At 41.7% G+C, this 121896-nt stretch overlaps 11 protein-coding genes across 17 annotated transcripts; 7 read left to right on the top strand and 4 right to left on the bottom strand.

The window, feature by feature from the left end:
- The first annotated feature begins 1777 nt into the window (after nt 1-1777).
- LOC116603615 lies at nt 1778-6360 on the top strand. Its single transcript, XM_032365129.2, has 3 exons — nt 1778-2416; nt 3016-4381; nt 5866-6360. The coding sequence occupies exons 1-3, from the start codon at nt 1778-1780 to the stop codon at nt 6279-6281; spliced, it is 2421 nt and encodes an 806-aa protein (XP_032221020.1). The 3' UTR covers nt 6282-6360.
- A 1706-nt stretch (nt 6361-8066) lies between these two features.
- Nucleotides 8067-17307, top strand: LOC5520224 (sodium/potassium/calcium exchanger 5). The gene is made up of 3 exons (XM_001640019.3): nt 8067-8263; nt 14519-14789; nt 15223-17307. The coding sequence occupies exons 2-3, from the start codon at nt 14545-14547 to the stop codon at nt 16895-16897; spliced, it is 1920 nt and encodes a 639-aa protein (XP_001640069.1). The 5' UTR covers nt 8067-8263; nt 14519-14544; the 3' UTR covers nt 16898-17307.
- On the bottom strand, nt 8664-51720 carry LOC5520223 (AP-5 complex subunit zeta-1). 6 transcript variants are annotated; one of them, XR_007305288.1, is made up of 26 exons: nt 51611-51720; nt 51379-51516; nt 49224-49463; nt 34506-34603; nt 34077-34189; nt 33635-33698; nt 31611-32198; nt 30931-30968; nt 30497-30668; nt 29985-30060; nt 29528-29630; nt 29296-29379; nt 27365-27431; nt 27152-27278; nt 26635-26721; nt 25878-26000; nt 24514-24649; nt 24245-24322; nt 20828-20878; nt 20481-20531; nt 20102-20173; nt 19573-19652; nt 19186-19233; nt 18761-18842; nt 10164-10343; nt 8664-9722 (listed from the first exon to the last, which is right to left on the bottom strand). XR_007305288.1 is itself a non-coding variant. In XM_048720100.1 (25 exons), the coding sequence occupies exons 1-24, from the start codon at nt 51661-51663 to the stop codon at nt 18776-18778; spliced, it is 2754 nt and encodes a 917-aa protein (XP_048576057.1). In that variant the 5' UTR covers nt 51664-51720; the 3' UTR covers nt 8664-10343; nt 18761-18775. The 6 variants fall into 6 exon arrangements, 5 of the variants coding, with proteins under 5 accessions (XP_048576057.1, XP_048576055.1, XP_048576056.1 ...); XM_048720100.1 differs by having other exon boundaries at nt 8664-10343; XM_048720098.1 differs by lacking the exons at nt 8664-9722; nt 10164-10343 and adding an exon at nt 17853-18109.
- On the top strand, nt 10327-13950 carry LOC5520225 (sodium/potassium/calcium exchanger 4). Its single transcript, XM_001640020.3, has one exon. The coding sequence runs from the start codon at nt 10775-10777 to the stop codon at nt 12149-12151; it is 1377 nt and encodes a 458-aa protein (XP_001640070.2). The 5' UTR covers nt 10327-10774; the 3' UTR covers nt 12152-13950.
- Nucleotides 39784-46147, bottom strand: LOC125556722. Its single transcript, XM_048720097.1, has 4 exons — nt 46025-46147; nt 44960-45289; nt 44408-44668; nt 39784-44303 (listed from the first exon to the last, which is right to left on the bottom strand). Exons 1-4 carry the CDS (start codon nt 46110-46112, stop codon nt 41206-41208), a joined length of 3777 nt encoding a protein of 1258 aa, XP_048576054.1. The 5' UTR covers nt 46113-46147; the 3' UTR covers nt 39784-41205.
- Nucleotides 39784-66827, bottom strand: LOC116603656. Its single transcript, XM_048720104.1, has 6 exons — nt 66723-66827; nt 60032-60154; nt 58966-59295; nt 58414-58674; nt 54125-58309; nt 39784-40119 (listed from the first exon to the last, which is right to left on the bottom strand). The coding sequence occupies exons 2-5, from the start codon at nt 60117-60119 to the stop codon at nt 54240-54242; spliced, it is 4749 nt and encodes a 1582-aa protein (XP_048576061.1). The 5' UTR covers nt 60120-60154; nt 66723-66827; the 3' UTR covers nt 39784-40119; nt 54125-54239.
- LOC5520222 lies at nt 66513-71998 on the top strand. Its single transcript, XM_032365218.2, has 3 exons — nt 66513-67660; nt 69554-70806; nt 71400-71998. The coding sequence occupies exons 1-3, from the start codon at nt 66866-66868 to the stop codon at nt 71467-71469; spliced, it is 2118 nt and encodes a 705-aa protein (XP_032221109.2). The 5' UTR covers nt 66513-66865; the 3' UTR covers nt 71470-71998.
- Nucleotides 71999-73513: 1515 nt separating this feature from the next.
- Nucleotides 73514-77833, bottom strand: LOC5497865 (coiled-coil domain-containing protein 137). Its single transcript, XM_048720103.1, has 6 exons — nt 77675-77833; nt 77296-77441; nt 76770-76920; nt 76015-76100; nt 75818-75897; nt 73514-73798 (listed from the first exon to the last, which is right to left on the bottom strand). Exons 1-6 carry the CDS (start codon nt 77758-77760, stop codon nt 73592-73594), a joined length of 756 nt encoding a protein of 251 aa, XP_048576060.1. The 5' UTR covers nt 77761-77833; the 3' UTR covers nt 73514-73591.
- An 11-nt stretch (nt 77834-77844) lies between these two features.
- On the top strand, nt 77845-79013 carry LOC116603648 (oxidoreductase-like domain-containing protein 1). The gene is made up of 3 exons (XM_032365206.2): nt 77845-78037; nt 78150-78216; nt 78532-79013. The coding sequence occupies exons 1-3, from the start codon at nt 77993-77995 to the stop codon at nt 78897-78899; spliced, it is 480 nt and encodes a 159-aa protein (XP_032221097.2). The 5' UTR covers nt 77845-77992; the 3' UTR covers nt 78900-79013.
- A 326-nt stretch (nt 79014-79339) lies between these two features.
- LOC5520220 (E3 ubiquitin-protein ligase TRAF7) lies at nt 79340-98101 on the top strand. Its single transcript, XM_001640017.3, has 21 exons — nt 79340-79576; nt 82433-82493; nt 84263-84381; nt 84881-84985; nt 85355-85447; nt 86250-86342; nt 87045-87178; nt 87307-87382; nt 87724-87782; nt 88048-88117; nt 88247-88564; nt 89198-89266; nt 89368-89450; nt 89557-89596; nt 91196-91312; nt 91927-92043; nt 93018-93137; nt 93703-93745; nt 94349-94437; nt 97026-97145; nt 97623-98101. The coding sequence occupies exons 1-21, from the start codon at nt 79508-79510 to the stop codon at nt 97632-97634; spliced, it is 2007 nt and encodes a 668-aa protein (XP_001640067.2). The 5' UTR covers nt 79340-79507; the 3' UTR covers nt 97635-98101.
- A 5370-nt stretch (nt 98102-103471) lies between these two features.
- LOC116603637 lies at nt 103472-115608 on the top strand. Of its 2 annotated transcripts, none has more exons than XM_048720004.1 (5): nt 103472-103766; nt 109474-109588; nt 110331-110660; nt 110953-111213; nt 111318-115608. In XM_048720004.1, the coding sequence occupies exons 2-5, from the start codon at nt 109504-109506 to the stop codon at nt 115367-115369; spliced, it is 4728 nt and encodes a 1575-aa protein (XP_048575961.1). In that variant the 5' UTR covers nt 103472-103766; nt 109474-109503; the 3' UTR covers nt 115370-115608. The 2 variants fall into 2 exon arrangements, with proteins under 2 accessions (XP_048575961.1, XP_048575960.1); XM_048720003.1 differs by having other exon boundaries at nt 103473-103770.
- The last annotated feature ends 6288 nt before the right edge of the window (nt 115609-121896 follow it).

Here is a 121896-nt window from a genome sequence, read left to right as displayed (position 1 = left end):
CAGAGTCTTTTTTATCTCTACTCTATTCAGTGCAACACGGTTATTCATATTTGTTATCATAGGCGAGGCGCTTATTCTGTGGAGACACTTATTTGAGCAATTACGATATGCTGTGAAATTCCATCATAATGAATGCCTAAAATGTTATTCAGCAAGAGACCATGATATAAGAGAACGAATCCCCGTGGCCCATGATGCCGTCCATGAAAGCTATTTTTAGATTGCGCCAATCATAGTATCCATATATGGTTCGTCGCGCCATATTTGTTTATGGGCACCTCGAGCAACTACAATTTCACAACAATTTTTTCCCTCTGCACTTTTTTACTTCGTTCGCTACCTGTTTTTATCCTTTTAGCTGCTCCTCATAGCTCATGATCACAATGCTACTAGTAGGGTGGTGTCCTGGTATCTGTTAAGTTATCTAATGTTAAGTTATCTAAATGTTGTATTAATAATTGAACGGGAAGACGTCGGGGAGACGGCGAATTTGGAGTTTATTCAAGATGCATCGGCCTGACTCCTAAAAAGTTATTTTTCTCTGCAATTCGGTGAGATGGAATACCTAGGCATTCTCAGAGTCTATGTTATATATTTTTCTTTGATTTACGAACTTTTATTCACGCAAATGTTCAGAAATCATGTCATCAGTGTGAATATAATGGTATTAAGTTCTGGATGTATCTTTTCATTTAAAGGGAATTGGAAGAGAATTGTGTGTTGTAAACGCATATGTATGATTGATTGTTGTTTTATAATTTGCGAATCAGCAGTGGAAACTTTTACTGGGGAGCCGAGCCTAAAATCACGCACTCTATGCATTTCAATGTCCCAGAAACGGTTGACTAGATCCAGCGTACTCTATGGAAGATCATTTTTACAGCGTTTGTAAAAAAGGAAGGCATTTTCGCTCAAGATGTGATCGCGCGTAAGACTCCTGTTGCGAGGATACGTGAGCGCTAGCCAATCAGAGGTGTATCTAAAAATAACTGCTTGTTCTAAAAAAAACATATCATTCGAACATACCCCAATACGGGGGATTCGTTCTCTTTCATCATGGTCTCTTGTATTCAGCCACATGGTTTATTAGCTATCATTTTCTAGATTCAAGTATTGGAAATTTACTTAAGTTTTTAATTATCTATTTCTGCCTCCTTCCCCACGATACTCCGACGTTTCTCCTTCACATCCTGCAAGACTCTTTTGTATCCTGTGCTTACGATTGGGACGCTACTTTTCACGTATCGACGTGATTTAGATTTTGTTTCCTGTTCACTTCCAGTCGCCATTTTAGCTTTGCAGATGCAACTAACTATTTTTCTCCTCTCTAGGGGGTACTTCGGATTTCAAATGTAAAAATACATCCCTTCCCACCCCCGGTGCCGCGACAAAAGTCCGCCAAGATACCACGACATGTCTACACAATTCGAGTTAGGGCAGGCGTCTATCTCCTCTCTCTCGTTTAGGCAATCTGTATGAAAATTATTAAGTCGCCTTGATTTTACAATTCTTATTCACCATGGTAACGGACTGTCGTCATACCTCGTTTCCTAGGGGCGCGCGCGTTAGAAGAACGCATCTATGACGTCATAATGATCCAACCGGACCTCAAGTGCTGATTTCAAATTAGCGATCCAGCACGAAATATGAAACAAAATAGACTCGAAAAGTGGAGAGAGAGGGGAGAAAAAGAAAATAACATGCCGCTTTACAGAAAATAGCGAAAGATTACGGCTGGAAAAAGCATCGGTTATTCTGGCTTGAGATCGGTACGAACATGGAAAAGGTTGTCGCGCTTAATGAGACCATTGAAAACTCGACGAGAATGTCAGAGCAGAATGTAAGTGAGACAAGTAGCAAGCCATTATGTTTAAACAAACAGGCAGGAGATTTTACTTTTGGTCTTGGGCCTATGGATCCAATACTAGAGCCTTCCAGAACAACAGGTAATGAACAGCTCGGGGCTGACCGTCCAGGCCCCGCATATCACTCGAACGCATTTACTAATACTGCACCATCAACAACTGGGATATCAAGTTTGCCTGTAAAAGCAAAGATACCGCCTATTTCGCCTGGAAAGATGAAACCAATGTCTCCAACTTCGCATGGCAAGGGAATTAAGACGTCTAATTCGCCCGGGAAGGAAAAGACATTGCCTGCCAGCTTGCCCGAAAAAGCAAGATACAGAGATACTAATAAGCTAACTGTGCCAGCGAAACAAAGTAAGAAATCAGCGTGCAAAAGTCCAGAATCGGCGAAAAATCGTCCGGCCTGGCAAACATGGGAACCGAAGGTGAAGATAGAAACGGAAGAGACTTACAGCTTGGCCAAGTACTGGACGAACAGACACGAGGACCCCAATAGAAAAGAGTTCAAAACCCTTCGAGATGCAAAGATGTATTTCAGAAATGTTAAGGTGAGTTGATTTCTCGACTCAATATATAAAAAGCATGTTGATTAATTTTGATGTTTGAAGAAAAGGATATTTTTCTCTTTCAGTTGCAGTAGCTTAAAATGAGGTGGTCTTATGTAGTAGTGTTCAGTGGTCATGAGCTTAAATAGACTTACCTGGCATCAACACAAATGCTTTTGTCCGTATACAGTTTTGTTTGGTTTACGTTTGAGCGAGTTGGGGAATTGCGAAGATTTACAACGGCGGGAAGACAACACCGCACATGCAAACTTCACGCGCTACCTCATTTCTTTAAAAGAACAGACAAAAACTAATGTGACGCCGCTGGCAAAGAACAGCTTTTATATGCTAACAAGATTATCCATTCATTAACTGCACCTCCTTAGCTAGGAAAATCACCACAGAATCACCGAGAACTTGTGGTATCACCCATTATTATAGTAATTACGAACAAATTTTACTGAAAATGCTGGGAGCTTTGATGTGTTATGTCTACGAGAGAGGAGCGGCCGTTTTCTGGGCCACGAACTACTAACGTGTGCAGGGATCAGCATTTCTTTTTCCTTACAATTTACCCTTTATTTTCTAATCATTATCTTTAGAGTGAGTACCACACAAAGACGTCTTCCCATCATCCTCCAGACGACTCTGTGGATCCTAAGTACCACCAAGTCGGCACGTCTTTCAGCGACGACGCTTTCTACCACTTCGTCAACATCAATGATTACGACGACACGAGGCCGGCCAGGAAAAACCTTGCAGTGAAGATCCCAAAGCAAAAAACCCACCCCAGGCAAAGGCTCTACTCCTTGAAGAATGGAGTCCCCCGGTACGTGCCTCGCAGCACAGAGCTAGACGAGGACGAGGTAGCAGAGCTATGTTCAGTTAAGCACCTCAGAGAGTATTTTATAAAAGAAATCGAAAGAGGAAAGAAGGTGATACGCTGTTGTTGTGTCCCAAACTGTGTGGATACCTTTGAGCCGTTCTACGTGGTCAAACTGGTAGGCACAGAGCAGGCTAGAGAGTGGTACAGAAAAAATTACGTCGACGGAAGGCGTCTTTCTCATGGAGATCGGGAGGTTAAGGTGTATCCGCGCAATGAAAAAGAAGCGAGCAAAAGCTACGAGGAAGACGTTTTGATTGAGACAAACGAGAAGAAAAAAACCAAGTGGAAGAGATGGAGGGCGTATGGGCGAGGTGAAAAAGCAATGGCATCTGACGTGAAACCAGAAGAAGAGTCAGGCAAGAGTGAGGAAACTCCCAGGAACAAATGCGTTATCTGTTACGAAGGCCCGAATTATCTAATGCAATGCCAGAAGTGCAAACAATACGTATGCACGCCTTGTCTTAAAGCACATCTTGTGGAAAGACTCCACCAGCAAGATGTATCACCTCAATGCCCGAACTGCGACCAAGAATACGGCGCAACCTTTGTTCTACAGCACCTTGACGACAAATCCCTCCAAGAACTCTACCTCAGCAAATCACTCGAACTTTACCTTATAAGAAATAAAGAAACCCGTCGATGCCCTGGCAGCGGTTGTAACTTTGCTGTTTTAAATCCCGGTGGGCGGTGCCCAATAGAGTGCCAGAACCCCGGGTGCGGGATCAAATTTTGTTCAGATTGTGAGCACAAATGGGGAGACTTGGCAATGCTTACTCCACACGAGTGCGAAGATATGATGGTTGAGGAGGACTGGTTCAAAGGTGCGGTAAATGTCAAGCCTTGTCCCGGCTGTGGCTTCTTGATCGAGAAACTCGATGACGGCTCGTGTAACGAGGTCTTGTGCAAGTACTGTAGGGTGTATTTCTGCTGGATCTGTGGCGAGGTGATCAATGGTCTACATATCTTCACGTGTCCCTTATATGGTAACAAGAAGTTCGGCTTGCGCAGGCGCATTCTCAACTACGTCGGGACCGGTGTTGGTGTGTTGGTTGGGGTCCCCGTGGTTGCCAGTCTTGTGCTAGGTAAGTTTTTTTTCTTCACAACTCTGCTTTTGTGGTGTGTGTGTTTCTTTATGGACAATAAGGCATTTGCAAAAGATGGTTGGGTTCCATTGCCAAGTGGATACCGAGAGCGTTATGTCCGAATATCCAACGGTCTTTGCGGGCGTAAGATATCGTTTTTGGCAAGAGACCATGATATAAGAGAATGAATTCCCGTGGCCCATGATGTCGTCCATGAAAGCTTTTTTTTTAGATTGCGCGAGCTTGTCAATCATAGCATCTATATATGGTTCGTCGCGCCATATTTGGTAATGGGCACCTCGCGAGCTAGTACATTTTCACAACAAACTTTTTTCCACTACCTGTTTTTATCCTTTTAGCTGCTCCGCATAGATCATGATCACAATGCTACAAGTAGGGTGGTGTACTGGTATCTGTTAAGTTATCTGATGTTAAGTTATGTTAAGTGATGTTAAGAACGGGAAGACGGCGAATTTGGAGTTCATTCAAGATGCATCGGGTTGACTCCTAAAAAGTTCTTTAATTCTGCATTTCGGTGAGATAGAATCCTAGGCACTATCAGAACCTATGTTATGTATTTTAATACAAGAAGGCTCTTGATCTTCAATATTTTTAGATGAATGAACTTCAATTCTTCACGCAAATGTTCAAAAATCTTGTCACTCCTTGTCTCTGGAATAAAGATTTACTTCATTATGAAGATTTGAAATCTTTTATTTGTAAAATATATGTCTTAAAAACCACAATATTGGTGTGACTATAATGGTATTAAGTTCTGGATTTATCTTTTTCATTAAAAGGGAATTGAAAGATAATTGTGTTGTAAACACAGATTTCTGATTGATTGTTGTTTTATATTGCGAATCAGCTGTGAAAACGTTTACTGGGGAAGTTGTTCCCCACAACTAAAATCACGCACTCTATGCATTTAAATGTCTTTAATGTCCGAGAAACGGTTGATTGAATCCAGCGTACCCTCTGGAAAATCATTTTCACAGCGTTCGTGAAAAAGGAAGGTGTTTTCGGTCAAAAAGATTTCCATAACAGCCTTTGCCGGTTCACATCGCTCAAGATGTGATCGCGCGTAAGACTCATGTTGCTAGGAAACGTGAGCGCTGACCAATCAGAGGCATATCTAAAAATAACTGGTTGTTCTAAAAATAGCTTTCACGGACGTCATCATTGGAACATACCATAATACGGGGGATTCGTTCTCTTACATCATGGTCTCTTGTTTTTGGTTGTATCAGGGGGCCAAGCTCTACGTTATTCTGCGAGTACACGTCTAAATATGTTCTTTTAATTTTTTTCCTTATTTTTTCGACTGTGTGAACAAGAATTTCCACGTAAACTCACAATTCGTATTTACTACGTTTTTAGTTGGCCGCCAACTTAAAAGTAATAGACCCAGACTGTTTAGAACAGAAAAAAATGCCATTCATAGACATGAACACCGTCATTGACCAGTCCTTATCTATATTTAGGTGCTGGTCTGACCATCACCGCTGGTGTCGTGACTGCCGGCGTGCTCGGAAGCCCTGCTTTACTCGCTAAGCAAGTCTATGAGCACGAGCGTCGATTACAGTCCTCGGCGACGCGACGTTGGCTCGCCGTCAGCGGTGGCATAGGCCTGGGTCTCGTAGGAATGCCATTGTTATCTTTGTGGGGGGTTTATCGAGCAGCGAAAGGCCTGCGTGCCGGTTTTACGGCTCTGGATAGAAAACTTGCGTCATTCCTGGAAGCCGAAGAGGCAGCGGCCGAGAAGAGACGAAAACTGGGGGAAGACGAAGATATCCCGGATGACGAGCCGTTGAGTTGCGAAGGAGTTCGGATCGAATTGATGCTGGATCCAAGAGAAATCGAAAATGTGTTCGATAGTGATTCAGGAATAGTTCAATAAAAACAGTTATAGGCTACATTTCCTAAAGTGTGGTATTTAAATAAAAATGATCTTAGAATAAAGTAATTTAAGTAAATGATTCAACGAAATATTCATTCAGTATAGATTATAGGGCTGTAGGAGGTCTCGAAATATTGTGTGTGTGGTGTGTGTGTGTGGCACAATACAAAAATAATTAAGAAAATATTTGGGGCCCCTACTGGTCATTTCCTTATATTTTTTTCAAAATATTGGAGGAGGGAGGGGGGGGGTCACGGTCCTGATTTCAATAAAAAGCCTGCCACGGTTAGCATATTTCTGCCATTTTTCCGCTTTTTCTTAGAAGATTTCGCCACGTGTTATGCACGCATGGAGCCTAATCTATGGCAATTCATCGGGTTCCCTGTGCTTATGAATTGTGATTAAGCGTTTGTTGTTTGTTCAATCTAGCTGTGACGTCAAACCTGTCTTTCACCACATAGGAAACCCGACCACAGGGCTAGCATTAAGCTAGCATTAAGCTGACATGATGACTACCATTTGAAAGATCAATCAATGGCTGTCGTTTCTCTGCGATCACTTAGCCAAATTAGGCCTGTACCGGCCACAAACGACCTTATGTACTACGTGGATGTCCCACCAGCAGCTCAAAGAAACCATAAATTGTGCAATAAATTAGATTCAGAAAAGTAGGGGAGATGTAATTCATAAAGAGACTATTTTTTTATGATCAATGCCTTTATTCCTTACCAAATGAAACGAGTGGCCAGAGTTGTGGACGCCAAGCGAACGAGTAAAGATAGAAAAGCATAAGCAAGGGTGACTAGGCACAGCGGTTTTTAACTGGCTGTATATAGAAACAAACATAAAAACATCTACCCTGCTTGTTTGCAGGCGGTACTTGGTGTTATTATCGCGGAAAAAAACGCATAGTTCGGTGATCGGGCGCCATCTTGTATTTTGGGCCGCGCCCATCCCTGCGTCCGTTTTTGCGCTCATCCCCAGTACCGGCGCGGCTCAAAATACAAGATGGCGCCCGATCATCGAACTGGGCGGGTTTTCCGCGATGATAACTCCGAGTACCGCCTGCAAGCAGGCTAAAAAACATCGTAATTGTTTAGTGTGTGTGAATTAAAACGTGACCAAATGGGCTTCACGTGCTACAAACGTGCTCGTCAGCTTAAAGAATGTCGACCAGCCACATCCTGTTGTTTATCATTAAAAATAAAACGGTTATTCGCTAATAAACTTCAAAATTACAATCTACAAATGAAGTTTGATATGTTATTGACGATATTTGATTGAAAATATCTTGGTTACTCCCTGGAATTAGCCGATGGAAATGGATGCTTCTGTGACCCGGCATTGAGCGGGAGCATAAAATGGCGGCGCGATTGCCCTTCTTTAAAATACGGACATCACCCAAAGAATAGCACCAGTCCGTATTCCGTGTACACGCGAGTTTTTTTAAAGTAAGTTACCACTGTTCCAGAAGATTCTACAGCGGGTTTTTATATCCTAGTAAGGTCAATAAAAAGCGATTGAAGACAAGACGTCCGGCTTTACCATTTTACTCGCTTTTATCCAAGCTTTTTTAGGGGGCTAGGTTAAGAGGTGAAGAACTCAAAAATTTATATATATATACTCAAAAAAAAAAATATATATATATTTTTTTTTTTTGCAAACAACGGTAAACGAGGAAAACCAAGTTTAGGTTTACCCTGATTTTCAGGCTGGCTTGTCTAGTAAGGTCGTGAGGAGGTGCCAAAGGCTTGGTTACCTTGGCAGGTGGCTTAGAAGATCATCGAGTTGCCGGTACCTGCCGTCCTCGCAGGGAAAAGCAGCCTTCGAGCGCCTTGGGACTATAATTGGGACTATAATAAGACGCACTTGTGTGGTGTGAGATGACACTACGGGCAGCGCCCCGGGCGATAGAGGGTTTATGATGATAACGAGGCCCATAATTTGCAAGTTCTGGACTTGTTTATGGAGATAATCTAACGGTGAGTTTTTATCACATGAGTTTGCGACTGAGGATACAAAACAAAACCAATGTCACATTACACGCTGTGATTTACATAGATTGGAATTTTGAAAGAAAACTATTTGTTTCACCTGAAATTATTATATTCTACTTTCCAAAAAAATAATAACACGAAGACAGTGTAAAATTCAGCTGCAGTGTCTTACAAAACGCTTCACTAATCAATGCAAAAAAACCTTTGATACATTAGCTAAACTAGAGAGAATTGACTTTAACTTTAAGGAAACAATTCGACATTTGCTAAGTCAAATGTACCCACCTGTACAAATTTAGCGAATACAATAACAATATATTTGTTTAAATGAATCAAGTGTCACTTGATCGAACGGTTATGATAGCTGATGACAGATTAAACTCTCCACTGTTCCAGACTCTTTATTAACGTTTTCCTTGTCAAATACTTTTTCTACAACACTTGCTGATTGGTTGTTAGCTTTGGTAATTCAGGGGACACACGGGATTTGTCATTCACACAGCCCTTGCAGATTCACTTGAAGCAAAAGTTAGTCTGATCCAAGTTAGTCTGATCCAAGGCGTGGAAGTTAGTCTGATCCAAGGCGTGGAAGTTCGTCTGATCCAAGTTAGTCTGATCCAAGTTAGTCTGATCCAAGTTTGTCTGATCCAAGTTTGTCTGATCCAAGTTCGTCTGATCCAAGTTCGTCTGATCCAAGTTCGTCTGATCCAAGTTCGTCTGATCCAAGTTAGTCTGATCCAAGGCGTGGAAGTTCGTCTGATCCAAGTTAGTCTGATCCAAGGCGTTTGATCCAAGTTCGTCTGATCCAAGTTCGTCTGATCCAAGTTCGTCTGATCCAAGGCGTCTGATCCAAGGCGTCTGATCCAAGTTAGTCTGATCCAAGTTAGTCTGATCCAAGTCAGTCTGATCCAAGTCAGTCTGATCCAAGTTAGTCTGATCCAAGTTCGTCTGATCCAAGTCAGTCTGATCCAAGTTCGTCTGATCCAAGTTCGTCTGATCCAAGTTAGTCTGATCCAAGTTAGTCTGATCCAAGTTAGTCTGATCCAAGTTAGTCTGACCCAAGTTCGTCTGATCAAAGTTCGTCTGATCAAAGTTCGTCTAATCCAAGTTCGTCTGATCCAAGTTAGTCTGATCCAAGTCAGTCTGATCCAAGTTAGTCTGGTCCAAGTTAGTCTGATCCAAGTTAGTCTGATCCAAGTTAGTCTGATCCAAGTTAGTCTGACCCATGTTAGTCTGATCCAAGTTAGTCTGATCCAAGTTCGTCTAATCCAAGTTCGTATGATCCAAGTTAGTCTGATCCAAGTTAGTCTGATCCAAGTTAGTCTGATCCAAGTTAGTCTGATCCAAGGCGTCTGATCCAAGTTAGTCTGATCCAAGGCGTCTGATCCAAGTTAGTCTGATCCAAGGCGTCTGATCCATTAATGGCACGGCGCGGAAGGCAAGCCTACGTTTTATACACGAGAGATGAACTCAAATGAACTTAGAATTTTAAGGCTTCCTAAATTTGATGAGTGGGGATTTCGATCAGTTGTATTCATGCGCGTACCCAGAATTGGCTCAGGGGAGGGGAGGGGTAACATAACCCTGAACACCGATGATAATAATACATTTCTAAAATATATTATCGTGCTGAAGATCAGCTATTTTGGAATTACCGAGGTGCTAAGAATTTTGCGTTAAGGTTATCTAGAGGTCTGGCCCTTCTCCTAGTCTCATTTCAGGAGATACGACTCCGGCAGAAACAAAAATTGCCAGCCTTGAAATATGTCTGGTAAATTTCAACCATTCTTTAGCAAACCAATACGAGAAGCCTCCAAACTTCATGGTCTGGTCACAATAAGTTTATGTACTGTACACAGGAATCCTGAAAACTAAGTAGCATTACCCGGCGTGATGCTTTGCTGAGCAGGTGACACAGGACTTCGGCAAGAATGCGTTACAATATTATTTCTGTCACGCTGTTTGCCATGTGTGACCTTGCGATACAGGTCACCAGCAGGATGGCGTTACAAGGACTGAACGATGGAAAAACAGCTAGGTCACCTGTTGCTCAACTCTGTTCCACCTGCGAAGTTAGCAAATATCATAGTCACCGGCGATGGAAAATGAGGTGATCACAAATTGTTCCCTGAGTTATCTACATCTGTGTGCTATGGAAATCATCTGAACGGAATGTCAAAGTGCTAAGTAGGTGTTACGGGGGAAACTGTGGAATTTGTCACAAATGATTGGATTGATGAAGAGTTTTTGGTGAAGACTAAATCACACTAATCCCAATGTAATTCAGTGTAATCGCTTATTCACAAACTTCTTATATCTCTCGGCGAAAAGGAGAGGAAATCCAATCTTTAAACGAACACGGGACAATAAAAGGAGTCTAAAGTCAAGGGCACTGAAAGTCAGGAAAATATTAGTTTACATGAAAGGTAATGACATAATAATCAAAAACTCAATACGACAATCACAAGGATCAGTAGGGAAGAGATCAGGCGAAACATGGAGGACATAGCACCAAATCTAACTGTTTTAACTGGAGAATTCGGAGAACTTTTCTTCGATGACTACAACCCGTGCGCGAATGTCTGCCGCCCGCCAAACATCGAAGAATTCCCGCCGGATGTTCTTACCCAGGATCAGCGATTTTACGGTGGAGTCATGTTACATGTCATCTTCTCCCTTCATTTATTTTGCGCTCTTACAGTAGTCTGTGAGGACTTCTTCGTCGCCTCCTTGAACAGGATAAGCATGTGCTTGGGGCTGAAGCCTGACGTCGCAGGAGCGACATTTATGGCTGTTGGCAGCTCCGCACCTACCCTGTTTATTGCTATCATATCTATATTCTTCACAGAAGGCGATATTGGACTAGGAACTATTGTGGGTAGCACTATATTCAACACTTTGTTTATTATAGCCTTATGTGCTATAGGATCGGGTGTTACATTACAGCTCGCTTGTTATCCGATTTCTAGAGATTCTACGGTGTACGTAGCGAGCGTGATAGTGTTGATGGTATCTATCTACGATAACAAGGTCTACTGGTACGAAGGGCTTATTTTTGTGATTGTCTACGCGATATATATCGTCATTATGTACTTCAATGATCAGGTCGAAGGACTTTGTAAAACCGTCAAGAAGAAACTAAAGAAGAAGAAAGTGAAGCCCGAGGGGGAGGGGCAAGGGGTGGATGAAGACGGAGGCGAGGAGAGTGAGGACGAGCTGAACAAAAGCGAAGACTGGGGCTTCCATGATACCCCCAGAACGAGACTCAAGCCCCCAGAAGGCGCATGCGCGAGGGCACTATGGGTTTTCACGCTCCCCTCTATACTAGTGTTCTACGTCACAATTCCCGACTGCCGGAAAAAGACATGGCGAAAGTTCTACTTGGTCACCTTCACTGTAGCCGTCATCTGGATGGCGGTGCTCTCATATTTCCTTGTATGGATGGTCGCAATCATTGGCTACACCTATACGATCCCAGAATGCGTTATGGGCATGACCTTCCTGGCCGCGGGCTCAAGTCTACCAGACGCCATTGCGAGCCTGGTAGTGGCGAAGCAAGGTTCCGGTGACATGGCTGTCTCAAACTGTATTGGCAGCAACGTGTTTGATATGTTGTGTCTAGGGATACCGTGGTTAATAAAAAGCGCGTTTTTGCAGCCCGGAAAGCCGGTTGTGATACAAAGTGAGAATATCTTCTTCACGTCGGCCATGCTGATTGGTAGCATCGCCGTTACGTTTCTGCTAATCCAGTTTAATAAGTGGAAACTCAATGTCAAAGTAGGGATCGCCTTTCTTATCATGTATTTTCTGTTTTTGATTGTAGCGACTTACATCGAGTCTTTACCGTGTATTAAATGCGTCACGGGACCATAAAACGAGGAAAAATCTCTCCTGATTGCAATCGATCCTGACACTATAGTTTCTAAAGATTAGTGGATACGTTATTTAGTGAATGATAATGAATCACAATTACCAGAACTATATACTACATGGATTCGAAAAGAAAATCTTAGAGAGTTTCTGGTGTGTATAGGAAATTTATTCGTGTCAAGTCAGTCACCTATGGGCAGAGTAGAATTGCAGTTTGGCAGACAGCTTGGGGGCTAGACCTGACCTAGGTGCTTGGGGGCTAGACCTGACCTAGGTGCTTGGGGGCTAGACCTGACCTAGGTGCTAGACCTGACCTAGGTGCTTGGGGGCTAGACCTGACCTAGGTGTTTGGGGGCTAGACCTGACCTAGGTGCTTGGGGACTAGACCTGACCTAGGTGCTTGGGGGCTGTTTACTGAAGGCGCTAGAGTAAAAGGAAGGACTTTAACTCGTATCTATCTAACCAGGCTTGCTTTAACTGCGTTTTTGTCTCAGATAAGAGCGAAGTCCATAGGGCCGCATAACAAACGTTACACAGCGAACAAATGAGTTCAATTTAAAAAAACTTTTAACCTATCTCATGTGTGCTTAAAGAAAAAGCTAATGGCTGTGCTAAAGGCAACGATATGTCCTTTCGTGAGATAGTATCAATTGAGTGGTTGTTATTACTGTAGATTGAAAATGCTCGACTTTTCGGGCGAGTTTTGTGTTTTTTCCACTATCAATGTATTGGAAGTACATATGAGCTAATATGCGCTACGGGCCTTCAAATGCCTGAGCAAAAAGTCTATTGCTTGGGCTCAATTTTATTCTCGCGCGAAATTGACTAGGTACATACCTCATGTGGAGTCATTCCTCGTTTGCTCCCAACCCCAGACAAGGGCAATAGCAACATCCCTATTTTCTAGAAAATGCCATGCACGTTTTACTGGCAAGACAGTTGGTAGTATATTATAGCTTGAGATTGATTGAAATATTTAATAAAATTCTTCAAAATACTGGATTCTGGTGCTAATTAAAGGATGACCCTTCTAACCAGTATGCAAGAGTTTCGAACATTTATCAGGGACAAATACGGGATATCGTTAATAGGAGTCACTTCTTGAGAAGGAGTCACTAGCTTGTAGGGAGGTAAATTTGTGATCTGTAGCATTTATACCTTCCAGAATCCCAGCCCGTAGGGGGTGGGGAGGGGTGGTTTATGCATTCCCCTCCCTGTACCCACCACAGTACAATCGATAAGAACGCTCACATACTTGGTTTGTAAAGCTGCATTTCGCTCAAGGGGGTCGTTTCTCAAAACTCCCGGTAATTACCGGGCCCGTTAGGGTACCGGGAGAGTTTTCGGGATACGTTTCTCAAAGCTTGCGGTAGCGTCCCGGCTGTTTACGGGTTCCCGATAAGCAAATTATAATTTTCAGAGTTAATGAATAAATTGGCTAAATAATTATTGAATATCAATAAAAATCGTAGATTTGTCGATATCTGTAGACAACTGGTACCCCAAACACTGCTGTGGCATCGGCACTTTTTGAAAAAAAGACAAAGAACAAGTAGATAAAGTCTCATTTTGTAGCAAACTACCAATATCTTCGCAAAGTTGTTTACATTTTTTTAGGCGCACGGTGGCAGCTAAATGTCAAATCATTTGACAGAAAAGAAACCTGGTTGGCTTTTTGTGCGAATCCCATAAAATGATGTTAGCCGTGATTGGCCCACTTCTTTCCGGGCAGTGATATGGTTTCCTCAAGTGATGAAAATTCACTACAACTCGACACAACTTGAAAATGGCGAGATTTAATCGGAAAAAAAGCATCAAATTGGATAGTTCAAATTGGCCAATTCTAGATGAATAGTTGATCTATAAATTCAGCTGAAAATATTAAGGAAAAACATCGTTTTGGGTACCAATTTTCGCATTAAAAGTAATTCCCGGTAAGTTAACGGGAGCTCTTGAGCTCCCGTAAGTTAACGGGCGAGTTACCGGGATTTTTTCCGGGCCCGACAATAACGGGCGTTTTGAGAAACACCCGTAAAGTTTATCGGGACTTACCGGGTGACTTTCCGGGTTTCCGGGTTTAACGGGACTTTTGAGAAACGACCCCCAGGATTTGTCAAATTTGAGTCTGTTTAAGTATACCATCAATTTGAATGTATTGACGGTAGTTCTAGAAAAGGAGTTGAAGTTACACCAGTCGCTCGTCATTAGAAGGCTAGACTTGGGCACACAGAATTAAAAGTCTGGTAGAAGAAGCTAGGAGGCGATTTTTAGCTGGTCCAAGGGTTCGCAAAATACAAAAAAAAAACGCACAAAATATTATTCTTGTTAAAATGAAAAAAAAAATGTAACGTATCGACTTTTGATTAACAGGGAATAAACATCCTCATCTGGTCGCTATGTTACCACCGCCTGAAACAGGTAGCCCGCAGGAAAGCCACCACAAGCATACCACAGCACAGTTCTTTAACCAGAGCCACCACTCAGTGATCGACGTCCTTCATTATGAAACGATATTCACCCTTCAAGAGCGACGTCACGGCGCAGTTATCATCCACACGTTCATCTGCTTGTACTGCTTTGTGGCGCTCGCCATTCTATGCGATAACTACTTCTGCGCTTCGCTAGAAAAGCTCTGTAAGAGGTGAGGTATTCTCCAGATCATCCTCGTAAAAAAACTTATCAGACTTTAACAGTGATAGTGTCGTTGAAGTTAAATTTCAATAAACCATTCTAATTTCAAATACCAGATTGTTCTCGTAAAAACCATCAGACTTTAACCGTGGATTACTTCTTCTTTCAATAAACAGTTGTATTTTCAAATACCAGATTATCCCCGTAAAAACTATGACTTCAACAGTGGATGTTGTTGTTAAAGTTTACTTTCGCTAAACCGTTGTATTTTTTAAATACCAGATTATCCTCGTAAAAACCATCACATTTCAACAGAGGATGGTGTTGTTGAAGTTTACTTTCAATAAATAGTTCTATTTTCAAATTCAAACAATACTAAAGAAGTGGCTGACTGATTTTCTCCAGTCAGTTCTTTCTGACTCGTGTTCTCTACCATTTCTTAGGTTACGTATCCCGACGGACGTTGCAGGCGCAACCTTCATGGCAGCCGGCAGTTCTATGCCGACCTTGTTCATTGCCATCGCTTCCGTTTTCATGGGAGAAGGAGACATCGGCCTCGGTACCATTATCGGCTCATCAATGTTCAACATTCTCTTTATCACAGCCATCTGTGGCTTATTTTCTGGAATGGTTATCTCACTACACACGTGGCCAATAGTGCGGGATTCCTGTGTATATGTGGTGAACCTGGTGGGGCTACTAATAGTGATTCACGATAACGTTATTCATTTCTACGAGGCTCTGATTTTTCCGGTTTTGTACACCGGGTATATTTTGATCATGGTGTTTAATACGCGTCTAGAAAATGCATTTGAATCGGCGTTTGAGACATGCTGCGATATTAATAAGGGGATGGAGATGGTTGAGATGGAGGACCCCCTGGAAGTGTTCGACATTGATGTGGAAAGAGACACGAGTCAGGGTGATGACAGGGGGGAGCAGGTGTCCAAAGATATCACTGGTGACGGAGGGGTTAAGGCTGATTCTGAAAGCATAACATTGATGGATGAGGTTTTGAGTGATAGGTCGGTATTGAATGAAAGTGAACGGGAAGGGAAAATTGAACCCGATAATGAACAAATTGACCGTAATGATATAACAAATCGTGGTCACAATGAAGGAAATAAACGAAAGGGACATAACGAACGTAGGAAAGAAACCGAACCAAAGGAGTCTGAAAAGCGAAATAAATTAACTGAACTTGACGGAGCAACACACAATAAGCAAAACGAGGATAAAATAGACGAAAAAAATGAAAACGAGCATAATAAACTTAATGAACATTGCGAGGGAGATTCACACAATGAGGGTAAAATGGACAAAGAAAATGAACGAATTGAGCAAAAGGAGGATGCTACAAAGAGCGGTGCCAGTGGTTCACATCAGAATACACCGTCTCATATTCACGGGTTCAAGCCCTCTTGTCCATTCACACCCCCTTCTACTTTTTCCAAGCGAATAGTCTGGATTTTCATGCTACCAGTCCATCTCGCCTTCTACGTCACAATGCCAGATTGCCGAGTCAAGAAATGGGAGGCGTGGTACCCAGCAACCTTCGCGCTATCAATCATTTGGATGGCTGCGCTGTCATACGTGCTGGTCTGGACAGTGTCAATCATCGGCGAGACCTTCAGCATCCCCGAGTACATCATGGGACTTACTTTACTAGCCGCCGGATCCAGTGTCCCGGATGTTATGTCCAGTCTCATCGTGGCCAAACATGGTATGGGAGACATGGCGTTAGCCAATTGCATCGGTAGCAACATATTTGACGTCCTATGCCTAGGCCTACCGTGGCTTTTAGCAACGACCGCTGTCCACCCGAACAGTGTTGTGCTTATTCATAGTGGGCACATTGTATATGTGTCTATGTGTTTGTTTGGTACGGTGCTAACTATCGTCTCGGCAATACATCTTAACGGTTGGCGTCTCGACAGACGCTTGGGTGTTATACTTTTTATCGCTTACGCCTTCTTTTTGACATCGGCGGTGATTCTTGAGGCGATACCGGGTAGGCCTGCGGGCCAGGGCATGGAGAGTAAACTTATACCACACCACCCGAATCGCTTACCGCGTAAGAGACTGGGGCATAAACATAAGGCAGGAACAAAGGTATAGCGTGACGTCACGCGTTACCGGGCGGGCCTGGGCATGGAGGGTAAACTTATTCCTCACCACCCGAATCACTTACCGCGCAAGGGACTGGGGCATAAACATAAGGCAGGAACAAAGGTATAGCGTGACGTCACGCGTTACCGGGCGGGCCAGGGCATGGAGAGTAAACTTATACCACACCACCCGAATCGCTTACCGCGTAAGGGACTGGGGCATAAACGCAAGATAGGCACAAAGGTATAGCTTGACGTCACGCGTTGCCGGGCGGGCCTTGGCATACTTTAAAGAAAACGTGTTCTACCCCGTCATGCCCTATTTTTTTCCTATTGTTCTTTGCGATATGGAAAAATCCACGATGTAACTCGCGCTGAATTTCCATTGCGAAAAAATAAAAACACGGTGAACATTAGAAACTAGGCGGGTGCCTAAGTAGACAGGGTGCGCATACAACCCCCCCCCCTCCCCCCAGGCTGACAAAATTGGGTCATTCCTTATTGAAGGATCGTCAAATACTATCTTTTTTGCATGACATCTGTTAGTGCGCAAGCCGCCTAATCAATCCCAATCCTGGAATACTGCTGTAATTATAAAACGAAAAACGAAATAGATAAATAAATAAGTATTTAAAAAAATAAATGCAAATAAATAAAAATGATAATGTAACGGTACGCGAAAATACTGCACCTAGCCAATACCCTGTGTCCATGGAAAAGAATTTAACAAACGTATTAAATATTCAATGTTTCCTCGAAGGTGCATTTACTTTACCCCGACGATCATCTGCTATGCTATTTGAATCTTTTTCAAATGTGAATCGCGCGCGATTATCCCGTTTTTTTACTGTCCGGAGACAAAAGTAGGCCTTTTCCGGTGCGCGCGCGTAACATAGCGGACAAAAAAAGATTTTTTTATCCATCACAAATTGGCGTCCTTCCCACCATCAAACAGATTGCAGTAATCAAAGCAAATAATTTATTAACAATTTTAAACAATTATCTCTTAAATTGTTAAATATATCTTCTACCCACATATATTTCATTTTTTGTTTGGGTTGAAAACTGGGCGAACTTTATAAAAAAACAATTCGATTGTTCTTGATAATCTTTTTTTAAGGGATCTGGTTGAGAAATGATCTATTCCAAATGACATCTTATTATCAGTATTATTTTTTGCTTGTTCTTGGATGGTTGGGCAGCTCATGAATTATAATTTTTACTGTAAGAAAATATAGGAGAAAACTTTATTTTTAAAAAATAGAATATTTTGAATGTCTATGTGTATTCAGGAAATCCTATAATCATGTAAAACTGCAGAGAATAAACCGTCAAGTTATGAACTCAAGGCGAAAAAAAAGATCACTACTTTATATATATAACATCTCATGTAAAAGCAACGATACCAATTTTTAAAAGAGGCTAAGAATGGAAAAAAGGGAATCAAAAACAAGCTTCTTTTGTTAATTGTAAATTGATTTTCTGACGGAGAAATGAATACTCTGGAGCCCCAAAAAAACATTAAAAAAAATGAATACTTTGTTGGATAAAACCTCTCAAAACCCTTACATTGGAATGAATACCACAGCAGAACCCGTTAACTGGAACCGAGATGGGTTCCTCTTGGATTTGGTCTCAATATTTAGTCATTTTTTTAGCTTGAACTTTCAGCTAACTACCGCTGATTATTTATCTTATCCGTTAAACACATCTTTCCTGGTCAGCTCTACTAAAAAAAGGCCAACCTTGACGGATTAAGAAAAAATGGGGCGCGGGGCAGACCATGGGAAGGCAGATGCGCGGAAAGGATTGTGGGAAGGCCAAAAATAATCACGTGATGACTTTGGGTAAGAGACTGCGCTAAAAGTCTAACCTCGAAACAGCCTCCTCAGGATACGATGACTTTAGTTGTTTGCAGGAGAAGCGGGAGGGAGGCGTTACGGTCGCTATGCCACCTGGGAAAAAAGGCGAGAAAGTAAGAGTAAACAAACAATACAACCAATTGCAGCTAGAGAAAGCGGATTGTTTAAATTTGTACGACGACAATAACAGAAGCAATAACAAAACAACAAGAATCAACAAAAAGTTGGCCACCGATATAAACAACCAACGATCACACAGATGCAGCACCATCTATGCGCAATTAACAGCAAAAAAAACAACGTTGACGACTACATACACACAGTTAGGATAACGACAGTGACAAGGTTCAGCGATAACTTCGAAGAATTGTAGCAACAACAGCCAATTAGAGAATATTATCAAAAGGTACAACAAAAAGCAAAATAGTACAAATACCTTCCTGTCACCCAGTCTGGTTGCGGGTTCAAAACCACGGGCGCAACGCTAGGAAAGAGAATGAAACGAACAGAGGAAATATAATAAGTATAATCATATCCATCATCCACTTATTTTCATTGTCAATCCAATACCAGTACCATTGTCATCATCATCGTCATCGTTATCAGCATCGCCATCACCATCACCATCACCATCACCGCCACCACCGCCGCCGCCACCACCATCAGCATTAGCATTAGCATCACCATCACCATCACCATCACCATCACCGCCACCACCGCCGCCACCACCGCCGCCACCACCGCCGCCACCGCCACCACCACCATCAGCATTAGCATGCATCGTCATCAATACCCAGATTACCCGATAGCGTTTTGCACTCACTTTGGCAGCTTTAGAAGGTTAATGAGCTCCTGAGATCGGATCAATAGGTCCTGGTAACATCCGGGATCTGTCAGCATTTCCTAGAAAGAAATAGTTATGTTATTGATTCGTACCTGATTGAATTGAATTTCAATGTCCAGATTCCCTAGTTCTGTTCTTCAGCCTTTTAAGCCTTCTTAAGGTGAAAATCTCATGTTCTTCTACCTTCTCCGCAGGCATCTTCAGTGTTTTTTGGACTTTTTCAGTTTTTCTGAATTTGCCTTCTGCGGTGCTATTCATGGAAGAGAGCCTAGGTTTCAGGCAAACGGTTCGGAAACACCAGTAGCGAGATCACAAATAATTAGTTTTGTTTTATAATAAGCTCCATGCTCTGGGGTGTGCATGGAAGTTGTCCCCAATCGAGGTTCGCATTGTATATATGCGTCTACAGTCTGTTTGTCCAGCGGACATAGTAGAATTCGAAACCGGACTATTAAAGTGCGAACAAAATGACCTAGAACCACAGCATAGCTGTTGCCGCCGTATTTACCGGTTTTGTGCGGACGATTTTACTGCAGCAAAGAATAGCTCTCTGGACGAGATCTTGGCATCTTGAAGCAAGCTGGAAAAAAATGAATGGGCTCTTTCAAGGTACAAGTATCATCGGGTAGGGCCGTGAAATCGGTATTGATTGTGCAAAAGAAACACTAAGACTATGAGAGCGCTATGTATGTGGGGTGGCGGGGGGATCTTACCCTGAATGGTGAAAGTCACTGATTGTAATGTTTTATTAAGAGATAGAGATTCATTTCATTCATTTCAGAGATTCATTGGTATTGGTATAGTTTGGTGTAACCGTGAAAGGTGATCAGAGCTGTTCGACCCCAAGATTTTTCTCCTGCGGTCGAGTTTTTAAACGCATCTCTTACCTTGGCGAGAGTTGTCATCAGCACAGATATCAGTTTCCCTGTGAATGGCACCTGCCAATCAAAACAATAGGAGAAGCCTTAGAGAGCCTTGTAGCACTAGGAAGACTAGCAATGTTTCTTTAGAGAGCAGTCCAGTTCAGTATGGCTGTTTTGAATGGAATTCCTCTGAATACGGCGGGAACTTTCTTAAAGCCCTTGAAAGCTTTTTATATTTAAATCAACGTTTCTTTAGAGAGCGGCCAGTTCAGTATAGCTTTAAGAGTAAAGAGCAGGTACTTTCTTAAAGGTTTGCTGTTACTATGACTCACAATATTTCATATTAAATTTAAGACCACGATGGAACCCACCTTGCCAGGCGAGGATTGCATTACAATCTCATACGTCAACGCCTCCAGACTCTAAGAATTGAACAAAAAAGAAGGAATGTGCTAGATGAAGAGGGATAACTAACAAATTTATAGTGAAAAGTACTACATTCTACTCGCCCCTTGGGTGGTTCTAATCTCCTTATTCCTAAGGTATGTAAGGTAATTGCCTCTGACTCCTTGCCCCTTAGGTATGTAAGGTAATTGCCTCTGACTCCTTGCCCCCAAGGTATGTGAGGTATTTGCCTCTGACTCCTTGCCCCCAAGGTATGTGAGGTATTTGCCTCTAACTCCTTGCCCCTAAGGTATGTGAGGTATTTGCCTCTATCTCCTTACCCCTAAGGTATGTAAGGTAATTGCCTCTGACTCCTTGCCCCTAAGGTATGTGAGGTATTTGCCTCTGACTCCTTGCCCCTAAGGTATGTGAGGTATTTGCCTCTGACTCCTTGCCCCTAAGGTATGTAAGGTAATTGCCTCTGACTCCTTGCCCCTAAGGTATGTAAGGTAATTGCCTCTGACTCCTTGCCCCTAAGGTATGTAAGGTAATTGCCTCTGACTCCTTGCCCCTAAGGTATGTGAGGTATCTGCCTCTATCTCCTTACCCCTAAGGTATGGGAGGTATTTGCCTCTGACTCCTTGCCCCTAAGGTATGTGAGGTAATTGCCCCTGACTCCTTGCCCCTAAGGTATGTGAGGTATTTGCCTCTAACTCCTTGCCCCCAAGGTATGTGAGGTATTTGCCTCTAACTCCTTGCCCCTAAGGTATGTGAGGTATTTGCCTCTAACTCCTTATTCGTAAGTTATGTGAGGTAATTGCCTCTGACTCCTTGCCCCCAAGGTATGTGAGGTATTTGCCTCTAACTCCTTGCCCCTAAGGTATGTGAGGTATTTGCCTCTGACTCCTTACCCCCAAGGTATGTGAGGTATTTGCCTCTAACTCCTTGCCCCTAAGGTATGTGAGGTATTTGCCTCTAACTCCTTGCCCCTAAGGTATGTAAGGTAATTGCCTCTGACTCCTTGCCCCTAAGGTATGTAAGGTAATTGCCTCTGACTCCTTGCCCCTAAGGTATGTGAGGTATTTGCCTCTGACTCCTTACCCCTAAGGTATGTGAGGTAATTGCCCCTGACTCCTTACCCCTAAGTTGTGTGAGGTAATTGCCCCTATCTCCTTATTCGTAAGTTATGTGAGGTATTTGCCTCTGACTCCTTGCCCCTAAGGTATGTGAGGTATTTGCCTCTGACTCCTTACCCCTAAGGTATGTGAGGTAATTGCCTCTATCTACTTATTCTTAAGTTATGTAAGGTATTTGCCTCTATCTCCTTACCCCTAAGGTATGTAAGGTTATTGCCTCTGACTCCTTGCCCCTAAGGTATGTGAGGTATTTGCATCTAGCTCCTTATTCCTAATGTATGTGAGGTATTTGCCTCTGACTCTTTATACCTAAGGTATGGGAGGTATTTGCCTCTGACTCCTTACCCCTAAGGTATGTGAGGTATTTGCCTCTGACTCCTTACCCCTAAGGTATGTAAGGTATTTGCCTCTGACTCCTTGCCCCTAAGGTATGTGAGGTATTTGCCTCTGACTCCTTACCCCTAAGGTATGTGAGGTAATTGCCTCTGGCTCCTTACCCCCAAGGTATGTGAGGTATTTGCCTCTGGCTCCTTATCCCTAAGGTATGTAAGGTAATTGCCTTTATCTCCTTATTCCTAAGGTATGTGAGGTATTTGCCTCTAACTCCTTGCCCCTAAGGTATGTGAGGTAATTGCCTCTGACTCCTTACCCCTAAGGTATGTAAGGTAATTGCCTCTGGCTCCTTACCCCTAAGGTATGTGAGGTATTTGCCTCTGACTCCTTACCCCTAAGGTATGTGAGGTAATTGCCCCTGACTCCTTACCCCTAAGTTGTGTGAGGTAATTGCCCCTATCTCCTTATTCGTAAGTTATGTGAGGTATTTGCCTCTGACTCCTTGCCCCTAAGGTATGTGAGGTATTTGCCTCTGACTCCTTACCCCTAAGGTATGTGAGGTAATTGCCTCTATCTACTTATTCTTAAGTTATGTAAGGTATTTGCCTCTATCTCCTTACCCCTAAGGTATGTAAGGTTATTGCCTCTGACTCCTTGCCCCTAAGGTATGTGAGGTATTTGCATCTAGCTCCTTATTCCTAATGTATGTGAGGTATTTGCCTCTGACTCTTTATACCTAAGGTATGTGAGGTATTTGCCTCTATCTCCTTGCCCCTAAGGTATGTAAGGTAATTGCCTCTGACTCCTTGCCCCTAAGGTATGTGAGGTAATTGCCTCTGACTCCTTGCCCCTAAGGTATGTGAGGTATTTGCCTCTGACTCCTTGCCCCTTAGGTATGTAAGGTAATTGCCTCTGACTCCTTGCCCCTTAGGTATGTGAGGTAATTGCCTCTGACTCCTTACCCCTAAGGTATGTAAGGTAATTGCCTCTGACTCCTTGCCCCTAAGGTATGTGAGGTATTTGCCTCTGACTCCTTACCCCTAAGGTATGTGAGGTATTTGCCTCTGACTCCTTGCCCCTAAGGTATGTGAGGTATTTGCCTCTGACTCCTTACCCCTAAGGTATGTGAGGTATTTGCCTCTGACTTCTTGCCCCTAAGGTATGTGAGGTATTTGCCTCTGACTCCTTGCCCCTAAGTTGTGTGAGGTAATTGCCTCTATCTCCTTACCCCTAAGGTATGTGAGGTATTTGCCTCTGACTCCTTGCCCCTAAGGTATGTGAGGTATTTGCTTCTGACTCCTTGCCCCTAAGGTATGTGAGGTATTTGCTTCTGACTCCTTGCCCCTAAGGTATGTGAGGTATTTGCCTCTGACTCCTTGCCCCTAAGGTATGTGAGGTATTTGCCTCTGACTCCTTGCCCCTAAGGTATGTGAGGTATTTGCCTCTGACTCCTTGCCCCTAAGGTATGTGAGGTATTTGCTTCTGACTCCTTGCCCCTAAGGTATGTAAGGTAATTGAATCTGACTCCTTACCCCTAAGGTATGTAAGGTAATTGCCTCTATCTCCTTACCCCCAAGGTATGTGAGGTAATTGCCTCTGACTCCTTGCCCCTAAGGTATGTGAGGTAATTGCCTTTATCTCCTTATTCCTAAGGTATGTGAGGTATTTGCCTCTGACTCCTTGCCCCTAAGGTATGTGAGGTACTTGCCTTTATCTCCTTATTCCTAAGGTATGTGAGGTATTTGCCTCTGACTCCTTGCCCCTTAGGTATGTGAGGTAATTGCCTCTGACTCCTTGACCCTAAGTTATGCCTGGGGCGTCGGGTCTTCTTGACCCTGAGGTATATAAGCGGTGGTCCTTATCTCCTTGACCCTCAAGTACTCCAGGTTGACCCTGATGCACAAGGATGTGGGAAAAATGCTTGTTGCTGCTTACCTCGAAGTACTGTACGATCATGGGAACAGTGCAGCCCTTGTAATAGGATGCTGAGGCATATTCACCTATCGACCACACCTACACAACAATACAAAACATTACCAATAGACTAAGAAACGGTATTAAGACATCTTAAATGTGCGTTTATTTAAATTCGTTTTAGAAAATTATTTGCAAGGTTAAATTTTTGAAAATTCCTTGAGTTTTGACACGAGCATATTCACCCCCCAAATAATGAGAGTGTTCTATCAAGAAGGGTGGCGACTCACAAGGTTTATGAAGAAATTCTGTTTGTCGAGCCCAAGGTTTTTCATGCCGGCAATGAACTCTGTGATGTCCGGTTGATGGGTAGCGATCAGACTTGGATACGTCTGGAAAATCAGAATTAGCTGCTCCGCTAGAATTCTATGAAGACAAAAGGGATAAACAGTCATGAGCTATCAGCAAACAGACTTGAATACGTCTTGAAAATCAGAACTTGCTGCTCCGCTAGAATTCTATTAAGACAAAGGAATAAATAGTCCTGAGCTGAAACAATATTGCACCTAAAAAGGAAATCTTGGGAATTCTGGGAAGCATAGAAAAAAGACAGCGATGATGATGTCTGATAAGTCTGATAAATGAAGATGACAGTGATATAAATAATATTGATAGATATTGAAGGTAATGGTCCATGGCGTTGGCTGTTGTGGTAATGTTGATTTAGTGATATTGATGGTGATAGTTGTTGATGATAATGGTGATGTAAAGGATGATGAAAATGGTGATGGTGATAGTGATGATGGTAATAATTGTTATGGTGATGGTGATGATTAATTATGATGTCGTGTTGCTGTTGATGATGATGATGATGATGATGATGATGTGATGATGATGATGATGATGATGATGTGATGATGATGATGATGATGATGGTGATGATGATGATGGTGATGGTGATGGTGATGGTGATGATGGTGATGGTGATGGCGATGCTGATAACGATGACGATGATGATGACGATGGTACTGGTATTGGATTGACGATGAAAATAAGTGGATGATGGATATGATTATACTTATTATATTTCCTCTGTTCGTTTCATTCTCTTTCCTAGCGTTGCGCCCGTGGTTTTGAACCCGCAACCAGACTGGGTGACAGAAAGGTATTTGTACTATTTTGCTTTTTGATGTACCTTTTGATAATATTCCTTTTGATACTGATGATGATGTGACAAGTCATACAATGGCTCTTACCTTCTGATGGTGATGGTGATGGTGATGATGGTGATGATGATGATGATGATGATGTGACAAGTCATACAATGGCCCTTACCTTCTGATGGTGATGGTGATGGTGATGGTGATGGTGATGATGATGATGATGTGACAAGTCATACAATGGCTCTTACCTTCTGATGGTGATGGTGATGGTGATGATGGTGATGGTGATGATGATGATGATGTGACAAGTCATACAATGGCTCTTACCTTCTGATGGTGATGGTGATGGTGATGGTGATGAGGATGATGATGTGACAAGTCATACAATGGCTCTTACCTTCTGATGGTGATGGTGATGGTGATGATGGTGATGGTGATGATGGTGATGGTGATGATGATGATGATGTGACAAATCATACAATGGCTCTTACCTTCTGATGTGTATATCACAGTTCTGCACGTTGTAGATCAGCACACTCCTCTCCAGGATTACGGGGACAAGTCTGCTGACGATGCTACAGTCCGCCTCTGACATCAGGACCTTGAAATATGTACTTAACGAGAACACCAGAAACACCATCAACAAACTAAGCAAAGCCTTGACGCATGTGGCAAAAACATTACAAATACCATCAACGACATGCTTGGAGACCAAGCGGCCTTTGCAGGCACTCCCAAAGGTCTTTTACACGGCCGAAAGAGGAAGCGCTAGATCCTCAAGCATGCAGCAATGAGGATAGGGTGAGGTCTCTTTTATGGGAAACGTATTTGATAGTTATACTGTTAAGTTCCATGGTACACAGTATCACCGAATAATGTAATAACTGACACTTTATGTAATACCAACGCTTGATGAAATAAAATTCGTAACTTCACATGGTCTCTTAGTTGCACCCCCTTGACCCTTAGACCACTTACCATCAGTTTGGTTGTCTTTTTACTCGAACCGAATCGAAATTTGTTTTAAAATTTGTGGTGATTACATTAAGCGTCAATGTGTTATTACATTAATCGGCAGTTATTACATAACACGGTGGTACACACCTATTAAGGTAGACGTTAGTCTTAAATATCTGATGTACTATTTCAAGGAAAATGATGGAAAACTGGGTCAGTAAGTAGAGTTGGTCGCTTTATGCGGTTACCAGTTTGCAGATACCGTAGGACGATTTCTGATTCAATACAAACCTCAATAAAGGTGTAACGATTTGTGATGAGACCATGACCCTTGGGTGTTCTACCATGTCAGCAAGCAGCTCGTGTAACACCACCAGCCTGTTATCATAATAGCATTCATATGGCGCTTATAAAGTATTGGCCATGTTCTAAGCGCTTCAGATTTTAAATCCTAATACATGTCGAAAATGGCCCAACCTGGAACTGAGGAATACAAGCTTCTAGTAAGCTCACATACGTTCAGCAAGTCAAATTATCTCCACCGGGAATCGAACCCGTTTCAGCAGAGGTAAAAGACCCCATACTTTGAAATGCTAAGCAACTGGGTCATATCTATGTTTTTTTAGAAGATCATTATGGTAACGATAACGGATGGTGGATATGACCATGTTAAGAATGTGGTGATAACAATGAAGACGATGATAACGATGTTGATGAATAAGAATCATGATGAAGTTGATGCTTACAGTAATAACTCTGATGGTGATGGTAACGATGGTGACGTAGGTGATCTAATAATAATGCCTACTTGCTGATGGTGTCTCCATGCCCTGCTTCAGGCCTCAGGATGAAGCTGAACAAAGGTTTGTACTTGGAGTCAAGGAAGGAGTCAGCAGATGTTAGCTTTGTGCTGGGAACATCACTACTTGATTTCGCTGCAGACAATAAACCACAGGAAAGCAGCGACCCAGGATGAGACACAGGTTAACCAGTAATCAGGTACAATAAAAGAACTGCATACCTCTGGCATTCCAAGATGTGCACATGGCGGCAGACAGACATGGCAGGTCTAGCAAACTATGAAACACCTACGAAAATACACACGTTCCTTTAGGAATGAGGAGAGCTAGGGTTACTAGAGGTATAAGGGTTTGCTGGTGGGTAGGGGAATGTCTTGAGGGATAAGGGTGTGCTGGTTGGTAGGGGGGTACCTTGAGGGATTAGGGTGTGTTGGCGGGTAGGGGGTGCGCCTAGGGATAAGGGTGTTCTGGTGGGTAGGGGAGTGTGTGCCTTGAGGGATAAGGGTGTGCTGGTGGGTAGGGGAGGTGTGTGCCTTGAGGGATAAGGGTGTGCTGGTGGGTAGGGGGTTCCTTGAGGGATGAGGGTGTGCTGGTAGTTAGGGTGTGTGCCTTGAGGGATGAGGGTGTGTTGGTGGGTAGGGGGTGTGCCTTGAGGGATAAGGGTGTGCTGGTGGGTAGGGGGGTGCCTTGAGGGATAAGGGTGTGCTGGTGGGTAGGGGGGTGTGTGCCTTGAGGGATAAGGGTGTGCTGGTGGGTAGGGGGGTTCCTTGAGGGATAAGGGTGTGCTGGTAGTTAGGGTGTGTGCCTTGAGGGATAAGGGTGTGCTGGTAGTTAGGGTGTGTGCCTGAGGGATAAGGCTGTGCTGGTGAGTAGGGGGGTGCCTTGAGGGATAAGGGTGTGCTGGTGGGTAGGGTGTGTGCCTTGAGGGACAAGGGTGTGCTGGTGGGTAGGGGGGTGCCTTGAGGGATAAGGGTGTGCTGGTGGTTAGGGGGGTGTGTGCCTTGAGGGATAAGGGTGTGTGCTGGTGGGTAGGGGGGGTGCCTTGAGGGATAAGGGTGTGCTGGTGGGTAGGGGGGTGCCTTGAGGGATAAGGGTGTGCTGGTGGGTAGGGGCGTGTGTGCCTTGAGGGATAAGGGTGTGCTGGTGGGTAGGAGGAGTGCCTTGAGGGATAAGGGTGTGCTGGTGGGAAGGGGGGGTGCCTTGGGGGATAAGGGTGTGCTGGTGGGAAGGGGGGGTGCCTTGAGGGATAAGGGTGTGCTGGTGGGTAGGGTGTACTTTGAGGGATAAGGTTGTGCTGGTGGGTAGGGGGGAGTGTGTGCCTTAAGGGATAAGGGTTAGCTGGTGGGTAGGGGGGTGCCATGAGAGATAAGGGTGTGCTGGTGGGTAGGGGGTACCTTGAGGGATAAGGGTGTGCTGGTGGGTAGGGGGGTGCCTTAAGGGATAAGGGTCTGCTGGTGGGTAGGGGGGTGCCTTGAGGGATAAGGGTGTGCTAGTGGGTAGGGGGGTGCCTTGAGGGATAAGGGTGTGCTGGTGGGTAGGGGGGGTGCCTTGAAGGATAAGGGTGTGCTGGTGGGTAGGGGGTGCCTTGAGGGATAAGGGTGTGCTGGTGGGTAGGGGGGTGCCTTGAGGGATAAGGGTGTGCTGGTCGGTAGGGGGGTGCCTTGAGGGACAAGGGTGTGCTGGTGGGTAGGGGGGTGCCTTGAAGGATAAGGGTGTGCTGGTGGGTAGGGGGTGCCTTGAGGGATAAGGGTGTGCTGGTGGGTAGGGGAAGTGCCTTGAGGGATAAGGGTGTGCTGGTGGGTAGGGGGCGTGCCTTGAGGGATAAGGGTGTGCTGGTGGGTAGGGGGGGTGTGCCTTAAGGGATAAGGGTGTGCTGGTGGGTAGTGGGGTGCCTTGAGGGACAAGGGTGTGCTGGTGGGTAGGGGGGTGCCTTGAAGGATAAGGGTGTGCTGGTGGGTAGGGGGTGCCTTGAGGGATAAGGGTGTGCTGGTGGGTGGGGGGAGTGTGTGCCTTGAGGGATAAGGGTGTGCTGTTGGGTAGGGGGGTGTGTGCCTTGAGGGATAAGGGTGTGCTGGTGGGTAGGGGAAGTGCCTTGAGGGATAAGGTTGTGCTGGTGTGTAGGGGGGTTCCTTGATTGCACTACAAATCTAACCTCTACTGCTGAGTCTTCTGACATCATCACAGGAAGCAGTTCCAAGAATTCCATGAGAAATGTTCTTGGAAACCAGGCTAAGATCTGTAACGAAGGAAATAAACAAACAACAGTTTGGTAGGCATCAAATGTACCCATATCATAGTGCAACACTGTGGAGGTGCAGGAGTAGTATATTCCAGATGGAGTTTGTCTTACGCTCATGCATGGTCACTTTTATTTCTTTTCATACCTTTAACAGGTTTGGGAAAAACTTGATGAAGATACTTGTAGAAAGGCAGAGCTTTTCCATGTTATTCAGGCAAAACATCACAACATCAAATGCAAATGGAGCGCTATAAGGAATCACAATTAAAAAAAAAGGGAACGTTCTTGACCACAATTTGTTCCTCATTACAACTGTTCATTCTCATTGAGCCTCACTGAAGTTTTTATCCTTTGTTTCACTGAAGTATTTTAAAAAAACAATTTATGTAATCATTACTGTTTATCAAATTAAAGATGATTCAGTGAAAAATTGTTTAACCAAGAACATTAGAGTAGAAAGGCCACATGAAATTACCTTCATCCGAGAAACATGTACATAATTATCTTATATTCTGAGGTTAAAATTGGAAACCTGGGCTTGCAAGAAATATACTTAATATTAGCACAGTTTAAATACTATTTGTATATCTTTACAAACACACCTGAAGTAGTATGCACTAACAAAGTTCCCAAACAGCATCTTGCATGCGGGCTCAGCATCAAAGACAACAGCTTCCCCTGGCGGACACACAGTAAACACAGTCAAGACAAAGTCAAAACCGTTTAGTCAAAAAGCAAAGTTCAGGTTAAAACAGTCAAGTAAAGTGGTCAGAGTCAAGAGAAACAAGTAAAAATAATCGTTACTAGATTCAAAACAAATGAGGATAAAAGTTGTCAGGCAAGCAAGACAATAGTTAATTCAGACTCACGACAAACAAGGGGAGACAAAAGTTTTCAGATTTACAACAAGTAAAGACAACTAATTCCATATTCAATACAAAAGATAAAGCCTACACATTCACGGTTGAAGAAAGAAAGACTTTGATACTCGATATTACCCAGTACAGTGAAACGATGATTATGTAGTGTGGTAGATGACATTCAGACTTGTTTATAACGTCTACACTACATGATGCACTTGGTATGAATATCGGTATAAGGTGCTGTAAGTTACCGTGGTTGAGGAAGAACTGTACAACGGGTAGCATCACCCTCTTCCACTTGCCCATGCTCATGTCGGTGGTGATGCGTCCATACAGCCGCCGTATGATCTCAATCAGTTTAGGGACAAGGGACTTGTCACTTTGGCACAGGAGGTCTAGTATGTGAACAGCCTCAACGATACTCTGCAAAATTCATTTGTGATGGAGGGCAACAATTAAGAATTAATAAGGAATGACTGGACAGACACTCTTTAGAGTATCAATAAATAGCACACATAAAGAATAAATACAGCTGCATCATAGCTCTGATTGCAGAAATTCCATTCGATTGCATGCAATACTAAGTAACAAAATCCCTGAGGTAGCTTATACATTTGACGGATAAAACCGATGATAGAAGGATACATTAAGTGTAGTTATTGACAAACATGTGATGTCTACTTACTCCTTCAAGTAGAACAGCATCCTGCATTTTGGCTGGCTCTGTGAAAAAATATGTGAGATACAGTACACTAAAGAACAGATACACCTTGTAAAGAAGTTTGTTCCATTTTGTTTCATTTAAAGAGGCACTACAGTATGTACATCCGTGAGTACAAAAAGGGAAATAATATGTCCTTTGCAGTGTTGCATTTGAGAAAACATAACCTCTTCTTTAAGATTAAAATCTGTTACTTCTCTTTATGCCCACAAAAGAAGGGGCCTTCTTTTGTCAGCAAAAGGCCTAATACTGTACACAATATAAATTTCAACCTTGTGTTTATCTCCCTGATTCCACCTAGCCTATGTGACCACCTACAAAGATTTCCACAGCTTGTTTATAGCCTTCCTAGTCATACCATTGTTGCATAGTAGTATTCGCAGGGGCGGGTCCTGAATCTCGAAGAGTGCACTATACAATGCTTCCATGTTACCACAGTTTTAATGTATGTGGACAGGATGCCCCTATCATGTCCACCAAAGGGTGAATGTGTGACAAATAAGTTGTTTTAGTAATATTTTTTTTGTCTTTGCTTGTTTTCTATGTGACTGGCCCTGTAATTCTGTGTTATACTGCTAAGAAGTGATTGAACCCCCCCCCCCCCCACCCCAATGGATCAGTCATCGATTTGCTGGAACACCTACTTCTTTCGCTTTGCTGCAGCACCCTTAAACAGTATTCCACGGCCTTCTCCCTCAGCTCCTCCTGACCAGTAAGAGGCCCCTGCTGAGCAGTGTGTGGAAACAGCTTGGTAAAACTGATATTCCTGGAAAGCTTTTTCTGGTGACCTCGCTTGGGCGGTGCATACCTCTCTGTGCTCTCTTCAAGGGTGAGGGGGAAGCTGAGAGGTGTTGAAGCCCTCTCCAGTCCACTGGAGTACAGTGAGGCACGGTCATCAGGGGAAGAGCCTAGAGCTGGAGACTGTGCACCAGACTGATTGTCAGGAGACTGTGACATGGGAATGTAGAAGCCAGCAGAGGTCTGGGATCCAATAGATAGATTGTCCAGGCTAGTCGCTGTTGTCTCGAAGGGTTCTTGTGAGGGGGAGCTGTGTCGTGATGGCTGGGATGTGTCTATAAGTGACCTTGGAGTTGATATTGGGGAGTGTTGGAGCAAGACACCTGATTGGATGTTATTGTCAGTGGGCTGAAGGACATCTGTGTTCATGAGCCATGTTCGCAGCATTGAGAAGCTGTAGATGTTAAGGACTTGATCTGGGAAACAATACTGTGCTGTACAACAAAGGAGAGCAGGTTTCTCAATGCTTTACAGAGTAAACATGGTAGATAAGATTCACAACGCATGGTAGATTTTCACTTTTGAAGGAGCACTTTTACATACTGTAATTATCCCTAAACATTAAACAATTGAAAGACAACCAATGCATACACAATAGCAGAAGTTTAAGTTAAAATCCTACATTGAAAAGGTGGAGGGATGGCCACCTCCAATTTAGTTAGAGTTAAATTAAAAGTTATAGTGGTTTTTTTCGGGACGATATGCGTTTCTTATTTGTGTTGTGATCTCATACAGGTCTGATTTCAAAAGGTTTGTACCCAGGGGGGGGTACAGGGTGCGTTCGCACCCCACCACAATGGCGGAAAGTCCGCTTCTGGTTCACAATAGACATGCTATTTGTAGACAAAATTATAAAACATAAGCAAATGAAATAAAAAAGGCACTTTTGATCACTCTGGTATATCATAAATGTATAGGAAAAACTATTTGTAGCCAAATCCAAGAATAAACGCCAGAGAACTCACCCTCTCCACCCTACCCAGCCCCCTGGAAAATTAGGTCCACTTTTTCGAATTCCCCCCCTCCCCCCCAAAAAAAAAATTAATAAAAAAATCATGGGTACTTGCCTGGGTTGTAACAATGAAACATTCTTCATATTAGATCTTTACCAAATAATGTAACAAATCGTAATCTTCATATTGAATTTATATGATATAAGGTTAACAACCCTTTAAGGTAATTTCTATGTAAGATATATTCACGGCTTGGAATTAAAGGTATTGGTTTTTATCTTCATGCCTACAGTAGACTGCACCTTTTCCATACTTGATCCAGGCCCTCTTAAAAAATGGATTGTGTTTTCATAAACAGTCTTATATTGTTGTTCCCATAACACCCTACCATTCCTACATGCTCATTCATAAGTAACGCTCTGTGTACTAGGCAATCCAACGGCAAATGCATGCTGGTATTTCAAAAATGGTTTTGTTTATTCTATCCTATTTTGATTTGGCCAAGACAAAACATTATAGCATAAGATACAGATAACACAACATGATTCATAATATTTTTTAATATTTTGGTTAAAAGGTTAATTACTATGTCTGATCCAGCTTATCAGGTAAATTTTATGTGGGGAACCTTGTAAATATAAGACAACTAACAGCTTTTGTTCGACTGGCTTCTTCTGATTGGTTCACCACAGAAAATCACCAGTAAGGTATATAGCAAAGGGCGTGTTTCACGCAATTTCTTCAAAATCTTACTATCTTCTAAATGTCCTGCATGCATGTTTGGTATAAAAAGATCCTACGTGGGAAAGTTAAATAAAGCTTTTTGCCTCAGGACAATTGGGACTTTGCCTAGTTTTTACATGGAGCAGTACTTAAACATAAACATGTGATTATATTATTATTTGCTGTTCTCTTACCAATGGTCAGAATTGTGAAGAAGAACCTTGATGCAGTGCCATCAATCTCTGCAACAGACTGGTACTAAGAGGAAAGCAGATGCAGCAACTATTAATCTCTGGTGATTGAAACATATACTGTCCTTTTAGAAAATAAAGTTGTTGTCCATTAAATATTTTTTAGTCTAAAATTGACCTTTTCTATGGTATGATGAATTTAACTATAGAATTCCAAGCAGATTTATTTCCGTATGGCTGCTGTACAACACATCTTAAAAACCTCTTCCTCTCCCCTTCCCCCTGTCTCCTGCACTCTATGTTTAGGCACTGAGCCAACACAAGCACTGGGTTAGCTTTACAAAAAAAGAGCTAAGCATCACTGCAAGCAGGCTAGCTTTTATGTCTCCATTTCCTTCTCCATCTACCTTTTCTTAAGAAAATTAGGCTAAAACTTAATTATTACCCCTTTAGATTTGCTTCCACCAAATATCTGCCTCTGGAAGGGGTTTGGTGCAGACACGGTGCTTGCATTCCTCAACCAGTGAGCCATCTGATGGCACATGGACCCAAGCTCCTCTGAAGGAATGATACCTTGCTCTGAGTTGGCGAGTAGGTATAGTACATAGATGCCCAGGGGGAGAGGAATGATACCTTGCTCTGAGTTGGCAAGTAGGCAAAATACATAGATGCCCAGGGGGAGGGGGGATGGGCTTGGTCAGATGTGAGGGGAACGTGTATTTTTGTGGGGATGGACATATTTGCCTGCTTAGGGAATCATTGAAGTATCAGAGCCGTAGCAGGACATGTAAGATTGGGAGGGGAGGGCACAATAGAAGGGAATAGCCACGCCCCTAACGGTTATTCCCTTATATTTTTTAAAAATGTTAAATACCTTTCGAAAGGAGGTTCTTGTGAGAGTACATAATCAGGTTTAGGCTACTAAGGGCTAGTGTTTGGAGCTCAACAGGGACTCCACCTCCCATGATCCACCTGGCAGGAAGAACACATGATCAGTGCAAGGCTACTAAGGGCTATTGTCTAAAAGTCCACAGGAACCACAGCCCCCATGATCCCCCTGGCAGGAAAAACACATGTTCAGATAGAGACTACAAAGAGCTAGTGTCTAAAAGTCCACAGGAACCCCAACCCCCATGATCTGCCAGGCAGATGGAACACATGATCAGAGCAAGACTACAGTAAGAACACATGTCAACTGGTTTTATCTAACAATCAAGTTAGTTGATAATGATGGTGGTAGTGATGATTGTGATGATGAGGAAGATAAAAAAAGAGTCGCTTTGTAGTAACTATGCCTTTCACTGATGTGTTCTGCAGATTCCTGATTCTGATGTGAGTTTAGTCAGTTGGTTTTTGTCTTTGCTCCAGAAGGTTCAAGATCTTCAGGTTTCCTTCATCCACATTTAAGTAATCATAAATAACAAAGTCACACAATTTATCTGAACCCTGGTGGTTGGGAAGATGATAATAAGTAACTTAATAAGTGCTAAGTAACTTAAATAAGTGACAATTATGACTGGTAAAAATAGTTACCTACAAAAATGAGCTTGAAAATAAAGACCATGTCTCAAGGATAAACTGCACAACTTGTCACCTTGTCAGCTGTGGCACATGTGTTGTCCAATACCCTAGCTCACACCCTTGCACCAAGACCAGCGGTAGCAATAAAGGGATATCATGCTGCTCAACAGGGGGATCCAAGCTTGTTATGACCAGCTGCTTGGTGGGTGTGGTCTCGCGTAGGATGAGAGAACACAGGAGCTTAAATCTCTTGGAGCCTTGCTGCGGCTCTGAGGTAGCATTGCTTAATTCCTCTATGAGGTCAGTGGGAATCCTGTGTGTTTAAGGGAAGATGTTAGTACATGCATATGGCCTGGTTATGTATGTGCTAATCCTATTTTATAGAAATTTGGAATTCTATTATAATGAGCAAAAGGCCAGGTTCTGGTATATCAGGGTTGTTAACAGTCTCATTTTTCAGTAATGTCATAGCAGCAATAAGAACTCTATCCAACCAACTCTATCAAACTCTATCCTACCAATCAATAAACCTTGTGAGATAAAATAATCCACACTATAAAATAATTGAGATAGTACAGTCGCTCTGATTGATGGGATTGGCCACTTTCCAGGGCTTCTGGAATTACGCGGAAAAAATCTCAAAATTATGCAGGATTCTTTGCTAAATTATGCGGTAAATTACGCGGAAAATCAATCATTTACTCGCTAAATTATGCGGGATTTTGCAATACATTTTTTCTTTAAAAATCCAAATTTTGCTCGATTCTTTACTGAATTACGCGCTAAATTTCACAGAATATCAACTGTTTCGCCCAAACTACATTTTGTACCTAAGAAAAGCACAAAATAACTTGAAAAGGTTTATTTTTGCGCAGAAATATTTTAGGCAAGTTTACATTGGCTCCTAGCCACCGGCCATTGAAAAAGGTTTAGCAAAAAACGCCTAGTCATTTTATTAGTTTTCGAAATTCAGTTTGAAATATCGCACTCTTAAGAAGAATATCTGTTTACGCAGAAATTTGTGGATTACGCAGATTACGCTGAGAAAGCCAAATTACACGCTTCCGCACAAGCATGTAATTCCAGAAGCCCTGACTTTCACTACATGATGAAGGTCATGGGATGCCGCAGCATAAAATCGTGTAAGGGGAATTCATGCATCATCAGTCAACAACCCTGTGAATTTCCACGAACTTTTGCTTTTTATCACTAAAAATATTATTCTTCGGGTGAAAAATGTGTCCAAGGTGAATAAGAAGTTGCAAAATAAGTACAAATACTAGATGAACCACCAAATGATAAAGTAAGTATTACTTGGAGTTTGAAGCCAGTTTTTCGTTTTTTTTTTTAATGTTTTCTGAGCACGAGCTGGCGTGCATGGGATGACGCCATTAGTGTGCGCTGTTGTGAAGTTTTTTGTCTTTTGCATAGGATGTTTTGGTGTTTGTTTGGGGAATTCTCAAGCAGATGTAGACCTGCGGTCGCGTGCTCCACTGATCTGCTCCCGAATTCTCCCAAACAAAAACACCTCGGTTTTCAAAACTCAATGAAGGCACGCAAAGAATATTTTGTTTCTTAAATTAAAATGAATAATTATATTATTAGATTCATGTGTAATTTTCTTTACAGCAAAAATATAATTTTTTGCCACTCATGTCTACAATTTATACAAATTTTATAAATTTGATGACAACAAACTGTTACTTTTGCTCTCATGGTTGACTTTACACATATTCTACTTTCATAAGAGGAGTTTCATCTGCATTACTAAAAAGCGGAACCGGCGGAACCAGCGGAACCGGCGGAACCAGTATATTTTGCTTAGTTATAGGGGTAGGGATGTTATACTAGGGAAATAAATGGTGATCCTAGTATGACATCCCTACCCCTATAACTAGGCAAAATATACTGCTTCCGCCGGTTCCGCTTTTTAGTGATGCCGCAGTTTCATTCAATCTTTAGCAATCGTGCTGATGGAGTCCTGGCGGGTATTGAATGAAACCGCTCTTATTAAATTTTGTTTATATATTTGCAGTAACCCTATGAAAACAAAGTCAACAATTTTTAGAACTTATATACATATCTACTTTACAATTTTACTCTTATTACAGTATTGTTTGCTGTTTTTCCTTGTAATGACACTGATAGCAGGACATAGCTAAAGCTACTGAAGGCCACTTCAAAATCAAGCATTGGATTCAAAAGCACCTTGCAGCGATAACCGACAAGTGTACTTGCCTTCGCCGCCTCCTCGTTACCGCAATCAGTAGAAACAGCCGTCTAAGCTGACTAATACAATCACTTCCCCTGTCTCGGCCACGTAAAGTGCCGACAACTTTGATACAAAACTCTTGCAATTCATTGTCATCAATGACCCTGAAAATTAAAAAAAAATAATAATAGGTATATAGGTGTTCTCTTCCTCACTTGATATACGGACGATTCGCTGGAGGAATGCAGCGTTAGCAACCTTGCTTTTTTCATCACACTTGATGGGTCTCTACTTCCACCTTCTGCCGCCATCTTGTAAAAACCACAGGAAGACCATAATAATGTATCATATTGGTACTGGGTTTCCTGTTGTCAACGTTGCATTCTTGTGTCATAAAAGAGCCGTTGCGCACATTCTTTTCTAATAAACAAAACGCTATGTTTTGAACATTGAAATTCATAACTTGCATTTTCGCTTACGAATAGCATTGCCAGTTATAACTAACATAGATGATTTCCATGAGAGTAATGAAAAAATCAAAGGCTCTGCGAGCCAACTCGTAAATGCAAATTTATTTTTATAGTTATTTTCTTGTGTGCACAAATGATATGCAGGATAGTTATTGTTATTATTATAAAAATTGAAAAAAAAAACAGAAAAATGAAAAAAATTGAGCTATCAGTGGGAATTTGGATTAGATTGAACAGGTCGATGACATAGCTTCTTGAGCGAAAAGGCCACACTGACGGCCGAAGTGGGGGTGGGGGGGATGAGGGATGGGGGGGGGGGGGGGGATCCGTAAATCAATCCCTGTCGTATTTCTGAGTATTGGGCGAGCGATTTCATAATGGCGGCGTAAAATCATAGTAAACACCAATTCACAGCGGCGTAGCCAGGATTTTTAACAGGAGGGGGCCCAAAAGACACTTTCAAGGCATTTCTCCTGTGTTTTAGATAATTTCTCATACATTTGCTGTATTTTTGGCTGCTGAAAGGGGTGGCCCGGGCCCCCTAGGCCACCCCTCTGGCTACGCCCCTGATTCATGTAAGTTTACGTGGAAATTATCGACGTACAACAGCTCTATGGTGATCTAATAAGAAATTGACAGAGAGAGTTAGAAAAACGATTGATATTAGTCCATATAAGTGCGATTAAATTCTCTTGCGCTTGCTCTTGCGATACATTTCAGGAAAAACCGAAATGGTTCGTGTATAGCGCTTGCGTCCTAGAAAAGCCCAAAGAAGGCAACCGTAAAAATTGACGCCCTTGTAAAAATGTTAATGATTTGCATTGCGCAAATCAAGATCGCGAGAAAGGATGAAATACACGGTTTAATAGCGACTGAATTTACGTGTCAATATGACAGTTCTGTATAACGTATGCGCATGCTCTGGTGAAAACTAATACAATCGTAGTATGCAGTGTTCGAGTTGAAGTATGAAAAACTGTTTTAACTGGCTGTTTTGACTAAGTTTACAGCATTAAAACCATATTGTACAAAAGATGACTAATTTGTTTGATAATGGGGGAGCTATCAAGAAAATTATAGCCTTTAGCTTTGCGCTGGTTTTCTTAGCATTCGCCAAAATGTTACAATTCGCTGGTAAAAAGCCGCCATTTCAAAACAAAAAGGCTGGTTAAACCGCGCGGTACTGATCGAGGAACTATTCTTGCGTTTTTCAGCACTGTTTGTCAGTATAGATTTGAAATGTTCCAATCTAACCTGAGTATCAGGCCTTAGTATCAGCGTGCGCGTAGGTAGATGGGACAGAGAGCACGCATGGGGGGGGGGGGGGGGTGAACTGGACTGGGGGGAGAGGGGTGGGAGAGGAGGGCCTCACACAGATCTGGCTCAGGATTCCCTTTCCGTTCCCTTCCTTCCAATGCACGATTTATAAGCTCTCTTATTTTTTTTGTCTTACCTACATGGTTGCGCGCACGCTCCCCTAAAAAACCTGAGATACTCAAATTAATTCCACCAATTTCAACCAACCAGGAAAGCGCCTGGATAGTTAGCCTACTTGTAGGCTTTGATAGTTTTTCCGGCACGAAAACCCCACAGCCGCCATCTTGGATAACGCGCTCCGCAGGGGGAGGGGGAGAAAAAATGCGTCGAGAATATTAGGGAGGAAAAATACGCGCCCCCCCTCCCCCTGCGGAGCGCATTATCCAAGATGGCGGCTGTGGTATGCGAACTCCGTGTTTTCGTGCCGGAAAAACTATAAAAGCCTACAGTTAGGCTAAGGCGCGCGGGAACACTCTGATGTCCTAAAAACGCAAGGGCCTGGGCCTTATTTAAAATGGCGGACTGCAAAGTCGTAGTAAACACGAATTCTGGAAGTTTATGCGAATATTCTCGAAGTACAGAATTTCAAGACGACAAAAAAGCGGAAAATTGATTGAAGCGGACTACCAATATGGTATGTAATCACGGGTTGCCTAAGCTCTTTATTTGTACCTATTGATCTTACGGTAAACATTGTACGAAATAAAAAAGTGAAAAAAAAATAATTTAACTGAAAAGAAAAATTTTACGTGTTCTCAGGCAGTATTCAAGCGTCTTTGGTGTTTTTGAAGAATCCCGATTGGAACACTGTTCAGGACGTCCTAAAATTAACTATCTAGATATAATGAATTTGATAACATTCCATAATTGTCAGGATAAGCTTTGTTTAAGGAATCACTAATGTTATTTCAGTGAAACAATATCGCGCTTACTATTATTTCTCGAATTTACAGTGATAATTGTCAAATTTTGTTAAGATTAACTGTACCGTTTAGAGTATAATTGAAACTGTTTCAAACAATTGTTGCATTAGCTGCATTCATGTTTTACGGGCCTATTTTTAAAAAGGCGGATAGTCTAGTTTTACCATTTCTGGTATGGTGCCAAATGGTCCAAATAGAATGTCAGCTTTTTTCCTTTTGCGGCAAATTTAGCCCACAGGAACACCTTTTTGCTGGTGAACAAGTATAATTGTCCCAAAACCCCACATTCCATAATAACATGGAATATCTCGGGGCATTCAATTTCGTAGTCAATTGAGAGGGACTTGTCGTACACAGACAGCAGCTGGCGAGGATGGCTGTTCAAATTTTGTGTCTGCACCTTTACGATGAAACGTCGGCTGCTTCGCGGATCGAGTTTAGGTCCTTCGCCGAGTCCTTTGAGATGAGATCCGAATAACCTGATTCGAAGTTTTGAATTGCAAGGAAAGAATGTAGAGATAGTAGCCGTGACCGAATAAAGACCAGTCACGCTCTTACATAGCAATTTGTGCTTCGCCAGGTGCATTTTCTGGCATGTTTGGTCACAGTAGGATGCGACACGACAGTTTGAGCAGGTCTTCAGTTTGCCTGTTCGGTGACAAAAGGCACAGTGTTGTTTTACAGGCATTGCTTGTTCCTTTGGGTGGAACATGGTTTCCTCGCCATTGTTCTTTAACGTGTTACTGCAGACTATCGGGGGTGTGGTGTAAAATCTTGTCTCACCAGGGGGAAGGTAGAACAATTTTCCATCGTCCAAATCATCTGCTTTTGTCTTTGAGAAATCTATGTTTGCACCAAAGTATAACCAAGGGCCAATGTGGTTTCTCACTGTATTTGATTCAATGGAAATGCGACCAGAAAAGTTCAGACCGATGAAAATACCTCCGCATTTGTTAGAGTATAATTCGTTGTTCTGAATAGATGCCGACGTCTTGGTTTTTGCATTAATACCCCAGAATCCGTTTTCAAATATCTCATTGTGAAATACACAGACGTTCGCACAATCCAGTGATATACCGAAAGGACGATTGTGATAGATTCGGTTACTTGATATTTTGGAGAGTTCATTGCTTAAACAAACGAGAATCCCTTCCCATGGTTCTCAAATATTCTGTTGTTGACAATCTCACTTGCATTAGCGTACGGTCCAAGAAGTACACCGTGATAGTTGTTGGCGAAAATGTCACAGTCCGTGACTGTAAGCCTCGCTCCTTCTCTGGCTTCTAGACCCGACTGCTGGTTCTTGTAAACTCGACAGGATATCACAGACATTGCAGAGCCAGAACCATGACAAAGTGCCCCGCCGCCTCCGCAGTCATGAATGTCACAATCTTTCAGGAATCCCCTGCTTTTATTTACTATTTGGATGCCTGGATAGCCAACCATTCCAGATGACCTTGACGATTGATCACCAAATTTGCCTGCTCTGTCACAAGGTGTCTTTCCAAAATATTTGTCCGCTATGCATCCCGACCCTCCGTTGCAATCTGGGAACTCTTTACAACCTTGTTTTCCACCAGAAATATTGCATTTTTCCATTGTCAGTGATCCTAGCATGCATATGATAGCCCCACTACCTTCGGTCAGAGTAATGTTCTCAAGACAACAATTTGCACCAACTACTTTACAGGAATTTTGAAATGAGATAGAAACGTTTCCTATCCCTACAATCTGGGTATCTGTATCAATACATACATCTTGTAGCTCGTAGTGGCCTTCATGCAACAGCAATGTTGCTCTTGGTAGTCCCATCAACAAAAGCGTAACTAGTTGTAAAGCATTCTTTACTTCAACAACCAGCAGTTCAGGAAACATAGTCTTGAAAAATAAGTATTTCATTAAGGTACGATCGAAGTATTGTGCAAGTGAAGCAGCGCACAAAGATCTGCCTTGGATATGTTTATCGTCAGGATGAAGTCGTGAAAGTTCGTGCAATGCCCACGCCTTTCGCTGTAAGGCCTTTCCAAAATGCTCTTCCAGCTTTAGACAGCTCTCGCAATCTGCCAGTGCCTCTTTCGGTTTGTTTATCTTCAAATGACACAAAGCACGGTTGGAAAACAGTCGATGGTCCGTCTTGGTGTGCTCAATACCCTCTGTGAACCAATCAAGAGCTTCTTGGAATTCTCCTCTCTTTACTGCATCGTTGCCTTTTTCTCGGAAATCATTGGCCTTTTCCTGCAAATCACGAGCAACACTGGTATCACCTTCTTGCTCACACTTGGGCACGATGCAATGTGATATCAATTTGTATTGCTTGTTTTGCAGTGGAACCTTGAAGTGGTTCAGATAGGCCATCGTTTCGTCTGACGGTAGGTTTGGCAGACTGGCCAGTACTTCAAGCTTAAGACGCTGCAGGTCTTGAGCTTTGACCTTCTCGCGGCAAACATTGAGAAAAACAGAAGCCTCATAGAACAGTCTAGCGGTTTCTTCAGTGTACATGACGTCTTTGCTAGACCCTCTTTCTTTTTCAACGAAGAAAATAATATGGTCCTGGAGTGAGCATGCATGACGGGCAAGCTTTGCCCAAAGATGGAGCGACGGGGGTTTATCCTCGGCAAATACAGCATCGCCCATAAAGCTCTCGCAAACTTCCTTTGGTTTTCTCGCTTTTGAAAAAGCAAAATTCACCATTCGCACAGCACTCGTGAGAGCGACTTTCTTCTCATCATTCTTGACTCTACTTCGGATAACCTCTTGCACGACACGGTGAACACTGTAGGATTGGTCTGAGAATCTTTGGAACAGCGAGAAGTTTGTCAAGAGTTCAAGTAGCTCTGACACGCTTATAGCACTAGCCGTAGCTTCCTTCAAGTCTTCGTCGTCAATCTTCGGCAGACCCTCATTGATTATTTCAACGGGTATGTCATCCGGGGAGAGAAAAGCGGACACATTCATAATGACCGATGCTGCATGACCGATATCTAGTTCCTCTGACTGTTCTTTGACATAATCAAAGTTGAGTTGCCATGTTGTGTAAACAGAGGTTCTCTCTTTTGAGCTGATGTAATAAGCGCTGATTCTCTTCATAAGAAGCAATCTTTTCTTCTTAAACTGCTGTAAATATTCGGAAAACGAGCACTTGCGTTGATAAATGTATGCGCCAGCTTGATCTAAGGCCAATGGAAGACATCCTAACTCTTGTACTAATTCGGTGATTACAGAGTCTTCGTGGTCACTGTCTTCACGGTTGGCTCTTTTTTTCAGAAACATCACACTATCAGGCTCATCCATTGTGCTAAGCTCAATGCATCTGTCTTCTACTACATCTTGGATATCTGCTGAATTGAGTGCCTTCTCTCTTCTTGTTGTGATGATTACATGACCGGAAGCGCTTCTTTTCCATGAACCATTAAGAAACTTCATCATTTCCTCAGACAATTCAGACGCGTCCAGATTGTCAACAACAACGCACCAGTATTCCTTGCGCTCCTGCAACCAGTCGAGAACATTGGACAAGGTTTGTGCTAGGTCTTCGCCTGAACGGCCAATCTGGCGACCCATCTCAGTCAAGGTGATATTGAAGTCTCGCTCGCTCTCACCTGTTAGCCAGTACACTCCCGCGCTGTATTGCTCCTTCTGTCTCCAAACATGCTCCAGGGCAATTGAAGTCTTTCCTGTTCCTCCGAGTCCACTGATAAGGGTAAGTGTATATGTTTGTTTGGATTCGTCTAATGGACCGTCAAGCATGCTCATCTCTTCCTCGCGGCCACAGAAATAGGGGTTACGGTTGGGTGCCTGGAACGTGATTGGATCACGATGGTGTCCACCTCCTGCCGCGATCTTCGTCTCAAGTGTCCCAACTCGCTCTTTAATCTTCTCCTGTTCGCCTTCAACGACCTCGACCCTTTGTGTCAACTTATCTTGGCTCTCTTTCACACCATCCATCTCACAGTTCAGACTTTCTTGTCCTGAATGCAACGATTCCACATTTAAGTTCAGGTCACCAACCAAAGAAGAGAGTTCCCCAAGCTTCGTCTTGTTTTGAGAAGCTTGTTCTCTGCATTCGACAAGTAACCCGCTCATCCTGCCAAGCTCGTTTGATACCTTTTCAGACTCTTCCTCATTACTCTTCTTCGCTGTCTGAACTTCAGCTAGTAAGTTAGCAACCTCCCCGCTGACTAGATTTAGCAGATCGGCATCGACTACGCTACCCATACACAGCTGCACTCCTAGAAAACAAATTATTATTTTTAGTACACACACGCTTTCGCAACTTTATGACTTAACCGTGTACGGCTGCCGGTTTACTTGTTGTGATGTGCTTATAACTCACCTCTAATTTCCCAGTCTTTAAGCTCATCCAGTAGCTTTGTTTCATCTGCCAGACTTAAGCCTAAGTTTCGAATAAGCGTGTCTATCTTCTGTATGCAGACATTAAACTGTATTTGCTCCCAGTCGTCAAAATTGCAGTGCCCCCATTCGTTGCGGACAGTGCTTCGCACATCTCTGGCGCTGTTTTGAACTGCTGTAGAAAAGGCACTGCTCGTTGCAAGGATTCCAAGAGAAGCAGAGGCATCACATGTAGAGTCAAACCCTAGAAAGCAAAAGGGGAACTATACTTAAGGAACTATGAAGGATATCAAAAGAAATAAAAGAATTACGACTTGGTCTAAGAAATGACTGTAGACCAATAGAATGCCAGATTGACTAACGACGACAAAAACAGCAACATAGTGCACTGAGTTATCCGAGCACAGTCTGGAATAATACTCTATTGTGTACTTGACAATTTTATGCCACACAGATTTAGGCAAAAAATAACGAAGTGTATCTTTACGAGTACTCATTTTTCGCTTTGTTCAGTAAACAAGTGGGCAACAAATACCTGTGAACTTTGCCATTTCTGGTCGCAGATAAAGTTTAGCAAAATCAATCGCTGATACGACTTTATAATCGTATGCCTTCTTTGACAATCTTGATTTGTTGTTGTTAATACTTTCGTAGTTGAACTGGAATCCAACTTTATTGTCTTTCTTGAGGAAGCCAAGATGTGCTTGGGAATGAATGTTGTACAATGTCTTGTGGAGAGCATAATGAATCTGTATTTTAGGGGCGATGTATTTGTGTAAAGCTGGAAGTAAAACTTTATTCAAGCAAATCCCGACTACCATCCATCGCTTCTCGTTCTCTGATAGACTCAATATGCTTGCTGGTCCTACATAATGAAAGAAAGTGAGGTAATATCATTAGGTGTCATGGCTAAAAAAGTAGCAACCCGATAAGCTGTTACAAATACACTTTTCCGTGCTACCAGGGGTTTGACATGTGAAAGCCAAAATCGTTAGGAGAATTCCTAGGACCACTCCCCCCTGCAATTTACTAATTGTTTTGTTGAGAGTTAATATTTCTAAAAACGTTTCTTGAATAGCTGTAACCTCAAAGCTGTAGTAAATTAACTTTAAGGGGACCGTTGTGCATTTACGGGCTGAAATGAACAAATCAGAAGTTTGCTAATTGCTCTTTTTAGTGAAAATAGTAATACTGTAGAGTTGACGTTCTGGGGCATTAATATGATTTGACCCAATCTCAGGATATATTTTTAAATTGAATCTGAGTCGGGCCAGAAACATATTTATGCCCGCAAACCTCAACTATATTGTTATATTAATACTGGTTTTATCTACATTTCTAATCTGTTTCTAAACAACGGTTTCCTGTGGCATCCAAACAACCTGCATTTCAAAATGAGCTAATTACAATTCAATTCAATTAAATACTCTCCACCAATCAGAGGGCTGCATTTTAACATCCTTCACTCTCCACCATTCAGAAGCTAGCATTGACTGCATGAACACACTTTTGCCTCTCTCTCCAAAACATATCTTACTACTAATTTTTTATTTCATTTAAGTTATAAACTAAAATATGTGGTATGATAAGACGATAATACCTCCTCCTGCAGCTGTTACTGGTGGAGGTGGCACTGTTCTTGGAGCCATCGGTGGAGGCTTGGTTACATGGAGATGCAAACTGGCCATTTCTTTAATTATGCGTTGAATAATCCTATCATGTGCTGAAAATATAAAATATATCTATTTAGTTAAAACATTTAATACATATTAGCTTGTTTAGGAGATGTTATGGAGCTACACATTTAGCTACAAAGACACAGAGAGCCAGTAGAGTAGATAAGACAAAATGCAAAGTTTTGTGATATTTATGTTCTTATTAGTAGCTTAATTCAAACTATTTTTTTCAATAATTGGTTGTGGTCTTTATAAGTTATATCCCTGTTTTTTTCTTTATATACATAAGCCTTATTATTCAGGGGCGTGTCTAGAGAAAAGGGAGGGTGGGGTCCAGAGTAGTAATTCACTGACCATGGATCAATAAATTCAAATTAGCATCCTTAGGTCTGGTAACTGGCCACACACCACATCTAGAAGCTTTTTCTATCCAATTTAACACACTTCCACCCCTGTGGAAGTCAGAGCGCCTAGAGACCTAAAGTCTCCATCTCTTTATCGTGGTACAGGGGTGAACCCAGGTAAAAGTTAGTTAAACGATTCCCTGGGCTTATTGGTGCATTGTGAAGCTTCCCAGGCCAACCACCCGTGGAGTGGATCATAACTGGTTACAGAAACCTACACAAAGCTTAACCCAACCCTCCGCGGTCCTTGCGGTCTGGGAGGAGTTGCTGATTTAAAGATTATGCTTCTCTTCCCCAAGAACTATAACAGAAGAACATCTTAGAATCGTGGCAACATGGGAAGTCTCAAGAGAACTGCCAAGACAGAGCTCATTGGAGGAAGTTAGTAGAGGCCCTATGCTCCGGTTGGAGTGAAGAACATTGTAGGTAAGTAATATACACAAAGCCAGCCAAAGGTATATGTTACCCAAGGCTAAATTCGGGGATGTTCAGTTTTAGACAAAAGTTCACGTGCATGTCATACACTGTCAAGCCTTAGTTTCTCATTATTTTTGTATGAATTATAGGTAATACCCAGCTCAATATAAAAAAAGTGATAAGACCATGTGAAACTGATATAATATAATATGTAATATATTTATTTATCTCTAGGGGTACAATTTGAGGCCAAACATTTGAAATTAAACTCTTGCATGAGCGTTGCTAAACACAAAAATGTTTTATAAAGATGTGTGCTTGAATATTCTTAAGAAATGGTTTATTACATAGCAAAATAACAACTCTAGAGTGGAGGGGGTGAACCTTTCAATGTGACTTCAAGGGGGAAGAGAGGGGGTAAAGTTTGACTGCCTGAATTAGAGGTTAAAGGCCTAGCTAACAAACAAACATGTTTTTCAAACATTAAAATCAAAAACTCCCCTTGAGCACTTTTTTTTATTATGGTTGAACAAGAACCCAAAGAAGTGCCATGGAAATTTCTAATCCTGGTTGAAAAAAAACAAGGAGCATGTGTTATGCTAATGTTTTGTTTGATATTTTTTTATCTTGTTGAAACATCAGGTCTGGTGTGGAAACCACAGGCCTCCCAGGCTCTGAGCGAGTAGAGGTGAAAGGCTGGATGATGGGCTTCTTGTGGTGAGCTTTTAACAGCTTTTCATATGTATTCAAAATATCGCTTCTAAACTGTAATTTTTTTATATTTCAAATGTTGAAATATCTCAATAAAGATGCTTAGATACTTAATGAATATCTGTGAAGTGACTATTTTTGAGTTTAGGGCCGTTAAAGTGTGATTTGCGAATGCTAGATTTTGGTGTCCTATAGAGTTAAGAGAAGAGGGTTAAAGGCAGGCAACAACAGGCCGCTGGTTGACCAACTGCTCTCGGTGTTATCCAAATTTATAACCCTTCCTTGCATCCTCTAAAGACGACATTCTGGCAAGCAGCGATTGAATAATATTGCTAAATGTTCCCCGAGCTTTAGCTTCTCAAACCTACTTTAGACAAAGAAATTCTACCACAAAGTTCATAAGTTCGCTTTCTCAATATGATATGTCGAAATTTTCAACTCAAAGGAATCTCAGGAATGTAGAAACGGTCGAATCCAAGCTCCCTACCCCCTCCCCAGTAACAAAATCAATAACCATCTCCTGACCAAAACAAACCATAGCTTGCATTTGATTGGTCAGCATTCACTTCCTGTCTCTAGCCGGAAAGACAAAAATCTGCGCTCTAGTCAGGAGACGGTTTTTGATTTTGTGTTAAAATATGAAAATTGTGAGGGATGCAATAATAAGCTATAAGTAAAGCTAATGTCTAAATATGAAAACTGTAAGGGATGGATAAAACTCACTGGCTCATAATAAATGGAACAAGCAATTCTTAATCCAATCTCTAAGGTGGCCTCCGCAGACAACTTAAAGTAAGCTTATTTAAATTGATAATGTTGCATATCGATCAACCACTCCTTTGTTCATAGCTGTCAACCTCGCTTTAGGAAAAATCTTGAGAAAATGCAGTGAATGTATCAGAAGTACCAAGATAGCTAATGCGGGAGAATACAGTTAAATGTATAGATATTTTCAAGACGTCAAAATCTTATTAATCTTATTAATACTTAAGTATTAACAATATTTTATTAAAAGTATAAGTATCTTAGTCACTAGCCGATGGAAATGGTTTCTTTAAATGCAGGAGCATTTTATCCCTTTCACTCCTGGGTACTTTTGAGCAAAGAAAGAAAAAAGAAAAACAGACTGAAAGCAGAAACCTCCTCCCTATCTCAGATCAATCACTATTAGTTAAGCTAAGCTAGGGCTGACCCAAGACGGTATGCCTTGAAGTTTCCAACAATGCATTGCAGTGTCTTTTCTTTCTAGCGACGGCACTGCTACAGCCTATTGCTTACAACAATTTTGCTTGTAATTTGCTTAAAAATTACAGCCTTTTAACATCTGCAGAGTGCCTTAGGACATCATAAAGTCTATTTGGGCATAATTAATGCTGTGCTTTTGGATGTCTGCATGATGAGGTCGATTCAATGGGATAATTCCTTGTTTGGGCTTCACCAAGTGAGAAAGGAATTTTCTAGTGAAAGGCCTCAATACCCTCCAATGTGGGCCATCCACAGGCTTACTAACCTCTCAGTCAGTCTCCAGTCAATCCGAGTAACTAGCTCGAATATTTTCCATGTCTAAAGGATAAACTGCACAACTTGTCACCTTGTCAGTTGTGGCACATGTGTTGTCCAATACCCTAGCTCACACCCTTGCACCAAGACCAGCGGTAGCAATAAAGGGATATCATGCTGCTCAACAGGGGGATCCAAGCTTGTTATGACCAGCTGCTTGGTGGGTGTGGTCTCGCGTAGGATGAGAGAACACAGGAGCTTAAATCGCTTGGAGCCTTGCTGCGGCTCTGAGGTAGCATTGCTTAATTCCTCTATGAGGTCAGTGGGAATCCTGTGTGTTTAAGGGAAGATGTTAGTACATGCATATGGCCTGGTTATGTATGTGCTAATGCTATTTTATAGAAATTCGGAATTCTATTATAATGAGCAAAAGGCCAGGTTCTGGTATATCAGGGTTGTTAACAGTCTCATTTTTCAGTAATGTCATAGCAGCACTAAGAACTCTATCCAACCAACTCTATCAAACTCTATCCTACCAATCAATAAACCTTGTGAGATAAAATAATCCACACTATAAAATAATTGAGATAGTACAGTCGCTCTGATTAATGGGATTGGCCACTTTCCAGGGCTTCTGGAATTACGCGAAAAAAAACTCAAAATTGCGCAGGATTCTAAATTATGCGCTAAATTACGCGGAAAATCAATCATTACGCGCTAAATTACGCGGGATTTTGCAATACATTTTTCTTTAAAAATCCAAATTTTGCGGGATTCTTTACTGAATTACGCGCCAAATTTCACAGAATATCAACTGTTTTGCCCAAACTACATTTTGTACCTAAGAAAAGCACAAAATAACTTGAAAAGGTTTATTTTTGCGCAGAAATATTTTAGGCAAGTTTACATTGGCTCCTAGCCACTAGCCAATTAAAAAAGGTTTAGCAAAAAACGCCTGGTCATTTTATTAGTTTTCGAAATTCAGTTTGAAATATCACACTTTTAAGAAGAAACGCAGAAATTTGTGGATTACGCAGATTATACTGAGAAAGCCAAATTACACGCTTCCACACAAGCATGTAATTCCAGAAGCCCTGACTTTCACTACATGATGAAGGTCATGGGATGCCGCAGCATAAAATCGTGTAAGGGGAATTCATGCATCATCAGTCAACAACCCTGTGAATTTCCACAAACTTTTGCTTTTTAACACTGAAAATATTATTCTTCGGGTGAAAAATGTGTCCAAGGTGAATAAGAAGTTGCAAAATAAGTACAAATACTAGATGAACCACCAAATGATGAAGTAAGTATTACTCGGAGTTTGAAGCCAGTTTTTCTTTTTTTTTAAATGTTTTCTGAGCACGAGCTGGCGTGCATGGGATGACGCCATTAGTGTGCGCTGTTGAGAAGTTTTTTGTCTTTTGCATAGGATGTTTTGGTGTTTGTTAGGGGAATTCTCAAGCAGATGTGGACCTGCGGTCGCGTGCTCCACTAATCTGCTCTCGAATTCTCCCAAACAAAAACACCTCGGTTTTCAAAACTCAATGAAGGCACGCAAAGAATATTTTGTTTCTTAAATAAAAATGAATAATTATATTATTAGATTCATGTGTAATTTTCTTTACAGCAAAAATATAATTTTTTGCCACTCATGTATACAATTTATACAAATTTTATAAATTTGATGACAATAAACTGTTACTTTTGCTCTCATGGTTGACTTTACACATATTCTACTTTCATAAGAGGAGTTTCATTGGCATTACTAAAAAGCAGAACCGGCGGAACCAGCGGAACCGGCGGAACCAGTATATTCTGCTTAGTTATAGGGGTAGGGGGTAGGGATGTCATACTAGGGAAATAAGTGGTGATCCTAGTATGACATCCCTACCCCTATAACTAGGCGAAATATACTGCTTCCGCCGGTTCCGCTTTTTAGTGATGCCGCAGTTTCATTCAATCTTTAGCAATCGTGCTGATGGAGTCCTGGCGGGTATTGAATGAAACCGCTCTTATGAAATTTTGTTTATATATTTGCAGTAACCCTATGAAAACAAAGTCAACAATTTTTAGAACTTATATACATATCTACTTTACAATTTTACTCTTATTACAGTATTGTTTGCTGTTTTTCCTTGTAATGACACTGATAGCAGGACATAGCTATAGCTACTGAAGGCCACTTCAAAATCAAGCATTGGATTTAAAAGCACCTTGCAGCGATAACCGACAAGTGTACTTGCCTTCGCCGCCTCCTCGTCACCGCAATCAGTAGAAACAGCCGTCTAAGCTGACTAATACAATCACTTCCCCTGTCTCGGCCACGTAAAGTGCCGACAACTTTGATACAAAACTCTTGCAATTCATTGTCATCAATGACCCTGAAAATTAAAAAAAAATAATAATAGGTATATAGGTGTTCTCTTCCTCACTTGATATACGGACGATTCGCTGGAGGAATGCAGCGTTAGCAACCTTGCTTTTTTCATCACACTTGATGGGTCTCTACTTCCACCTTCCGCCGCCATCTTGTAAAAACCACAGGAAGACCATAATAATGCATCATATTGGTACTGGGTTTCCTGTGGTCAACGTTGCATTCTTGTGGCATAGAAGAGCCGTTGCGCACATTCTTTTCTAATAAACAAAACGCTATGTTTTGAACATTGAAATTCATAACTTGCATTTTCGCTTACGAATAGCATTGCCAGTTATAACTAACATAGATGATTTCCATGAGAGTAATGAAAAAATCAAAGGCTCTGTGAGCCAACTCGTCGTAAATGCAAATTTATTTTTCTAGTTATTTTCTTGTGTGCACAAATGATATGCAGGATAGTTATTGTTATTATAAAAATTGAAAAAAAAAACAGACAAATGAAAAAATTGAGCTATCAGTGGGAATTTGGATTAGATTGAACAGGTCGATGACATAGCTTCTTGAGCGAAAAGGCCACACTGACGGCCGAAGTGGGGGTGGGGGGGAAGAGGGATGGGGGGGGGGGGGGGGGGATCCGTAAATCAATCCCTGTCGTATTTCTGAGTATTGGGCGAGCGATTTCATAATGGCGGCGTAAAATCATAGTAAACACCAATTCACAGCGGCATAGCCAGGATTTTTAACAGGAGGGGGCCCAAAAGACCCTTTCAAGGCATTTCTCCTGTGTTTTAGATAATTTCTCATACATTTGCTGTATTTTTGGCTGCTGAAAGGGGTGTCCCGGGCCCCCTAGGCCACCCCTCTGGCTACGCCCCTGATTCATGTAAGTTTACGTGGAAATTATCGGCGTACAACAGCTCTATGGCGATCTAATAAGAAATTGACAGAGAGAGTTAGAAAAACGATTGATATTAGTCCATATAAGTGCGATTAAATTCTCTTGCGCTTGCTCTTGCGATACATTTCAGGAAAAATCGAAATGGTTCGTGTATAGCACTTGCGTCCTAGAAAAGCCCAAAGAAGGCAACCGTAAAAATTGACTCCCTTGTAAAAATGTTAATGATTTGCATTGCGCAAATCAAGATCGCGAGAAAGGATGAAATACACGGTTTAATAGCGACTGAATTCACGTGTCAATATGACAGTTCTGTATAACGTATGCGCATGCGCTTGCTCTGGTGAAAACTAATACAATCGTAGTATGCAGTGTTCGAGTTGAGGTATGAAAAACTGTCTTCACTGGCTGTTTTGACTAAGTTTACAGCATTAAAACCATATTGTACAAAAGATGACTAATTTGTTTGATAATGGGGGAGCCATCAAGAAAATTATAGCCTTTAGCTTTGCGCTAGTTTTCTTAGCATTCGCCAAAATGTTACAATTCGCTGGTAAAAAGCCGCCATTTCAAAACAAAAAGGCTGGTTAAACCGTGCGGTACTGATCGAGGAACTAGTCTTGCGTTTTTCAGCACTGGTTGTCAGTATAGATTTGAAATGTTCCAATCTAACCTGAGTATCAGGCCTTAGTATCAGCGTGCGCGTAGGTAGATGGGACAGAGAGCACGCATGGGGGGGGGGGGGGGGGGGGTGAACTGGACTGGGGGGAGAGAGGGGTGGGAGAGGAGGGCCTCACACAGATCTGGCTCAGGATTCCCTTTCCGTTCCCTTCCTTCCAATGCACGATTTATAAGCTCTCTTTTTTTGTCTTACCTACATGATTGCGCGCACGCTCCCCTAAAAAACCTAAGATACTCAAATTAATTCCACCAATTTCAACCAACCAGGAAAGCGCCTGGATAGTTAGCCTACTTGTAGGCTTTGATAGTTTTTTTCCGGCACGAAAACCCCACAGCCGCCATCTTGGATAACGCGCTCCGCAGGGGTAGGGGGAGAAAAAATGCGTCGAGAATATTAGGGAGGAAAAATACGCGCCCCCCCTCCCCCTGCGGAGCGCATTATCCAAGATGGCGGCTGTGGTATGCGAACTCCGTGTTTTCGTGCCGGAAAAACTATAAAAGCCTACAGTTAGGCTAAGGCGCGCGGGAAAACTCTGATGTCCTAAAAACGCAAGGGCCTGGGCCTTATTTAAAATGGCGGACTGCAAAGTCGTAGTAAACACGAATTCTGGAAGTTTATGCGAATATTCTCGACGTACAGAATTTCAAGACGACAAAAAAGCGAAAAATTGATTGAAGCGGACTACCAATATGGTATGTAATCACGGGATGCCTAAGCTCTTTATTTGTACCTATTGATCTTACGGTAAACATTGTACGAAATAAAAAAGTGAAAAAAAAAATAATTTAACTGAAAAGAAAAATTTTACGTGTTCTCAGGCAGTATTCAAGCGTCTTTGGTGTTTTTGAAGAATCGCGATTGGAACACTGTTCAGGACGTCCTAAAATTAACTATCTAGATATAATGAATTTGATAACATTCCATAATTGTCAGGATAAGCTTTGTTTAAGGAATTACTAATGTTATTTCAGTGAAACAATATCGCGCTTACTATTATTTCTCGAATTTACAGTGATAATTTACAGTGATAATTTTGTTAAGATTAACTGTACCGTTTAGAGTATAATTGAAACTGTTTCAAACAATTGTTGCATTAGCTGCATTCATGTTTTACGGGCCTATTTTTAAAAAGGCGGATAGTCTAGTTTTACCATTCCTGGTATGGTGCCAAATGGTCCAAATAGAATGTCAGCTTTTTTCCTTTTGCGGCAAATTTAGCCCAAAGGAACACCTTTTTGCCGGTGAACAAGTATAATTGTCCCAAAACCCCACATTCCATAATAACATGGAATATCTCGGGGCATTCAATTTGGCAGTCAATTGAGAGGGACTTGTCGTACACAGTCAGCAGCTGGCGAGGATGGCTGTTCAAATTTTGTGTCTGCACCTTTACGATGAAACGTCGGCTGCTTCGCGGATCGAGTTTAGGTCCTTCGCCGAGTCCTTTGAGATGAGATCCGAATGTCCTGATTAGATATTTTGATTCGCCATGAAAGAAAGTCGAGATAGTAGCCGTGACCGAATAAAGACCAGTCACGCTCTTACATAGCAATTTGTGCTTCGCCAGGTGCATTTTCTGGCATGTTTGGTCACAGTAGGATGCGACACGACAGTTTGAGCAGGTCTTCAGTTTGCCTGTTCGGTGACAAAAGGCACAGTGTTGTGTTACAGGCATTGCTTGTTCCTTTGGGTGGAACATGGTTTCCTCGCCATTGTTCTTTAACGTGTTACTGCCGACTATCGGGGGTGTGGTGTAAAATCTTGTCTCACCAGGGGGAAGGTAGAAATTTTTTCCATCGTCCAAATCATCTGCTTTTGTCTTTGAGAGATCTATGTTTGCACCAAAGTATAACCAAGGGCCAATGTGGTTTCTCACTGTATTTGATTCAATGGAAATGCGACCAGAAAAGTTTAGACCGATAAAAATACCTCCGCATTTGTTAGAGTATAATTCGTTGTTCTGAATAGATGCCGACGTCTTGGTTTTTGCATTAATACCCCAGAATCCGTTTTCAAATATCTCATTGTGAAATACACAGACGTTCGCACAATCCAGTGATATACCGAAAGGACGATTGTGATAGATTCGGTTACTTGATATTTTGGAGAGTTCATTGCTTAAACAAACGAGAATCCCTTCCGCATGGTTCTCAAATATTCTGTTGTTGACAATCTCACTTGCATTAGCGTACGGTCCAAGAAGTACACCGTGATAGTTGTTGGCGAAAATGTCACATTCCGTGACACTAAGACTCGCTTCTTCTCTAGCTTCTAGACCCGACTGCTTGTTCTTGTAAACTCGACAGGATATCACAGACATTGCAGAGCCAGAACCATGACAAAGTGCCCCGCCGCCTCCGCAGTCATGAATGTCACAATCTTTCAGGAATCCCCTGCTTTTATTTAATATTTGGATGCCTGGATAGCCAACCATTCCAGATGACCTTGACGATTGATCACCAAATTTGCCTGCTCTGTCACAAGGTGTCTTTCCAAAATATTTGTCCGCTATGCATCCCGACCCTCCGTTGCAATCTGGGAACTCTTTACAACCTTGTTCTCCACCAGAAATATTGCATTTTTCCATTGTCAGTGATCCTAGCATGCATATGATAGCCCCACTACCTTCGGTCAGAGTAATGTTCTCAAGACAACAATTTGCACCAACTACTTTACAGGAATTTTGAAATGAGATAGAAACGTTTCCTATCCCTACAATCTGGGTATCTGTATCAATACATACATCTTGTAGCTCGTAGTGGCCTTCGTGCAACAGCAATGTTGCTCTTGGTAGTCCCATCAACAAAAGCGTAACTAGTTGTAAAGCATTCTTTACTTCAACAACCAGCAGTTCAGGAAACATAGTCTTGAAAAATAAGTATTTCATTAAGGTACGATCGAAGTATTGTGCAAGTGAAGCAGCGCACAAAGATCTGCCTTGGATATGTTTATCGTCAGGATGAAGTCGTGAAAGTTCGTGCAATGCCCACGCCTTTCGCTGTAAGGCCTTTCCAAAATGCTCTTCCAGCTTTAGACAGCTCTCGCAATCTGCCAGTGCCTCTTTCGGTTTGTTTATCTTCAAATGACACAAAGCACGGTTGGAAAACAGTCGATGGTCCGTCTTGGTGTGCTCAATACCCTCTGTGAACCAATCAAGAGCTTCTTGGAATTCTCCTCTCTTTACTGCATCGTTGCCTTTTTCTCGGAAATCATTGGCCTTTTCCTGCAAATCACGAGCAACACTGGTATCACCTTCTTGCTCACACTTGGGCACGATGCAATGTGATATCAATTTGTATTGCTTGTTTTGCAGTGGAACCTTGAAGTGGTTCAGATAGGCCATCGTTTCGTCTGACGGTAGGTTTGGCAGACTGGCCAGTACTTCAAGCTTAAGACGCTGCAGGTCTTGAGCTTTGACCTTCTCGCGGCAAACATTGAGAAAAACAGAAGCCTCATAGAACAGTCTAGCGGTTTCTTCAGTGTACATGACGTCTTTGCTAGACCCTCTTTCTTTTTCAACGAAGAAAATAATATGGTCCTGGAGTGAGCATGCATGACGGGCAAGCTTTGCCCAAAGTTGGAGCGACGGGGGTTTATCCTCGGCAAACACAGCATCGCCCATAAAGCTCTCGCAAACCTCCTTTGGTTTTCTCGCTTTTGAAAAAGCAAAATTCACCATTCGCACAGCACTCGTGAGAGCGACTTTCTTCTCATCATCCTTGACTCTACTCCGGATAACCTCTTGCACGACACGGTGAACACTGTAGGATTGGTCTGAGAATCTTTGGAACAGCGAGAAGTTTGTCAAGAGTTCAAGTAGCTCTGACACGCTTATAGCACTAGCCGTAGCTTCCTTCAAGTCTTCGTCGTCAATCTTCGGCAGACCCTCATTGATTATTTCAACGGGTATGTCATCCGGGGAGAGAAAAGCGGACACATTCATAATGACCGATGCTGCATGACCGATATCTAGTTCCTCTGACTGTTCTTTGACATAATCAAAGTTGAGTTGCCATGTTGTGTAAACAGAGGTTCTCTCTTTTGAGCTGATGTAATAAGCGCTGATTCTCTTCATAAGAAGCAATCTTTTCTTCTTAAACTGCTGTAAATATTCGGAAAACGAGCACTTGCGTTGATAAATGTATGCGCCAGCTTGATCTAAGGCCAATGGAAGACATCCTAACTCTTGTACTAATTCGGTGATTACAGAGTCTTCGTGGTCACTGTCTTCACGGTTGGCTCTTTTTTTCAGAAACATCACACTATCAGGCTCATCCATTGTGCTAAGCTCAATGCATCTGTCTTCTACTACATCTTGGATATCTGCTGAATTGAGTGCCTTCTCTCTTCTTGTTGTGATGATTACATGACCGGAAGCGCTTCTTTTCCATGAACCATTAAGAAACTTCATCATTTCCTCAGACAATTCAGACGCGTCCAGATTGTCAACAACAACGCACCAGTATTCCTTGCGCTCCTGCAACCAGTTGAGAACATTGGACAAGGTTTGTGCTAGGTCTTCGCCTGAACGGCCAATCTGGCGACCCATCTCAGTCAAGGTGATATTGAAGTCTCGCTCGCTCTCACCTGTTAGCCAGTACACTCCCGCGCTGTATTGCTCCTTCTGTCTCCAAACATGCTCCAGGGCAATTGAAGTCTTTCCTGTTCCTCCGAGTCCACTGATAAGGGTAAGTGTACATGTTTGTTTGGATTCGTCTAATGGACCGTCAAGCATGCTCATCTCTTCCTCGCGGCCACAGAAATAGGGGTTACGGTTGGGTGCCTGGAACGTGATTGGATCACGATAGAGTCCACCTCCTGCCGCGATCTTCGTCTCAAGTGTCCCAACTCGCTCTTTAATTATCTCCTGTTCGCCTTCAACGACCTCGACCCTTTGTGTCAACTTATCTTGGCTCTCTTTCACACCATCCATCTCACAGTTCAGACTTTCTTGTCCTGAATGCAACGATTCCACATTTAAGTTCAGGTCACCAACCAAAGAAGAGAGTTCCCCAAGCTTCGTCTTGTTTTGAGAAGCTTGTTCTCTGCATTCGACAAGTAACCCGCTCATCCTGCCAAGCTCGTTTGATACCTTTTCAGACTCTTCCTCATTACTCTCCTTCGCTGTCTGAACTTCAGCTAGTAAGTTAGCAACCTCCCCGCTGACTAGATTTAGCAGATCGGCATCGACTACGCTACCCATACACAGCTGCACTCCTAGAAAACAAATTATTATTTTTAGTACACACACGCTTTCGCAACTTTATGACTTAACCGTGTACGGCTGCCGGTTTACTTGTTGTGATGTGCTTATAACTCACCTCTAATTTCCCAGTCTTTAAGCTCATCCAGTAGCTTTGTTTCATCTGCCAGACTTAAGCCTAAGTTTCGAATAAGCGTGTCTATCTTCTGTATGCAGACGTTAAACTGTATTTGCTCCCAGTCGTCAAAATTGCAGTGCCCCCATTCGTTGCGGACAGTGCTTCGCATATCTCTGGCGCTGTTTTGAACTGCTGTAGAAAAGGCACTGCTCGTTGCAAGGATTCCAAGAGAAGCAGAGGCATCACATGTAGAGTCAAACCCTAGAAAACAAAAGGGGAACTATACTTAAGGAACTATGAAGGATATCAAAAGAAATAAAAGAATTACGACTTGGTCTAAGAAATGACTGTAGACCAATCGAATGCCAGATTGACTAACGACGACAACAACAGCAACATAGTGCACTGAGTTATCCGAGCACAGTCTGGAATAATACTCTATTGTGTACTTGACAATTTTATGCCACACAGATTTAGGCAAAAAATAACGAAGTGTATCTTTACGAGTACTCATTTTTCGCTTTGTTCAGTAAACAAGTGGGCAACAAATACCTGTGAACTTTGCCATTTCTGGTCGCAGATAAAGTTTAGCAAAATCAATCGCTGATACGACTTTATAATCGTATGCCTTCTTTGACAATCTTGATTTGTTGTTGTTAATACTTTCGTAGTTGAACTGGAATCCAACTTTATTGTCTTTCTTGAGGAAGCCAAGATGTGCTTGGGAATGAATGTTGTACAATGTCTTGTGGAGAGCATAATGAATCTGTATTTTAGGGGCGATGTATTTGTGTAAAGCTGGAAGTAAAACTTTATTCAAGCAAATCCCGACTACCATCCATCGCTTCTCGTTCTCTGATAGACTCAATATGCTTGCTGGTCCTACATAATGAAAGAAAGTAAGGTAATATCATTAGGTGTCATGGCTAAAAAAGTAGCAACCCGATTAGCTGTTACAAATACACTTTTCCGTGCTACCAGGGGTTTGACATGTGAAAGCCAAAATCGTTAGGAGAATTCCTAGGACCACTCCCCCCCTGCAATTTACTAATTGTTTTGTTGAGAGTTAATATTTCTAAAAACGTTTCTTGAATAGCTGTAACCTCAAAGCTGTAGTAAATTAACTTTAAGGGGACCGTTGTGCATTTACGGGCTGAAATGAACAAATCAGAAGTTTGCTAATTGCTCTTTTTAGTGAAAATAGTAATACTGTAGAGTTGACGTTCTGGGGCATTAATATGATTTGACCCAATCTCAGGATATATTTTTAAATTGAATTTGAGTCGGGCCAGAAACATATTTATGCCCGCAAACCTCAACTATATTGTTATATTAATACTGGTTTTATCTACATTTCTAATCTGTTTCTAAACAACGGTTTCCTGTGGCATCCAAACAACCTGCATTTCAAAATCAGCTAATTACAATTCAATTCAATTAAATACTCTCCACCAATCAGAGGGCTGCATTTTAACATCCTTCACTCTCCACCATTCAGAAGCTAGCATTGACTGCATGAACACACTTTTGCCTCTCTCTCCAAAACATATCTTACTACTAATTTTTTATTTCATTTAAGTTATAAACTAAAATATGTGGTATGATAAGACGATAATACCTCCTCCTGCAGCTGTTACTGGTGGAGGTGGCACTGTTCTTGGAGCCAGCGGTGGAGGCTTGGTTACATGGAGATGCAAACTGGCCATTTCTTTAATTGTGCGTTGAATAATCCTATCATGTGCTGAAAATATAAAATATATCTATTTAGTTAAAACATTTAATACATATTAGCTTGTTTAGGAGATGTTATGGAGCTACACATTTAGCTACAAAGACACAGAGAGCCAGTAGAGTAGATAAGACAAATGCAAAGTTTTGTGATATTTATGTTCTTTTTGGTAGCTTAATTCAAACTATTTTTTTAAATAATTGGTTGTGGTCTTTATAAGTTATATCCCTGTTTTTTCTTTATATACAAGCCTTATTATTCAGGGGCGTGTCTAGTGAAAAGGGAGGGTGGGGTCCAGAGTAGTAATTCACTGACCATGGATCAATAAATTCAAATTAGCATCCTTAGGTCTGGTAACTGGCCACACACCACATCTAGAAGCTTTTTCTATCCAATTTAACACACTTCCACCCCTGTGGAAGTCAGAGCGCCTAGAGACCTACAAGTCTCCATCACATCATGGTACAGGGGTGAACCCAGGTAAAAGTTAGTTAACCCATTGACTCCTGGCTTTTTTGGAGCTGAATTTACAAAAAACAGACTGAAAACAGATACCTCCCCCCCTATTCTGAGTTTTATACAGCCCGTCAAAGTCAAACACAGCTGCACCTAGTCAGCGGTATCCAAGCTTTCCAACAGTGCTTTGCGGTCCCCACTTTTAATCCCTCGTCGATGTGCTGAAGCCAGCACAAGTTGATGGTTGCTTGTATTTTTCATCAAAAATACAGCTATGAGCATATGAGGAGAGTGTCTCAGGACATCATGAAGTCTTTTGGGGCATAATTGAGTGCTTTGCTTATGGATATTTGCAAGCAAAGGTGGATTCATGATGATTTTTTCTTGTTTGGCTTTGCCCGGATGAGAAAATAATTTTCTAATGAATCACCACAGCTCTCCTAAATGGTGTCTTTTCTGAAACCAAATTGATTCCAAAATTGTTTACACTGCTATTCTGGGTCTGTATGACCTGGAATTGATTTGTTTGGCTTCGGGGTGAAAAGACTTATAAAAAACCATCTGACTTTGGGGAGAGGAGTGTTGACTGGCCCTCCCCTCGTGAATTTTCCCCTGGATCTCCCAGAATGCTTTGCAATACGTAAACATATTTTCGTGGTTGTACAATCCTTCAAGGAATGGGCATTGTGTTTTGAGGCCAAGAAAATGTACCTGGAGGATCAGAATAAAGGTATCTATTTGTGTCTTGAGCTGTGTTTGCTGATCTCTCTCCCTTGTGTGGTATTTTGAGCGTTTTATTGAGAGGGGTGATTCTGCTTTTCTCTCCTTGTTCGATTTGAGATTTGTCAAAGAACCTGTGCTATTATTTGGCTTAAGAGTAGATGCCAACACCTTGGTTGGATGCATATCTGCAAGACCATTTATCCCTTAGACTGATGCCTGAGTATCTTCGTCTTGTTGTGTTTATTTTGAATTTATGAATTTTTTGGGTTGTGGGTACTTCCCAAAGCCGGTACAGGCCGGTTGAGGGGTCAATGTGTTTACCAACACACCCTAAAAATCATGCTTGCCTCACTGCCTGAGAACAATGCATTTTTCGCAAGCTTAGGTGCATACAACAGTGTAGGCAAATTCTGCTTGATATACAAACAAGCCTCCTTTAAGTTATGGCTGATATTCTAACAGATAATTCTTATGTTAAAACCATTAGGGAAACCACAGGGAGCCCAAATTCTATAAAAATATTTGCCTTTATAAATTCAAAGCAGCAGTGTCAACCCACTTTTGGTACTTTTCCTGTATATTCACCGTCAAAGTAATCTTATAACAAAACCTTGCCTGAATCTGATGTTTTCTTGGGCATTTTTTTCTAAAAAAGCTATGCATATCATCCCTATCAATGAGTCCAGTCATGTCCAAGTAAAAAAAATTCTATTTTCTAGGTTAAAGATATTCACTTGCTAGAAATGGCATATATGTGATCCAATCCACTGGTGTATGTCACAGCACAAGTCTAAAGAGGTCTAGTTATTTTGATTAAAATCTAGGGGTGGTTGATTAACCCATTGACTCCTGGCTTTTTTGGAGCTGAATTTACAAAAAACAGACTGAAAACAGATACCTCCCCCCCTATTCTGAGTTTTATACAGCCCGTCAAAGTCAAACACAGCTGCACCTAGTCAGCGGTATCCAAGCTTTCCAACAGTGCTTTGCGGTCCCCACTTTTAATCCCTCGTCGATGTGCTGAAGCCAGCACAAGTTGATGGTTGCTTGTATTTTTCATCAAAAATACAGCTATGAGCATATGAGGAGAGTGTCTCAGGACATCATGAAGTCTTTTGGGGCATAATTGAGTGCTTTGCTTATGGATATTTGCAAGCAAAGGTGGATTCATGATGATTTTTTCTTGTTTGGCTTTGCCCGGATGAGAAAATAATTTTCTAATGAATCACCACAGCTCTCCTAAATGGTGTCTTTTCTGAAACCAAATTGATTCCAAAATTGTTTACACTGCTATTCTGGGTCTGTATGACCTGGAATTGATTTGTTTGGCTTCGGGGTGAAAAGACTTATAAAAAACCATCTGACTTTGGGGAGAGGAGTGTTGACTGGCCCTCCCCTCGTGAATTTTCCCCTGGATCTCCCAGAATGCTTTGCAATACGTAAACATATTTTCGTGGTTGTACAATCCTTCAAGGAATGGGCATTGTGTTTTGAGGCCAAGAAAATGTACCTGGAGGATCAGAATAAAGGTATCTATTTGTGTCTTGAGCTGTGTTTGCTGATCTCTCTCCCTTGTGTGGTATTTTGAGCGTTTTATTGAGAGGGGTGATTCTGCTTTTCTCTCCTTGTTCGATTTGAGATTTGTCAAAGAACCTGTGCTATTATTTGGCTTAAGAGTAGATGCCAACACCTTGGTTGGATGCATATCTGCAAGACCATTTATCCCTTAGACTGATGCCTGAGTATCTTCGTCTTGTTGTGTTTATTTTGAATTTATGAATTTTTTGGGTTGTGGGTACTTCCCAAAGCCGGTACAGGCCGGTTGAGGGGTCAATGTGTTAAACGATTCCTGGGCTTATTGGTGCATTGTGAAGCTTCCCAGGCCAACCACCCGTGGAGTGGATCATAACCGGTTACGGAAACCTACACAAAGCTTAACCCAACCCTCCGCGGTCCTTGCGGCCTGGGAGGAGTTGCTGATTTAAAGATTATTGACATGGAACTACAGGGACAAGCAATGACGCTGACAAGACCAATGCTTCTCTTCCCCAAGAACTATAACAGAAGAACATCTTAGAATCGTGGCAACATGGGAAATCTCAAGAGAACTGCCAAGACAGAGTTCATTGGAGGAAGTTAGTAGAGGCCCTATGCTCCGGTTGGAGTGAAGAACATTGTAGGTATTTAAGTAATATACACAAAGCCAGCCAAAGGTATATGTTACCCAAGGCTAAATTCGGGGATGTTCAGTTTTAGACAAAAGTTCACGTGCATGTCATACACTGTCAAGCCTTAACAGTTTCTCATTATTTTTGTATGAATTATAGGTAATACCCAGCTCAATATAAAAAAAGTGATAAGACCATGTGAAACTGATGTAATATAATATATAATATATTTATTTATCTCTAGGGGTACAATTTGAGGCCAAACATTTGAAATTAAACTCTTGCATGAGCGTTGCTAAACACAAAAACGTTTTATAAAGATGTGTGCTTAAATATTCTTAAGAAATGGTTTATTACATAGCAAAATAACTCTAGAGTGGAGGGGGTGAACCTTTCAATGTGACTTTAAGGGGGAAGGGAGGGGGTAAAGTTTGACTGCCTGATTTAGAGGTTAAAGGCCTAGCTAACAAACAAACATGTTTTTCAAACATTAAAATCAAAAACTCCGCTTGAGCACTTTTTTCCATTATGGTTGAACAAGAACCCAAAGAAGTGCCATGGAAATTTCTAATCCTGGTTGAAAAAAAACAAGGAGCATGTGTTATGCTAATGTTTTGTTTGATATTTTTTTGTCTTGTTGAAACATCAGGTCTGGTGTGGAAACCACAGGCCTCCCAGGCTCTGAGCGAGTACAGGTGAAAGGCTGGATGATGGGCTTCTTGTGGTGAGCTTTTAACAGCTTTTCATATGTATTCAAAATATCGCATCTAAACTGTAATTTTTTTATCTTTCAAATGTTGAAATATCTCAATAAAGATGCTTAGATACTTAATGAATATCTGTGAAGTGATTATTTTCGAGTTTAGGGCCGTTAAAGTATGATTTGCGAATGCTAGATTTTGGTGTCATACAGAGTGAAGAGAAGAGGGTTAAAGGCAGGCAACAACAGGCCGCTGGTCGACCAACTGCTCTTGGTGTTCGCCAAATTTATAACCCTTCCTTGCATCCTCTAAAGACGACATTCTGGCAAGCGACGATTGAATAATATTGCTAAATGTTACCCGAACTTTAGGTTCTCAAACCTACTTTAGACAAAGAAATTCTACCACAAAGTTCATAAGTTCCCTTTCTCAATATGATATGTCCAAATTTTCAACTCAAAGGAATCTCAGGAATGTAGAAACGGTCGAATCCAAGCTCCCTACCCCCTCCCCAGTAACAAAATCAATAACCGTCTCCTGACCAAAACAAACCATAGCTCGCATTTGATTGGTCAGCATTCACTTTCTGTCTCTAGCCGGAAAGACAAAAACCTGCGCTCTAGTCAGGAGACGGTTTTTGATTTTGTGTTAAAATATGAAAATTGTGAGAGATGCAATAATAAGCTATAAGTAAAGCTAATGACTAAATATGAAAACTGTAAGGGATGGATAAAACTCACTGGCTCATAATAAATGGAACAAGCAATTCTTAATCCAATCTCTAAGGTGGCCTCCACAGACAACTTAAAGTAAGCTTATTTAAATTGATAATGTTGCATATCGATCAACCACTCTTTGTTCATAGCTGTCAACCTCGCTTTAGGAAAAATCTTGAGAAAATGCAGTGAATGTATCAGAAGTACCAAGATAGCTAATGCGGGAGAATACAGTTAAATGTATAGATATTTTCAAGACGTCAAAATCTTATTAATCTTATTAATACTTAAGTATTAACAATATTTTATTAAAAGTATAAGTATCTTAGTCACTAGCCGATGGAAATGGTTTCTTTAAATGCAGGAGCATTTTATCCCTTTCACTTCTGGGTACTTTTGAGCAAAGAAAGAAAAGAAAAAACAGACTGAAAACAGAAACCTCCCCCCTATCTCAAGTCAAACACTATTAGTTAAGCTAAGCTAGGGCTGACCCAAGACGGTATGCCTTGAAGTTTCCAACAATGCATTGCGGTGCCTTTTCTTTCTAGCAACAGCACTGCTACAGCCTATTGCTTACAACAATTTTGCTTGTAATTTGCTTAAAAATTACAGCTTTTTAACATCTGAAGAGTGCCTTAGGACATCATAAAGTCTATTTGGGCATAATTAATGCTGTGCTTATGGATGTCTGCATGATGAGGTCAATTCAATGGGATAATTCCTTGTTTGGGCTTCACCAAGTGAGAAAGGAATTTTCTATTGAAAGGCCTCAATACCCGCCAATGTGGGCCATCCACAGGCTTACTAACCTCTCAGTCAGTCTCCTGTCAGTCTCCAGTCAATCCTAGTAACTAGCTTGAATATTTTCACGATTGATCACCTCCTGTAATTGCGTTACTAGATACCTATAAAGAAGGCTTCTTTTTATAAATCCCTCAACTGCTCAAACGTTAGAAATACTGCTTATTCTGAATAAATACACATCACAAAGCAATGAGAGTTTATTGTGACCTTTATTCTAGGATATTAGACAATCATAGGACAATTACAGGAGGTGATCAATCGAGAAAATATTCGAGCTTGTTACTGGGATTGACTGGAGACTGAGAGGTTGGTAAGCCTGTGGGCCATCTTATTCAAACCCAACCTTATTCAAAAATTGTTTACAGGCTTATTCTGGGTTCCTTGGACCTGGAAATGTTTTGTTTGGCTTTGGGGCAAAGAGACTTATAAAAAAAAAAACTGTTATGAATATTGGGGAGGAGTTTTCCAGCCTCTCTGTCGAGGTGTTTCCAAGACTCCCATGATGCAGTGCAGGCATGCAATTTAGCCTAAAGATGGTGACTCGCTTCTACTGGAGGTTTTAGCATTGATTATTGTGGTTGATGGCTGTAAAATGGGACCTGACAGAGTGCAATAAAGGTATCTATTTGTGACTTGATTTGTGTTTGCTTGTCTCTATTTGTAGTTCGGAATTTTGTGTCTTTTTTGGTAAGAAACGTTTCCAGGTTTAAGCATTTGTTTACGAATTGGTTAGAAATCGAGGTTGATATTTTGACAATAGAGTTAATTCTATTACATTGTTTGGATGCGCTTTTAAAGGTCGTCTATGCCTTAGAAGAATCCATGAGTATTCGGCTCTGGTGATGTTTGGTTTACATTTCTGACGTTTTTGGAGTTGGGCCTATATTTTACAGGCGCCTCAGGGCGTATATAGTAATGAAAGCGTTAACGGCAACTTACCAAGTCGTTTTACCAGATCATCGTTTGCTCTAGCAAGCTTATCAAGAGATACAATGATCTAAACGGCACTTACCAAGTCGTTTTACCAGATCATCGTTTGCTCTTCTATACAAGCCACGTCAGACGCCATGCCAGTTCCGCGAAATCAGCTAATTCTAAATCACGTGATAGAACCACGTGACAATTCTTCAAAAGAGGAAAGTCTTTCCGTCCGCCATGGCGTTCAACATCGAGACAGAAAAACCGGACCCTAATTTGATTAAATTGTTTGGACTAGAGAATAATCAGAGAAAACTCAGTTTGGTAAATGATGAATATGGCAGCTTTGAAAATCTTGTAAAGAAAGCAAAAGACGGAGAGAAGGATGCACAGAAATTGCTTGGTACAGTCTATAGTGAAGGACTACCCGAGCTTCAAATCCCCAAGGACCTAGAAAAGGCGATTGGTTGGCTTGAAGCGGCTATAAACTGCGATATCCCAAGCCCAATTACTATTTACCAGCTAGCTGTTTTACACGATCTTTCTCTGACTCTCTCACATCGCCGGAGAGCTTATGAATTGTACCAAAGAGCAGCAAATATGGGCCATGTAATCTCCCAGTTTAGCCTAGGTGAAGTTTTTCGATGTGGTATTGAGGGAATTGTCAACGAAGACCTTAATGAGGCTTTTAAATGGTACAAGAAAGCAGCAGGGGAGATAAAAGAAATGGGGGATGAGTACCAGCCCTACATTAGAGGAATGATGAGATTTATAGGGAAATCAAGCCAAATTAAAGCTCTAAGAACATTGAGTAAGTGTTATGAAGAGGGAGATTGTCCGGAAGGAAAGCCCTGCCCGTTGAAGGCGTTTTACTATCTTAGTAAAGCAGCAGCAGAGATGGATGACCCAGAATCTCAGAAGGAGCTTGGCTTGGTTTACTTGAAAGGGGGGTGTGGGCAAACCAAGGATCAACAGAAAGCAGAGATGTGGCTAGGAAAAGCATCCGAAAATGGAGATGACGAAGCCAAAAGGGTTTGTACAAAAAATAATAAAGGAATATCAGGGGGGGGGGGGGGGGGGGGGGGGCTGCTAAGTTGGCTTTTTGTTCTGGTTCAAAAATTTCGACCCTCTCCCAATCTAAAAAATGGTGACCCTCCCCAAAAAATGTGATAAAAATTAAAGCCACATTGCCACCAGTTTACTTCTGGTCGAATATGTTACAATCTCCAATGATTTTTAACAGAAAACGTGAAAAATATTTTAAAATATTGAATTGTTTATTGGAAGTTTCTTTGAGGATGTGATTGATCATTTAGAGCGGATGGCCTGTTTAATATATCAGATTTTAATAGATTCTTTTGTCTTTTAACGGCTGAGGTTTCCGTCGGACCTCTGGAAGTAAACTGGTGACAATGCGGCTTTAAGGCCCAGAACACAATAAAGCTATAAAAAAGGTGTTTTGGTTAGTATGACGACATGTTTACCAGGAGCAACAGAAAGTTATGTAACCATATGAATGAGGAGCCCACAAATGTAATAAACACTCACAAATGTAATAAACCCACAATTGTTATAAGAAGGGAGGGCTGACTTAGGCATGCTCATTATGGGGCAACGGAGTTGACCTAAAACACCACCAAGCCAGGTGTTGTTTTTTTCTAGCCCATTATTCAGGATGTAAATGCTCTTCATGACGAAGTGAAAATTTTGTCATTTTCAAATATATGAAATGCTCATTATTGTTAAAACCTAAACTGAAAATAGCATCATTAGCTCCTTCCCAACTGAAATCTTATATACAGTACATATCTTTTCATAACACTAATCTGAAAAATTTGTGGGGGGGGGGGGACTTTGACATTAATTTTGCAAATTTGCAAATTCAGTGATGAAACAAAGACTACAAAAAATAAAAAAAAGTAGAAGCCACACTTTAGGGTATTACATAATTGTTTCCAATGCTAGCGCAATGCAAGTTATGAAAGTGCAAGTCTGGGTTTCTCCCCAGAAAAATTTTGAAATTCCTGACTCTTAGTATGCTTAGAAATAGATCAGAATACCTGTTCAAAAAATGAGGCTGCATCAAAATTTAAGGCCTTCCCCAAATCTGCACTTAAAAAATCGCAACCCTCCCTCAATAATAGTAGACCCCCTTGTGAAAAAATGACCCTTCCCTAAAGGCCTTGTAACAGGGAGGAGGGGGGGGGGAATGATCTAGAGTTTAGCCATCCTCTGCCCCCCACTCGTTGGGGTGCATCTGATCTATCATACATTTTTTTCCCTTAAATTTTGAAGGCAAAAAAGGAAATGCATGTGCAGTAGAGAGAACTTAGGTATAAAGAAACAAAATAGTGGCTCGAAAGGGTACTATCTCATAGGCCTTTCACACTTCTATTAATGTCAAGATTTCCCTAAGCTTCAAGACCCTAAGTATATAGATAACAAAGGAGCTAGACTATACTTCAAGATTAGACATTTTGTTGACCATCTAGGCCTGAAGTATGTTTTGTATTCTTAGGAAAGGGAGCATTTATTTGAAGGAGGATCTTTTTCTTACTTCAATCATTGCCAATGGACCAATACTGGAGATTCAAGAACAAACCCCTACCCATACCCTTCACAAAGGAGATTGTCTCACTACCCCCCGCCCGAATTTCCAACCCCTTGAAGTGGCCAAAAAAATTGATTTTTATAAGAAAAAAAAGGTGAAGGTTTTACCTTTGGGAACTGGCATTGAAAAACACCCTTACTCTATTGCCTTCTCTGACAACTGTCTGAAAGGTCTGATTTTTGAAATTTTAATAATAGTATAAACGTCCCTTTTTGTTGTCCATGAAATAGTGATTTGCCAGTTTGCACAATTATATGAGGCAATTAAGTAATATAATGGATGTTCGGACTAAAATAAATGTTCATTTTTTACAGGTTATGCTCAAATTAAAAGAACAGGGAGCCATGATTGGCACAGACTCCTCTCAGCCTCAGAGTGATAAGGATGACATAATGGATCTCATCAAAAACACCTTAACCCTTTCAAATAGCCCTGAAGACACCATGCATCCATTCATTATCAAAAATCCAATACTTTTTCAGGAATCAATGTTCCTTGCCTATCCAGATTCTCCAACTGCACAACATTACCTGAAGGCTTACAGATATGCAAAGGAAGGGATTGAATTGCTGCAACAAAGCAATTTCACTGATCGTCAAGGAGTTAAGCTTCTAGCTTGGGGTTACTTGTATGAAGACTCAATTTTTCAAGCTTTTCCAATAAAACAACATTTTAAAGCACCCCTACTGACCTTAATTCTCCAAAAGGATGATCCTTTGTTCTTTGAGGGCTTACTGATGCTAATAGCCCTAACACAACCCTTCAAACTTTATGACACAATTGATGCCAAAAAGATAATGGCCTTTAAAAGTCTAATTCATTTAATTAAGAAAGCCGAACCAAATGGGCAACCCAAGGATGCCGATCCCTATCAGTTTGAGAAGAGCTACAGCAGTTGGCTTCATGTACTTTACTATCTTCTAGCCTTCCTATACACTGTTGGGGAATGTTATCAGTTTGGTGCAGAGGCATTCCAGAAGTCATTAGAGTGCTGTCCTAAGTTCTTTGAGGCTAAAATAGGCATTGCCTATTGCTTACAAAATATACGCAGCTTCATCAAGGAGCGTGACACATCTGCAGCCGAAGTTAAAAGCTCAAGCAAAAATGAGGACAAATATATCAAGATTTATACAAATGTCAACACTGACCTCATTTTTAAAACGGATTTCCTAGCAATGTCAGAAAATGAGTTATTGCGTCGGGAAAGAAGTTTCTACATGGATTTTCTGAAGGAAGCTCCATTATGTGATAAAAAGTATCCAAATTGCTGCTACTACCTTTCAGGTAGTTACTTCATTGAAGGTGACATGAAAGAATTTATGAGATGGTGGAACAAAGGGCAGGAATCTGAGGCAAAGAGGTTACCATTCTTGGGGGCGGTGGACTTCCCTGTGAAAAACATGCTCAAACTTTTCTCAATGCTTCCTGAAAAAGGAAGGAGGACTACATCAGAATGCAAAACTCAAGAGAATATCCAATCTCACTGTAGCAACAAACTTTGCAAAAAAAACAATGAGTCAAAAACTCTGATGAACTGCCCTTGCAAGGTTGCATTCTACTGTGACAAGTAAGAGAGGGGTACATTTTGGCGTCAACAGTTTACATGGTTTATGCCTGGTTATGCATGATTCGATGGTTGATGTTTTTTCTTTGTCATTGCATCTTCAGCTCTTTGACCCTTTGTATATGCAATGTCTACATTAAGCCTGCCTTAGGTCGTGCCTTTATCAAACAGGCCCATATGTTAGTATGTTGTTTACTAATTAAGCACACCATTTTCTCTTAGGTAGCTCATCCTTGCTCTAAGAGGTACTCAATTTTCCTTCATAAGAGCAGACTTTCCAGTTGAGTGGGGTAGCCCCCTGGCTGTGAGCCTGTCAAATGATTTCCCTACCCATTTTAGGATAGTTTAGTAGAATTATTAAGGTCTCCTCTTTTTTCTCTGCAGAGTGAAGGCTACCTTGACCCACTCTTATTTTTTTGAATGTTCAACCTCAATATAAGGAAAACTTTGACACCTGATAGAGGGCTATGTACATAGCAACAGGATTTTTAAAAATATACTGAAAAGATAACTGCTCCCCTCTGCCTCTACGGATTTAATTTAAATAATCTTAAAGATTCTATAGCTTTGTTAACTATTTTTTATCTTGTTAACAGAGATTGCCAGAGAGAGGATTGGAAGTATCACAAAAAGGTATGCACTGCCAAGGGTAGACAGAAGAAATAAGGCATGCATTGCAAAGGGTAGACTGAAGAAATAAGGTGTATATTGCAAAGGGAAGACAGAAGAAATAAGGCATATACTGCAAAGGGATGACAGAAGAAATAAGGCATGTACTGCAAATGGATGACAGAAGAAATAAGGTGTATACTGCAAAGGGATGACAGAAGAAATAAGGTGTATACTGCAAAGGAATAACAGAAGAAATAAGGTGTATACTGCAAAGGGATGACAGAAGAAATAAGGTGTATACTGCAAAGGGATGACAGAAGAAGTAAGGTGTATACTGCAAAGGGATGACAGAAGAAGTAAGGTGTATACTGCAAAGGGATGACAGAAGAAATAAAGCATGTACTGCAAATGGATGACAGAAGAAATAAGGTGTATACTGCAAAGGGATGACAGAAGAAATAAGGTGTATACTGCAAAGGAATGACAGAAGAAATAAGGTGTATACTGCAAAGGGATGACAGAAGAAATAAGGTGTATACTGCAAAGGGATGACAGAAGAAATAAGGTGTATACTGCAAAGGGAAGGCAGAGAAATAAGGTGTATACTGCAAAGGGATGACAGAAGAAATAAGGTGTATACTGCAAAGGGATGACAGAGAAAAGTATAACAGAATTTCTCATGCATATACATACTGTACAGTCCTTATTCAAACCAAAAACTTTGTAACCTAGAAAACTGTTTTCCTAATGAAGTGACATCAGCTCATGATGTCATCAGCTCTTTGTATTGCTAACATCAATTTCAAAGATAGAATGTCTCTTGGACTGCATGTTGATGATTTATCATTAGCTAGCAAAATAGGCATTTTATCCCTGTTGTTTTGAAGCCTGGTGCTTTCAGTGCTGTTTTATTAGAGAACTTTATCAAAAATTAAACTTTTAATGAACATTCCACTTCTTGCAATGCAAAGTGACTAGTTGACATATGATTCTTCACATTATTTGGTCTCACTATGAAAACCAATGTATTATTACCTGTGCAAAGCTGTAAACCTTGCTTTAGGAAAAATCTTGAGAAAATACAGTGAATGTATCAGAAGTACCAAGATAGCTAATGCAGGAGAATACAGTTAATGTATGGATATTTTCAAGAAAATTAGGCTTGAGGAAAGGTTCAAAATCTCCCACCTAATGCGGAAGAGTTGACAGCTATGTATGCCTGTGATGCATCATGGATAACCAGGGCCATACATGGTGACCTTTAATCGATTATTGTATGATTGACCTTTTTTTTTTTTCAATAAGACGTGATATCTTACATAATTCATGTAGCCAATTTACTTAATTAGACATCATGTCTAATATGGGATATGTATCTGGTATATTTTGTCACAGGTTAGTCGATGTTATCCCAAAGCTTAAAAAATCTAATTTCTGATATTAATTATAAAAAATCTTATTCCCCTAGATATGATGATGTGCCTTGATAATCAGATAATAATCACAAGATAGAAACAGAAATTTTATCTAATTACTGATATATCAGATACTATAAACTTTAGAATTGTTGTAGTCAACCTGCATTTTGTAAGAATTTAACGAGACCCACAGTGCTTTTTGGCCGTAGAACTGCATTTGCCAATCAACTTTGTATCTGTTTGCATTGATGATTTTTTTGTAAAAATGTGTATGGAAAAATCCTGTTTACAGTCTGTTATATGCAAGATAATTTAAATAGGGATTATAAGAAGGAACCTTGGACTTAGAAATCCATCATGTCTGTTTATACAAGATTTACTGTATTTGTTGTTAATCCATTGACAGTAGAATCCAAAGATCTGAACAAAGATATAGCCACTGGATCTGGATAACAGAATGAGATCAAAAGAACAGTACTAAGACCTTGTACAAAAGCCATTCTTTTAAGTACCATTGCAAATGCAGGGCAGTAGCAGGAGAAGGGGCACTGGGTGCACATGCGCCCCTGAATATTTTGTAAAAAGCATAGTAAATGACCAGTAGGGGAGTGGCGATATTTCCTTAATGTTTCTTTTCCATCCCCCCCCCCAATATTTCAAGGCCTGCTACGCCTCTGAAATCAACCAAGAGAATTGCTTTATTATCAGTTGTACTTGGTACATAAAAGATCTGCATTTGTTCAAGGCCTGAGAATAGTTCATGTTTTTTTCATTTTAGATATTCTGTATGCTGATATTGCTTTTTCTCTTTCTTTGTCCATCATTGCTTTTTCTGCAGGACTCATGTGTTTTCTCCGTTTTGCTTTTGGAAGCTCGGTATTTGAAATCTCTCTTTTAATGGCAGGAGAATCACTTTCCTTGGATGTATTTGTGAGCATCTTATTAAGCAACAAACCTTTTGTACCCTGTGATAAACAAAAACAACACATGATTTCACTGAAAAAGTAATACACAAATTCTAAATGCAAATAGAAAAAAAGGGATTAATCCTAGGTCGGACCACAGAGCATGTTGAAAATTGGATTGAAAATTGAAAAAAAATATCAAATTGAAAAACGAAAAAGGAATAAATCATATTATTTTTTTAGCGGTCACGGTAACGAATCCTGCATTCTGATTGGCTAATAGAGCAGTCCAGAGATTCCTATATCTGCCAGGTCCGAGAATCGATATTTTGCGCGCGCTGCTGGCTCAAAGTATGTTTTCGCTGGCGCTGAAAAAAAAATAAGGTCAGTATTTTCAAGACCTCGGTCATAGTATTTCACGATTCGGACCTCCCACCCGGCAAATAACCCTTATGTACTATTTGACTTGTTTCTGTCGCAAAAAGTGGCAGGGCCATGGTCCCCCAGCCCCTCCTCCTCCACGGTGCCTGTTGGTGGCATATCTTTGCTGCATACCAGAGGCTGCATACCTTCTATCCTAGTCACATGAGTCAAGGTATTTGATGAGAAATACAACTGTCTGACAGTTGACATGTGGTCAAGACAAGAGGGTTAAATTGCCACCAGGGGCTACATACCTTTTATCCTAGTCACATGAGTCAAGGTATTTGATGAGAAATACAACTGTCTGACAGTTGACATGTGGTCAAGACAAGAGGGTTAAATTTGCCACCAGGGGCTGCATACCTTCTATCCTAGTCACATGAGTCAAGGTATTTGATGAGAAATACAACTGTCTGACAGTTGACATGTGGTCAAGACAAGAGGGTTAAATTGCCACCAGGGGCTACATACCTTCTATCCTAGTCACATGAGTCAAGGTATTTGATGAGAAATACAACTGTCTGACAGTTGACATGTGGTCAAGACAAGAGGGTTAAATTGCCACCAGGGGCTGCATACCTTCTATCCTAGTCACATGAGTCAAGGTATTTGATGAGAAATGCAACTGTCTGACAGTTGACATGTGGTCAAGACAAGAAGGTTAAATTGCCACCAGGGGCTACATACCTTCTATCCTGGTCACATGAGTCAAGGTATTTGATGAGAAATGCAACTGTCTGACAGTTGACATGTGGTCAAGACAAGAGGGTTAAATTGCCACCAGGGGCTACATACCTTCTATCCTAGTCACATGAGTCAAGGTATATGATGAGAAATGCAACTGTCTGACAGTAGATATGTGGTCAAGACAAGAGGGTTAAATTGCCACCAGGGGCTACATACCTTCTATCCTAGTCACATGAGTCAAGGTATATGATGAGAAATGCAACTGTCTGACAGTTGACATGTGGTCAAGACAAGAGGGTTAAATTGCCACCAGGGGCTACATACCTTCTATCCTGGTCACATGAGTCAAGGTATTTGATGAGAAATGCAACTGTCTGACAGTTGACATGTGGTCAAGACAAGAGGGTTAAATTGCCACCAGGGGCTACATACCTTCTATCCTGGTCACATAGTCAAGGTATTGGATGAGAAATGCAACTGTCTGACAGTAGATATGTGGTCAAGACAAGAGGGTTAAATTGCCACCAGGGGCTACATACCTTCTATCCTAGTCAAATAAGTCAAGGTATTGGATGAGAAATGCAACTGTCTGACAGTAGATATGTGGTCAAGACAAGAGGGTTAAATTGCCACCAGGGGCTACATACCTTCTATCCTAGTCAAATAAGTCAAGGTATTGGATGAGAAATGCAACTGTCTGACAGTAGATATGTGGTCAAGACAAGAGGGTTAAATTGCCACCAGGGGCTACATACCTTCTATCCTAGTCACATAAGTCAAGGTATTGGATGAGAAATGCAACTGTCTGACAGTTGACATGTGGTCAAGACAAGAGGGTTAAATTGCCACCAATGGAGGGGGGTGGAGAAGGTGAGACCTCTGCCATACTGACGCAAGAGAAATTACCATTTCCAATGCTAAATTTAAATTGTGTACACAGAGAGAATAGTAAAAAGAGCTACTGCTTACTTGATTTTCTTGTTTCGCTTTTCTGGGTTTGGCTGTCAGTGACGGTGGTTCTTGCACAACTTCCCCAAACTTTGTTTCATCTAAAATAATATTTCATAGAATTTCTCAATAAAATCATACCACTAGTAATTTGGAAATTGTTTTGAAATATAATTAGTAAAGGATGGGTAGCTGATCAAAATTCTTTAACAATTTACCTTTGAACTTGGAAAAATCCAGCTCATCTGCAGACATTTTCTGTAACCTTTTCTGTTTCATCTTTTTTCTTCTCTGCTTCAAATGGCTGCAAACAGAAAGCAATATCTAAAATTGTTTCATCATACTGTAGTTTTAATAAACAGGCATGTAGCTACGAGAGGTAGTCACAGTGTAAGGGTGCTGCGGGCCTGATTAATAAGTTGCTGTATATAAGGGGCGGTGGAGTGCTCCCAAAAGGGGGGCTAGGAATGAAATAAAAAACATCCTATTTGAAAAATGTCTCTATTTAGTACTGTACCTAAATAAACCACTGCAGTTTTTTTGGATGTTGTTTTAGACAATTTTATTTTCACCTATCTACTGTTCTATATTATAAGGAAATGTTTCTGTATCTCTCCCCTTAATATTTCTAGGCCTGCTACAGCACTGTTCAGACTTCAGTTTGCCCAATGATCCTGGGGAGCCTATGATTTAAGAGGCACAATATTAAAAACTGAAGATTATGGCCATGGTGATACCATCTTCAGTGAATATTTTATGTTCATGTTTTTTTTAGATCGTTGATAGTGTAGCTATTTTTACATCTATCAATAAGAGACTAAGGAATATAAAGATCATGATCATATACCTCTTATTGTGAAATCTAGACAACTAGCACGGTTGGAATGATAGAATTGGGAAATATTCAAGTATGGGAGAGACAAAGGCTTTACTTGTAAGGAGGCCCTATATAGTTGGTTGACCATTTACTCACTTTTTTCTCCTGTCACTCATTTTTCTATTTGTCTTCATTGATTCTGCTACTGCCATAGCTGCCTCATGATCAATTCTATTAAAAAACTCTCTCTTTCCTTCGCCAACCTTTCTTTGAAACTTGGATTTAAGAACTGCTTTTTTCTTCTGCTCTGCAGGTAACAAAAACAAAATACATTATGAAATTTCTGATATATGAAGGTCCTACCACCATTTGGAAGACTCTTAGGAACAATGTTATAGACAAGGTTTGAGGTTGGTAGGTAAGGCATGTGATTTTGAACAAAATCTGTTACCAATATGAATTAATCATAATGCCTTAGTTTGTTTTATTTTTTATGAAGTTGTGATAATTTAATGTAATTTATGCAATTTGTTTGAAAACAGTTATGGCCCCCTTGTACATGCTGGATACTGTTATTCTGACATCATATTTAAACTATTAAAACCAACCTTAGTCACAAATTTGGGGATTTCTTACTTTGCCAATAATATCCCCTATATGTTAGTATCAGTGATACACCCACCAATAGTCAGAGCCTGTTTTCCCTCCTTTTTCTTCTTCTTTTTCTTGGATGCCAGCACTTTAGCACGTGAAATAAGATCTCTCATACCACGAGGAATACCCTGTTCGTCTTTTAACATTTTCTTTTCAGCCAACACACTCTTTTTGCTGAGGAAAAATAATTTATCATACTTTAACCTTGTGCTTTGAGCAATACAGCATGTTAGTAGATTCTTATTATTTTACTAGATTAAAGACAAACGTCGTTTAGTAGTGTTGTTGATTAGCATTTTATGATGATTATTTGGTTTATCAATACACAAGGTAGGTTATCCCACACATGTCCAATAAAGGATTTCATTTATATAGCAATTTCATATTTATAACACTGAGTGCCTTACCTTATTTTTTCATTAGTTATCTTATTTGGTCCCTTGTGAAATGGATCGCATGATTTAATTTTCTTGTGCCTACTTATTCGCCCCATATTTTTCAAATATTTGAACTCAAATCGTCCACTGTACAACCAAAACGAGAATGCTACTGAATTACGAAAACAGCCAGGCGTTGCTGTACGGCGGAGAAGGAATAATAAGCCTGGTCATCACAGGGAGCCCGTCAATGTGTTACCAGTAACAAAAATGGCCGGCTTGCGAAGTAGAAGAAATTTAGCACTTTTTGGCATTGTTCGGGTTAAAAGCTGACAATTTATTGGGCTAATGTCGGTGCATATGTATTTAAGAAAATCTCTGCGCTGCTGTAAGGTAGGTTTGAGTTTTTTAAGGCTTCGGTTTGTTGTCTCACTGTTTAATTAGCTTATGTTATCCTAAATTGTTGTAAAATGCAATGACTTATTCTTATTTACACCTTTAACAGATATTGACATCAAGTACCAACAGGTATCTTGGCCGTGATGAAGTAATGCCGGGTTTCCAACAATTAGGTAAAAATAAAAATTAATGTAAAACCACAGGTAGCCCAAATCTACAAAAGGCTTCAATGTCAAAAAGCTCAATGAACCAGCCGTCTTTAAAGGTTGGTTCTCACTAGGACGCAAGCGAAGGCGCAAACGGAAGCGCAACACAAGTGAGAATTAGTCAAACACAAGCACAAGGAAATCAAGCAGTTTTGTTCTCTTGCGCTTCCTTTGGCGCTTGCATTCCAGTGAGAATCGTGAAATCACATGCACTGCGTTTGCGCTTAAGTCCAAGTGAGAACCAGCCTTTTAAATTTAAATGATCTTTTTTTTTCTCTTCAGGGAGATTGTACACTGCTGCTGTCCTAGGAAGATCTGGTCACGAACAAACCCCACCCAATTCCCAAAATGAGGATCCTCTTACCACCTCCCCCCAAGGAGTAGAACCCTCCCCACCCTTAAATACACAGGCCTCCGTCCCCACTTCTTCTAAAGAACAGCCTCCCCCCTCCCCTCCTCCGGCCGGCTTGTGTTGTATGAGTGGTTGTCAAAATTGTGTATGGCTGCAGTATGTTGACGATATTCTGCAATATTACAAAGAGAACAAAGCCAAGGGCAAAGAGAACACAGTCAAGGTCAAAGACATTCTGCAGGAAATACCAGATGAATCAGTGAGAACTTTTGTTAAGCTCGAATTGGGAATCAAATAATATGTTATGAAAATTCCCAGGTTTATTTTATAACCTTGTAAATAAACTTTTAAGACACTATTATTTATATGAAATCACACATTGGTCAATAAAGCTACAAACGACAAATATTTATTTTTGTCTCACGTTTTCTTAGCCTTTTTATTAGGAAATCTAAGAACAACATAATTGAAATAATGATTTCACTATTTGATTTGTCAAGCACTCGCATTTAGGTGGCCATTTTTCCTAACATCCCAAGAGGTGAAAACTACATACATAAGCAATCCAAAAGATTCAATCCCTGTCGAGCTTTTGATGGCTTATCTCATCAACTCATACAAATCAGAGAAGATAAACTGAGCCCCCGCGATGTGCATGGGGCGATTCTACCTGTGATTTTCTCATTTTCCCAAAACATTATTTCTCTTGAATAATGATGAGAAAGCCTGGGACAGAGTGCGTGATGCAAATGGAGGTGTATGAAAAAAACAACTCGTCGAAAACCACAGAAAATCACTTCAAATTCGCCACCTTCATCTTGAACATAAACATGAGGAAGGGCGTAGAGGAATGATTTGTCAGGAAGGGAGACCAACAAAGTGGATAGAATAAGGTTAAAAAGCAGAATGTCTGGGGTTATTCACAATTCAATGGAAGCAAGCCGCTCAAGATCTTTCGAAACGATCAACTCGAAGGTTGGTATTTTCTTTATCAGCTCTCGCCAGTAGACAAAAGTCCAACGCTTTGGATGTATGTATCCTCCTTTTTTACACTTTTTATTCCATGTTAGTTTAAAAAAAAGCTCGGAATATGTATCGGAACCTATTTATCATCAGGCATTTCGGCTCTCTTACTTTCTGTATAGGTTTGCGGTGGTTAGAAATGAACAGATGCTTGCGTAGAGATCGAATGCTCAATCGGGTTATCGTCTAAATGGTACTTTTTGAAGGGTTTTGCTTTAACTTTTTGTCAATCCAGGGATCAGAACTACAGCTACCATATCAAATAGCGAGAGGCCATGCTAAAAGAGAATGTGAAATAATTTTAAATGCTTTGTTGTTTATGAATTTTGACAGCTAATTGAATAGACTAAAGGAGGTCAAAGTTGTTTGAAATTTATTAAAAAATAAAACAGCTTCTAGTTTTAAACATCACGTAGAAAACACTGATGTAATAATTATATGACTGCCACCTAAAAATAACACAAAACCTTAATCAAAGGAAGTGGAAAGTCATTAGATTGGGATGGAGAGATGGTATTTATGTGGATATCTGTAGTATATTATCATTATCTATTATGATGTTAAGATATACTGTAGATGTATATCAGAAAATGTTAGCATTATTTCGCTTTAGGAGCTATTTTCTGTAGCAGCAAAACCTACTTGAGTCAAGTTGTGTGGCGTTATACCTTGTGGAACAGGATTAATTTAAGTTGTTTTCAAAGTAGAGTATTGGGCGCAGAAGCTTTGGACATAACATGGTCTTTATTGCACTGCCTGTTACTTCAAGTAAGAGGTGTTAAAACAAGGCATAGGTTTAACCTCATTTACTTGTGTTTTGGGGATGTAAAAGAACTGGCAGAGACACACAAGACTAGTGGTACTATTCAATGCTTGCATCCTACATACAGTGTATTTTACATATCATGGTTTGGACAGTCCATGGGAAAACACACACTCTGGTTTTCTTTGTATGATGGTAATGGTGGCTGGCTGGTGTGGCCAACCAGATATTGAAACAATAGCTCAGTAGCAAATTATTGATGTTTTAAAACCTGGCTCTCTACATTTGGGATTGTGACTTCCTCGTCTCCTCAAAGAAGTCTAAGATGATAGGACGTGGGTCACATGACTCACCATAGTACCATCTTCAGGGACTGCTTTGTATTAACCTGTTTCCGGGGATGTAAATAAACTGCTTGGACGTTTAACTTTTGAATATAATAATAAGGAACCTAGTCTGTATCTACTGAATACTGATCATGTTCACTGTTGCAAAACTTTGCACTATATGCTTAAAACCATCGGCAAACCAGATCAAATGTTCGTGTATCAAGTATTATCTTTAATTTATGCACCCAATATTTCTTGAAGTTGTTGTCTTAGATTGATCTGGTTCCGTTTTAGCCATGATTCATGACAGTTTAGGGGATTTTCCACTCTTATCTTTGTTCACCTCCTCCCCACTCATAATAAACTATAGTGCGGAGGAGGTGAACCGAGATGTGGGTGGAAATTCACCTAAACTGTTATGAATCACGGCTAAAACGGAACCAGATCAATCCATGACAACGACAACAATAAATTGGCTTTATAACAGATATATTAGGTACACAAATTAAAGAAAATATTTGATACACGAACATTTCGTCTGGTTTGCCTGTGCTTAAAAATTCATTTAGGAAGCATAGATGTTTTGTGTTTTTCGGTTGCATGGGTGTTTTGTGTTAGCATGTCAGCCTTATGTTGCTGTGGCCCCGGTTTGAATCCTGGCTCAAACTGTAGATTTTTTCTGGGTTCCTGCCTTAATTTGAATCTGTGTCATATGTGAGTATATGTCTGTATGCATGAATGGTGAATACTTTTAGTAGTGACAGTATGTCCTTTTCAAAAGTATGGTGTTAAAATATTTTCTTCTTGACACATGAATTCTTTAATCTTGGTACTGTCATATTGCCTATTAGTAAGTTGGCCTTAATAATCTAACCTACGCTTCAATTTCTTTTGACTTTAAAACATTCCGATTTTACAATCAACCTAAAATAAATTCATCCGTGGGTATTATAAGAATTATATATTTTTTTGCAAAATGTGGTCCTTGTCAAAGTGCTTTTCTTGCTAATTATGAATTTTTTTATAGATTAGTGGTTATACTGTTTAATGAAGTACAACATACATAAACATTAATGGATCATGCTGATTTATTAAACGTATCACCCAGTTGAGTCATAACTACTCAATTTAGCCAAATTTTATTGGAACTTCATCCTTATTGTTGATTGATGATATTTTTTATCTATGATATTATGATAAGAAAATACTGTATTCAATTAAATGTTTATCTGCAAGGCTTGTTTACTGTCATAATGTCTCTGTTTTACATGTGAGAATAACACAATTTTCATTTTGTTGTAATTTTTTTAATTGATAGTTTCTTTTAGCCTTCCATCTTTAAATCATGTATTTACTAATATTCTTTCTCTGTTTTATTTATTTCCTTAATATCTTAATAAACGCCTTTTCCAACACATTTTTATCGCGGTCTGTTGTAGCATACACAAAACAGAGAGGAAAAAGGGATTCTCTATTATTCTTAATATTCTCACTAAACGTAATCAGCTCTCAATAAATTATTAACTAGAAGCAAATTTATAGGGAAGGGAAAACAGATTATTGCTTTTACAGTAACTAGACACGGATTTAAAATTTGCCTAAATTATGAATAATAAGCAAGAACTAAGTAAGAACTAAATTAAGATACCACTTACACATCTACCTGATTATCATGCTTTAGCAGTTTGTTCGAAACCAATCATTATTTTATCACAGGCACGCATGGAAACAACCTTTGGCTCTTCTGCATACGCACCTGTCACGACCATTAAAAGAGGTGAGATCATTACCCAGAGCTGCCTTATCCCCTACTAGTTATTGCCTTTTGACACACCTATTTTCTTTAGAAGTCTTTCAGAAGAATTTGTGCCATCTACTGTATGTATCTCATGATCTACAGAGTTGTACGATGTACTTAGAATGATACATACAGTACTCTAGAATAATTTATCTTGGATGGTGATCATCTGTTCTAAAAGCTTTAAATGTAAAGTGTATTCACTTCAAATTAAGAGTACAAAATGTATAAGATTGGAGATTTCAATATGAGGTAATGGGAAGCATCATAGAGTGTGTTTATCTTGTGATATTATGTGGTAAAACAATGTGTGTAATAATTGCTAGTATGTCTATTATCAGACTGGTTTACTGCTGTGACTAAGTTTTTCTACAAACTGTTGGAATTCACCCTGATTGTAATTGCTATGGACTTTTATAGCCTTGTAAAGGCTGAGGTTTGAGAGTTCACTGAAATTGCCTTATTTTCCTTGAACTCTTTTCTATTTAAATAGCAGAGTACAAAATGGATCCATATTATACAGAATTGCTAATTTCCAGAGTAAGAATGAAATCTTCAGAAAACAATTTATTATTAACAGAGTAGTCTCATATGTTTTTACTCTCATATGCTTTTTCCTCTCTGTACAGTACTGTATTTTGTCTTATTTCTCCTCCTGATGAGTTGTCAGAACCTGCAGGATTTTTTTTTTTAATTATAAGTTTGTCAGGTAAATAACATTTTCAAGAAAATTTTCTGACCGTGGGGTTAGAAAGAAGGGTACAGCCCTCATCTGACTACCTCTTTATCAGATACAGCGCTATGCAGAATCTCATTGGGATGTATCAATAATATGATGTATTTTACTGCAAGTCCTGTAGCCCTCAAAGTTTTTTTATTATTCAATTATTTAATGTCTGATGAAACACAAAGAGTAGGTTTTTATGACTTATTGGGCTTCTAGTAAAATCTGGCATTTATACAGGGCTTCTGGAATTACCCGCTTGTGCGGAAGCGTGTAATTTGGCTTTCTCCGCGTAATCCACAAATTTCTGCGTAATCCTGCGTAATTTAGCTAAATTTTGAAAGACAAAACATTTAAGTGCACAGCTGATGTGTTTTTTTAGGGTTAATACCTCTATTTTTTGTAAAAAAAAATGACAGATATTCTTCGTACGAGTGCGATATTTCGAACTTTCGAAAACAAATAAAATGACTAGGCGTTCTTTGCTAAACCACAAAGGCCTAGGACTAATTATAAAATGCCTTTTTTAAATTGGCTGGTGGCTAGGAGCCAATGAAAACTCGCCTTTGATAAGTTATTTTGTTCTTTCCTTGGGTACAAAATGAAGTTTGGGTGTAACAGTAGATATTCCATGTAATTTAGCGTGAAATTCAGTAAAGAATCTCGTGAAATTTTGATTTTTAAATAAAAATGTATTGCAAAATCCCACCTAATTTAGCGCATAATGATTGATTTTCCGCGTAATTTGGCACGTAATTTAGCAAAGAATCCCCCGTAGTTTTGAGTTTTTTCCACATAATTCCAGAAGCCCTGTTTATACAAATAACTTATTATACCAAAAAGTCAGCACTGCCATATCTACAGTGTTAAAGTATGAAACAATTCTAGAAAGAAAATCTTACTAATGTCTTATTTTTTTTCTCAATGAATGCAGTCAAGACAGATTCAGTACATACTGTACAGTATCTAATGGCTTGGTGCTAGAGAGGAACTCTGCTTGTTAAATTTGTTGTATCTTTTTCAGTTGAGGCAGATCATTATATCTATGACACAACGCTAGAAAGGAATTCTGCGAGTTTGACTTGCGTATCTGCTACTAGTGCAGACCGTGATGTTGACAGCGGCACTGCATGCTCAGAAAAGGTGAGTGCTAAATAAGGTGGGATATACATGGCAAAAGGGATGTGGTCATAAAAGACACAGGGACTCATTTTTATCAAGAAGGTTGTTGGAAGTACTGTACTGTATCCCCTTTTGTTAAGCTTGAGTGGAAGCATACACTAAACTCCTCCCCCCCCCCCCCCCCCCACACACACACACACATACATTACGCACCTATCTTAGACATTGGTATAAAACTGTTACCCCGCAAATTTTTGTTACACAATCACATCTTTTTGTCTCTCCTTTTAACACTGTGTGTCATTAAAATAACAAGAAATATGAGGTCATCTATGGAAGAAGAATGAATCGGGCCCCCCTTTCTTGAAACCCTTGCTCCGACCCCCCTTTTTGGAATTTTTGGATCTGCCCCGTTAAGCGGTCAAGCTACAAAAGTTCACAAAATATTGAAAATAACAGTAAAGTAAAAATTAATCCTTTCCATTCTCATTTAACCTACAGTATTATTTTGATTTTTTAGGGAAACTTTGATATCTCATCACTAAAAAAACACCATCGCACATCCTCTACAATCTCAGCAAGGTCTCTCCACTCAATTTCAACTACAGCTGATGAAGAGGAAGAGGTATGTCTGTAGACTCTTACATGGTTACCATGGTTACCAGGGCTGTGTCAGCCCTGCATCTATTTTGAGACACCCCCTCTAAGTCACTCTCTCCATTAAGATCCCCCTTCCTCCCCCCCCCCCCCACTCCCTTCCCCTAAAAAGCATGAAAATACTTCTTGACACTTGATGTCAAATAATGTTTGAAAGACAGCACAGGTCAGGGAAGGGGGTAAAATTTCATGGGGTGGGAGGCGGTACTTTGGAACCCCCTAGATTAAAAACTTTATAGCACATGGGCCACCTCTAAAAAGTTTTTTTTACCGCTCCACTCTCCTGGAATTACACAGTGTTATTTTATTCTTATCATTCTTTGTCTTTGGTCCTCAGGAAATAATCCTCTTTGTAGACAAACCTTCCCCAAAGCTGTTCTGCCCTTTGTGCCGGCGCGTGTTCAAGGACCCTGTCATCACTTCATGTGGGGTAAGTTCTGATTTAAAAAATCTTTAAAAAAATTTAACTAAATATATGTTATTTTATAGATTTTTATAGATGATTCTTTAATATACTGTAAACATAGCCTGCCAGCCAGATCTGATTTTTTTATTGTTTTGGAATGTTTTTTTTTTTCAAATATTGGAAATCTGGTGGCCTGGAATAAGGAGCACTTGACTGGCTTGCTTCTCTTGGCCCCAGTGCACCTCAGCCGTCTTCTCACTCAAGTTGACTGTGTCTTGTTTTATGACTCTTTGCTCATGATACATTGTAGTTAAATAATCTCATTGATTGCATACCTGTCAACTCTTCTTTATTACATAGGCGGAAGTCTCAAGATTTTGGACCCCTTCTCCTGTTCTCCCACATTGAGCACCAGATCTCATGCTTTTTAGTGATTTTTATCACTTCCGATAAATAATTCTATAGAGATTCAACATTTTGCCTATTTTCTATTAGGAGAATAATTAAAACAATAATTCTGGTACTAGCACAATTTATCTTACACCCTCATGAGATCTATATTAAGTGGATTTGTGTGTGAGAGCATTATATACAGCAAATACCCCACCCCTTCCCCCAAATAAAATTCTAAAGCCTTGAGATTTTTGGAGGTTGACAGGTATGGGACAGAAAGACGAATATATGATATATGTATTGATTTTACTGTGTTTTCAAAACATGTTTAGACTACACACAAGGTGTACAGTATGGTGTAAGATTTTTACACATCTTTATCATCAGAGTAAAGTAGTGACTGGCGTTGTATTATCTCTGATCATATCTTTAGCACACATTTTGTCAAGCATGTATCATGGCGCGTGGTGTGGAGAAGTGCCCACTTGATGACAACAAATTATCCATAGTCGTGGCAAACCTTGCGGTGAGTTTATTCTCATCATAGGCGACCCTCTTATTTTATCCCTCTTGTTCATTATATAATTGAATTATTAAAAAAAACATGTCAATACTAAAGATATATTTTATCCAAAAAAAATTTTTGAAAATTTTTGTCATCATGTAATGTATGTTAGGGGCATACTTGGACTAAAGAATGTACAGTACCGCATTCTATCTTAACTAATTTGGACTAAACCATGCATGCATCCTATCTTAACTAATTGGACTAAAGCATGTATGCATCCTTTTTTAATTAATTTGGACTAAAGCATGCACGCATCCTATCTTAACTAATTTGGACTAAAGCATGCATGCATCCTATCTTAACTAATTGGACTAAGGCATGCACACATCCTATCTTAACTAATTGGACTAAAGCATGTATGCATCCTATCTTAACTAATTGGACTAAAGCATGTATGCATCCTATCTTAACTAATTGGGCTAAAGACGCATCCTATCTTAACTAATTTGGACTAACACATGCATGCATCATATTTTAACTAATTGGACTAAAGCATGCACGCACCCTTTCTTAACTAATTGGACCAAAGCATGTGTGCATCCTATCTAAACTAATTTGGACTAAACCATGCACGCATCCTATCTTAATTAATTGGACTGAACCATGCATGCATCCTATCTTAACTAATTTGGACTAAAGCATGTATGCATCCTATCATAGGTGGCTGAACAGATTGGTGAGCTGTACATCCATTGTAAATATGGCTGCCGCATCCGTGCTAATGGAGGGGGCGTGGTCGAGCACGAGGTAGACTCCTCAGGGTGCCCAATGAAAACAAAGATAATTAATAGAAGGTATGTATAAAGTTTCCAAGGATGCCGAATAGATAGCAAGGCCGAGAAGGGGCTCTTAGTACCTCATTTGTCTGGTGATATTCTTAGAGAATCTCTCGGAGATTATCTTGGCTTGATTTTTCCTTCAGAGAGCACGAGAAGAATTGTCAGTATGCGCCAACGCAATGCCCAAATAGCCTCCAATGTCCTGCCCTCCTCAAAATGGTAAGTAGTCATTTATGAAATAAATTAACCAGTTATAAAGTAATAAGGCCAGTTATGCCTTATTACCGTTTTTCAGGTATCACAAAAGTTTTGTGAAATGAAAAAAGTGGCAGTGTGATTGACATTCTTTAAAATGCTTAAATGAGTGTTGGCAAAAATGTGAATCCCCCTTCTAGCATAAATACCCTATATAATAAATATTAAACAAAGTTTGTGTGAATGGGATTTTTGTGTCTTTGATTTATCCTTTTGGCAGTCCTTTGGGGTAAATACAAGTTTATCTAACCTCATTCCTTTAATTAGTTGTTTTATTCTGATCTTGTTTTCTTTTATCTTTTTAGGACCTTCCAGAGCACCTCAAAACATGTGAACATAGCCGATGTCCCCACCAGGCTTATGGGTGAGTCATTCGTTAAGGGAGGTACTGTATGTGCTAGCTCTTAGCATCACCTTTTCTGGAAGTAAGAAAACGAATTCGCCTACGAAGTATGGATGCTCTAGACATTATTCCAACTTAAGAGGATTCCCTAGTCTTGCTCTACGCATCCCCACTGCGCAGGTGACCCTACCCTTTAAGTGTTAATAACTCTTGTACAAGCTAAAGTGGCAAACTGTCGCGTAAGCAACACCCATACCCTCTAATGTTGAGATATCTTGTGTCTCAGATGTCAATTCGAGGGAAATAACGAACAAGTGCGTTCACATCTGGAGACATGCAAATTCGAGGCAGTAAAGGTAAATCATGATAGTCATCTGCTGTTCAGAAACGTTTTAATGTTTTTCTTTTTTCTGAAAATAGTCATTCACGACATGATTTACGTTATAACCAAGTGGATAACATAATGCTTGGAAATAAATTTCCAGGAATTCCTAAAACACACGGATAGCAAAGTTGGAGAGCTACATTCGGCCCTCCGGGAAAAAGACCAAGAAATCTCATACCTGAAGAACATGATAGTGAAGCTCACAGAACGCGTGGATCGTATGGAAAAGACAGTTGACATTCGGATCGACCTACTGGACGAGAGCCAGACGAAACTCTCGTCGGACCTGCTGGACTCCAGGGAAATAGTCACGACGCTACAGAATGATTTATCAACTGTCGAGTCTCGTTTATGGGGCGTCGGGACGTTTGACATCCAGCCTTTGTTCAAGTGTAAAGGGACCTTTGTGGGGCATACGGTCAGTTTATGTTGCTTCTCTACACCCTTTCTCCCCTCCACACCGTTTCTTTCTTCGTGTTTCCTTACTAAACCTTACGTTATCATTATCGCATCACCTTATATATCACCTTAAAGCCGTACTGTCACCAGTTTACTTCCGGCCGATTTACTGACAATATCTGATGGATTTTACCGCAAAACGCGAAAAATACTTCAAAATTGTAAAAGCATTGTGTTTATTGGAAGTTTTTTTGGAGATGTGGAAATTTTGAGCGGATGGCCTGTTAAATAGCGCGGATTTTAATGGGTTCTTTTGTCTCTTGTCGGTTGAAGTTTTCGTCGGCCCTCTAAAAGTAAACTGGCTGACACTGCGGCTTTAAGTTACAAAACCTTCTTTTCCTAGCCTTGCTTTACCTTTATCCTTGTGTAATTGTCTTAATCTTTAACATTGCCTTCGACTTTTTTTATGTTGACTTTGTGTTCACGTTTTCAATATACCAGAAAGCCCTAGTATAAATTATTTTTTTCAAGTCTCGAGCCGCTCTTCATATCTCTCAACTAGCTTCAAGTCCCCTGACTTTTTCTTGTCTTGCCAATTGTGGCGAACTGAAAGAACTGAGGACTGACTCGTTTTTGTGTTGTTTCTGTCCAGGGTCCTGTCTGGGCCTTGTGTGTGCACGGAGAACTTCTGTTCAGTGGCTCTTCAGATAAGACCATTAAGGTAAGACCTGTCAGTCAATGCAATTTAGCAGTATTCTTGTTGATCATTGGTCTATCCGTATTGCAGGCATCGCCAATACAGTGAGCGATTTCTCTTTGCAGGTTTGGGACACGTTAACGACATACAAGTGTGTGAAGACGCTCGAAGGGCATACTGGGATAGTTCTTGCACTTTGCACACATGAGTATGTCGTCTTGTCTTTGACCTTCAAAAAGTATCATATTATCAAAGGCATCTGTATTAAGGCAATGACAATTAAATTTCTATATTTTCATCTATATATTTTGTAGCAAAAAGCTCTTCAGTGGATCGGCAGATTGTGTTATAAATGTAAGTGTCTTATTGTGCATGAGCATTTTTATTTTTAGTGGGTTTTCTAAAGAAAGAAGCCATCTCGCCAGAGGCCCCTGAGCTCTTAATCAAACCCTTGCCATCTATGTTGTACAATGGTTGAGTTGTGTATGTATTCAAACCCTTGCCATCTATGTTGTACAATGGTTGAGTTGTGTATGTATTCAAACCCTTGCCATCTATGTTGTACAATGGTTGAGTTGTGTATGTATTCAAACCCTTGCCATCTATGTTGTGAATGGTTGAGTTGTGTATGTATTCAAACCCTTGCCATCTATGTTGTACAATGGTTGAGTTGTGTATGTATTCAAACCCTTGCCATCTATGTTGTACAATGGTTGAGTTGTGTATGTATTCAAACCCTTGCCATCTATGTTGTACAATGGTTGAGTTGTGTATGTATTTTGTTTGTCATATGTGGCAAACTAGTAAACAGTAACAGGGACACGTAAGATTGAATGGGTTCTTATTAGGACGCAAGTGGAAGACAAACATTATTCAACGTTCTTATTATTATGCAAGCGCAAGCACATAGGACTTGATTTTCTTGCGCTTTTCACTTCGTTGTGTTTGATGTATTTTGCGCTTGCTCTTGAGCCCTAGTGGTAATCATTTAGAATAAATGAATTTCCCTTTAAGTGAATCAGCCTCTAAATCTTCCACTCACTTCAGTCGATAAGCTGAAGTAAGCCTAAAACTTAAGGCGACGCAATGAATCGAAAAAAAAATATTATAAGTATGGTAGCTTTTTTTACACATAAATGAAGCTTGCCCCCTATTGCAGCCGCTCTGATCTCTGTCACGCAAACCGCTGATCTCTATCACGCAAACCGCTGATCTCTGTCACGCAAACCGCTGGTCTCTGTCCCGCAAACCGCTGATCTCTGTCACGCAAACCGCTGATCTCTTTTATGCAAAGTGCTGATCTCTGTCACGCAAACCGCTGATCTCTGTCACGCAAACCGCTGATCTCTTTTATGCAAAGTGCTGATCTCTGTCACGCAAACCGCTGATCTCTGTCACACAAACCGCTGATCTCTGTCACGCAAACCGCTGATCTCTGTCACGCAAACCGCTGATCTCTTTTATGCAAAGTGCTGATCTCTGTCACGCAAACCGCTGATCTCTGTCACGCAAACCGCTGATCTCTGTCACGCAAACCGCTGATCTCTGTCACGCAAACCGCTGATCTCTGTCACGCAAACCGCTGATCTCTTTTATGCAAAGTGCTGATCTCTGTCACGCAAACCGCTGATCTCTGTCACGTCAGTAAACCGCTGAATTCTGTCAGGTAAAACGCTGTTGTCTATCCTATTTCCCCAAATTAGCCAATAAGCGTTTGCCATCCAAAATCAGAAGTCATACGCTGACTGTTGAATACTAATATAGCTGTATGTTTAACTATCTCTAATCGTGATGCATCATGGTCCTGCACCCTCCAACTATAGGACTGTAATATACTGCTCAAGTCAGCAGTTGCTACTCGGCTCAAGCGCTTTGCGTGACAGGTCAGACGGTCTGCAAAGAAGACCTGTAATCCCTGATAAAACGTTTCTGATAGGGGCTGATTTTTTTTAGATATGGAGCATTGAGACGTTAGAGTTACTTGACTCCATCCACGGCCACGAGAACCCCGTCTGCACTCTGGTGACCAAGAGGAATATCCTGTTTAGTGGTTCGCTCAAGAAAATTAAGGTAACGTGTTAGCCTCCTCCGCAGGCGTCTCGAGTGATTTGAGAAAAAAACCTTTTTCGATTTCAGGCTTCCTGTGGCGTGTTTAGCCAGAGAGTGGGGGCATGGGTTAGAGCGAAAGAGGGATTTTGTCTTCCGGTTGCGGTTTAACTCGCCACAAGAACCCCAATTCATAAAAATACCGAAAAGTTACAAAAACGCTCGAGATGCCTCCGAGGAGCCTAGTGATATTTGTAGATTCATTAAAAGGAATATTCTGTTTTGCGGTTCGCTCAAGAAAATTAAGGTATTGTGTGTAGAATCACCAAGAGGAATATTTGACGGCAAAATGACATTAACAAAAGGCAACATATTTAGCGTTTTCCAATCAGCTAGAAAGTTTTTTTTCGTCAGAAAGGGCTTATTTACACTGAGAGATATTATTTTTTCGTCTTCCTCTGTCGTGTCGTGTCGTGACGGGCGCAGCCATTTCAGTGTTTATTCTGTGTCACATAACTCCCTAGTGCTAGTGGCCATGTCAAAGGAAACTCACACAGCAAAGCAAAGTACGGCACAGCCTGGCGAAACAGCAGATTTTTCTGCCTGTGCATTTCTCTGAAAAGTAGGTCTTTTTTCAGGTGTGGAACCTGGACACACTGGAGCTTGTGAGAGAGATGACTGGACTGAATCACTGGGTCCGAGCCCTTGTAGCTTGTGACAGCTACCTCTACAGTGGCTCTTACCAAACAATCAAGGTGATCTATGTAAACCCCTTCCCAAGCGTAGTTACTGGAATTCTTTTCGGGTTTCCCCTAGCTGTTTCGCGTAGTTTCTTGCGTTCTTTTCGGGTTTCCTGTGGTGTTTCGGGTAGTTCCTGGCGTTCTTTTCCGGTTTCCTGGTTTTTTTTTTTCAGGTTCCCTGTGGTTAACAAGGTGATGTCATCTCCCAATCCCTCTTGCCTCACTGCCAAACATATGGATCCCGAACACAGCACCTCTACACTCTCTAGACTCTAGACTCTCATTTCCATTTCCCAATCTCTTATAACACACTCCTGGCCATTACCATCACCATCACCCTTACCTTAAACCCTAACCTCCTGGTGGCCGGATTTTAGTTGCCGCAGAATCAAGGAGTGGAGGGGAAGTCAGGACAGTAGGGCTTGTGCCCTTTCTCTTCCTCCTCCGTTCTGTCTGCAAATTAAAAAGAAATGTATGGGAGCTAAAATTTACTAATTAACCTCCCTCCATAAATAAGTATATTCGAGAATTCCTGTATCCGTCCATTTTTGCCCTTCAACTAAGTGCTCAGGTATCTATAGCTATCACGAGAGAATGTTCAAAGGCGCGCGCTCAAGATCGCTTTTCCACGTCGTAGTTATGAGGATTTACTCACGCTTGCAAACCTTCCAACGTTGCACGAGCAAAGAAATATTGCATGCCGTCGGTTCGTTTCCAGAATTAAGCCAGAGAATCCTCTTTTTCCAATCATTAAAGGGCGTCGCATTACGTGATTCAGGGTATAACCTCAGGTCTAAATCTACATCGTATCAGAGGCCTACTAATACGAGTCGTTTCAACGAGTTTGTTACTGTTAAATATGCTGATTACATTTTATTAATTGTACTTTATTGTAGTGCTTACATGCACCTCTGACTCACCTGTAATCCAGTCTATACTGCGAAAGGTTGAATTAAACTCATTATTATAACGATGTCTTTATCTTGTAGCTCTGGGATCTTGACACACTGGAATGCGTACGAGTCCTGCAAACTTCAGGAGGCAGTGTATACTCCCTAGCAGTCACTAAGGAGTATATCATATGCGGTACCTACGAGAACTGCATCCAGGTAAGCCAGGCTATATATGGCAATGCATTGTTCGTGAGCATCCCAGTTCAAAAGGAGAGCTAAGCACAATGGCGGAGCTAGACGTTCAAAAATGGTGCGATTTTATACAGGGAAGGATACAGATTGTGCTAGAAATTTACTGGAGTATGGCGAATCACTTGCAAGCCATTCTTAGATCTGCCAAATTATCTGATTGGTCGCTTTATACGGTGACTAATTACAGACCTGCGAACAGAAAATACCGATGGTTTACTATGCGATTACCGGTCTCAGTAAGAATCTCTGACAAAATTGCTTATATTTCTGAGGATGGTTAAATGCTGTATAGAAATATCCTGCTCAACAGTTGCTAGTTACGTGAAAGAAGGAAAAGCCGAGCTTAGTTGCGATGCGAAAAGATTTCGGGGCCGAGCTTATTTTAGGCCGAGCGCTACGTCCAATATAACGGCTTTTGCGGGAGCTTTTTTTTCTTGGGCGGTTTTCGAGAACTTGTTTCGCAAGATAGTATAGTAACTATTACTATAGCTCTGTAATTCGCCCTGTGACTCGTGTGATGCTGTTACAGGTCTGGGATGTCAACACTCACAAACTCATAGAAACACTAAACGGTAAGTTTTCGTTGTAATCTCTCCTGATTGATACCGGCTACAATAATAAGCTCTCGCCCTCAGTCAGATTAGTTCGGTTACACTCACAAGTAACGAAATTTGTTAGGTGGCCTTAAAGCCGCATTGTCACCAGTTTACTTCCGGTCGATTACGTTACAATCTCCGATGATTTTTAACGGAAAACGCGAAAAATATTGAAAGCAGTGTGTTTATTGCAACTTTCTTCGAGGATGTGATTGATAATTTAGAGCGGATGGCATGTTAAATATCTCGGATTCTAATAGATTCTTTTGTCTTTTAACGGTTGAGGTTTGCGTCGTACCTCCGGAAGTGAACTGGTGACAATGCGGCTTTAATTCTAGAGTACGGTTAGTCTACTGCGGCTCAAGCACTGCCTAGCATGACGAATTCAGATCGTCTGCGAGAAAGACTAGAGTCCGGGAAGCCTTGTTGAACTTGCAGACCGGCTTTCTTTAATAACAACATCTGCTATTCAAGCATCAAGCTAAAATTGTTAATGATTATATACAGAAAGACCGTTGCATCTCTATAAGCAATTGATAACAATGAGTGGCTGATCGGCGTTCTTTAATATTCTTCCAGGTCATGTGGGTACAGTGTATGCTTTAGTCGTGCTGAGTGCTCCAGGGCAGACGAGGCTATTCAGCGCGTCCTATGACAGATCCCTACGGGTAAGGCATTGGTTACACATAAGAGTATGGATATGACAAACTAGGCCTTGCAATACTGAATGATAATAACAAATGATGACTGCAACGCTGTTGATGATGGGAATAATGATTATTATGATTATGATGACATTATTAATGATGACTCCAATGCTGAGAAATAATGATGATGACGATAACAGCGATTATTGCATTGCCAAGAATGATTATGGTGGTTGTGGTGCCAATGGTGGTGGTGGTGCCAATGGTGATGGTGGTGGTGGTGGTGGTGCCAATGGTGGTGGTGGTGGTGGTGATGGTGGTGGTGGTGGTGGTGGTGGTGCCAATGGTGATGGTGGTGGTGGTGGTGGTGCCAATGGTGGTGATGGTGGTGGTGGTGGTGGTGGTGGTGGTGCCAATGGTGGTGGTGGTGGTGGTGGTGGTGGTGGTTGTGGTGCCAATGGTGGTGGTGGTGCCAATGGTGGTGGTGGTGCCAATGGTGATGGTGGTGGTGGTGGTGGTGCCAATGGTGGTGGTGGTGGTGGTGATGGTGGTGGTGGTGGTGGTGCCAATGGTGGTGGTGGTGCCAATGGTGATGGTGGTGGTGGTGGTGGTGCCAATGGTGATGGTGGTGGTGGTGGTGGTGCCAATGGTGGTGGTGGTGGTGGTGCCAATGGTGGTGGTGGTGGTGGTGCCAATGGTGGTGGTGGTGGTGGTGCCAATGGTGGTTGTGGTGCCAATGGTGATGGTGGTGGTGGTGGTGATGGTGGTGCCAATGGTGGTGGTGGTGGTGGTGCCAATGGTGGTGGTGGTGCCAATGGTGATGGTGGTGGTGGTGGTGGTGCCAATGGTGATGGTGGTGGTGGTGCCAATGGTGGTGGTGGTGGTGGTGCCAATGGTGATGGTGGTGGTGGTGGTAGTGCCAATGGTGGTGGTGGTGCCAATGGTGGTGGTGGTGCCAATTGTGATGGTGGTGGTGGTGGTGGTGATGGTGGTGCCAATGGTGGTGGTGGTGGTGGTGCCAATGGTGGTTGTGGTGCCAATGGTGGTGGTGGTGCCAATGGTGGTGGTGGTGCCAATGGTGATGGTGGTGGTGCCAATGGTGATGGTGGTGGTGGTGCCAATGGTGGTGGTGGTGGTGGTGCCAATGGTGGTGATGGTGGTGGTGCCAATGGTGATGGTGGTGGTGGTGCTGGTGCCAATGGTGGTAGTGGTGGTGGTGCCAATGGTGATGGTGGTGGTGCCAATGGTGGTGGTGGTGATGGTGGTGATGGTGATGGTGGTTGTGGTGGTGGTGATGATGGTGATGGTGGTGGTGCCAATGGTGGTGATGGTGGTTCCAATGGTGATGCTGGTGGTGGTGGTGCCAATGGTGGTGATGGTGGTGGTGCCAATGGTGGTGGTGGTGCCAATGGTGGTGATGCTGATGCTGATGCTGATGCTGATGGTGATGGTGCCAATGGTGGTGGTGGTGGTGGTGGTGGTGGTGGTGGTGGTGCCAATGGTGGTGGTGGTGGTGGTGGTGCCAATGGTGGTGGTGGTGGTGGTGGTGCCAATGGTGGTGGTGGTGGTGGTGCCAATGGTGGTGGTGGTGGTGGTGCCAATGGTGGTGGTGGTGGTGGTGCCAATGGTGGTGATGGTGGTGGTGCCAATGGTGATGGTGGTGGTGGTGGTGGTGCCAATGGTGGTGGTGGTGCCAATGGTGATGGTGATGGTGATGGTGATGGTGGTGCTGGTGCCAATGGTGGTGATGGTGGTGCTGGTGCCAATGGTGGTGATGGTGGTTCCAATGGTGGTGGTGGTGGTGGTGGTGGTGGTGGTGGTGGTGGTGGTGGTGGTGGTGGTGGTGCCAATGGTGGTGGTGGTGGTGGTGGTGCCAATGGTGGTGGTGGTGGTGGTGCCAATGGTGGTGGTGATGGTGGTGATGGTGGTGGTGGTGGTGGTGCCAATGGTGGTGATGGTGGTGGTGCCAATGGTGATGGTGATGGTGATGGTGGTGGTGGTGCCAATGGTGGTGGTGGTGGTGGTGCCAATGGTGGTGGTGGTGGTGGTGGTGCCAATGGTGATGGTGATGGTGATGGTGGTGGTGATGGTGGTGATGGTGATGGTGGTGCTGGTGCCAATGGTGGTGGTGGTGGTGCCAATGGTGGTGGTGGTGGTGGTGCCAATGGTGGTGATGGTGATGGTGCCAATGGTGGTGGTGGTGGTGGTGGTGGTGGTGGTGGTGGTGGTGGTGGTGGTGCCAATGGTGGTGGTGGTGGTGGTGGTGCCAATGGTGGTGGTGGTGGTGGTGCCAATGGTGGTGGTGGTGGTGGTGCCAATGGTGGTGGTGGTGGTGGTGCCAATGGTGGTGATGGTGGTGGTGCCAATGGTGATGGTGGTGGTGGTGGTGGTGCCAATGGTGGTGGTGGTGGTGGTGCCAATGGTGATGGTGGTGGTGCCAATGGTGGTGGTGGTGTTGGTGGTGGTTCCAATGGTGATGGTGGTGGTGGTGATGGTGGTGGTGGTGCCAAAGACTGCAATGCTAAGAATGAAAATGATGATTATAATGATGACGATAACAGTGATCACTCCGCCGCTGCTGCTGATAGTACTGTTTACTATGACTGTAGGTGTGGAACCTAGAGACGTTCACCTGTCTGCAGACCTTGCTCCGTCACCAGGGCAGTGTCTCCACCCTCGCTCTATCCAAGGGTCGAATTTTCTCAGGGGCAGTCGACAGTACAGTTAAAGTGAGTGTCAAAGATGTTGCCATTTTATGCCGTTTATCGATAGAAACCGCCGCGTGCACTCCCTCTCCCCGTCTGATACACTTCAACGAGTGTTCATGACTTCAAGTTTGGGTTTTGTCTTGTGAAGTCAGTCAGAACTCTTGTAAGATTTCGACCGTGAAATGTTATTGTTCCTCAAATGCTTGCCGGTGTCCGGATGAGAGATTCGTTTTACCAAAGTGCTAACCTACCCGGCATCGGGATTAGTAGCGTCTGTGAAACATCGTCGTTTATCGCGTCCCAGTATTTCAAATAAGGTTGCACTCGAAGTTTGGCTGGACGATTATCGCGGGGTCTGGAAACTATCCATTACTATACCGAGACGATGGGGGTGGGGGGGGGGGGTACAAAGACATGAATTTTATTGGTTTACACGTCTAAGATGAATATTAAAATGCTAATAAGATATGTCGCTGATAACTGTTGTGTTTGTTTTAGGTCTGGCAATAAATACCGATTTCTGGAACGTATTCCTCGCGTTCAATAAAGACATGGCTGATGGATTTCAGACTCCGACTATCGTCGATATTCCACTTTTGGAGAAAATTCCCTTCGCTTCTAAATGCGTATGACAATAAAAGACATGAAAGTCTTCCAAGCTATTAAGCGAAGCTGGATCAAGAAATCCTCTGTTATAGAAGCTGAATAATCAGGGATTGCTACCAGGGATTGCTCTGTTATAGAAGCTGAATAATCAGGGATTGCTCTGTTATAGAGGCTGGATCAAGGATTGCTTTATCGAAGGGAAGCATAGCAAATCCTCTGTTTATATTATCTATGAAAAGAAGCTGTATCAAGAATTGCTTATTAAGGGAAGCTCAGCAATTTATATAATCCATCCTTTTATAGGAGGCACGTGATTGTCGTTTAAGATTTATTGAATTGTTTTTTGGTATTCAACCCTTACCGGCTGAGAAATTTCTCATCGAAGTTATAATATGGACCGTTACACAAATGGGTTCCCTTTAGTGTCCTTGTCCGTGAAGACTGGGCACATTTGAAAAAAAAAAAAGCTAAAGCCCTGTGCAAACCGCGCCAGCACCGGCCAGCATTGCTGGCGAATTCTTGCTCGACTGACCACAAGGCAAAGGAAATGTCAGAAAGTTAATTTCTCATTTTGACATTTCCTTTGTCTTGTGGTCAGTCGAGCGGAAATTCGCCAGCAATGCTGGCAGGTGCTGGCGCAGTTTGCACGGGGTTTGAGATGACAATTAAAACTCGTGCCATTATCAGAAAATTTGAGGGTGCTGCAATAATAATAGTTTTTTTTTTGCAGCTTCGCAGTGCGACCTACAGAACAAATCCATTATTACTTTCCGAAGTACTGTGAGGAAAATATGATATAAATAAATAATAAAAGACAAATGATCTTAAACAGTCATGCATGAGATATTGTTGGATTCTCGTAATTGAGTACTGCTGGATACAATTGCGAGCACAGGCGTGTTTTATGTAAGTACACCTTTTGCTGTTCAATAACGGGAAAGGGACATTCATTCTTGCCAAACGTATCGTTAACGTGCATTGTACGTTCATCTACATCGCACGAAACATCCTTAGCGTAACTCGACTTTCAATAACAATGATTGAATATGAATGAATATGAATATTCAATAGCATCAACAGACAACGCAATCGGGAATTCATTCGAATGGAATGAACATTCTTTTGCATGCAATCAAAAATTCAATCGGTAGCGTTTATTGACAAACAGTTATAAAAAATAGAAAATCCATTAGTGCTATTAACATAGACATAACATAGTCATAACAGAGACAATCAATAAGCCGTTTCAGACAATTGTAACAGCTATACTTTTGGGTTCTCTAACCACATGTAACAAGCGGCTATGACTCTCTCTGACCACTTGTGAGAAAACCACTATGACCCGCTTGGCTGGGGGAGGTACCGGTTTTTTACTTGTTCGCTGTTACAAAGTCTTTACAAGATCTGGTGTCTACAAGTATTTTCACATGTGAGTCTCTTCAAGTTCTTAAGAGTCTAAAAGAGTTAGTGTTTTGGGGCTTCGGTACGCACCCATATTTATATGCTACTAAGACGGCATGTCCTTTAGTATAACTGACACTGTCGGTTACCCTTGGGCTACCGTGACTTACGTAATGTTTACAATGTTGCTACTGACTACGGATGTCGCACACTAACTTGTTACACTGCTAGTGCGCATGGCAATATACACACGTGACTAACATGATTGACAAAATTCCAATCATTTTTGCACTCAAAATCTTAAACCGTACTAAATCCTAATTTCGTCGACGGCCAGGTCCGAATCCTACACAGGGCAAACCCTGTGTGAACTCAGACCTAACTTTTCTTCCTTCCTTAAGAAGCGCGAACCGAGAATTGGTGGCCAAATTCTGATTGTCAAATACCTTTAAAAAGGGACTCGACACGCCTATAAGTTTCCCGAGCAAAAGGTCAATCTACTAAAAATAGGAACTGCTTGTCTAAGCAATTTCGAATGCGAGCGTTTTAGATTTCCCTGTCAAACACGATGAGCAAACTAAACAAAATGCTTTTTGTCGTTCTGTGGACTTCGATATGCTGACAGCCGATCAGTATAAAATTCCTAGATGCTAAATATCACTTCACTACATGTGTGACTTATTCCTGCGTGACACAATCATGTTCATAAATGTGACATTCATCAATGTGGTTTGACAACCATTTATCCGATTTAAACAAACAACAAGGAAAAATAAAATTTTATTAGAGTTACTATTTTTCTCTTTTCTTTAAACAGAGGGCTCCTAAATTTAAGAGAAAATATAGAACTATGAATTATTCTGAACAAAAAAAACGACAAACAACACTTTTCGTGGATGGTTTCTAAAAGCAAAAAAATATATACTCACTCGTTCGCTACAAAAAAAAGAAAACGTTTGTATGTGTGCCGCCAAGAAACTCCTCGAACACAGGGAAGAGCTAGAAGAGGGGAGAGAGAGCGTACCGCCAAGTATGTGGTCAAAGAGGAAGAAGAAATATCACTGTCACTTTGGTCATTTCGCCCACTAACGGTCTTATCTTCCACTCTTCTATCATCGGGGGAATGAATGCACAAAGATTCAACGACTTCACAAACGCGACTAAATTTTTACCCCAACGAAAACGTCATTTTTATTTACGACGGTGCACCAGCTCACCATAACCAACTAGATACCGGCCAAAACACGGAGCTAAAAAAGTTACCATCCTACAGCCTATTTCTCAACATCGGAAGCTACAACATAGGAACAGTCACGGGAGCGAAAAACGTGGGCAATGGTTTCGTTTTATGCAAACCTATATACCTCGCGGTTTTAATAAAGATCAATTTCAGGTACAGTGGAACCTCTATATAACGGACACCCTCGGGATCGTGAAAAGTATCCGTTATATAGAGGTGTCCGCTTAATGGAGGTCGACTTTTTTTCGATCAAATTCAAGAGTAAACACATTTTTCATTGACTTTAACTACCTTAGAGTGCATAACTAGCAGTCTCCGTACATTTTTTGCGCAATTTTCATATTGCTTGAGACGCGATTGTCTACAGCATTTGGTGTACTGTATAACACCTGAAACAAAACAATGGCGAAGTGTACACGAAGTTACAAATCATGAAGTCAAAAGGTAGAGACTGCGATCCCTACTTAAAAAAACTATCTACCGTAGTAGATTCTTTTGTCCTGCTAATTGTAAAGAATACAGAATGTCATTTGCGCGAGCAAAAAGAAGAGACAGTTCCTCATGCCCTTTGTCTTGGGCGAATTGACGAAGACGTTCACCATGCAATGTAGCTTCTGCTATTGTCAGGGTCGTCTCCTTTGTCCCTACTATCTCATGCATTATGAGTCGGATGGAGCCCAATCTCGATCCGTACCAACCCACGCCGCTGAACACTTCCTAAAACCTAACCACTACGCTTCTGACATAGAGCTCATACCTATTGAAAAAATAAGAAACCGCTACTCCATCCGCAAAGCAAGAGAAGCCACACTGATAGCTCGCGCTGGCACTCTTTAACCCGGTGGCCTCAACCGGCGTGAAGAAACCGTTTAGCTACTTAGTATCCACACCACCCTATTTACCATCTTCCATAAGTCACTCCTTACTCAATTACTATTTTTACCTTTTGTTAGTTAATCATCAATGAACTTTGTACATATACTAGCTGTAACATGCCATTGTAACTCATTTATAACCTGAAGACAGGTATTGGCCTGCCGAAATATCGTTCTAAAAAACATAAATCTGCGTTGTTGTCGACTTTTTTTTTAAAGGTTTTAAACATTAGAGGCAGCGTGACAGTAATGACAGACGAAGAGCAAATAGAGCCGCGTATGGCAACCAATCACATTGCACGCTCTACACGCAGCGGGAAAACTCTCAGGCGCTCAAATGTCAAAGCGCTAGTCGTGCAAAGGAAGATGCCTAGACCGAAGCGAGCTTGCACCGAAGAAAAGAAGAGCGCGGAAAACTTAAAAAGACCGCGAACGGAAACAACTCTATATTTTGGGCTTTCTTTCTCGCTTAGCCTTCTTCGAAGAAAGCCAAGGATTCTTACTTAATCTTGGCGTAGTTTACAACTATGCAAAATTTAGAGTAAATGCTTATGAAGTTGATATAAATACGGATAAATCTCGGATAAATCGTCGATAATGATACTGACGCGCTTGTATGCTAATTAGAGGGAAAAGCTGGATGTTGATCGCGGGACTTTGAGCTATGTAAACAGGATTATGGGATTATTGACGCCTTCGAGAATAACGCTACACTCGTTCGAATTCGGTTTTTCTTTAATATCTGGCGGAGTATTTAAGATTTTTTGCTAACATCTAGAGTATGCCAATTGTCATCGAATGGCATAATAAAAAAATTCACCCGAAATGAAGCCATTTGGGTCTACGGTATCGTAAAGAGTTCAATTTTTTTATTCAAGTCAAGCATGTTCGATTTCGCTTAGCCATGACTAGAAATAACAAGTTAGAACTCACATGAAATTCCATTCGGCGTTGGGAATTTTGCAAACACCTTTTTGACAGCTCAGATAGCACGTGGCATTATTGTTGCTATTAAAATACAATGCCTGGAACAGCGTGAGGGGGCGATCCATGAAGACAACACACGTCGTTTGTTGAAGCACGTTAGTGTCTTTCTTTGACAGAGTACAGTAATCTTAAATCCCCTCTAATATGTCTAATGAAGAGTTTCAAGTACCGTCATTCATCACTTCGAGCTGTACAAGTCTCAGCGTATTTTGCTTACTATTTGTAAAATAAAGTTTCTAAGCAAAGTGTATCGTTAATGGTTATGTCGTTTGGCCGGTTCCATGAAATTATTATAAGAATTCTCGAAAAAGGTAACCACGGTGTCCGCTGAATAGAGGTAAAAAATACAGAGATTGTTTAGGACAGGACCGTGAAATGTGTCCGCGTCCGCTTAATAGAGGTGTCCGCTTAATGGAGGTATCATTTACTGAATTTAAGTGGCAAAAAAATCGGGACTTTGGATGGTGTCCGCTGAATAGAGGGTGTCCGCTTAATAGAGGTCCGTTATATAGAGGTTCCACTGTATAAATGTCACTTCAAAAATCGAAAACAACACTAAAACTAATGATATTTTTTTTTTCTTTTAATGTTTGTTTGGATTGAACAAATGATTGTCAAACCACATTCATGAATGTTACCTCGATGAACATGATTTTCTGAAAAGGCTTGTTGATTGTCGTTGTTTATGTTAATAGCATTGATGAATTTTCTATTTCATATAACTGATTGTCATTAAACGCTACTGGTTATCCAAACGTGCAATTGAAATTTCTTGCGAGCGAAAGAATGTTTGTTCCAATTAAATTGAATGTCCAAGTGCTTTATTGTTTCTCAGTTGATGCTAATGAATGTTCACTGATATTTAATTATTGTTATTGAAAGTCGAGTCACGCTAAATGATGTTTCGTGCGATGTTGATGAACGTACAATACGCGTTATCGATGTAACTTTGGCCACAAATAAATGTCCCTTTCCCGTTAATGAACAGCAAAAGGTGTAAATAGGGACCTCAAGCAAGGATGAAGGCGACGATAACTTATATGCACCTAGGCGCTTCTGAGTTTTTTACCCATGCTTAATTACGCCGTTTTTATTTCGACTGCCGCTACTGCTTTTCCTAAAACTTGATATCCATTACTCACGTTAATTGTTACTGCATGCTAGTGTTTGTCTGTAGTTGTTCCTATGTTGACGTCTGCCTGTTTTGTAGTTAGTTTTTAGCTACTTTAGAGTATCAAGGTGTAGTATCAGTGTCTTGAATATTTTAATTTCCCCTTTGTATTTTCCGTATAATGTCTACCACTATAGTTTTTTTTATTATCATACCAGTCATCATATTGCTAGGCACTGTATCGTATCGTATTGTATGTAATACAATGGAATCATCACCCCATGCCGGATTCGTGGAATTAGTAAGTGATTTGTGCTTTATCTTCGCTTATGCAATGTGCAATGCGTAGCAGAAGCCTTATATCGACTTATAGAGGAGCAGAAAGGAGACCAATCTGGTCGACATTTCATCGAAATCAACAGGCAGGTACGTCCCTTTATTACGACAAACACGGCTGCTTTTTTATCACGATCTGCTTTCTTTGATGTTATTTTTTTCGCTTTAGCCTGATAACTAGATCACGATAGTTTTAGTTCAATATGTAGGACCACAGTGCTCTCCCATTTGTTTTTGTTTTCTTCGGTTCGAAAAACAAAGGTATTACATATTTAGTAGATAATCATTTCCATTTCTTAGAGGTTATCATTCTCAGGTCTTCGGTCTTTGTTTTCCGCCAGGTCTTCGGTCTTCGTTTTCCGAACACCCAGGCTCAAAGTTAGTTTAGAAGATCAGAGTTGGATGTACGACCGAACTTCAGTTTGACCTAAATCTGGTTGAAATGAATCTCTTGACTCCATAATAAAACATCAGGTTGACGGTGGTAATACTTTAACGTAAACTTCTACTGCGGTTTGAAATCCGCAAAATGCTTTTCTAATATGTATAGTCATGTGCCTTCTCTAGCCTTCGTCGAATCGGATAGCCCAAATCGATCTTCAAAATTCTCCCATCCGAAAGCTAAATTTAAGTTTCTGTTACGAACAATGTTTTTTCTTATTAGCTAGCGTTTTATTTTCAAAGATAATCGTTTTCTGATTAAAAAATTAGTGAGATAAAATTTGGAGTCGTTCGTGAGGTTTAGCAAGCGAGCGGAGGTCCAGCAATCACTATTGGAAGTCAAATCAGGCACAAATAATCAATGCTGAGAAGAATACTATCATTGGTAAGACTTTTAGTACAAGGTTTATTTATTGCATAGGTAAACACAACTTGACGCATGTCAATTCTCTCCGTTCGAATATTGCTTTTTGTAACTACTGCGCATGTGCGAGTAGCGACTATGTCATCACGCAGAAAAAAAAGGTAAGATTTGACTTCGGATACACTTCGGGATATGCTCGTTACGAAGCGCCAGACTAGAACCACTTTATAAAGAAGACAATATCTAAATAATTAAAAGCTTTTGGGTTTTGTTAAACAATTTTTACGTGTTCGCTTCTACGGCAGCTTGGTTTGATAAACTCGAACGCGGCTGTATTCCATTCACATTCTGAGTTATGATCGTTCAAACTTAACGTCAGGTTATTGATTTATGAAGAGTTTGCAATACGTGCCGAAGCACACGATTTCATGTAAAGAGGGGGGGATGAATAGGTTCGCGGATCGGCGAATTCAGCCCCGAAATGCTCCCGGATAACGGATTTTGACGATTATTTCAGCGGATTGGCGGATTTTGGAAATACGGCGGATCACGGATCTGTTGACAATTTGGGCAAGGATTTCGGATTTTGACTGCTATGACGGTAGAATTTTGGATTTTAAATGAATTTCAATCGATGCTATTGTTTATCTGTCAAACCATGCGGTTCTAAAAATATCTGCGGATCCACGGATTTACCCCGAAGATTTACATACCCCTATTCACCCCCCCCCCCCCCCTGTAAACACGCTCTCATTTCGTATTTAAGCTCAAGTTTTTTCACCCGTATCCGATCCCTTTTGACATTAAGTGAAGTTGCAAAGCTTTATTGAGGTTCTCTGTACATTCAAACATGCTAACTTAAGTTATTTCGTACAAAAACATGCCCCCGCAATTTTACTTATCGAATGATGATTTTATTATGCAAAATACATGTTGCACAACAGTAATGTGATCAATTGTTGCGAGTATTTTATCTTTGTGAAAGAGAAAAATACTAACTGGAATTAGACATGCTCGACGTGCCCTTTGGAACGGTTCAATACAAGCAGTAATAAGATTATTTTTAGTATCTCACTTTGCTAGCGTTGGCTTCGTGGCTAGGTGGTGGTCGTTGCATTTGGATCCTCCCCCACTGATTATTTTCTTTTTTTTCTTTTTTTAATATATTGGAGTCTTATACCATTCATCTATACATTTTATAGTATGATTATAATAAGAAATGACCTAGAAATGTATGATAACATTACATGTGAACTTTAGAAGCACACTAGCATACACACATTGGCACCAGTCGGGCCAAGACGGGACGCTAGCACAGTCTATTACCCGTGCAGTTCGGCAACCATGGACAGCTGTTTCGTCCTTATTAGGACTCGTCAGCATGGCATAGCCGGTTTGCCTCAGTTAAACTTCATCGGCAAAATAAACTGCAGGGCGACTTCGACTCGAACGAAGTGCTTTAAACCACAGCTTAGATCCATGTGGGATCTAGAGCTGCGACCGGGCTAGCGTGATGCCAATTGTGCGGATCACGCATGCGACCTTTGCTAGTCTAAAACTCCGTCGGATAGCCAAACTATCCTTGCGAGTATGTATACATAAATGTGAACTTTAGAAGCACACTAGCATACACACATTGGCACCAGTCGGGCCAAGACGGGACGCTAGCACAGTCTATTACCCGTGCAGTTAACATTACAGTTGCAAATACTTGCCTGGAGTAGCTACATTTACGCTACGGGCCTATTTTTCTATCTCTCTCTATCTCTTTCTCCTCTTTATCTCGGATATTTTTGCTACTGGTGGTCTCTGTTTTTTCCTAGTCACAGTCACCACCTTGGAAGAATAACCGGCAAAGTTAGACATATTTTGTGGGGGGTTTGAGTCATAACTACCCTGGGTACCAGAGTAGACTCGAACTTCACTCGTTTACTGTCACGCCGGTCTTGGCTATGACGAGCCTTAGGCCATGGCCTAAGGGAGCGGTCATTAATTACTGGGGGAGGTTTTTGCAAAACCCAAAATTTTGCCCCCCCCCCCTTAAATCCAAGCCCAAAAATCGTGATCCCCCTAGACCGGACGCCCAAGAATTTGCAGTTCTTCCCCCCCCCCCCCCCCCCCCCCCCCACCACCACTACCGCCACCACTACCGCCACCACTACCACTACCACCACCACCTCCGCATTTTTATATTCAATAAAACCGCAAAGACTTGAAATACGTACTGAGTATAGCTGAATATAACCTTTACTTAAATATAGATCTGCTAGCATGGCAATTTTGTCCTATTTAATTTAAGTATGAACCTTCACTTTCGCTAGTTTAAGAATGGCACAGAGATAAACAACAAATACTGGTGTCGCTAGAAAACGACTACGTCGTCGACAATTTTAACAAAGGCGTTTTCTTCAACTGATTTGAACGGGCAGCTTTGTCTGTCAACCATGAGAGGGTTTCCCAAAATTTATTTATATAAAGACTAGCCCGCTTGCAGGCGGTACTCGGTGTTATTTTTGCGGAAAACCCTCTCCGCTCGGTGATCGGGCGCCATCTTGTATTCTAAGCGGCGTTCTAAGCCGCGTGGTTCCAAGATGGCGCCCGATCACCGAGCGGAAAAGGTTTTTCGCAAAAATAACACCGAGTACCGCCTGCAAGCAGGCTATATAAAGATTGGTCCTGAACAATATGGAACTAGATATACAATAACATTGTGAACTGAATAAAATTTTCATTTCAAAAATGACTCCTTGCTCTGCATTATATTAAAACCAGACTTAAATTCGACGCCCCAAAAATGTGACCCCCCATTTAATGACAGCCCAATAAAATGTGACCCCCCCTAAATCAGTGCCCAAAAAACGTAGCCCCCTCTAGATATTTGCCCCCCCCCAAGTAATTAATGACCGCTCCCTAAGTTTTTCAGTTCCGTTGTTAGTACAGAATTTGTACTACAGAGTTTATTGGCTGGTTGGTTATAATCCTCCTATGGCGCTTTGTGGTTTGTCAATTAATAACACGTGACCTTCTAATTCGCAACAAACGTATTTTCACAACAAATATGGCAGCGGCGAGTATAACATAGCTAATTCTCTTCCAGAAACCCTCAAATTGCAATTTAATTATATAGAATATTTGAAGAAAGAATAGAATGAGGTCGTGGTTGGATAATCATCAAGGGAAAACGTCGTAATATTACAAAAACGGTTTGTTTAGAAATACGAAGCTACAAGCATCGGTGCGTGACTCAGAACTGGAAAACCGGGGGAAAACCTAGGCCGTGCGGCCAGAGGCTCGTCGCTTAGCTCCTTATAGCTAAGACCGGCAGAATCGTACCCAGTCGCTAATTAAATATGAGGGCGCGTAACGCATTGCCCGCCCTCATCTTCCTTCCCGGACATCCTTGCGCGCCCTCTCTTTTCCTTCACACCTCTCTTCGCCAGTGCTGAAAAACGCAAGACTAGTTCCAGTACCGCGCGGTTAAACCAGCCTTTTTGTTTTAAAATGGCTGCTTTTTACCGGCGAACCGTCACATTTTGGCGAATGCTAAGAAAACTAGCGCAGTACAGTATGGTTTTAATGCTGTACAGTTTGTCAAAACAGCGACTGAAGTAAGCCTTTTTTACATCTACTCGAGCGATTCAACACTACGATTGTGTTTGTCTTCACCAGAGCAAGCGCATGCGCATACGTAATTCAGCACTGTCGCTCTCTTTTCTTTCTGTTCTTTTATTAATAAGCGACTGGGTAAGAGTCTGCAATACCAGCGTGAGGGAGAGGATGCAAACTTTGACAACCGCTTACCGAATTGACAGATCGTTTCGACATCTACCTCACGGCAAAATAGACCTCGCAGAATTCTAAGGGTTTCTGAGTAAGCTTCCAGTACTTGAATCTAGAGAATGATAGCTAATAGATAAGCAATGTGGTAGCACAGAATTGTTACAATGTGGCTGAATAACACTTTAGGCATTCATATTTTGAAATTTACAACATACCGTCATTGCTCGAATAAGTGTCTCCACCGAAGCGCCTCGTCTAGAGGAAAAATATGAATAACCGTGTTGCACTGAATCCGGGGGGTACTCCCTTATATGGGCTATACAGGGTATACATTTCGGGACTCTCTGTCCTGAACAGGGTACATAATTTTAAGCAAGGCTGTCCTAAACAGGGAACAGGTTGCCTTGCTAAACAGGGTCCTAAAATCAAAGGTGTTATCCTAAACATGGTATGGTTTTTCAGAATTTTTTTCCTAAACAGGGTCAGGTTTCAAACCCCCCAGCGGCACCCCTATACCCAAACACAGGCTGAGTACCCCCCCCCCCCCAACCCCGCGCACTGAATAGAGTAAAGACTAGAGATAAAACAGACTCTGAAATAAGTGCCTTCCTGTATAACCACCTTCATTTATTTAGATAAATCAAAATACACCAAAATCTAAAGTCTAGAGGATTTTAGAGATAGCAATTGCACATTGTACAATATTGGAATTTCCTGCTTAAATCTTCCAAATTTCACACTTTCCTGCAATGATGTCACTAGCTTGCTAAACCAGCTGTGATCTTTCGTTGCCATTGTCTAAGTCAAAGCTTTTGTTCACTAAACCACAGGGTGCCCAGGGTCATACTTGGTACTGTGCATGCTATTGTTACTCTCCTGGTTGCATAGCCAGTATGTTTCATTTCTTGTTAGGGGGGGGGGGGGGGGGGGGCTTGGTGCATGAAGACATATAAATAAAATACAAAAGATTTGTTTATTCCCCAATACTATATTCTTCTTTTTTCTTCTTTTTTTTGTCCCCTTCTTGGCTCATCCCTGTCCATGGCCTGCCTTCTACACTAAAAAAGTACATAAATATAAAAAAGCTGGAAAAACATTCTGTCTTATCTATTCCAAGCTAAACATGTAGCTCCATAAAATGTCCTAAACAATCCGTGATATGTATAAAACGTTAAACAGGTTTTAATAAATTTGATTTACATTTTTAGCACAGGATATTTTAAAACACACATTCAAAAATGGCCAGTGTGCATCTCGTAACCAAGCCTCCACCGATGGCTCCAAGAACAGTGCCACCTCCACCAGTAACAGCTGCAGGAGGAGGTATTATCGTCTTATCATACCACATATTTTAGTTTATAACTTAAATGAAATAAAAAATTAGTAGTAAGATATGTTTTGGAGAGAGAGGCAAAAGTGTACCCATGCAGTCAATGCTAGCTTCTGAATGGTGGAGAGTGAAGGATGTTAAAATGCAGCCCTCTGATTGGTGGAGAGTATTTGATTGAATTGAATTGTAATTAGCTGATTTTGAAATGTAGGTTGTTTGGATGCCACAGAAAACCGTTGTTTAGAAACAGATTAGAAATGTAGATAAAACCAGTATTAATATAACAATATAGTTGAGGTTTGCGGGCATAAATGTGTTTCTGGCCTGACTCAGATTCAATTTAAAAATATATCCTGAGATTGGGTCAAATCATATTAATGCCCCAGAACGTCAACTCTACAGTATTACTATTTTCACTAAAAAGAGCAATTAGCAAACTTCTGATTTGTTCATTTCAGCCCGTAGAATGCACAACGGTCCCCATAAATTTATTTTACTACAGCTTTGAGGTTACAGCTATTCAAGAAACGTTTTTAGAAATATTAAATCTCAACAAAACAATTAGTAAATTGAAGGGGGGAGTGGTCCTAGGAATTCTCCTAACGATTTTGGCTTTCACATGTCAAACCCCTGGTAGCACGGAAAAGTGTATTTGCTTAAGTAACAGCTAATCGGGTTGCTACTTTTTTAGCCATGTCACCTAATGATATTACCTCACTTTCTTTCATTATGAAGGACCAGCAAGCATATTGAGTCTATCAGAGAACGAGAAGCGATGGATGGTAGTCGGGATTTGCTTGAATAAAGTTTTACTTCCAGCTTTACACAAATACATCGCCCCTAAAATACAGAATCATTATGCTCTCCACAAGACATCGTACAACATTCATTCCCAAGCACATCCTGGCTTCCTCAAGAAAGACAATAATGTTGGATTCCAGTTCAACTACGAAAGTATTAACAACAACAGATCAAGATTGTCAAAGAAGGCATACGATTATAAAGTCGTATCAGCGATTGATTTTGCTAAACTTTATCTGCGTCCGGAAATGGCAAAGTTCACAGGTATTTGTTGCCCACTTGTTTACTGAACAAAGCGAAAAATGAATGCTCGTAAAGATACACTTCGTTATTTTTTTGCCTAAATCTGTGTGGCATAAAATTGTCAAGTACACAATAGAGTATTATTCCAGACTGTGCTCGGATAACTCAGTGCACTATGTTGCTGTTGTTGTCGTCGTTAGTCAATCTGGCATTCGATTGGTCTACAGTCATTTCTTAGACCAAGTCCTAATTCTTTTATTTCTTTTGATATCCTTCATAGTTCCTTGAGTATAGTTCCCCTTTTGTTTTTTAGGGTTTGACTCTACATGTGATGCCTCTGCTTCTCTTGGAATCCTTGCAACGAGCAGTGCCTTTTCTACACCAGTTCAAAACAGTGCCAGAGATGTGCGAAGCACTGTCCGCAACGAATGGGGGCACTGCAATTTTGACGACTGGGAGCAAATACAGTTTAACGTCTGCATACAGAAGATAGACACGCTTATTCGAAACTTAGGCTTAAGTCTGGCAGATGAAACAAAGCTACTGGATGAGCTTAAAGACTGGGAAATTAGAGGTGAGTTATAAGCACATCACAACAAGTAAACCGGCAGCCGTACACGGTTAAGTCATAAAGTTGCGAAAGCGTGTGTGTACTAAAAATAATAATTTGTTTTCTAGGAGTGCAGCTGTGTATGGGTAGCGTAGTCGATGCCGATCTGCTAAATCTAGTCAGCGGGGAGGTTGCTAAATTACTAGCTGAAGTTCAGACAGCGAAGGAGAGTAATGAAGAAGAGTCTGAAAAGGTATCAAACGAGCTTGGCAGGATGAGCGGGTTACTTGTCGAATGCAGAGAACAAGCTTCTCAAAACAAGGCGAAGCTTGGGGAACTGTCTTCTTTGGTTGGTGACCTGAACTTAAACGTGGAATCGTTGCATTCAGGACAAGAAAGTCTGAACTGTGAGATGGATGGTGTAAAAGAGAGCCAAGATAAGTTGACACAAAGGGTCGAGGTCGTTGAAGGCGAACATGAGGAGATTAAAGAGCGAGTTGGGACACTTGAGACGAAGATCGCGGCAGGAGGTGGACACCATCGTGATCCAATCACGTTCCAGGCACCCAACCGTAACCCCTATTTCTGTGGCCGAGAGAAAGAGATGAGCATGCTTGACGGTCCATTAGACGAATCCAAACAAACATGTACACTTACCCTTATCAGTGGACTCGGAGGAACAGGAAAGACTTCAATTGCCCTGGAGCATGTTTGGAGACAGAAGGAGCAATACAGCGCGGGAGTGTACTGGCTAACAGGTGAGAGCGAGCGAGACTTCAATATCACCTTAACTGAGATGTGTCGTCAGATTGGCTGTTCAGGAGAAGACCTAGCACAAACCTTGTCCAATGTTCTCGACTGGTTTCAGACACGCAAGGACTACTGGTGCGTCGTTGTTGACAATCTGGACGCGTCAGAATTGTCTGAGGAAATGATGAAGTTTCTTAATGGTTCATGGAAAAGAAGCGCTTCCGGTCACGTAATCATCACAACGAGAAGAGAGAAGGCACTCATTCCAGCAGATATCCAAGATGTAGATGAAGACAGATGCATTGAGCTTATCACAATGGATGAGCCTGATAGTGTGATGTTCCTGAAAAAAAGAGCCAACCGTGAAGACAGTGACCACGAAGACTCTGTAATCACCGAATTAGTACAAGAGTTAGGATGTCTTCCATTGGCCTTAGATCAAGCTGGTGCATACATTTATCAACGCAAGTGCTCGTTTACCGAATATTTACAGCAGTTTAAGAAGAAAAGATTGCTTCTTATGAAGAGAATCAGCGCACATTACATCAGCTCAAAAGAGAGAACCTCTGTTTACACAACGTGGCAACTCAACTTTGATTACGTAAAAAAACAATCAGAGGAACTAGATATCGGCAATGCAGCTTCGCTCATTATGAATGTGTCCACTTTTCTCTCCCCGGATGACATACCCGTTGAAATAATCAATGAGGGTCTGCCGAAGATTGACGACGAAGACTTGAAGGAAGCTACGGCTAGTGCTATAAGCGTGTCAGAGCTACTTGAACTCTTGACAAACTTCTCGCTGTTCCGGAAATTCTCAGACCACTCCTACAGCGTTCACCGTGTCGTGCAAGAGGTTATCCGAAGTAGAGTCAAGGATGATGACAAGAAAGTCGCCCTCTCGAGTGCTGTGCGAATGCTGAATTTTGCTTTTTCAAAAGCGAGAAATCCAAAGGAAGTTTGCGAGAGCTTTATGGGCGATGCTGTGTTTGCCGAGGATAAACCCCCGTCGCTCCATCTTTGGGCAAAGCTTGCCCGTCATGCATGCTCACTCCAGGACCATATTATTTTCTTCGTTGAAAAAGAAAGAGGGTCTAGCAAAGACGTCATGTACACTGAAGAAACCGCTAAACTGTTCTATGAGGCTTCTGTTTTTCTCAATGTTTGCCGCGAGAAGGTCAAAGCTCAAGACCTGCAGCGTCTTAAGCTTGAAGTACTGAGCAGTCTGCCAAACTCACCGTCAGAAGAAACGATGGCCTATCTGAACCACTTCAAGGTTCCACTGCAAAACAAGCAATACAAATTGATATCACATTGCATCGTACCGAAGTGTGAGCAAGAAGGTTATTCCAGTGTTGCAAGTGATTTGCAGAAAAAGGCCAATGATTTCCGAGAAAAAGGCAACGATGCAGTAAAGAGAGGAGAATTCCAAGAAGCTCTTGATTGGTACACAAAGGGTATTGAGCTCACCAAGACGGACCATCGACTGTTTTCCAATCGTGCTTTGTGTCATTTGAAGATAAACAAACCGAAAGAGGCATTGGCAGATTGCGAGAGCTGTCTAAAGCTGGAAGAGCATTTTGGAAAAGCCTTACAGCGAAAGGCGTGGGCATTGCACGAACTTTCACGACTTCATCCTGGTGATAAACATCGGCGAGGCAGATTTCTGTGCGCAGCTGCCCTTGCTCAGTACTATGATCTAACTTTTAGAGAGAGCCCTGTCTTCAAAAATATGTCCTCACATATTGTTGAGGTTAAGGACGCTTCAGAACTGGTTTCACAGATTGAGAATAACACGACTATTCTGTTGCACGAAGGTAGTTACGAACTACGGCATGGAATCGTTATGATATCGGCAGACGTGCAGATCGTGGGAATAGGACGTGTATCTATCACACTTCATGAAACGTGGGTTGTGTTTGGTGCAAACTGCTGCATCGAAAATGTCACTGTGGCCAAAGGTAGTGAGGCAATTGTGTGTCGAATGGGATCCCTGACAATGTTAGAATGTAATATATCTGCTGGAAGACATGGCTGTAAAGACTTCCCCTACTGCGATGGAGGTCCAGGATGCATTGCTGACATGGGAAACCCCTGCCGAATAACTGACCCATTAGGAGCACAAATGTCAAAGGCAAGTGGAAGGACGGGAAATCCAGGCATCCAGATTTTCGATCAAAGCAGCGCAGTTCTCAAATACTGTAGCGTTTTTGACTGTGGAGGCGGCGGGGCACTTTGTCATGGTTCTGGCTCTGCAATGTCTGTGATATCCTGTCGAGTTTACAAGAACCAGCAGATGGGTCTAGAAGCCAGAGAAGGAGCGAGGCTTACAGTCACGGACTGTGATATTTTCGCCAACAACTTTCACGGTGTACTTCTTGGACCGTACGCTAATGCAAGTGAGATTGTCAACAACAGAATATTTGAGAACCATGGGGAAGGGATTCTCGTTCGTTTAAGCAATGAACTCTCCAAAATATCAAGTAACCGAATCTATCACAATCGTCCTTTCGGTATATCACTGGATTGTGCGAACGTCTGTGTATTTCACAATGAGATATTTGAAAACGGATTCTGGGGTATTATTGCAAAAACCAAGACGTCGGCATCTATTCAAAACAACGAATTATACTCTAACAAATGCGGAGGTATTTTCATCGGTCTGAACTTTTCTGGTCGCATTTCCATTGAATCAAACACAGTGAGAAACCATATTGGCCCTTGGTTATACTTTGGTGAAAACATAGATCTCTCAAAGACAAAAGCAGATGATTTGGACGATGGAAAAAATTTCTACCTTCCCCCTGGTGAGACAAGATTTTACACCACACCCCCGATAGTCGGCAGTAACACGTTAAAGAACAATGGCGAGGAAACCATGTTCCACCCAAAGGAACAAGCAATGCCTGTAACACAACACTGTGCCTTTTGTCACCGAACAGGCAAACTGAAGACCTGCTCAAACTGTCGTGTCGCATCCTACTGTGACCAAACATGCCAGAAAATGCACCTGGCGAAGCACAAATTGCTATGTAAGAGCGTGACTGGTCTTTATTCGGTCACGGCTACTATCTCGACATTGTTTTTTGGCGAATCAAAACGTGGAATCAGGGAATTCGGATCTCATCTCAAAGGACTCGGCGAAGGACCTAAACTCGATCCGCGAAGCAGCCGACGTTTCATCGTAAAGGTGCAGACACAAAATTTGAACAGCCATCCTCGCCAGCTGCTGACTGTGTACGACAAGTCCCTCTCAATTGACTGCCAAATTGAATGCCCCGAGATATTCCATGTTATTATGGAATGTGGGGTTTTGGGACAATTATACTTGTTCACCAGCAAAAAGGTGTTCCTGTGGGCTAAATTTGCCGCAAAAGGAAAAAAGCTGACATTCTATTTGGACCATTTGGCACCATACCAGGAATGGTAAAACTAGACTATCCGCCTTTCTAAAAATAGGCCCGTAAAGCATGCATGCAGCTTATGCTACAGTTGTTGCTACAGTTTCGATAGTCTAAACGGTACAGTTAATCTCAACAAAATTTGAATGTTATCACTGTAAATGTAAGTAATAATAGTTTACGAAATATATTGATTACTGACCTAACGTTAGTAATCCGTTACATTCTTAATTAAAGTAGGTTTTAAGATTAAATGGAACATTCAGTAAATTTTAATGAAACTGGTGTTACCTTACCAGGAATGGTAAGACTGGACCATATAGTGCCTTGCCAGGAATGGTGAGACTGGACCACTTATTGCCTTGCCAGGAATGGTGAGACTGGACCATTAAGTGCCTTGCCAGGAATGGTGAGACTGGACCATTTAGTGCCTTATCAGGAATGGTGAAACTGGACCATTTAGTGCCTTGCCAGGAATGGTTAGACTGGACCATTTAGTGCCTTACCAGGAATGGTGAGACTGGACCATTTAGTGCCTTGCCAGGAATGGTGAGACTGGACCATTTAGTGCCTTACCAGGAATGGTGAGACTGGACCATTTAGTGCCTTGCCAAGAATGTTGAGGCTGGACCATTTAGTGCCTTGCCAGGAATGGTGAGACTGGACCATTTAGTGCCTTGCCAGGAATGGTGAGACTGGACCATTTAGTGCCTTGCCAAGAATGTTGAGACTGGGCCATTTAGTGCCTTACCAGGAATGGTGAGACTAGACCATTTAGTGCCTTGCCAAGAATGTTGAGACTGGACCATTTAGTGCCTTGCCAGGAATGGTGAGACTGGACCATTTAGTGCCTTGCCAGGAATGGTGAGACTGGACCATTTAGTGCCTTACCAGGAATGGTGAGACTGGACCATTTAGTGCCTTGCCAGGAATGGTGAGACTGGACCATTTAGTGCCTTGCCAGGAATGGTGAGACTGGACCATTTAGTGCCTTGCCAGGAATGGTGAGACTAAACCATTTAGTGCCTTACCAGGAATGGTGAGACTAAACCATTTAGTGCCTTGCCAGGAATGGTGAGACTGGACCATTTCGTGCCTTGCCAGGAATGGTGAGACTGGACCATTTAGTGCCTTGCCAAGAATGTTGAGACTTGGCCATTTAGTGCCTTACCAGGAATGATGAGACTAGACCATTTAGTGCCTTGCCAGGAATGGTGAGACTGGACCATTTAGTGCCTTGCCAGGAATGGTGAGACTGGACCATTTAATGCCTTGCCAGGAATGGTGAGACTGGACCATTTAGTGCCTTACCAGGAATAGTGAGACTGGACCATTTAGTGCCTTGCCAGGAATGTTGAGACTGGACCATTTAGTGCCTTACCAGGAATAGTGAGACTGGACCATTTAGTGCCTTACCAGGAATGGTGACACTGGACCATTTAGTGCCTTGCCAGGAATGGTGAGACTGGACCATTTAGTGCCTTACCAGGAATAGTGAGACTGGACCATTTAGTGCCTTATCAGGAATGGTGACACTGGACCATTTAGTGCCTTGCCAGGAATGGTGAGACTGGACCATTTAATGCCTTGCCAGGAATGGTGAGACTGGACCATTTAGTGCCTTGCCAGGAATGGTGAGACTGAACCATTTAATGCCTTGCCAGGAATGGTGAGACTGGATCATTTAGTGCCTTACCAGGAATGGTGAGACTGGACCATTTAGTGCCTTGCCAAGAATGTTGAGACTGGGCCATTAAGTTCCTTGCCAAGAATGTTGAGACTGGACCATTTAGTGCCTTACCAGGAATGGTGAGACTGGACCAGTTAGTGCCTTGCCAGGAATGGTGAGACTGGACCATTTAGTGCCTTGCCAGGAATGGTGAGACTGGACCATTTAGTGCCTTGCCAGGAATGGTGAGACTGGACCATTTGGTGCCTTACCAGGAATGTTGAGACTGGACCATTTAGTGCCTTGCCAGGAATGGTGAGACTGGACCATTTAGTGCCTTACCAGGAATGGTGAGACTGGAACATTTAATGCCTTGCCAGGAATGGTGAGACTGAACCATTTAATGCCTTGCCAGGAATGGTGAGACTGGACCATTTAGTGCCTTACCAGGAATGGTGAGACTGGACCATTTAGTGCCTTACCAGGAATGGTGAGACTGGACCATTTAGTGCCTTGCCAGGAATGTTGAGACTGGACCATTTAGTGCCTTACCAGGAATAGTGAGACTGGACCATTTAGTGCCTTACCAGGAATGGTGAGATTGGACCATTTAGTGCCTTGCCAGGAATGGTGAGACTGGATCATTTAGTGCCTTCACAGGAATGGTGAGACTGGACCATTTAGTGCCTTGCCAGGAATGGTGAGACTGGACCATTTGGTGCCTTACCAGGAATGTTGAGACTGGACCATTTAGTGCCTTGCCAGGAATGGTGAGACTGGACCATTTAGTGCCTTACCAGGAATGGTGAGACTGGACCATTTAATGCCTTGCCAGGAATGGTGAGACTGAACCATTTAATGCCTTGCCAGGAATGGTTAGACTGGACCATTTAGTGCCTTACCAGGAATGGTGAGACTGGACCATTTAGTGCCTTACCAGAAATGGTGAGACTGGACCATTTAGTGCCTTGCCAGGAATGTTGAGACTGGACCATTTAGTGCCTTACCAGGAATAGTGAGACTGGACCATTTAGTGCCTTACCAGGAATAGTGAGACTGGACCATTTAGTGCCTTACCAGGAATGGTGAGACTGGACCATTTAGTGCCTTACCAGGAATGGTGAGACTGGACCATTTAGTGCCTTGCCAGGAATGGTGAGACTGGACCATTTAGTGCCTTGCCAGGAATGGTGAGACTGGACCATTTAGTGCCTTACCAGGAATGGTGAGACTGGACCATTTAGTGCCTTGCCAGGAATGGTGAGACTGGACCATTTAGTGCCTTACCAGGAATGGTGAGACTGGACCATTTAGTGCCTTACCAGGAATGGTGAGACTGGACCATTTAGTGCCTTACCAGGAATGGTGAGACTGGACCATTTAGTGCCTTACCAGGAATGGTGAGACTGGACCATTTAGTGCCTTGCCAGGAATGGTGAGACTGGACCATTTAGTGCCTTGCCAGGAATGGTGAGACTAAACCATTTAGTGCCTTACCAGGAATGGTGAGACTAAACCATTTAGTGCCTTGCCAGGAATGGTGAGACTGGACCATTTAGTGCCTTACCAGGAATGTTGAGACTGGACCATTTAGTGCCTTGCCAGGAATGGTGAGACTGGACCATTTAGTGCCTTGCCAGGAATGGTGAGACTGGACCATTTAGTGCCTTGCCAGGAATGGTGAGACTGGACCATTTAGTGCCTTGCCAGGAATGGTGAGACTGGACCATTTAGTGCCTTGCCAGGAATGGTGAGACTGGACCATTTAGTGCCTTGCCAGGAATGGTGAGACTGGACCATTTAGTGCCTTGCCAGGAATGGTGAGACTGGACCATTTAGTGCCTTGCCAGGAATGGTGAGACTGGACCATTTAGTGCCTTGCCAGGAATGGTGAGACTGGACCATTTAGTGCCTTACCAGGAATGGTGAGACTGGACCATTTAGTGCCTTACCAGGAATGGTGAGACTGGACCATTTAATGCCTTGCCAGGAATGGTGAGACTAAACCATTTAGTGCCTTGCCAGGAATGGTGAGACTAAACCATTTAGTGCCTTGCCAGGAATGGTGAGACTGGACCATTTCGTGCCTTGCCAGGAATGGTGAGACTGGACCATTTAGTGCCTTGCCAAGAATGTTGAGACTTGGCCATTTAGTGCCTTACCAGGAATGGTGAGACTAGACCATTTAGTGCCTTGCCAGGAATGGTGAGACTGGACCATTTAGTGCCTTGCCAGGAATGGTGAGACTGGACCATTTAATGCCTTGCCAGGAATGGTGAGACTGGACCATTTAGTGCCTTACCAGGAATGGTTAGACTGGACCATTTAGTGCCTTGCCAGGAATGTTGAGACTGGACCATTTAGTGCCTTACCAGGAATAGTGAGACTGGACCATTTAGTGCCTTACCAGGAATGGTGACACTGGACCATTTAGTGCCTTGCCAGGAATGGTGAGACTGGACCATTTAGTGCCTTACCAGGAATAGTGAGACTGGACCATTTAGTGCCTTATCAGGAATGGTGACACTGGACCATTTAGTGCCTTGCCAGGAATGGTGAGACTGGACCATTTAATGCCTTGCCAGGAATGGTGAGACTGGACCATTTAGTGCCTTGCCAGGAATGGTGAGACTGAACCATTTAATGCCTTGCCAGGAATGGTGAGACTGGATCATTTAGTGCCTTACCAGGAATGGTGAGACTGGACCATTTAGTGCCTTGCCAAGAATGTTGAGACTGGGCCATTAAGTGCCTTGCCAAGAATGTTGAGACTGGACCATTTAGTGCCTTACCAGGAATGGTGAGACTGGACCAGTTAGTGCCTTGCCAGGAATGGTGAGACTGGACCATTTAGTGCCTTGCCAGGAATGGTGAGACTGGACCATTTAGTGCCTTGCCAGGAATGGTAAGACTGGACCATTTGGTGCCTTACCAGGAATGTTGAGACTGGACCATTTAGTGCCTTGCCAGGAATGGTGAGACTGGACCATTTAGTGCCTTACCAGGAATGGTGAGACTGGAACATTTAATGCCTTGCCAGGAATGGTGAGACTGAACCATTTAATGCCTTGCCAGGAATGGTGAGACTGGACCATTTAGTGCCTTACCAGGAATGGTGAGACTGGACCATTTAGTGCCTTACCAGGAATGGTGAGACTGGACCATTTAGTGCCTTGCCAGGAATGTTGAGACTGGACCATTTAGTGCCTTACCAGGAATAGTGAGACTGGACCATTTAGTGCCTTACCAGGAATGGTGAGATTGGACCATTTAGTGCCTTGCCAGGAATGGTGAGACTGGATCATTTAGTGCCTTAACAGGAATGGTGAGACTGGACCATTTAGTGCCTTGCCAGGAATGGTGAGACTGGACCATTTGGTGCCTTACCAGGAATGTTGAGACTGGACCATTTAGTGCCTTGCCAGGAATGGTGAGACTGGACCATTTAGTGCCTTACCAGGAATGGTGAGACTGGACCATTTAATGCCTTGCCAGGAATGGTGAGACTGAACCATTTAATGCCTTGCCAGGAATGGTTAGACTGGACCATTTAGTGCCTTACCAGGAATGGTGAGACTGGACCATTTAGTGCCTTACCAGGAATGGTGAGACTGGACCATTTAGTGCCTTGCCAGGAATGTTGAGACTGGACCATTTAGTGCCTTACCAGGAATAGTGAGACTGGACCATTTAGTGCCTTACCAGGAATAGTGAGACTGGACCATTTAGTGCCTTACCAGGAATGTTGAGACTGGATCATTTAGTGCCTTAACAGGAATGTTGAGACTGGGCCATTAAGTGCCTTACCAGGAATGTTGAGACTGGACCAGTTAGTGCCTTGCCAGGAATGGTGAGACTGGACCATTTAGTGCCTTGCCAGGAATGGTGAGACTGGACCATTTAGTGCCTTGCCAGGAATGGTGAGACTGGACCATTTAGTGCCTTACCAGGAATTTTGAGACTGGACCATTTAATGCCTTGCCAGGAATGGTGAGACTGGACCATTTAGTGCCTTGCCAGGAATGGTGAGAGTGGACCATTTAGTGCCTTACCAGGAATGGTGAGACTGGACCATTTAATGCCTTGCCAGGAATGTTGAGACTGGACCATTTAGTGCCTTACCAGGAATAGTGAGACTGGACCATTTAGTGCCTTACCAGGAATGGTGAGACTGGATCATTTAGTGCCTTAACAGGAATGTTGAGACTGGGCCATTAAGTGCCTTGCCAGGAATGTTGAGACTGGGCCATTAAGTGCCTTACCAGGAATGTTGAGACTGGACCAGTTAGTGCCTTGCCAGGAATGGTGAGACTGGACCATTTAGTGCCTTGCCAGGAATGGTGAGACTGGACCATTTAGTGCCTTGCCAGGAATGGTGAGACTGGACCATTTAGTGCCTTACCAGGAATGTTGAGACTGGACCATTTAATGCCTTGCCAGGAATGGTGAGACTGGACCATTTAGTGCCTTGCCAGGAATGGTGAGAGTGGACCATTTAGTGCCTTACCAGGAATGGTGAGACTGGACCATTTAATGCCTTGCCAGGAATGGTGAGACTGGATCAGTTAGTGCCTTACCAGGAATGGTGAGACTGGACCATTTAGTGCCTTGCCAAGAATTTTGAGACTGGACCAGTTAGTGCCTTGCCAGGAATGGTGAGACTGGACCATTTAGTGCCTTGCCAGGAATGGTGAGACTGGATCAGTTAGTGCCTTACCAGGAATGGTGAGACTGGACCATTTAGTGCCTTGCCAAGAATTTTGAGACTGGGCCATTAAGTGCCTTGCCAAGAATGTTGAGACTGGACCATTTAGTGCCTTGCCAGGAATGGTGAGACTGGACCATTTAGTGCCTTGCCAGGAATGGTGAGACTGGACCAGTTAGTGC

Source organism: Nematostella vectensis, chromosome 12, assembly GCF_932526225.1.
Source record: "Nematostella vectensis chromosome 12, jaNemVect1.1, whole genome shotgun sequence".
Lineage (NCBI taxonomy): Eukaryota > Metazoa > Cnidaria > Anthozoa > Actiniaria > Edwardsiidae > Nematostella > Nematostella vectensis.
Note: the sequence above shows the minus strand (reverse complement) of the source record. Positions and strands in the feature narration are given on the sequence as shown.

What these genes read in the sequence shown, in the direction of transcription:
- LOC5520220 (XM_001640017.3), top strand. Translation starts at nt 79,508, where the DNA reads ATGTCTGGGGTTATTCACAATTCAATGGAAGCAAGCCGCTCAAGATCT. An exon ending in TAGTCGTGGCAAACCTTGCG is followed by an intron (nt 86,343 to 87,044) that starts GTGAGTTTATTC and finishes ATCCTATCATAG; the next exon opens with GTGGCTGAACAGATTGGTGA. An exon ending in CCTACGAGAACTGCATCCAG is followed by an intron (nt 93,138 to 93,702) that starts GTAAGCCAGGCT and finishes ATGCTGTTACAG; the next exon opens with GTCTGGGATGTCAACACTCA.
- LOC125556722 (XM_048720097.1), bottom strand. Translation starts at nt 46,112, where the DNA reads ATGGCCAGTTTGCATCTCCATGTAACCAAGCCTCCACCGATGGCTCCA. An exon ending in AGAAATGGCAAAGTTCACAG is followed by an intron (nt 44,669 to 44,959) that starts GTATTTGTTGCC and finishes TTTGCTTTCTAG; the next exon opens with GGTTTGACTCTACATGTGAT. An exon ending in TAAAGACTGGGAAATTAGAG is followed by an intron (nt 44,304 to 44,407) that starts GTGAGTTATAAG and finishes TTTGTTTTCTAG; the next exon opens with GAGTGCAGCTGTGTATGGGT.
- LOC5520224 (XM_001640019.3), top strand. Translation starts at nt 14,545, where the DNA reads ATGTTACCACCGCCTGAAACAGGTAGCCCGCAGGAAAGCCACCACAAG. An exon ending in CTAGAAAAGCTCTGTAAGAG is followed by an intron (nt 14,790 to 15,222) that starts GTGAGGTATTCT and finishes ACCATTTCTTAG; the next exon opens with GTTACGTATCCCGACGGACG.
- LOC5520222 (XM_032365218.2), top strand. Translation starts at nt 66,866, where the DNA reads ATGGCGTTCAACATCGAGACAGAAAAACCGGACCCTAATTTGATTAAA. An exon ending in GAGATGACGAAGCCAAAAGG is followed by an intron (nt 67,661 to 69,553) that starts GTTTGTACAAAA and finishes CATTTTTTACAG; the next exon opens with GTTATGCTCAAATTAAAAGA. An exon ending in GTTGCATTCTACTGTGACAA is followed by an intron (nt 70,807 to 71,399) that starts GTAAGAGAGGGG and finishes TCTTGTTAACAG; the next exon opens with AGATTGCCAGAGAGAGGATT.
- LOC116603656 (XM_048720104.1), bottom strand. Translation starts at nt 60,119, where the DNA reads ATGGCCAGTTTGCATCTCCATGTAACCAAGCCTCCACCGCTGGCTCCA. An exon ending in AGAAATGGCAAAGTTCACAG is followed by an intron (nt 58,675 to 58,965) that starts GTATTTGTTGCC and finishes TTTGTTTTCTAG; the next exon opens with GGTTTGACTCTACATGTGAT. An exon ending in TAAAGACTGGGAAATTAGAG is followed by an intron (nt 58,310 to 58,413) that starts GTGAGTTATAAG and finishes TTTGTTTTCTAG; the next exon opens with GAGTGCAGCTGTGTATGGGT.
- LOC5520225 (XM_001640020.3), top strand. Translation starts at nt 10,775, where the DNA reads ATGGAGGACATAGCACCAAATCTAACTGTTTTAACTGGAGAATTCGGA.
- LOC5497865 (XM_048720103.1), bottom strand. Translation starts at nt 77,760, where the DNA reads ATGGGGCGAATAAGTAGGCACAAGAAAATTAAATCATGCGATCCATTT. An exon ending in ATAACTAATGAAAAAATAAG is followed by an intron (nt 77,442 to 77,674) that starts GTAAGGCACTCA and finishes ATTTTTCCTCAG; the next exon opens with CAAAAAGAGTGTGTTGGCTG. An exon ending in GGATTTTTCCAAGTTCAAAG is followed by an intron (nt 75,898 to 76,014) that starts GTAAATTGTTAA and finishes ATATTATTTTAG; the next exon opens with ATGAAACAAAGTTTGGGGAA.
- LOC5520223 (XM_048720100.1), bottom strand. Translation starts at nt 51,663, where the DNA reads ATGGCGGCGGAAGGTGGAAGTAGAGACCCATCAAGTGTGATGAAAAAA. An exon ending in CACATCTTGGAATGCCAGAG is followed by an intron (nt 27,279 to 27,364) that starts GTATGCAGTTCT and finishes TATTGTCTGCAG; the next exon opens with CGAAATCAAGTAGTGATGTT. An exon ending in AGAATTTCTTCATAAACCTT is followed by an intron (nt 24,323 to 24,513) that starts GTGAGTCGCCAC and finishes ATTGTTGTGTAG; the next exon opens with GTGTGGTCGATAGGTGAATA.
- LOC116603615 (XM_032365129.2), top strand. Translation starts at nt 1,778, where the DNA reads ATGGAAAAGGTTGTCGCGCTTAATGAGACCATTGAAAACTCGACGAGA. An exon ending in TGTATTTCAGAAATGTTAAG is followed by an intron (nt 2,417 to 3,015) that starts GTGAGTTGATTT and finishes CATTATCTTTAG; the next exon opens with AGTGAGTACCACACAAAGAC. An exon ending in GGTTGCCAGTCTTGTGCTAG is followed by an intron (nt 4,382 to 5,865) that starts GTAAGTTTTTTT and finishes ATCTATATTTAG; the next exon opens with GTGCTGGTCTGACCATCACC.
- LOC116603637 (XM_048720004.1), top strand. Translation starts at nt 109,504, where the DNA reads ATGGCCAGTGTGCATCTCGTAACCAAGCCTCCACCGATGGCTCCAAGA. An exon ending in AGTAACAGCTGCAGGAGGAG is followed by an intron (nt 109,589 to 110,330) that starts GTATTATCGTCT and finishes TTCATTATGAAG; the next exon opens with GACCAGCAAGCATATTGAGT. An exon ending in TAAAGACTGGGAAATTAGAG is followed by an intron (nt 111,214 to 111,317) that starts GTGAGTTATAAG and finishes TTTGTTTTCTAG; the next exon opens with GAGTGCAGCTGTGTATGGGT.
- LOC116603648 (XM_032365206.2), top strand. Translation starts at nt 77,993, where the DNA reads ATGTCGGTGCATATGTATTTAAGAAAATCTCTGCGCTGCTGTAAG. An exon ending in AATCTCTGCGCTGCTGTAAG is followed by an intron (nt 78,038 to 78,149) that starts GTAGGTTTGAGT and finishes CACCTTTAACAG; the next exon opens with ATATTGACATCAAGTACCAA. An exon ending in GCCGGGTTTCCAACAATTAG is followed by an intron (nt 78,217 to 78,531) that starts GTAAAAATAAAA and finishes TTTTCTCTTCAG; the next exon opens with GGAGATTGTACACTGCTGCT.